This window comes from Carassius auratus, chromosome 16, assembly GCF_003368295.1.
Source record: "Carassius auratus strain Wakin chromosome 16, ASM336829v1, whole genome shotgun sequence".
Lineage (NCBI taxonomy): Eukaryota > Metazoa > Chordata > Actinopteri > Cypriniformes > Cyprinidae > Carassius > Carassius auratus.
The window spans coordinates 12510157-12613519 of NC_039258.1; the positions used below are offsets into that span (position 1 = coordinate 12510157).

The 103363-nt window shown below is 36.6% G+C and overlaps 2 protein-coding genes across 6 annotated transcripts; one reads left to right on the forward strand and one right to left on the reverse strand.

The window, feature by feature from the left end:
• Window positions 1-426: 426 nt before the first annotated feature.
• On the reverse strand, window positions 427-2887 carry LOC113116173 (C-C chemokine receptor type 2-like). Its single transcript, XM_026284134.1, has 2 exons — window positions 2836-2887; window positions 427-2029 (listed from the first exon to the last, which is right to left on the reverse strand). Exons 1-2 carry the CDS (start codon window positions 2858-2860, stop codon window positions 972-974), a joined length of 1083 nt encoding a protein of 360 aa, XP_026139919.1. The 5' UTR covers window positions 2861-2887; the 3' UTR covers window positions 427-971.
• Window positions 2888-3709: 822 nt separating this feature from the next.
• cobl (cordon-bleu WH2 repeat protein) lies at window positions 3710-102937 on the forward strand. Of its 5 annotated transcripts, XM_026284135.1 has the most exons (16): window positions 3711-4126; window positions 4472-4608; window positions 44330-44524; window positions 50901-51111; window positions 54278-54506; window positions 54943-54987; window positions 55886-55971; window positions 56267-56344; window positions 60613-60780; window positions 78953-79523; window positions 93355-93628; window positions 98216-98334; window positions 99262-101006; window positions 101103-101222; window positions 101875-102141; window positions 102414-102937. In XM_026284135.1, the coding sequence occupies exons 2-16, from the start codon at window positions 4571-4573 to the stop codon at window positions 102495-102497; spliced, it is 4230 nt and encodes a 1409-aa protein (XP_026139920.1). In that variant the 5' UTR covers window positions 3711-4126; window positions 4472-4570; the 3' UTR covers window positions 102498-102937. The 5 variants fall into 5 exon arrangements, with proteins under 5 accessions (XP_026139922.1, XP_026139920.1, XP_026139924.1 ...); XM_026284137.1 differs by lacking the exon at window positions 54943-54987 and having other exon boundaries at window positions 3710-4126; XM_026284138.1 differs by lacking the exon at window positions 56267-56344 and having other exon boundaries at window positions 3712-4126.
• Window positions 102938-103363: the final 426 nt, after the last annotated feature.

Consider the following 103363-nt stretch of genomic DNA (forward strand, 5'->3'; position numbering starts at 1 on the left):
GAAAAAGAATGACTGTGCAACTCAATTTCCATTGTCTAAAATGAGTAATTAACATCAAAAACTTTCTTTTGATGAAACATATTAAAATGGAAGTTTTGTTGAGGAAAAAAACAACACAAAAAGTAACTTTATAAAGCAAAGTCTCTCAAAATAGTATTATTAAAGAAATGGCCATTAATTTAACATGCTTGAGACATTGGCTTATCACAGATAGATAAGTACTTACGCAGATGTGGTTTACGGCTATGCGTCAGACTTCTTCCTCTTTGTGACAGCCTACCAGTTAGGCAGCTACCTCCCTCCCATCACCGCTTGGCATAAACCCACTTGCTATAACACCTCAGAGTAGAGGTCATGTAAGATTAAATGTGTTTCCTGTATATAAGTTTAAAATGCATACCACCAGGACAATTAATTTTAATCCATCAAATATTTTATTAAAAATCTTAAAAGCAACATTCAAAATATAGGCTATATGCATTTATTTAAGAAAGATGTCAAAAAGTCACAGCTGAAAACATTTTTAACCCAAATGCAAAAACTTATTATTGACTAACAGTGATGCAAAACTAAAAGTGAGTTTATTTAAAATTCCTGATGAAATCATTCATTTCTAAATGATCTGTATCATTCTAATATATATAATATATATGAGCAATATACATGCACAAAGAGGAGCACATTTGAAACAGCTTAAACTTCTGCATTCTCCTACTTAACATATATCATTGTTAACAAAATTGTAAAAAAAAGAAAAGAAAAAAGAAACAGAACAAAGACAACTTTTAAGAACGCAATATACATTCATTAAAAAGGGCGAACTTAGGGATAGTAAAAAAATAATAAAAAAATATATCTACATATCTATATCTATCTATCTATCTATCTATCTATCTATCTATCTATCTATATATATATATATATATAAGTAAGCTACTCAGAATGAAAAGAACTGAGGGAATATGTTCTCTCTATGCAATCTGCGTGGAGGAATATTCAGTAGATTTGCTGAAGACTGAACTTCTGCGTTCAGATAACTGTCGAGACAAAGTGGTGCACTGGCTGAAGCACAATGGAAACTGATCTTTTAGGACTTTAAGAACTGCTCTCCTGAACTTCTGTCCAGCAAAGGCATAGATGATAGGGTTAAGGCAACAGTGGCTTAAGGCGATTGTTTCCACCCACTGCATGGCAAGGCTTAAACTAGTATGCATCTCACAAGTAAGCATGAAACCTTGCTTCTGCAGGAACGTAAGAAACATGACAATGTTGTATGGAGTCCAGAAGAGGAAATAAACTGCCACCACAGCCAGGATGAGTCTAATGACTTTGTGCCTTTTTTGTGATTTGATGCTGATTAGAATAGGGATGATCCGGGAATAGCAAAAGCCCATAATAATCAGAGGGAAAATCAAGCTCAGAAAGTTCATATTAAGATAAGTAAATGACATCCAGGCTGTCCCATTAGGAAAATGAGTTCCGCATGACATTTTGTTGCCTTCCGTATCCTCTTTAGCAAAAATAATATTAGGGAGGGATGCAAACAGACTGAGAATCCATACAAATGAGGCCAGAACCACACCCATTTTTACAGTCCGATTTCTGGAAAAGATACTATGGGCATGGACGATGACAACATAGCGATCCAGTGTCATAAGGACCATGAAGAAGATGCCTCCGTACAGACCCAACATGAAGAGACCTGTTATGGTATGACACATGAATTTGCCAAAAATCCACTCGTTCATGGTACTGTGAGCCCAAAAAGGGAGTGACACAAGAAAGAGTAGGTCAGATAGGGCTAGGTTGAAGAGGCACACATCTGTCATGTTGGATTTTTGACGGTATCTGATCAGGACCCACACTACCAGACCATTTCCGATGAAACCGAGAATGAAAACGATGCTATACAGGGTGGGAAGGAAAACCTCGCTGAAGGCCTTTGTGTTGCCATTGTTGCATGGTAAGGCAGTATCTTGGGAATTGAAGTTGTAGTAATCACCGTAGTCTGTTGTTGTAGTTTGGAGGGCTGAAAAATAACACAATGTTAGGTTATATAATATATAATAGGTCTATTTATAATATATATAATATATGATTTATAATATGTTTGTAGTGTATTATGAAATTGTAAAAACGTTGGTTTCTTTAGGTTTGAAAGTAGACAAAATAAGACCCCAAGTAGGAACTTGAATTTAAGTTTGTGCTCTCCTGACATCTACTGGTAAGACTAGGCATGGTCTGTAAACTGACGACTTCTAGATGGTAAAATGCTCACCAATATGACTTTCATGTTTAAAAAGATAGTACACACACACACACACACACACACACACACACACACACACACACACACACACACACACACACACAACACATAAATAAAGAATTTTTTTTATAATTTACTCACCATCAAAATGTTCCTAACCTGTCTGAGCTTTATTATTATTAAATTATTAAAACAAAATAAGATATTCTGAAGAATGTTGGAAACCAAAGAGTAGATGGTTGTAATTCTTCAGAATATCTTCTTTTGAGCAGAACAGAAGAAAGAAACTAAATCAGGTTTGGAACAATTTGAGGGTAAGTAAATGACAGAATTGACATTTCACTTTTGGGTAAACTTTCATAATAAAATAAAATTGTAATAATGCAATTTTTCGATTTATTTATTTAAAAAAATTTTTTTGAATCAAATTATTATTTAAAATGTTAATAATTGTTGTGACAAAAAATAAATAAAACAAATTCTAATGTCATATAAGTATATTATTAAGTAGGAACGACTTTTTAAATGTAGCATAATTACATTGAATAGGCTGTTTAGTGACCTACCAGTCTCAGTATTTCCCTCTGTCATCTCTCTTGGTTATGACTGCTGAATCTGTGAATTTTTTTGATCCTGTCAGTTAAAAAGCTTTACAAACACAGGAGGTGCTATTTCCTGAACCTCCCAGAGGCGGGGCCTAAACTCACTCTAATGCCATTAAAATGGTTCAAACTTATGTCTGTATCATTAAATCAGTTCATTTGGAATTCACATTAGCCTTTTTAAACTGAGAAATTAGATAAAGGGGCATAGGCCTATACTGTAATTACAAAGCATGCATATGCATACACACATACAGATTTACACATTTTAATACAATTAAACAAATAATCAATAATCAAATAAATATTACCAGGGAACAATTTGTAAATGTAAATTTCATCTTAAATAAGCTTTTATGTAGCTTATTTTCTATGTTAAAATACACATTTCTAGCACTTCAGATGTCATTTAACTTTTACAAATGTTTACGGCCCTCTTAGGGTTATACAGTGCAGCAGAATTTACCCAGCTGTCATTCTGGGATGACAGTTTTTTTTTTTTTTTTTTTTTTTTTACAGTGGTTGGGTATATGATTGTTCACATTGTTCAGTAGTTTTTGTTCCAACAGACAAGCAAGGTCCACTTGTTAAATTTGTTATATAATATTTGTCAAAGTTCTTTATGAGTAATTAATTAGAAAACTGTAATGAATTAGAAAATCATATAGATTGACACTTCTGTCGTGCAACAGTAGGCTATTTTATTCATGCGCTGACAAAGACTCTTTGACCAACGGATCCGAGGATCCTGCTTAAATGGACAGGGGCGGGGCATATTAACGGTAGGCTAGCCAATCATGCAGACCGCAAAAGAATAATACACGCTAGAGACGCTGGGAGTCTATTTGAATGTTAAGGGACGTACTTTTTGTTGCAGTCTCACGGTTTCCATGGTAAAAGCTTGTGTTATCATAGCTGTTTCATATTGATAATATGACAATTATCTTGATAATAACGTAAAAATTGCGACTTGACGGTTACGCTAATGTTAACTGATCCTTTAGATAAATGCCTTTAGGTGGTGAGAGTCATTTATTGACAGTCTCGCTTTATCAGTGCTGTTTACTGTAAAGCTCACGCACTTCCAGCGGCTCGTTCTCTCATGCGCGTTCTCGCGAACAGAATTCCTGGCTCAGGTTGCCGTTGAGCGCGCGCTCGAGAAGCCGCGGGAACGGCGCTGCCTGCTGGAAGGATTAGAATAGAGTTGTGAACTCTTGTGCCGCTGCTGTTGTCTGTCTTGTGAAGCCGAATCCACGTAAGTATTTAATTGCCTTATATTTTGGTGCTATTTCCTTGACGATATTAGTTTTACCTTGACTCTGAACCTTTTTAATGGTAATAGTTGCGTTGAATATACTGCATATGTTCGTAGTCTCTTATGTGACAAGTGAAACGTTTGAATGCTTTTATTTGTTTACCCATATATAAGAACCGAACTGCGTACATCAAACACTTGTCAACATCTAGATGCGCGGTAAATGGTGAAGTCGTTCTGAATACTTGACCATGACACCTTGGTGCTGGTCAACTGAGTTTTGTATAGGGAAGTTCTTCTTTACCTTGTTCTGCTGAAGTATATTTTCATGATCCTTCTTTAAAGGTGACACTTGTATGAATAAGTGTGAATCCAATTTCCAATGTCCCCTCCTGGAAGTACGAGTTAACTGCGTTGATACAAAGCGGATTTAGTTTATGACAGATGAATTTGGGAGACGCTACGATCAGACCTCCTGTAGGGTGAGTGTAACTTGTTACAGAGCACTTACTAAATGTTCATGTTTTATGGATTTGTGTGTTATAACTGCTACTAATCTATCTATCTACCCTGACAGCAAGCAGTTTCGGTCCAGATTCGCCCACATCTGGCCCGCATGCAGATGTGGGCCGGATCTGGGCCGACAATATGTTGCTGTCTATCTATCTATCTATCTATCTATCTATCTATCTATCTATCTATCTATCTATCTATCTATCTATCTATCTATCTATCTATCTATCTATCTATCTATCTATCGAGAGATTATGGTGCTTTCTAGTGTTCTATCTATCTATCAAGAGATTATGGTGCTTTCTAGTGTGCATATTTCATAAAATTATAACAATGTATTTTTTCAAGGTATCTTGATCACCATGTGTAATTAAGACACACACCAATCACTTGTTGAACTTAAGTTAGTGGAGGTAACTGGAACTTCAGGATATTCTGTAGTGGAATGAGAAAATCTGAATAATACACAATTAAATGACTTGCATAGATTAACATACCAAATTCTGTAATTTGGTTTTATTTGCAATAACAGATCTAATAGTCTGTAACAAAAGAAGCTGACATGACATGTGACTTGTTTGGATAAAAGCTCTGTTCTAGCAGCTACATGAGAGAAGAGTAACTAGGAAATGCAAACAAATAACTGTCTGTATTCCACCTCTCACATCTTTTGTCACCTAGGCTCTTGACTCAATGGCTCATTATTCCATTTTATTGAATGACATTTTTGCTGAGCTTTTCTACCTCTAAGTTAAGTACCTTAAATCGACTTTGTGTATTTGGTTTTCAATTCTGTCCTCATGAGAAGTAAACACAGGTGCAACAAATTCCTCTCCACTGGAATTGCATTCTCACAGAAACAGAAACTTCTGACAATGGTAATACTGTGTATCTCAGCAATCCATTTAAATGTTAGCCAGTGTCCCCTCTATGACAACACAACAGTCTGCTTTGTGGATCTTACCCATAGCCCCCCTTTCCTTTTATGTAATCAGACCCCATTACATAGCTAAAGCAGTGGATGATTGTAGTTATTTAAAGCTTGAACAGTTGTTGAGCATTCCCATCGCTATCTTCTCAAAATGTTTATGAGTATCCAATGAGATTCTTGGTCTCAGTTTTGATATTATGCAATGAATTTGAACAAAAAAAGCAGACCGACTGAATGAAAACACAGACCAATTATACATAATCATATTAAGCAGAAATATGATGTTTATCATTTTATAAGACTTGTTGTGTTTGTCAAAAGTTGTTATATTTGAACTGTAAAGCTGTTAAAATCATAGTTTATATGGTCATTTTAGAGTTTAGGTATTACCATAGATATTTTGCTACGTAGACAACATGTAGTTCTATTCTAATATCAGAATTTTGTCTACAAAAAGGGATAGGAGTCCTGATCTGTTTATGAAGTGAGTTTAAGTTTTAGCTCACACACACAAGATCCTTGTATTGGAACACTTTGTTAATAGATGAAAAATTAAAATCAAAGTTTTTTGGCTTTTCGTGTGAATATAACCTTAAAGGATTAGTTCACAATGAAAATTCCCTCATAATTTCATGTCGAAAAGAAATAAGGTTTTTAAGGAAAACATTCCAGGGTTTTTCTCTATTTAGTGGACTCCAGTGGGGTTCACTGGGTGGAAGGTCCAAATTGGAGCTTCAAAGCATTCTACACGATCCCAGCTGAGGAAGAAGGGTCTTATCTGGTGAAACAATCATTTCCTAAAAAAAGAATGAAAGTCTTTTTTTTATCTGATCTCAAACGTTCGTCTTGTATAGCTCTGCAATGTGCATGCGTACTCTGTGCAGTTGTGTTAGAAACCGTTAGGGCAGGTCGAATAACTCCCATCTCATTTTCTCCTCCAACTTCAAAATCGTATTACATTGCTGCAAAAGTACAGACCCAGTGTTTACAAAGTCAACATGCAAAAGTGTCCTTTACAAAAAATGTTAAAACAGCAATGTAGAACGATTTTGAATGATTTTGAAGTTGGAGGAGAAAATGAGATTAGAGTTTTTTTACATACCCTAACTGTCATGAACCGGAATACACAGCTAGACAAGAAAAGCGTTTGAGGTTAAAAAGTACATAATTAAAAAAATTTTTTTTTTTTTAAATGACAGATCGTTTGCTAATAAAGACCTTTCTTCCTCCTCTGGGATTGTGTAGAGCCCTGTGAAGCTGCAGTTTGGACCTTCCACCCAGTGAATCACACTGAAGTCCACTATATGGAGAAAAACCCTGGATTGTTTTTCTCAAAAACCTTAATTTCTTTTCGACTGAAGAAAGAAAGACATGAACATCTTGGATGACATGGGTGTGAGAAAACTATGAGGAAAATCTAATTCAGAAGTTAACTAATCCTTTAAGGCTATCTATAAACTAGTGTGCTCCAAAACAATAACAAAATTCACATTCATAAGATATTCGGGCTGTCACTTTTGTGAAAAAGTCTTTTTCGATTTTTAAGACATAAGTGTTCATTGAATCGATTGTAAAATCAATTTTCCATTTCAATTTTCCTTTTTCAACGTCAAATAACAGACGGACGTAAAGAGAGCGCTGGAAACACACAAGTCAGCAATATTTCTTATTTATTGGCATGAAGTTTCGTGCAGAATAACAAACACCATCAGGAGTGCTACATTCTCATAAAAATTAGGGGACGGCTGCCATAACAAAATAAAAACATCACTGCAGGCTTCAACCTGGCTGCATTTATGATTTAGGAAATTCAAAAATCTCCAAGATTATTTTACATAATGATTCAATCCATTTCAAATAACTGTTAAAAAAATGAAAACTTTAAATGGACTTGAGAACATGCCATGTGTGTTTTTTATTGAACGTAACCGACACTTAGTCTAGGCGGCACTAGGAAGGCATAAGGAAATGCGCAAAAAAGCTAGGGCCATTACAAATTTATTGAACAGGAAAACAAGTCGATCAACATTTTCGGGGTCCAGAACAGAGCGTTTTTTTATTCACTATATGTTCAGCTGTTGAAAAGACGCGCTCCGACCGCACTGATGTCCCAGGGACACTCAGGTACAGCTGCGCAAGGTTGGGGTATTACTGCCAATTTTCCAGCACAAAAGCCGATCGCTGTCAGCTTGCAATGGTCCTTTTCATAACTCAGAATCTCCTGTAACTAGATGCGCGAATGAGGCGAATTCGCATCTACCGCGCCGCAAGACCTCCAGACGTGCGTAAACACGTCTTTACATAGAAATCATTTGCACCAGATGCTCTATTCACATTTGGTGTGAACACAGCATAAGAAGTCACTTTATGTCCAATCAAATGGTCTCTTGAATCTGAAGCACTTTGCCCCTACATTATATGTAAATAAATGCTGAAGCTGCTGCTGTAATCGGTCCAATGTTCACAGAGTTAGTATTTTCTGTATGGTGATGAATGACACCTTGTGCACTATATAGGGGATAGGGAGTGTTTCAGTTTAAATTTGATTATTTATGCAGTTTTAATCTAAAGCACAGTAGCATCCATCTGTGAAGGACATGGGCTGTTGAACATACACAAGTGTTAACCAATCATTGCAGTGGGTGTTTACTTCGGAGTCTACAATCTGCCACACCTATTCAAACAGAGCGTTAAGATGAGCATGTTCAAAAACAGGACAGAAAATATTACTTCTAAATTAGTTTTTTGATGTTGAAATCTTGATAACATTATAAGTGGACCTCAGAGAACAGTCAAAAAAAAAAAAAAGAGGCAGTTCATAACCCTTTTAATTTTATGGAGCTACGAGAATACTTTTTTGGTGCAAAGATGGGCGTGTGGTGGGCGTTCTGGCGCAATATGGCTGCCGTCGCATCATCCAGGTGGATGCTGCACACTGGTGGTGGATGAGGAGATACCCCCTGACAATGTAAAGCGCCTTGAGTGTCTAGAAAAGCGCTATATAAATGTAACAAATTATTATTAATTATAATTATAAAGAAAAAATAATTCACAATTTATGATATTCTGGATGAAACCGGGAGGCTTGTGACTGTCCCATAGACTGGAGTATCCTTTTTAAGTTGAACCACTGATTTCGCACAGACTATTTTTTCTTTTAAGATTAGTTTTTGCCTTTATTTAGATAGGAGAGTTTATTTGACGGACAATAAAGTGGGAGTGAGAGAGAGGGGTGGGATTGGGAAAGGTTCATGAGCCGGGATTCAAACTCAGGACTGCCAAATTGCAATGACATTATGTTGCCGTGCTGTCCACAAGACTATTGGTGCCAACACCCATGGCTATTTAAACAGTGTCGTTACTACCTTTCTGGGAACGTGGTAGTTGTGTGTTGTTGTCAATGGGTCAGAATAGAAAGTTCATCAAAAAATCTTAAATTTGTTTTCCAAAGATGAACAAAGGTCTTAAGGGTTTGGAATGACATGAGGGTGAGTAATTAACGACATAATTAAAATTTTGGGGTCAACTAACCCTTTAAATTTCCTTTATAGTCATAGGTGAAGCTCTGAACATGTCTCAGTATTTTCCCCCATGCATACATTTTCCTTTTGCATGTGGGTGACTCGTAATTAGCCACTAATTGTTTTCTTGCTCTATTAGGAATTCTTACTCCTGCTGGATCTCACACCACAATTAATTGTTTTCCACGAATATACACAATGCATCAGAATACAATGTGCACACAGTACAACAAAACACACAATTTGAAGCCTAGGCACATTTAGTTAGGGACTTCTAAATTCCATTCAGGCAGTCCTTGCACTTATCTCTGTTTGGAGTTTCGTATATTCAGCCATGAAAGTCAAACAGTATTGAAACAATAAATCGAAGGACAAAAACTTGTTTCTAAATCTGATGGAGTCTTAAAATGTTGAAATGGAAGTCATTAGTAGAATTTACCAATGATGGTTCTGTGTTAATAGTTATGTGTACTGCAATCTAGTGGGAGGCATACATTATATTGTTGTTTCTTTGCTGCAGAATTTATACAATGGTTCAATAAAGAAGAAGTTGTTTATATTAGGTGGCTTACATTTTAGACACAATATTGTCAGTTTTTGTTCTATTTCAGAAACAAAAATAGTTACCTTTACAAAGCCAAAGCAGAACTGTTGTGCCTCACAGAGCAGAACACAGCAGATTTCCTGAATGAATTAACTATTTTGAATGAATGCCTGAATGAATCGCTGTGCCACCCCTGCAGTGCAATAATGACTTTTGTTGATACTAATTTAATTTGATTGGTAACAAGCCAATTATTAAATCCGTTGTAAAGAGTGATCTTTTTAAGCCCACTGAAATGCTCGAGTGCAGACGTTGCAGACACATCAATTTTAGGTAAAAAAAACAACAACAAAAAACCCCCATAAAATAACACAGATTAAATACAATAACTCATGCACGTTCAAATTCACCGCTGCCGTAATGTTAATAGTTTTATTAAAATGTCCTGTTACGTCTGTTTTTATATTGTTTATCGACAGTAACGTTATACATATGTATATTGTTTGGATTAACTAGACGAGTAGACAGACATGAATGTTCATCGCACTGAAAATAAGTAAATATTGTTAGCTGATGCTAACTGTCTAGCTAACAAGCTTGTTAGTGCTAAGTTGATGTAATTTTTATAATGTCCAAATATTTTTATTCAGCCACACACACACACATATACAGTATATATATATTAGTGCTGTCAATCGATTAAAAAAAAATAACTAATTAATCACACAATTTTTTTAAATTAATCGCGATTAATCGCGATTAATCGCAATTAAAAGACTGAAACTTTTTGGATATGTAAATGTAAAATGTAAATAATTAATGTAAACTCAAGACAAAGAAACTATTTAAATTCAAAATATGATTGTTAATTGGAATTTTTGTTTAACTTGTAACACAGATTTTCTCATGTAAACAACATACCTGTAATAAACCATAAATATCCTCCAAATTAACTGTTGGCTTGAAAGCCATATTTATTACAGAAATAAAAACACAGGCATGTAAGTACCATTTGAACAATCAATGCCAATAAAAAACAAAAATGATTTCCATGTTGAATTCTAAGTGGACTGCAAAAAAATTCCAAAGTATAGTCATTGCCAGTGCTTTAAGTGAGCCGGTACGCTCATTTGGACATCTGTTTTAATAGAGGTTTTAATCTTTTACCTGCACTGCCGATTTTCAGAGCGCCCTTCACAATGCAAGCTTCCTAATTCATCCCACCCAGAGCAGAAACTACATTACCCATTCACCCTTAAGTTATACAAGTGAATAGCGCATTTGTCGCTTTTCCCACTGTTAAGTGTCAACAACTCAACGTGGCCGGAGAAGGTGTGTGAAACTCGTTGTGAGTTATACTAAAGCAAAATCTTGAGTATTTATTGTCTGATAAACATTAAAAACTGTCTGCGGAGGTTGAGTCGTCCTTCAGCCCCCGCTTGCTACTCATTGGCTGCAGCATCTATTTTCTAAGTTCTAAAAAAATACCGTAGACGGCAAGGCACAAATTTAGATATTCATTTATCTAATTAATCTATAGCCTATGCACAAAGACAATATGATCTTTTCGTCCCCTTTTTGTTTTAAAGCTTGATGAAGAGAGAGAGCGCAAGTTGCTGCAGCTGAGGAGGACAGTGATGCACGCGTACAGGAGTGATTGACAGTTCGCGGCACTGTGTACAAAAAATACTCCGCTACACAATTATTTCGTTATTTTCATTTAAGCTTATTAACGTTAGCGTTACAGAAAGGTCTGATTTACGCACTGTTACAGTCATTGTTTTTTTTTTTTTTTTTTTTAAATGACATTTGAGTTCATGATTTTAATGTTGCTGTTTCTTGTGGCAGACTAAATGAAGAGTAATGTTTCTTGTGGCAGACTGAAGAGTAATCCGGCAGAGTTTTATACTTTTATACAAACTTTCCGTCTAAAAGTCCTTCCTTGGTCTTATCCATATTTCTTTGCACGTTGAACACACATAGGCCACAACTGGAAATAAAAAAAAACTGCAACCGCGTTAATTGCGTTATTTTTTTTTAACGCGTTAAATATTTCAAATTAATCGAATGCGTTAACGCGCTAATTTTGACAGCACTAATATATATATAAATATATATATATATATATATATATATATATATATATATATATATATATATATAGAGAGAGAGAGAGAGAGAGAGAGAGAGAGAGAGAGAGAGAGATTACATCTGGTTAGAAAAGTAAGGATGTGATGTTCAGAACATGGTAACTACAGTAATTATCAGTGGGAAGAGATGCACCCCGTTTGGCTAGGGGTGTTTTTAAACCACAGACAAGATTTGAGAAGGAAAAAATCATTATGAAATTAGTTTTATTATTTTTTTCCTTAAAATGTTCTTCCTAACTTCAGGCCTTATTATCATGTCATATATACAGTACAGACCAAAAGTTTGGACACACCTTCTCATTCAAAGAGTTTTCTTTATTTTCACGACTATTTTCATCAAAACTATGAATTAACACATGTGGAATTATATATGGAATTATATACATAACAAAAAAGTGTGAAGCTGAAAATATGTCATATTGCAGGTTCTTCAAAGTAGCCACCTTTTGCGTTGATTACTGCTTTGCACACTCTTGGCATTCTCTTGATGAGCTTCAAGAGGTAGTCACCTGAAATGGTCTTCCAACAGTCTTGAAGGAGTTCCCTGAAAGATGCTTAGCACTTGTTGGCCCTTTTGCCTTCTGTCTGCGGTCCAGCTCACCCCTAAACCATCTCGATTGGGTTCAGGTCTGGTGACTGTGGATGCCATGTCATCTGGCGCAGCACCCCATCACTCTCCTTCTTGCTCAAATAGCCCTTGATGCCTTCAGTGTGACCCTACAATTATCATAGTCATGAAAATAAAGAAAACTCTTTGAATGAGAAGGTGTGTCCAAACCTTTTGTCTGTACTGTAACTTTGATGTTCTGTAAAACAACTAACTTTAAAATACTTTTTTCTTACTGGTGAAAATCAGATGGTCATCTCTGTTTTCTCTCAGGTACATCACAGTGTAAGCTTCACAGTGAACATTACTCTAATCAGCGTAGTCCATATCAACAACAAAAATATCTTGACTCCATATAGTGGTTATTTTGGAAAAAATCCAAGGTATTTTGAGCAGTAGGATTATAAAAAAAAATGTGCTAATATAAAATTAAATTAAGTAGCCTATATAAAATTGCAAACATCTATCATGCAGTACTTTTTTACTTAAGTACATAAAAAATTGAGTACTTTTGTACTTTCACTTGAGTAAAATTGAAATAGGAGTACTTTTACTTTTACTGGAGTAATATTTTACCATATGTATCTGTACTTTTACTCAAGTACTTGATTTGTGTACTTCGTCCACCACTGAATTTTTGTCATCAATGTCAGATTAGCTCCACACTAAATGATGTAAAAATAAAATGAATTGTGGTTGGTCGCTTTGCATGTTGGTAAGTCTCTTTCTTGGCCAGAATAATATGCTTCGTTCCAACAACCTTATGCCAGTACTGAAAAGTCTGGCTATACAAGATTAAATTCCATGAGCTCTGAACTTGTGGTCGACTGATATGTGTTTTTTGACAGCCGATACCGATATCTTGGAAAGCAGGGGGGCCAATAACCGATATAAAGCAGATATATTTTTTTTTTTATTATTAACCGTATTTAAGAAATTTGAAATTCAAAAAAGGGCCGCGCTGTTTGGTTTACAGCAGAAACCAAGGAAAGGCTTTAAGCGCCACCTGCTGGCAGAAAGTGAATCTGCGTCTCATTCAGCTCGTCTGCCGTTTCATGCAGATATTTTTATGTATAGTTTCACAAAACTCAAGTCAAACCATTCTATTTTTGCTTCAGAATTTCGAAATTATTCAATCTAATTTAGATTAAAAACTGCTCATGTTACATGTATGCAGCATTTTTGTTTGGGTCATGATTGAAATGCAGTGGATGCCTCTAATTTTAAATGAAAAGAACACAGACAAAGCCTTATTTTGTTTATGTGAAGTTCTATATCAGTATATTATTATAGTTATATTTCAATTTCACAAAGAAATGTGCAGCATTTTGTCAAAGCAATAATAAAAGGACACATTTAATTTATAATTTATCTTAAATCGCATTTTGTTTTAATATCGAATCGAATTGTGAAATCAAAATCATGACTTCAATCGAATGGTGAGTTGAGTGAATCTTTACATCACCAGTAACCCTCATTTTACAAACCAGCATACAGTGAAAATTACACGAATATGACAGTGACAGTAAAAATGAGTTTAAAGTTTAAGTTTAAAGCATTCAGTTCACATGGACTGACCATCCCACATGATCATGCTGGATAAAAATGCACACTTCACAAGATCTCACAGCTGAATTTGACTAAGTTCGCAAGGTTTGTGAAATTAAATGTTCATTAGTCATTCAAAGATTTGTTTAAATTATATAAATGCGTTTTTGCTTAATGCTGATGGCAAACGAGAAAGTATTATTATTTTTACCTTTCTATTACTAATAGGCATAATATAAAATTATTTATTTATCAATTCCTTTGTTTAACCATTCTATCTGATTATTAGACAGACTTCTATCCATCTTAGACAGAACTGTTAATGACGATGACGAACGAGAGAGAGAGAGTGGTTGCACTGTGCGCGCTCAGGTGTTGCCGCTCTCAGCGCCATCAAAATCAAAGCCAAACAGAAAATCGGCCGATGCTGATATTTATGCTGATATTTATAAATAATTTATCAACCTTGGTGATATATCGTTCGACCACTAATCTGAACGCTCATTGTTGAACCATAGTCCAGAGTACTTCCATTGACTCCACGGGCATGAACCCCATTTGTTTGCTTCAGTTCACTGCAGCTCATATTTCTGATTTCGAATGTCAACCTCCCTGTACACGGTGCTTAAAATAGAGACTACAACAGTAAATTCTGTCCATCAGCTGGACTAACCACTGCATTTCTACACCCTTCTCCCTGTTCATACCCACCACAATCCTCACTGGAGCCCGCAGACACACCCTGCACATAAACCAAAACTCCAGTGTCTAATTTTTGGAAAAAGTAATGTGTCAGTTTTTGTTTAGAATTATATTGCCTTAAACACTCTTTTCATGTATTCTTATACGTATTCTTTTGAATATACTAGGTAAAAATGCTTCACAAAGCTCACAAATTATCATGTCTCATATGTTGAAAGATGAGAGACAAGCTTTGCATATCTGGTACCAGCACATGGTCTCCCTCTTAATATCAGCTCAACAAATATAACAACGTTCTTGGCACAAGCATGTCTATGTGGTCCGTAAGTGTATTTCCAAATGTGAAGAGTATGACCAACTTCATATTTGTTCATGTGAACTAATCCTTCACTGAGGCTAAATCCTTCGCTTTTACAGTAGATCGAAGACCGTCAAGTCACACTGGAAGATCAGTGTATTTTTAAAATGGGATGTTGCAAGGGAAAACTCACTGAAGAGTTTAACCCTGATGAGAATGGGATATAGGAGTGTCTGTCTTCTTCGGACTGCATTGTTCTTATGTAATAGTTTGCAATCCCACAGCTATTTTTGGAGTCTGCTGTCAGGAGGTGTTTTAAGAGATTTATTCAACATACAATTCAACAGCCTTTATAGTGGAAACTACACGTCAACCAGAGAGTTTGTCTCAGAGTTATCTTATTGCCCAAAAAAGCTGATTCAAAACACTGTATCAGGGCTCCAGACCAATTGGCTACTATAAGAAAAAGACGTACTGTAGGCGGCAAATTATTATTTTTAGGTGCCACAGAATAAACGTGTTTTATTTTATTATTATTATTATTATAAAAATATATATTTTTTTTAATTTTAACATTTCAAAATCAACTTTTTTACTTTGTAGCACTGCCTTCTGAAGTTTAATCCAGGCATATATGGTATTATCACGATATTGAAATTTAGGTTTAAAAAAGCCATAATACAGTATAACAGGTTTAATAACATTTTTATTATAACACAAATAAATGAATATTTAAATACAATAAAGCAATACAGAAAAAAATATAAAAAGTTACATGTTTTACACAGATTAAAGTGCAAAAGAACTATAAAGACCAATAGGAATCGCTTTACAATAAGACCTCATTAGTTAACCTTAGTTAATGCATTATTATTCACAATGAGCAATAGCTAAATTTGTTACAGAAGTTATTAATCTTTGTTAAAAAATACCAGTCTTAGTTTATGTTAGCTCATTAAATAAGTTACAATTTGTACATGTTATTAAATTTTGGAATGCCTTAGATTTATGAATGTTCAGAAGAATGTTTCATTAGTAGTTTATGTTAACTAATGAATTAACTAATGTTAACTAATGAAGCCCTAATGTAAAGTGTGAATGGACAATAAATCAAAACACTTTCAAACAATATCTAGGACATGTTGTAGTACAAATTAAAATGACAAAAAAGTTTTAAAATAAATAGCCTATTAAGTCTAAATATTTAAGTATTTGGCACCGTGATGAACACCATGGCAAATCCACAAACCTGAATGGCTATTTAAATTTATTTAAATAAATTTTAGAAAGTAGTGCAGCTGCTTTGTTTATGGGGTTTAAAGGGTAACGGCTGTATTTTCTGCAGTTAAGCGCCATCTGCTGTCACCCATCCTCTAATCCCATTGGAGCTATTTCTCTCCCAGACTCAGCAAAAATGCAGTTTTTCTGCAGTTTTCACAGACACCTGCTTTCCCTAATACTTGCAGCTCTCTTCTGCTTCAGATGTAGGAGTACTCCTGTTTTTGTTGGGCAGGATGAGTAATATCAGCTGAGAGTGTGATGAGGCTTGAAGACTGCTGTTTAAAAGAATTACATTAAAAAAAATCTATTTTCAAAGCTGCCTCTGGATAATATATATTCATACATACAAGTTGTTTGAACTGAAATGTGTGTTAGCAGTGTGTGTACACAACCACCGTATAATGATAAAATCTCATTAAATGATTTCCCCTTTCTATAAATCAAGCTGCTCTCAGATGCTTGTCTTTGTGACATCACAAAGACAGGCCCCTCCCATGATAGTTTGATTGACAGTGGCGTTTCAGCACAGACTGGATTAGAGTCTTACCTTAGACCCTCACTGAGTGAGCTGTCATCAGTCCACTATTATTTAACCACCAGAGCAGATGTAGACAAGAATGTCTTCTAAGCGATTGAGGTGATCTGTTGTTGGATGTAATAATGAACATAGCAGTCATCATTTACTCCTGACTAGTGTCGTCACGGTACCAAAATTATTGTTTCGATACCGATACCTAGTCAAGAATTGAATATCATTATTTTAAAACCGGGACAACATTCTAATCATATAACACACTAATAAATGAACATACAGCAGATATATTAAAAATTTGAACAAAATTTGAAATAATCAAAATATAAAAAATTTATTAGAGCAATGACATTCAAGGTAAAGGAAGAATAAATTTAGAAGCATTATCTCAGTTATCATAAGAAACAAAAGAGTAATACATTTATCTTGATTCTGAACTTTGAATAAAAATATGGACAGCGATTATATTAAACAATGTTCCTGTTGCGCATCGGGGCCATCATGGAAGGTACATTGCTACTTAGACCTTCGTATTGTAACCTTATAAAAAACCTAATAAAATAAGAAAATATATATTCCAAATATTTATATAGGCTATATGAAATTGCACTAGTGATGGTTTGTCCGTGAATAAATCTTTTAGGTGAACGAATCGTTCTCGTTCATGTAATCCACTGACTCATATTTCTAGTTCACTGAAGTTCCTCCCTCCACAGCAGTGCGCGAACACGGCGCTATTAGCAGCAGCACATGCACAGCTCGTGAACAGCTCTGTGAAGTGTTTCATCCTGTCAAAGAGTTACTCAAGATGTGATGGAGCATGTGATTTGTTGAATGTAGTGAACCCATACGCCCTTCACTGAACGAGATCGAGAGATCTTCTCATTCATGAATGAGTTGAATGAGCTGATACAGTACATCTCGTTTATGAACTAAATGATTAGTATACAGGGTCAGTGAGCCAAGCATGTAAATCTCGATCAGCAATCAGCAGATACAAAGCACAGTTATAGGTGCTGTTCAGATATGCTCGTTTTCATATTTAGCATACTGAACATAACTCCACGTTTAGTCCCCGAATAATGTGAATATTATATATGAACTGTCTGACCAAAAAATTAAAATGTTAATTATGCAAGAAAACCTCATGGTTTGTTCATCTGAACAACTTATTTAAACTATTTAATGCAATTATGCACACATTTTAGCAAGGCCAAATCAGTTTAGTAAAGCCACTAATGCAGCCATGCCGTTGTAGTGCTTTTTTGCTGCTTGCGTGAGGAGAAAAAACACAGACGTCCATATAGGGAGGCACTGGAAGCGTGCGTTGCACACACCAACATGAAATACGTCTCTTACAAATCTGGAACGCAATCATTCTTTGAAGTATCGATACTAATAAATTTACAAATCGTGACGTTTTTAATTTCCAAGAATCGCGATACTTTTGAAGTAACTGTGCACCGTGCAAAACCACTCCTGACATCTGAGCTGTTGAAGTTAATGCAAATGTAAAGCGGAATGCAATAAAACAGCATGCTGTAGACAGAGCTGTTTTTTAACAGGGTAAAGAAATTTGAGAAATTTAGAGATTTTAACCAAACTATGTAAAAGACTTTTCTTTAAGACCCAAAATAATTATATCAACTTGTGGAAAATGGGCATCCAATAACCCCTTTAAGTATTTAGTCTAGTTTGATTCATTTCAGCTAATAATAATAAAAAAATAAAAAAAATAAATAAATAAAGCTCTTCTTAACACATTTTACTATATTTACATGCATTCCATTCATTTGCACAAAAAAACAAAAACATGATCAGACCACATTTTGGTGGCCACAAATTTCTGAATTTCTCACTTCTTGTTTTGTATGTTTGTTAATTAAATTTGAATCTTAATACCATACACTTACATCGTTGTGGCCTAGTGGTTAAAGAGTATGACTCCTAACCCTAAGGTTGTGGGTTTGAGTCTTGGGCCGGCAATACCGCAATTTAGGTGCCCTTGAGCAAGGCACTGAACCCCGAGCTGCTCCCTGGGCGCCACAGCATAAATGGCTGCCCACTGCTGGATGGGTTAAATTCAGAGTATGAATTCTGAGTATGGGTCACAATACTTGATTGTATGTCATATCACTTACATGAGATTAAAAAAAAATTGATATATAAAACTAGATATTTATTTATGTGCTTTACCAGCAGAGACAAGAGGAGAATCATTACCTGTGTGACAGACGAAACAGAAGACAAAAATTTTAATTAACATGTGCATAATTTGCATTTTTTTGGACAGGAAAGGGAAGTAATTATTGTGTAGCCCACTCCTTAAAACTCACCAATATTAGTGGAAATTATATTAAACTCCGAGACTTGAACAGGATGCCAAGCAGCATGTAAAGGGACCCCATATAGTTGACAGAGTGAAATATTTATTTTCTGATGTTATGTTTTCCGGCATTTCCCACATGGAAAGGACCTATATGTGGATATATGGGCATATATGAAACTTATATGCAGTGTATATGCACATATATGCTGCATATATGCACATATATGATAATATATATGCTGCATATTTGGTATCACATGTAATTGGCATGTTATGGAATTTAACTATGGCAATATATTAACATGATATACAGAGCCGGACAGTAACGGAGTACATTTACTTGAGTACAGTACTTAAGTACAATTTTGAGGGATCTGTACTTTACTCGACTTTACTCAACTACATTTGAGAGGCAAATATTGTACTCTTTACTCCGCTGCATTTCTATCCATAACTGTAAGTACCCGTTACTTCTTCGGCCCCGTCCACACAGGAGACAGAACCCCGATCTTTTTTTCCCTTGTCTCAAGAAATATCCGCTTGCACACGAAACCGATGTAGTATACATGCCAGACCAGCATGTGGTGCTGTAATTCTGCCACAGAGATACGCTTAAAACGGAGAAGAAGACATGGATTTGCTGCGCGTGGTACACAAGCGAACATGGAACAATACATTTATTAATCCGTGGTAAAGAGGGGGTGAAATGCTCGTTTTCACTCAATATCCTGTTAATTTTGAGTACCTATAGAGTAGTATTGCATCCTTCATAACTCCAAAAAGTCTTTAGATTTATTATATTCATAAGAGAAAGACAGTCTGTACCAATTTTTCCCGGAAAAACACGAGTGGCTGGAGGCGTGACATGTGGGCGGAGCTAAAGAATCACGAGCGCGAGTACGCTTTTGCGTTGAGAGCGTTTGGAAGCTGTGACATTACCGTGAGGAAAAAAACATCATCCAAAACAAACCATGGCTAACATTCAGATTCAGCGTATGTTTAGTTTGCCTTTATTTGACAGCATAAGGAGATAAAGGACCAAGAAGCATCTTAAGTCAGAAGCTAAAACTCAGCTTCTCTGAGGTGCAATTACGAGCTACTCACACTATGCCTTTGATAGACAGAGTACATTATTCTTAGTGATGCTGAAGACATTGTGAGCCAACTACATACTCCTCTAATTCTAATTAGAGCATAGGTGGACGGATCATCCTGTGACGCATAGCAGACAAGTGAGAGAGTGAATAAAGCTCTGGCTAAATCCATGCAGGCATTGGATTAGAAGATGGTTTAAGACAAAGAAAGAAAAGACAGCTCGGGAACTGACCCATTCATTTGGAACAAGACCATCTGCTTACAAGACCCTACTCTAATCAGTTTCTTTTTTTCTCACATAATTTTGTGAGATTATGTGGCGTGGATCTTGGTCCCTTTTAGGGGGTCTGGTGGCATGCCCCCTGAAATAAACTTTAGTACATTTTAAAGTTAAATGCATTAATGTTGTGTTTTTTTGAGAGTTTAAAGTTAAGTGTTCCAACCCATTTTTTGACCAAACAGAGTAAAATGTCTTGCACACGCGCCCTCAGATCAGTTGGACGTGGTTGTGTACAAGAGGTAAAAACTATATAAATACTGTTCGTTTTCTTACACAAACCGCTCGTTTCGTGTCTTAGGCCATCAATGTGTACTTACGATGGGTAATTGTTTAATTTGGAAGCCTCTGTGCATGCTCTTTGAGGTGGTGACCATAGACCTCCATTATATGAGTCACAGACAAGAACGGTTTGACCTAAAAATATCAAAATGGAAACTACTGAGGAAACAAAGACACCTACATCTTGGATGTCCTTGAGGTAAGCTAAAACATCAAAATTTAATTTGAAAGTGAACTATCCCTTTAAATGTTCCCGTGTCCAGAAAAGTAGCAAGGACATCCATAAAATAGTCCATGTGACATCAGGGGTTCAACCAAAGAAAACAAAATTAACTTTTTTTAAACATTTCTTCTCCTCCTCCTGGGGACGCCTCCATTGTGGAGAATATCACGATTCATGTGCTTGCTTCTTGTAAATGACACATGCGTGTGCTGATGCATTTGTGTGTTAACCCTCTCAAGGCAGGCTTTGCTGCTTTGCAACAGTTAAAATCAATATTGGTGACAAAATATTGCATTACTTTTTTTGTCACATTACAGGGTAGCATTTCAGTCCCACAAGCAAACTGCCATGTGCTTTTTTATGGTACACTCAACAAGCACTATCTTCAAAAGTATCCTTGTACTTAAGTATTTTTATATATTTTTCTCCATACTGCTGTTTAGCAGTATGTACTTGATTGTTATATAAATAGGGTGATTTAGTTTTATTATGTTTTAGCAAATTGTATACATTATTCTGTAAATAGATATTCTAGTTGATTGTGTTTGTGCCAGATAAATAAGTACTAATTTGTATTGTCAGTGTGCTGTAAATAAGTGCCATAGAAAAAAAAAAAGTTTGTATCTGGGTTTCTTCAGTGTAGTGTACTATTAGTTTGTAAACTATAATATAGTTTATTACTGAATCAAAGTAGTATAATTGTTGCACAAATACTTTAAAGTATGAATTACCTTGGCTAGATGCAGTTTCAAGTAGCTTCCTTAAATCTGGTGTATACAGATGGAATTGACTTTGAGTCATCACATGCTAGAAGATGTGACTTCTTCCATTATATTTAAACTTCACTATTAACTGTTTAACAGAGTCAGGTGAAATGCTATCTAATCATGTTATAGAAATGTTAAATGCAAATGCTTGTTCTTATTTTTGCCATTTTGGAGACAGATTAGCACCATATTCTCTCTCACTCTCTTTATTTCCATCAACGTTTTCTTCTCTCTGGAGAAAGTGAGTAATTGGTCCCAGAATCCCAGTGTGTGTTTGTACCAGAGGACCAGGGATTTCTGTCTCCCTGGAGAACAGACTGTGTTTGTTTCAGCAGCCATGGAACTTAAAGACTGCCTGCTCTCTCTTTCCGTCTGTGGGTGTTTGGAGCGAGAAAGAATTGCATTGTGGAGTAGACTGAGGGAGTGAAGAGTTTTTTGTTATGTTGTGAAATACCCTGTTACCTCAGCATTTTTTTTTATGTATGTATTTTTTCCCAGTGAAATAGCCTGATATTTTCAAGAAATACATTTTTAAATGCTACTGTTATTTCAGAGATTGTGAGAGATATGGCAAGAAGAAAAGGGAGGAACAAACTCATGTTGCCTGAATAAGCATTAAGCAGTGTGGCTGTGCTAAATTGGCTAGGTTAAAGGGGCAGTGAACTCAAAAATGTAAATTGTTGGTTTTCATTTCCCAAAAGCATTGTTTGCCATCTATGGTGCAAGTTCTGTCACAGTTCAGTGTTTCTCATACCACATTCAATTGAACATTCGCAAATACACGTTTTTTTTTAAGGTAAGTGGTTGCAATCAATTTATTTTAGCTAATTTTAAATAAACAAATTTATTTTAATAACTTTCAACATGTGATGTGGACTTAAATAGATCATACGTAGATATACGTAAATGCTTAAGGTTACTCCAGAGTATGAAACAAGAGGGAATCCGCTTTGAAACAAACATCAAACAAAGCAAAATTAAAATGGCCAAATACTATTTTATTATAGGGGCAAAAAATAGTGTAAACTATACAAGGAACCCTATCATTTCTATATTAAATGTTAAAATTAGCAACATAGTCCAAATCCAGTGTTTTTTATGCATTTTGTTTAGTTTTTTATTATTATTTTTATTTACTTGCATTTGTTGTTGAAATTTAAAATATAGATGGATCTATTCAAAAATACAATAAATAAGACAAGGGCTGTAGCTATCAAATATTTTAGTAATCAAGTATTCTACCAACAATTCCATCGATTAATCGGATAAAATTTGTTTTTGCTTAATTAAAGTGCAATATTAATTATACAAGAGAAAATAAGACTCTTAACATGAACAACTAAGTTTCCTTTTTTAGAATTTTTTAATTTTTATTTTTTAAATGCATAGAATTCAATGCATACATCAAAAATAAACATTTAATTATTACCCATTGTTTCTCTGTCTGTACTTGTACTGTGAACAATGACAATAAAGTTGACAGATGAATTAAGTGCATTTAAGTGCCATTCAGTTGGGGTTTTAAATAAAGCATTTTCTGAGATGCACATTAAACATTAAACACATAAAACATTAATGTATTTTATCTTTTAATTATTGAAAATTAATCAAACTTAACTTTTTGGTAAACAAAGGTGATTTACTATTAGAAATAAAACATGGACAAATGTTGTGTGATTAAACCATAAAAAGTATTTTTAGTACTAGGCTATGTAAATTCTACTGAACAATAGTAATACTTCTCTGGCAAATACAGGACTTTTATTTTGACGGGTTGACGTACCTTTACAGTTCTGTGTATGTGATATGACGCTAGCTTTACTCAAATCAAACGGTCAAATACTCATGAAGTGACCGTCAGAGCAGTTCTGGAGATGTTGTTCATGTGTTCACGTCCTTATTTAGTGAGACCGCAGACGCTGAAATCACTGCGAGCGTCACGCGCGCTTCAGTGTGTGTGATAAAGGAAGACGCGCTTCTGCTCCATTCATTAACAGAGACACGCAGAAGATGCAGGATTCATGTTTAAATAGACTGTTCATGCTTAATTTTTACAGATATTAGTCCATATCATGATTTGATGTAAGTGCAATGACCTTTTTTTGATTAATTCATAAAAAATTTGGCAAATCCCGTGCCATTCTGCAAACTGTAAATTCCGTTTTTATGACTGGATTCCGCGTTTTCTGCATCATGGAAATCATAGGGTCCTAGTTGTGGTATGCCAGCTCTATCTTGCAATGGACACACGCCACGACGTTCTCTTTGCAGTTGCTCGTGTCCTCAAAACACTGCTGACTCCTTGCAGTATGAGATTTTGGACGCAGCGCTTGTGTCTCCTTCTGCTTTGTGGGAGACGTAAACGCGTTGTGTCACATTAAAAAAATCATTGCGAAAGAACCTAACGTGAGATTTAAAATAATATAAAAGAGGCTTCGAGGCAGAGGAATTTGCCTCAATCTTTTTTTGTAATCAAGTTACTCGAGTTACTCGAGGACTCGTTTCAGCCCTAAATAAGACATCACATGTAATATTACATGTATTTAGCAAAACATTCCTTTCTAGAGTTATTGCTTTGAATTAACTGAAATGAATGGCTTTTTTTTTTTTTTTTGGTTGATTACATGAGTCATGACACATTTTAGTAAGTTGTATTGTTTCTTTAACATACCTTCTTATATTCATTCATGTTTATTTTGTACTACAACTAGTAGAAAAGAGGAAGAGATGATTCACCCACAATCTGCATAACTGCTTTAACTGAGGCGTCTGTAAAAATAAATTTATATATCATCTCAGTGATTAAACTCATGGGTTTCAGATGGCGATCTATTCACAGAGGAGAAGTGTGTTCTGTGATCTTACGAACCTGGGAACGTGCTGCTCACATGACCAGTCACATAATTGTCTGCTGGAAATATTAATTTTATTTACAAAATTCTTTCTTATTATTCTATTCTTATTATTGTGTAAAATGCATTAAAAATACTTATTATTATATAAAATGTATTCTTATTATTCCAAGCATATTTTATCATATATAATCCTATTTATTACTTGATTATTTAAATCTCCTGTTTAAAAAGACACGTCATAATTGTATGTAAGTATACGTGATATAGTTATGTAAAACTGTATATCACAAAACTGCATTGCTTACCTGCTGCTGCCATAATAAAGACCCATTTTGAATGTTTTCTGTGCTTTTCTTCTCTTTATGCTCCCAGTTGCTATGAGCAGTTATGAAGTATTGTTCTTTTAAATACTTTCCAGTATATGTATGCAAATTACAGTTAATGTACCTTACAGTGTTCAGGAGTTTTCAAAAAGGTTTCAAGGGTTTCAAAAAGGTTAAGCACTGAATTTTGAATCGATTTCTTCTTGTGAACTCATACATGTGGTTTCGAATAGCAATTAAATTACCACATGACCTTGGTGTTTGTCAAAAAACAGTAGGTATTATAGCAGGGGATTTTTAAGGGGGTGTTGAGAGAAAAACATTCTGTTAAATTAACATGGCAATTAAATCACCGACTACCCCCTATAAATGGTGAAAATCACTTACATCCCCCTGAGAAACTATTACCATCCTATTTATTTATTTTTTCTTGCCAGTCTTTGCCTGAGTTTGTAGTTTTTGTTGCCATAGTTTCTTATTAGTTTCATACTTCCCTTGTTCTGTTGATTACCATCATTGTGTATTTAATGTTTAATGTACTTAATGTATATAATCCATGTTTTAATAGCAAACGATGTGCAAATCCAGCGTCGACTTGGAGCTTGTTTCTAAAATATTCATCACTCAAATGACCAGAACACACAAACGCACTTGCTACACTCCATCGCTGCCCTGAAAAACAAACTGCATCCACTTTTCATGTAACGCTGAAAACGGTAAACTTTCCCTCACATCCAAAAAAACACACTTATTTGGAGGCATTGTTGAACAAATCCTATGCAGTGCTGCCGATGATTTTGAAGTGCATTGATGTGTGCGGTCTCACTCTTCTTTGGTCAACGTGTGCGCAGGCACGCTTTTCTGAGAGAAATGCTCATATAAGGAGTTCCACTCTTGTCTGCGTCATTAGATCCACAATCGTTATTCTCAGTTATTCTTCTAAATTATTAATTATATAAACTTTGGCCATGTTTAGCATGAGAATCCATCTCTTTAAGACTGTGAACAACTCTGAACCGCCCCTTTAACCTAATACGGCATTTCAGATAGTATGGATTATAATAATTATAATACAATACAATATTATATAATATTACAGTGTATAATATTATACTTTACATTATTATATATAATATTTACTTTATATACAGTAGAGAGAGAGAGAGAAAGATTATTTTTGGGTACAATACATAACTGGTTTTCAGCAAGTCGTTGACAGATTTATTTATTTTTCTGGACATTTTGATTAAAAAAAAAAGTGAAAAGTTTTGTGATGTTGATATGTTGAAAAGTTTAGTAATTTATTTTTTTTTTACAAATTTGAATGAACACGAATTCAGAAAATAGAGTAAATTTTCATTCCATGTCAACTTAAATGTCTATGTGGTAGCACCTACTATCTCAACAGGACAGATTTTGCAAGTGTTAGTGTCGTCAGAATGGTAGCATTTCTGTGAGCTGTTTTTAGCTCCTCAAAAGACAGGGAAGCTTCACCCTCAGCAGTAAAAGGGTGGGGCTTTCTGCCAGTTTAATGGCCCTGTAACCAGAGATCAAGGGCAGATGCAGTGCCAGCAGACTTCATGCTTAGCAACGGCAAACAAATGCTGGTAAGGAGTTGAATGTCCCTCTAGATTCACCAATCGTCTTGGTCATACACTCTTTGCGTGAAGCTTCAATCATACATTTGCAGCTGCTTGGCTATGGGCTCTTTGCTCTCTCTTCTAGGGTATAAAAATAGGTTGCTATGTGAACACCATGACTCCCCAGAGGCATGTGCCTGTTGTTACGCCCTGCTGATCTACTGAGGGTGAGGGAACTCGTTTCCTCAATGGAGCAATGCACAACAAAACTCCAGGGGCAGGTGGTGAGATAAAGTATAAATATATGGGCCATGACTGACAGATTTAAATCTAACATAACTTTCAATCATTTGTAAAGCTGTCATACTGACAGATAATGAATTGAAATGTATTTCAAGCAAACTGAAACTTAACTCATAAGCAACCATTTGTGTTAAGTATGAAGCCTCACGCTATACGAATGCCATTGCTTTTGCTTTCCATTCCTTTTGAAAGCTAATAGTCACCTCTTTAGTCACAGATCATCTCCGGAAATAATGACTGAAATAGATCTACACTCAAAGGCCTGTTGTAAAAGAGAACAGCAAACACTCTGGATCCTTCAGGTTGAATCCCACTGTTTGCTTTGGGCTAAAACAGAATAGCCCAAACAACAGAAGGATTAATTTGGACTAATAAAGGTGCTATTGTTTGCTGTACTGTTCAGTTCACTAGAGCATGAGCTCAGGTCAGATCTCATGTCCCACTTACACATACATCCACTTATTTAACACTCATTCATCCATCGAATATTTGTCAGATAATTTTTACTAAATCACTAATCTAATTCTTTAATATAATCTTATCGAACTTTCTTGTACTTTTTATTTTGTATTTATTTATTTTCTGATTATTTATTTATTTTAAAATCCAGAATAATACTGCTTTGTGGTGTATTTGTTTAGTGTTCAATGTAAAGATTAACACACAGGGAACTCTCATTTGAGGCAGAACGGCAGTTTTGTTTGCGTAAATGTTTAATTACATTTTCTAACAATTAAGCTTTTTTTTCCCCCCAGGAACATGGTTTTCATAGTTCACTCATTTTAAAGTTTTAGTGTGGTCTTGTTTAGGATATTGTTGTTATGACAATTCCGAAAAAAAAGCTGATGTTGAAAAATCTCATGCTCATTTAGAAAAACATCTTGTTTACCTATGTAACAGAGACGTTACGTCGGTGACTGACGAATTGGGATCTCGCTAAAGAACAAGCCAATGAATGTTGGCGTGCGAGATCTGCATCGCGCACTCATGTATGTAGTATCTTTTTTGGATAGTAATTCAAATGGTTTTCTCTGATTTAAAATAGAGCACAGACAGAGCTTTTTGTTAAAAGAGATTTCTTTTAGTTGTATAAGTTTTTATTTGATTAATCAATAATAAAAATGACATTTAATTAAGAAATAGTAAAAGGACACACATTTACTTACAATTTGTCTTCAATCTTATTTTGTAAAAAAAAATATATATATAAATAAATTGTAATGGTGTAATCTGTATTGTTAATTTTATTGCAACATAAGTTTATTGAATCGTTATGTTAAATAAACATATGCTACTAGTTTTTGCTGCTCATGCTGATTTGTCCACAGTAAAGTTCAACTGATGTCTTTTTTTTCTGGCTAATTAAATTCATTTCGGGCTTCCCAAACCTGAAGAATGCCTGCCCGAAAGGCTACCAGGGATTTTGAAATTTTGCGAGCCCTGTGTGTTTCCCAAAAGCATCCTTCTTAACGACATTGCTTGTAACCGTGGGAAATGAGCACTGTCAATTTTGACTCCATGATTATTTTGTGCCGATCGCTTCTCCATAAAGATGAGTATCATCACTTAAAGTTTGGTCCATTTATTAAATAAACAAATCTGCAGCAACTGCGTGATGCTATCATGTGGATCAACATTAAGGAATGTTTCCAACACCTTGTTGAATCTATGACATGAAGAATTAAGGCAGTTCTGAATGCAAAAGGGGGTCCAACCTGGTACTAGCAAGGTGTGTGTGTGTGTGTGTGTATATAAGTGTTGTCAAAAGACCCGGTACTTCGGTACCAAGTCGGTACAAAAAAAATCGAATATCCGGTCAACCCGGTTCTACAGTGGTATGATTTCCGTGAAGCTGAAAATGCGGACGGAATCAAAAAATTCATTCATGAAAACGAAACTTACATTTTAATATGGACAGTCAAGGAATTTGTCAAAGTTAGCATAAATTAATCAAATCAAATATCTGTATGGACCAGTATCTTAGAATGTATGTGATACTGCTACTACTGTTTAAAACATTTATACAACTTTATTTTTTTTAAAGAAATGAATCACACAATATTTCTTCCATCTTTACATTTTAATAGCAAATCCCATTTATTTATAAAAAAAAAGAAAAGAAAAAAGTTTAAGCTCTTAGCCAGCACCCCGATGCCCTCGTCCTGAAAGCCACTCAACTTGCACGTGTCAGTGTTTATGAATAGATTAAATGAAACGGGACAAATTCAATCTTGACAAACTATGTATCATTATAAAGATCTAAGCCTCAAGCATTGACAACAGATCGCTGTTTTTCAATGGAAAGCGTATAAAGACTGTATTTGCTACATTTGTGTAAGCAGTACACATAAAAACATGAACATTAGAAACGCTGTACATACCAGATCTGTCATAATAACGAGCTATAAACACATCCACAGCTGTAAATCCCGGTTTAGTTAGAAAGGTAAGGGTCCACTGAACGACATCTCATGAAGCACGTTTAGTCCAACGAAGCAATAACGTTGTAAAATGGATCATAATTCCTTTGTTTATGTTTCAGTTCTTCAGCGACAGGACTGTTTGCGTCCGTTATGGAATAACTCACGCTCAGAAACTGCATCTTGGTAGTAAAAAAACTGCATGGTTTTGCTGCGTACAGTGTCAAAAACAGAATGAGACGATCCACCGGAAAAAAATAATGAATGAAAGATTGGAAAAATATAGTATATTTGAATTTTGGCACTCCCTCGTGATGCGCTCTGACGCACATGTCAGCTGATGGAGGCGGAACTTATAGCGATCGCCTTTGTCTTTGTTTGTTTTATTTTATAGAATGTGTCTGCATGATTACTATCTGTTTGAGTGCAAATCAGCCCAAATCAGCTCGCTATTACTGTATGATCACAGCTATCAAAGTGAACGAGTCTATATGAATAGAGAGAGTGTATTATTTATTTTGTGTTATTGCCATCTGTATAGGTGGCCATCAGCACATCAGCACTTATTTGCATCGTAATTCATTGTAAATGCTGCATTTCTAGCAATCTCAGGATTTTCTGTAATTGGCAAAGTTAAATCTTTTTTCATTTTTCTTATTATTCTTATTTTTCTTATTTTTATAGTGCTCAAATAAATCATTTATATGATGTCTAAGTTTCTGTCTAGTCATTTATAATTGAAAAAAAAAAAATATGCAGTGGTATGTTTACTGACTAAATAGTTTGTAGAAGCCTTCAATACTATTGGGAAATATATTTTCTTATATTTGGGGGGTGGGGGGTCTAGACATAGTCTCAGAAAAATATGTGCAGGAGTCTCATTTTTAATGATATCTTATTCAGATTTAAAATAGAAACTCATGAGACATGTGGCTTTCAACCCTTTACTTTTCTAGATTGCTCCAGGACTCATTTCATGTATTTTTATATCAAATAAAAAAATATTTAAGTGTGGTAAAAAAAAAAAAAATCAAGGCACTTCAGTGTCTATAACTTTTTAATATTTTTGTGACTACTACTACAGAACTAACAATGTTTCCACTTTCTTGTCCACTGCTCGTTGAATTTACACACAATCACAGTAACAAAATGGTGTTGTTAACGCACTCTGAGCACCAGCGTGGGGAGTGGTCAGGACATAAACTTAATAATATGGGTTAATCTAACCTTGTTATTTTACATTAATCAAAACAAATGTCTAGCTCTTAATTAAAAAAATATTTATATTTATCAATATTTTGAGCAAAAAAATAAATAAAAAATAAATAAAAATAATGGTAAATTGAATTTAATTGAAAGACAAGTTTTTAATTGAATGACGTGAAAACCTCTCTCGTTTATCTGTCTTGTCACATTAATAAGTGCCATTCAACTTCCATTCTAAGCTGCAAGAGTGGAAATAAAGGCACATTGTTTTTTTGTACTGCCAAGTAATGAAAAAAGCAAGCTAATGTAAGCTAGAAAGCCAAAGAAATCTTAAGTGTCAGAAAGGATGTTAATGTCTTTTTGCGAAATACATGGCAATAAGCTTTTTTAGTCTACTGCACGTATAATGTAATAAAAAATGCCCCTTGACTGTCCACAAATGAACGTAAAAGACATTTAAAAAAACTTCTAAATAGCAAATACAAACATTTTAACACATTTAACACAAAATTACACCCTTCTTAAAATTGTCATAACAAAAAATCTGTTAAAAATGAACCCATCCTGTTCACACTAAACATTTCTGTGGGCAGTAATTACAACAATAACATGGTACTGTATTTTATCATTTGATGAGTGTTTCCTTTCTGGATTGGATCCATATGCAACGACCTGTGCTGAAACTCATTTAACCTTCAGCAGACTACAGTCTACTCAACATAATGCCCCCTACTATAGACAAAAACAGCCTTTGTTTTACCCATTTCACTTTTAGAGCTTCTAGAGATACTTAGGAAACCCAACAATATTATTTATACACTTCTGTTTTCATAAAATGTCAGCTCTGAGTGGACAGAAACAGCATCAGAACACTTCCTTCTTTCTTGTGTAACATTTGTTCCCTTTCAGTAGGTCACTCTTGACGTCAAGTCGGTGATGACTGACGAAGTGGGATCTCACCAGAGAGACCAATCCACTTCAAGTGTGAACTAAATGAGCCAGTGCACCTTAGCAAGTGAATATAGCATCCTATTATATACTATTGGGAGTATAAGAGGCAGCAGGTGCACCGCATTCATTCATCATTTTGTTGAGGAGTCGAAACAGTAGTGCATCACTACTGCTCTCTACTGCAGTGTTGCAAAGCAAAGAGCCAGCGAGTGCAGGTGTTACGGCATGGCAAGAACACAATCATCTTCGTGCAGACAGCCACACCAGGAGTGTGTGGTGGCCAGCTCACCTGCATGCTTCAGCACAAAAAAGCATTTCTCTAAAAGAGCAACAAGGGGGATCTTTTTAAAGATGTCTTATCACCTGTGTGTTTCTGGGTGCAGTCATTACCTGATGCCTCAGGATGGGCACAATCACTGTCTCACATTTCTAGGCCTTAAGCACACTAAGGAACTTTTTGTGGATGGTCCATGTTCTTCTTGTGGAGACATGACCATCTTGTAGTTGCATAAAAGACTCCGCTATGTCAAACTTGGCAGAGTCCCTCGGCCTGTGTCGCGTTCCACTGGGGCTGCACTGCATCCGGTGCTGGGTGCTTTTAGTATCATGATGAGGGCTTCCCCAAAGGGAGTTCACCACCCCTCAAGCACTCCACAGCCATGCTGGCCCCTCTACAATGTGGAGGGAGCTGGCCTTTTCCATCAGTTTGCCCCCTCGAGAACAGATGTCAATCGCTGCATAAGAGTGTGAGTTCACTCTCTCCGGGGATGACGACCCAGCTGCATTGTTCCAGCCAGACCCAGAGATGATGGCTATGCTTTCTTGGGCTGTCAAGAATGTCAGGTTCGTATGGAATCTTCCTCTGCCTCCATTCCACTGCAGCACTGAGCCCCCGGTCCTGCTACCTGCCCAAGATTCCTAGAACTCCCTTCAGGGACCAGGCGGTGAACCTGGAAGCACTGCCACTGGAGGAGGCAGACCCAGCCCTTGTTTTGCTCAGTGCTGTATGCACACAGAGACAGTGTGTGACTAGAACTCAGAGCTTTAGGAACTCAAAACAGCTCTTTGCCTGTTACGGTGGACAGCAGAAGGGGAAAGTTGTCTCCAAGCAGAGGGTGGCCCACTTGATAGTTGATGCCATCACCTTAGCCTACAAAGCACAAGGTGTGCCCTGCCTGCTCAGACTGCATGCTCACTGTTGCATCATCCTGAGCATTGGCTTGTGTTACCTCGCTAGCAGAAATTTGTAGGGTTGTGGGTTGCGAGCTGATTTCACGTGTTTTTATATTAAATAAATATGGTACAATTTTGTTTTCAATGCAATTCAGTCTCTATAACTTTTTATCATTTTGAGCATTATCAACTCTGGATGATGGACAGTAAAGCCCAAAAGGTCTTCTTTTCAAAGACACCGAAATTGTGTGTGTAGCACACTGAAGTCAGGAACTGTTGCAATTTTAAGTTAGGTAGGTCATTTTCAGCTGTGAGTCCCAAAATGGGGTTAACAGGTTAAAGGATTTGAATATTAGTCATGAATTCGTGTTTTATGTGTAAGCCAGGTTAAAGAGATGGGTCTTTATTCTAGATTTAAACTGACAGAGTGTGTCTGCCTCCTGAACAATGTTAAGTAGGTTATTCCAGAGTTTGGGAACTAAATAGGAAAGGGATCTGTTGCCCACAGTTGATTTTGTTATTCTAGGTATTATCAAATTATGGACTAGTGCTGATATAAGTAACTCGGTTGGGTTACTTATATTGGTTGTCCCACGTCCTGTCACCACAGTTGCTGTACCACCACTGAGCTGCCGGGTCACTGACTCGGCTCCTCAGGGAAAGCTTGAATGAATGCTGTGCACCTGCTCCCTTTTACACTCACACTGTGATTAGCGGCAGGTGGATCCAATAATGGCATGCCAATATGCATGGGCTCATTTAGTTTACACTCAAAGTAGATTGGTATGTCTGGCGATATCCCAATTCGTCGGCCATCAACAACATGACTTCTCTGTTCCCTCCTTCAAGAAACAAGGGTTACATATGCCACGTTTCCACCGAAATTACCCGGAACATTTGTACCAGAAACTTTTTTTCCCAGGAACCTTTTTCCCCCCAGACCTGTTGCTTTCTGTGTTTCCACCGCAGTCTAAAGTACCAGGAAGATTAGGCAAATAGACTGGTGACGTAAGTCTACGTGCGTTTCTCAACAAAAAAAAGTATGCTGATTTTGGACTTGCATCTCGGGAGTTCGGACTTTGCGCATTCGACTCGTGAGTGTGATGTCTGCGACGACGCAAACCCCCAGACCGGTAAATCTGTAAACAGCAGCGTACTTGATAACATCAGTCAGCTTGTCTTGGCTACTGCAATTTTCCTCACTGTATATTTGCAATGAACCGAAATAGGATATCAGATACCACTGTCTCCTTTCCTTTTCATTTGAACATAAATAACAGCTGCAGAAATGTACTTAGTTCAGTGAAATGCGTATATATACAGCCATTACAATGAAACAAGATATTATATCAATTGCCTTTTTTATTTTCATTTTAACATATAGATAAATTGAATACAGACCAAAGATTACCTGTTAGATTTACCCAAAATGAATGACATTTTATGTTTAACCACTAAAGAGACATCAGAACCAGCGGCACACATCAGAAGGTCTAGCGGGGTGAGGCTGCTCTTGGTGGATACATGAGCTCTGAGCTCCAGCTGATCGCGTGGAGCTCACGTCTCCGAAATCGGCGAAACACATTTTTAATTAGGCACGCACTGTCTTTATAAATAAACCACAGATTTGAGTTTTAATCAACTACTTTCTCGCCTGAAATACTTGTAAAATTGCATTTCATGACACAATAACAGTAATATTTTGAAAATGATCCGACTAAATGGTGGCTGAAATCACAATGCTGTGTGAACTCAACCAATCAGCATGTTTAGCGCTCAAGTCCCGCCCCCGAAAGTTCTTGAACTTTGAAAAAGTACTACTTTAGCAGCAAGAACTTTCTGAGGGACATTTCTTTACCCAGAACTTTATTTAGTTCCTGGTTTTGCGGTGGAAACACACTGAGTACCAGCCCAAAGTCCCTAGTTCCTGGGTAAAGTTCCTGCGATGGAAACGCGGCTATACTGAGACGATATGTTGAATTATTTATTTAGCCAACCATATTGTTTGAGACCCCTGAAAGCACTATTATGTTTTAGTTAAGACTGCATTGACTGAACAATGAAATCTTTGGGGAAGAAAAAAAAAAACAGATTTGGAAAAAAGGGATGTTACAGAATGAACCACAGTGAAAAAAAAAATGCACAAAGCAAGTTGTGCAATACATTGGTGTAGAAATTAAATACATATAATTCTTTACATTTGTTTATAATTTAACATATTGGAATTTTATATATATATATATATATATATATATATATATATATATATATATATATATATATATATATATATATATATAGATAGATAGATAAATAATAAAAAAAGAATCCAAGTTTAATCGATAAACAAGAGAATTAGTTGCAACCTTATTCATTCATTTATTCATTCATTTACTTTTTTTTTTATTTTTTTTATTTTTTTTTTGCAAAGTTTCATTAGATTAAATTGCTAGTGAAAGCTGTATGTTGTTTTTCCTGCAGATGAGTATGTTACCTGGAGCAGAGAGTGAAGTGTACAGGGAGGGCGGTGAGGTGGGACTCATGTAGACGCTCACTATAACTATTCTGGTAATCAGGCTGGTGCTCCAATATTGTGTTGAAAAAGGATAAGTAAAGACAAAGAAACATGCCCGCAAAACTAATTAAGCATGATCTTAACTGCAGCAATTTGTCTGTAATTTCTAAATGTGTTATAAACTTCATTGTGTAATCTCAGTATATAACTAAAGTTAATTTTAGTCTGTGCTCTCTGACTATTGTTTGCATTCTGCTGCAAGTGGAAAGTGTAAAGTTCTTTAATTTAAAGTTGGTTTATAAACAGGGTTGCCGCGGGTCATTCAAAAGTTTAAATAAAGTTTTACTATATTGAAAAAAATAAATAAATCATTCATCCAATTAAAAATAAATACAAATAAAATAGGGTCATGATTTACATCTATATTTTTTTTTAATTTGAGCCAATGAAAAATAAAAAACTTGCCCTAGCTCAAGCTGTAGATGTGAATCATTACTCTATTTTTTTTTTCAATTGGATGAATTAAACCATTTTAAACTTTTTTTCAGTGTAATAAAATCCCCTTTTAAAGTCTTAAAATGTCTTAAATTCAGACTTGATGGGTCTTAAATATTTTCGGTCCCATTACTGCAAAAGATTTCTCATGTCTGACAGACCCAGTGACTGTTTACAATAGGGCTGATACGATTCTGCAAATAATTTGAGTAACTCGGTTAAATTTATTTAAGCCTCTTTTAATTTATTTTAAATCTCACGCCAGGTTCTTTCGTAATGAAAGTTGACACGTTTGCGTCACCCACAAAGCGGAAGGAGACACAAGCGCCGAGTCTGAAATCGCATTATGCAAGGAGTCAGCAGTGTTTTGATTTGAGAGCGCGGGCAAAAGTAAAGAGAACGTCGTGGCGTTTGTCCATAGAGCACCACAGTCCCGCCCACATCCGGTGCCTGAAGTAAAAATTCAATACAATTTCTGCATTGACAGTTGGGGTATAAGCCATAAATACTTAACCATACATGGTAGACTTAAAACCAGCGACGGCTGTACTAAACGATAGTATATGCTCATTTAAACGCCAAAGGTTCAAGGGGCACTAACCTTGTTTTGAGATAAATGCCTTTTATTCGCGATGTCTTGGCTAAGTACTTCATTACCCTCAATCCTGAACAATCCCACAATCCCACAGTGATGCATCTGATTGGTGGAGCTCGTGTAACCATCTGGTTAAACCCCACGAAGGTCCGTGAAGACTGAAGATCATTAATAAAAAAATAAATTAAAAAAAACCTGTGTTGCGTTGCGTTCATGACATGCTTATGAGTTCAGCTGTAGCTGGTTATCCTCACACATGCTCTAAAACTCTTTAGATACGGATTTTTCCGAAAGTTAATGGGAGAAATAAATGGGAAATTTACTTCCGGCACCAAAGCTCTCTCGGCTGTGGGCGGGACTGTGATGCTCTATTGCAAGATAGAGCTGCCATACCACAACTAGGGCCCTATGATTTCCGCGATGCAGAAAACGTGGAGGGAATCGCAGAATCCAGTCATAAAAACGGGATTTACAGTTTAACGCGGAATGGCATGGAATTTGCCAATTTTTGAATGAATTTATCCAAAATAGGTCATTGCACTTACATCAAATCGCGATATGGACTAATATCTGTAAATATTAAGCCGGAACAGTCTATTTAAATATGAATCCTGCATGTTCTGTGTGTCTGTGTTAATGAATGGGGCAGAAGCACGTCTTCCTTTACTACAGACACTGAAGCACGCGTGATGCTCCCGGTGATTTCAGCATATGTCGTCTCTCTAAATAAGACGTTAACACATGAACAACATCTCCAGAGCTGCTCTGACAATCACTTCATGAGCATTTGACCGTTTGATTTGAGTAAAACTAGCGTCATATCACATACACAGACCTGTAAAGGTACGTCAACTCATCAAAATAAAAGTCCGGTTAAAGACTATTGTATCAGTGTTTTGTTGGTATGATTATTATTTGAGAAATACTTACGATTTTACGATTATGAAGATTATTATGCTTTTATTAATTTCACAAAATTATTAATTTATAAAGTCACATGGAAACTCTTTAGATATTAACGTATTATTTATTGCTGCCTTTTGAAGCAGAAATAGCACAGTAACCAATAATACAGCACAAAATAATTATAATAAAGTCAAACAAAAACATCCATGTCAGTATTTCCCTTTTGGAAATAACTAATGAAAAGAGATTACAAAAATATTTAGTGTTTTCAGTTTGTACATTCTTAACAATTCTTTTGGACCTGAGGCGGAGAACTGGAAACATGGTGAAAAAAAAAAATACAAATCTTGTTGATTTTTGACTAATGAATAATACTGTAAAAGGGATAATTAATGACAATGTTAATTAAGTATTTCTTAATATAAGACTATTACCTTTATTTATACCACAGGTGAAGCTATTAATAATGAGGGGAATAAGCTGAACTGTTTGTTATTGTAATCAACTATCAACCATTCATATTAATTTTAATAATTGTAATAATAATTAATATTATTTTACATGTGGCCTGAGAAAATAATGTCTATTATTTTGGTTTGTGACATCAGAGATCGCACTGTTCACACATATAAACGTTCAGGAGGACATAAACTGGTCATGAACCCTGCTCCATGACTTTTATTAATAAAATTAAATTTGACCGTAGTGTGTGTAGCAGCCTCCTGTGTCTCTGATAAGCACAGGATTTTAAGTTTTGCATTTTTGTTTTGTGCAAGTTGCAACTTTTTCGTTCCATGCAACTAAGGATATGCTGGTATCCAATTTTCATGTTGCGTTAATTGCTGATGCTTTTATCATGCTATATGGTATTATCACTGTATTTACATTTACTTTCAAAACATTGGTCATAAAACAATATAACAGGTTTAACAACCTTAATAACAAAAATAACTAAACATTTAAATACAATAAAGCAATACAGAAAAATACATAAAAAAACGTTTTACACAGATTAAAGTGCAAAAGAACTATAAAGACCAATAGGTATAACTTTACAATAAGACCTCATTATTTAACCTTAATTAATGCATTAACATTCACAATAGCTACATTTGCTACAGAAGTTATTAATCTTTGTTAAAAAATACAACTGAAACAAGTATTTTCACAAGGTTCATCTCTGAGGTGTACTGTGATTGGCCAGCTATCCAGCGTGTTGTGATTGGCCGAATGCCTCAAGCTTGGAATGGAAATGTTACACCTCTTAACATATTGTGAAGCCTTGTCCGGCCCGAACGACGAGACAAAAACATCAAACCCCTTATATAAACGTGTTTTCTAAGTAGTTTGCTTTCTCAGCTAAACAGCGTCACACACTGTGACCTTGAGTGAGCAGATGCCGGAGGCCTAGAGTGAGCCGCGGCCGGCTTGAGTGAGCAGAGCCCAGAGGCCTAGAGTGAACCACAGCAAGCTTGAGTGAGCAGAGGCAGGAGGCTTGAGAACAGTTGGGTAGGCAGATTCTACGAAGGAGCATATCCTTGGTCTTGCAGCAACAACATGTGATGACCCTGGGCTGGACGCTGCTTTTGTCCTTGGTGAAAGCTGATCTGGTGATCCACAGTGCAAAGCTGATATATTTCCTCAGTGACCAGCACAGATCAGCTCCAGGAATGACGAAGCGGATATCATATCAAGGCCAAACAAAGTAGTTACGCTATCACAGTGTAACATACAGCATCTATACAACAATACTACATATTAGAGCAAATTCAGAATAATACATCTACAGCAGCAACAAGTTTGTGTTGGCTGAATACGGGTGTAATCAAAAGTTTACATATACCTTGCAGAATATCTTATTTAGGTCAGTGCTAAAAATAAACAATAACATGCAGTTTATATGGTCCCTTTTATTTTGGTAAAATAATTAAAACATTTGCAGATTCTGCAAGGTGTATGTAAACTTTTGCCTTCAGCTATATATTTAGCTGCTTCTAGAGTTAACAATAAAACTTAAAGCACTATTTATGACATGTCCTTTTCAAGGAAATGTTTAAAAAAAATAGATTTTAAATTAAATCTAAAAATATGTTGACACCTTATTCACCTATGATGTGTTTGATTCCTGTTCTTTTCACACACACACAAAAAAAAAAAATTAGACATAGAATGCTATCTTATTTTATAAATTTCTTATTTCTGAGCATATTTGGTTTATTGTGTTCACTGTTTGTGGCAAATGTCATCTGAATACCCCATATATACAGAATATTTGCATACTGTGCACACATGAATATACTGTAAAAATAGTTGGAGGAGCAAATTACAGAGTGAAAACCTATCAATGCAGTGAAAGCTAAGTCATCTCAAAAGGAGGACAAAGTCGATCCATTAGTAACCCAGTCGCAATGAAGGCTGTGTTTGGAGCTGCCAGCTGAGAAGCTGAGAGTTTCCTGCTCTCCCAGGGAAGCTGGCTCATGCCTAAAGGGCTCTTTGTTGGACAAGGTGTGCGATCTGAGCAGCCACTGAGCTCGGTACAAAACCACACTTTCAAAATGTCCTGTTCCTGTCAGCACCGGAGGTGTGTTCTTCCACACTTAGTACAACACATAAGAGCACTATCACAGCAGGTGCCAGAGTTTTCCTACAAACATGCCTTTCTTGGGCATAACTACTAAAAATGACTTATATTTCGATGAACTGTTGGTAAATCTTGATAAATCTTTAACCTGAATATTACATTTTCATAAATAATCAAGTATTTGTAAATGTTATTAATTCATATTATGAATTAATTCATCTTATGGTGTATCATAGATATTTAATAAATCATGGAATATATTTAAAAGAATAGGCGTGTTTCATGGTACAGTATAAAACATTATCAATGTATTATAATGCCTTAAAGGTACAGTTCACCCAAATATTAAAATTTTATAATCATTTACTCTCCCTCATGTTGTTAAAACAATGTTGTTGTAACAAATGACAAACATTCTCTCATAATTCTTGTCCATACATTGAATGTTGACTCAACCCAAAATTTCAAGTGGCAATAAATTCATAGACATTATAAAAATAATCCAATGGTTTTGTCCAACTGTAAAGAGACATGAATGTTGTATGTAATGAACAGATTTATTTTGGACTTATATTCAACTGTGCATGGTTGACACACAAGAACAAACCTGATTGGTTCTTGTGAGTGAAGATAGCATATATTAATAATACTGTTACTCATTTTGATATTTGATGTGAGTGGAATGACTTGGATTGGCATAAGGGTGGGCAAAAGATGATGATTTATTTACTTGTTAAAGAAAACTTTTTTAATTTGCTTTTTTAACCTTGAAGCAAAGACATCCAATCTTTTGCCATTTCAGCCACTTCATTTTATTCTGTCTCATTGAAATCATTGTGTTTTAAAATTAATTAATTCTGTTTTGGAGTAGCTGGTCATTCCATTGACAGTCCCGGGGCAGAGGGCAGTCTTGGTTGCATAATCAGTAGAATGACACAACACTGTGTTGATAAAAGGCATTTTGGCACAAGTCTTTATTAATCATTAACTGGGTATGCTCGAGGTCCAAGCATTTTGGCATTCTCACAGGCTCTACACCTCTCAGTGTCTTCGAGGATCATAGTCGCTCCATGTTCCAGTAGTTCGTCTTCTGCGTGGTTCCTGGACATTGATTACAGACAGACTCTCACGGCTGCTTTGACAGTAGTAGGATGGTTTTATCTACTGCTAATATTTGCACTGCTGAAGGAGAATTTGCTTAACTGGTCTTTTGAAATGAAAAGAGCGCTTATCAGTTCTCATTATATATGGTTTTTGGTGTGGCATTGAAAGTAAAAGAGGCTTTGTGTGGTATGATGTTTGGGGCCTAGTTTATGAAATACGGTTGAAATATGAAATGTTTTAACTTTAAAGGAGGTAAATGGTTTACCAGTCTCCCCCTTCAATGTCATGACAGAGATTGTTGTAAAACAAGATATATAGTTATATGTTACTGTCTGTGCTTACATTATGGTTCATAACAACTTGGAGAAAACAACTTAGTTGCTTAGCAATGTCATAGCACAAATAATTGTTGGTTAGTTTGCTTCAATACATTACATTTCTCATATTTCAACAAGTTTATACAGTACGGAGAATGCTGTTGACCTGTTTATACAGGAAGTAAAAATAAAAATGCTTCACTTCACCCACCACCCAAAAAGTCTTGAAAGCTTTTAGTTAGTCAAAACAGAGTTACCTACACAGCTTGGAAAAGTATGGAATTTGATTGAAATAATTTCCAGGTGTGGACAAGTATGGAAAAAAGATAACAGAGTATAGAAAAATATTAGAATTTGCCCCATTTAGTTTCTTGATAATAGAAAATCTACTAAGAGATTAGAAAATTTTAGTCTGGAAAAAGTATAGAATTTTGAAATAGAAAATGTGTAGGAACCCTGTCTAAAAGTGTGATAATTTGAATAAAAACTTGCAAGATTTCTTTATAGAGTAGTATTTTTAAGGTTTATGATTTGAAAGATTTTCTGTTCAGTTTACACTTTTTTTTTCTCTCCAAATGTATTGATTAATGAATTAATATCGGTTATTTTTTGACTGGCTATGGAATGTAATTTGGAAATGTGGACATGCAGACATTGCTAGATTTCTGTGTACGTGGTTGTTGATTATCTGAAGGTATTCTAGTATTGTTTTTTAGATTGCTTGTCCCCTCTTCTACTTTATTATGTAATGTCAGCTGATAGAGTTATGTTGTGTTTTTATGGTCCGAAAGGAGGAGTTCAGTCTAATCTACCAGTGCTATCTTGACTCAGGCTTGAAAAAGATATGCCTTTGTTTTATTACTGCAGTGTGACATAACATATTATCAGATTGACCATTGCAGCTTTAATGAAAACACTGATTATAGTTCCTTAAATGTACATTTGCTTGTTTATGACATCATGATGAGCTTAGAGTAGATTGTCATCTTAAAGGTTCTGTAGTCTTGTTTTTATGGCCCAACCATTTGAAACATTGAACAAGTGCAATATAGTTATGCTACTGTAGTTGTCAACCATTTATATGGTTATATTAAGTCAACAATGCAAACTCAGTTTCTGAGATAATATGGTTTCTTAGCTTTTTCAATACATTCTGCACCATTTTTACAGTTTATTTACTACTTGTCCTGTCTGCCATAGGATTGTTTTGGCTATTGATTGATTCTTTTATGTTTTGGTAATTGATATGCTGCTTAACCAAAAATGCAGTCATATTAATGCCAGAACTAGTATTGTGATACAACACATTCTCACTTCTAAGGCGTCAAATATTGCGGCTATGGAGGAGTCCTGCACACCACCCTGTTGATGCCAAAGCAACCCACTAGTGTTGTTGTACTGACACACAGCAGGGCTTATTCCATCACTATACCAATTGCTCATATTGACTATTATATAATTACATTGGAAAACATTCTCCTGCTTATATGTTTTTATATGTATTTTTCATAAAACCGCATACAGTTTCCATTGACATTATTTTCTTTTAGGTGGGGTTAATTTGTTAAGTTGCAGCCAAGGTTTTCAAAATACAATACACAATACTCAAATTTGTTCTAAGTCTGATTGAATAATATAAACAACTGTTTTGTGATGGTTTCATCTCTTTTCAGTTCAATTTGGCATTAGCTTGAGGCAAAGGAATAACATCATCACATTCTCTCAGTGGGTTTTAGATTAGACAACATACAGTAATGGCTCCTTTGTGTGACATGCACCAGCACTTGACGCTTTAAGAATGAGAAAATGCTCTTTGATAAGCATAAATTTGTTTATGGTCAGTAAACAATAGAGTATTATATCATTGGAAGAATTTCAGGGCATCACATTATTCTGTTCATCAGGTACTATTGCTGTGTTTGTTTTGCTACGATTATTATTAATCCAGGAATCATGATTTTTTAATAGCATTATTACCAAATGTTAAAATTAGACACTTTGATAATATGCCAGTGATAATAGTAAGGAGAAATGAATGATCTAACACATGTTGGCGCACGTGATTAACCGCTCGTGTGTGACACTATGTGAAAGATCATATAGTGCTAAGCGCCAGTCACACAGAATTCAGACAGTTGGTTTCAAATTTTCATGTTGCGATTAATTGCACATGCTTTTATCATGGTATTATCCCTATATTGATACTCATAATACAGGTTTAATAACTTTTTTCTTAAAACAAAAATAACTATGCTATAAAGCAATATAGAAAAATATATAAATTGAAAAGTCTTACACAAATTAAAGTGCAAAACAACTATAAAGACCAATAAGTATCTCTTTACAATAAGATCTCCTTAGTTAACCTTAGTTAATGTATTAAAATTCACAATGAGATATAGTTACATTTGCCTACAGAAAAAAAAATACTCTTGGTTCATGTTAACTCATTAAATGACACAGTTACAACTTTCAATTTTAACGTATTATATATTGAACGAATAGTTACTCGCAATGTAGAGGGTTGCTAATGTGCAATACAGAAATATCTGCTAAGTGTTACTTATCTTTGTCAACCTGGCAACCATGTGCACATGCTGTCTCTACATTGTGGATAAACAAGCTTGCTTTCTGAAAACACCATCTAGCTTGCAGTTTAGCGATCTCCACTTCAATATTCTATTCTCAGAAAGGTGTATTTCATCAAGTGTTCATTTATGAGAGATACAGTGAAGACAGCACATAAGTTTCGAACTCTATATAATATAAAACCTGGTGGGGAGTGTAAGAATGATGTAAACATGCAACATATGCATATCTATGTTGTACTAACTGTGGTACAGTTATAGAGCAGTCAATTGCCTGCTCTGCCAATAGTTCGAAATGGAACTATAGTATTCAGTGTTTCATAAAAAGCTGTTTTACTAAATACTTCTGAGGTGAAATTCAGTGCAGTCCTGTGTCGTAATACTTATCTTGACTTTGCTGGTGATACGCAGCCCTATCAGGTACTATAACAATGTATGATAGTGCCTGAAGGGTGACCATGAATTTATAAGCAATCGGTCTTTCAGTTATGATATTAGGTTTGTTCTAGTATCAGCATGAAACAGCATGCCCACAGGCCAAGTATGGACTTTCTCATACATACATACTGTGTAATCATTGGCACAGATTGTCTGACAACCCTTTTATGTATAACTTCATTGCCATATTTTATACACCACATAAACATTGAACCTAATCCTTCCTTATTGCTCGTCTGATTTTATTCGACAGGAGGAGAATGAAGGCCAAGGCCCCCCCTCCACCTCAACCCCCTCAGCCTGCCCCCCGCAGGATCTTCCGTAATGCTGTTCCTGATGGTGGAGGATCTTCAGGGGGAGACAGCAAGGAAAACATGCTTCGACCCTCTGTGGATCTCCATATCAGTCTGCCTTCAGGGTACCAGACCACCATCAATGTGGATGGCAGGTGAACATGCTCATTGCACTGACATTAACTTAAAGCTACAGTCTGTAATTATTATTTTCTTTTGTAAAAAAATACATGAAATCAATATTTGAGCAAGTACATAATCAGCCGGTGTTCATAAACATCTCCTTACATTTGGCTGATTCACAACGGTTAGCTTATAATAATGTTTTCTAATTTGAGTGGTATGGGTTTTCACTGGAAATTTGAGCATGACGCCTCATCATTACATCATGTCTGTAAACATAAGCAAGTTTTTCCTGCTTATAGGCGATTGCCTGTGAGTATCCTGCAGGTGGCAGATCGTTTATAGCCTTCTATGTTTAAGATTCTGTCTATTGTTTTATAATTTAAAAACTATGAATTGGTATATTTAATGACTAAAATAGTTTATAGAACCCTTCAATACAGTTGGTAAATTATTTGGGTGGGTGGGGACTAGACATAGTATCAGAAAAAGTTGCAGGAAGCTCATTTGTTATGGTATCGTCTTCAGATTTGAAATAGAAACTCATGAGACATGACTTTCAACCCATTACTTTTCTAGATTGCTCAAGTACTGATTTAATGTATTTTTATATCAAATAAAAAAAAAAAACAGTGTGGTATATTTCTTTCAAGGCACTTCAGTGTCTATAACTTTTAATCTTTTTGAGCATTATCAACTCTGGAGTTAAGCCCAAAGGGTCTTCTTTCCAAAGACACCAAAATTATGTTTGTAACACATTGAAGTAAGGAACTGTTACAATTTTAAGTTAGGTAGGGCACTTTCAGCTGTGATTCCCATAATGGGGGGTGTTGGCTAATAGGTTAAAGACAACCAGTTCAAAGGGAACATAATTTTCTTTTTGAGTTTAAAGAATTTCTTAATATGAAATTCGATTGGTATTACAATTATAGATTAGACTGTACAGAAATTGAAATCTTCTCGCTTATACACACTATATTTGCCTAGTCATGTAATGCTGACATTGTTAACATTAACAATTTGATTATAAAGTATAACAATAATAATAATTTAGTTTTTTGGTTTGATTGGATATGAGCTTATTTAGATTAAATCACCATTGGTATCACAAATTTATTGTATATAATAATTATAACTGCTTTTTTCCTCAGTTACAAGTTACTTCCTTGTTCAGATGACAATATACGGTGCAAATTCTTATTTTGGTCATATATTCCAAGATGTAATCTAGAATCTGTGATTCTGAAGTACAGTGAATGTCCATACTGGTGTGGTGACTGACTGACACTCATTCTCCTCAAAGCTAGGGATGAGTATCATTTGATCATTTTATCGATGCTATACTGCACTCTCAAGTTGTTTTAAACCTGAATGAGTTTCTTCTTCTGTTGAACATCTGTTGAAAGTCCCTACTATCAAAGTCATTGGGGACCAGCATCTGTTAGCTTACCCACATTCTTCAAAATATATTATTTTGTGTTCAGCACAAGAATAAATACAAATAGATACATGTTTGGTACAACATTACTGAATAGATAATGACAGAATTAAAATTTTTGGGTGAACTATCCCTTTAATGTCAAGCTGCAGTATGTTTAGTATTGTCCCTTTAAGAGATGCACGGACCCATTTCTCACTTTGTGCATAATTAACTGTGTTTATATGTAAACATTGTGTTTTTGACAGTTTTAGCATAATCAGATGATAACTAATATAACTAACCAATCAGGTGATGTCTGACCAGCATTTAAGTGTTTGGACACTTCAGTTGGACGTGCTCTGAATAAGCACATTTTAGAATAGCACGAGTAAAACGTTTCACTGGCAAGGCATTAAAGCACACGCAAATAATGTACTTTCGTACATTACATGAAACAAATACGTTCAGTGTCTTGGAAGTGTAGTTCTACCACTGAACTGACATTTGATGTGAATATGTCTCACGAGTTGCAGTTGGACTAAATAGATAGCTTAACTTTGACTAAATAGATCTGGGACAGGAAATGGTCACAGAAATTGTACACAGTGACCTTCAAAAATATCCAAACAGAGGGTCTATCTAAATGGTACAGGTCAACACTGAAAACGATGGTCGATTAAGCAACAGAAAAAATATAATTATCACTTAAATTACCATAATTTTATTTTACCATTAAATTAACATAATTACGTGTAAAACTATTTAAATAAGTTAAAATAAAATATGTGAAAAAAAAACATTATTTTTAAAAGTGTATCAGGGCATAAGCTAAATTTTAACCTCAGACCTTGCATGAGTTTTCTTCATGTCAGTTGTGGTGAGCTGAGTGAAATGTGACCACGCGAAAGATGAGCAAGTGTGGGATTATTTTAACCCTCTGAGGTCTAAGGGTATTTTTGGGCCCTGGAGAAGTTTTGTCATGCCCTAACATTCGTGCTTTTTTCAGTTGCTTATAAACATCTAAATGGCTAAAGTGTAATATCACTGTAATCAGCACAAACTGGGCTATAATATTATATGAGCAACATGTATGTACATGATTGTGTTTTTGAGAAAACAGTATTCATGCGTAGTAGTGAAAAACTAAAAATAGTAAATCACTTGAGTAAACAAGATGATTTTCATAATTCAGAAAGAAACATACTCACTCACAGAAAACAATATATTGATTTAAATTTTCTAAAACAATTTTTGTTTGTAAAAGTCATATGCGAACAGACATAAACTGTCATGAATATCATAGTGATTTACACCTGAGAAGACAAAGGCCCGCATAATGAGCCTTTCAGTCAGCTGTGTGACTGAGAGGGAAGAGTTACAAGAAAGTATGTGAGGACAAAATAAATGTATATATTTTTATGTTTGTAGTTCATTTAGAATATATTTAACTATCCCACAAAATAATGTAATATTTACCTTTGAGTGCAGTTAAACAGTTTATTAGGAACAATCAAAGCTGACTTTCAAAGCTGAATTTTTACAAAGTCCTTTTAGGCAAGTCGTGCCACTCGGCCACCATCTTGGCAACGCCTCCGGGCAGCATTTGAGACTAACAAGACCAGGCTCCTATCTAAATGAATGGGCACAGAGTCAGAACTGCACTTTCACTGGTCACCGGGCCATAAAAACTGCATGGAAAGTAACAGCAGTAAAAAAAATGTTAAAAATCGCGGAAAAATTTTGATGACTTTGCACCAAAATAAGGTTTAAAATGCCTTTTTTCCCAAAGGTTATACTTTTACTACGCATGCGCAAGGGTTCCTCAACTGTGGGCATATGTCAGTGGAACCAGATGATAGGCTTAAATGTTTCCCGGCTTGACTGTTAAAAGCAGATGATTGGCTTTCCAACGGGAGGGGCGGGACATGTGCATACAACCGCCACCTTTGCCATTACGGGTTTTCCTTATATAGTTGTATTGAGGATTGAGGAAGTGTCATGTCTCTTATAAATAGTCTCTGATATTTTGCATCATTGCTCCAGTCACAGTGTTTTTATACAAATATATATATATATATATATATATATATATATATATATATATATATATATATTATTATTATTATTATTATTAATGTGGAAAATATATATATATATTTTTATTTTATAAATTGAAACAGCAGATAACAGCTTTGTTTGTTACATTTGTTACATTTATATTATTTGCATCAAGGTTTTGAATTGTATAGTATATGTTGTTATTGAAACTTCATAATGTTTAACTTGATTATACATTTAGTCAGGAATTATAGTTTGGAAAAAATCTAACTACTTAAATGTTTACACATTATGTGAAACCGAATACAAGTATATAAATAAATAAAAAGATACTTACTCATGTTTTTGATCTCTGTTGGCTTAAGGTCTTCATTCTTTTTTTTTGAGGAAATCCAAGTCAAATCCTGATCTTCTTGGGGTGTATTATGTCTCATTCCTCTCGAAGCAAACAGTAAAATAAAAAATAAAACTTGAACAGTCTCTCTGCTTTGTTTTCTGTTTGGGCGTATTCAAGCCGTGCGCTTCAGTGAAACAATATAATCTCAATAGGGCGTTCAGCATGAGGTCATGTTCGCATTAGAGATAATGAAGAGAGACGTGAAAGACTGGACATGGATTTGTTTTCATATGGATTACTTTATCACAGAATATTTGTTTTCAGTAGCTTGTTTAGTTTAAAAGTAGGTTTTAAGGCGTCGGGCGAACACCAGGCAGATGTCTACTGTAGGGCCCAATGATTTCCGCGATGCAGAAAAAGCGGACAGAATCGCGGAATCCAGACATAAAAATGGAATTTACAGTTTTAATGCGGAATGTCACAGGATTTGTCAAATTTTGAATGAATTAATCAAAAGTAGGTCATTGCACTCACATCAAATCGTGATATGGACTAATATCTGTAAATATTAATCCGGAAAAGTCTATTTAAATATGAATCCTGCATGTTCTGTGTGTCTGTGTTAATGAATGGCGCAAAGCGCGGCTTCATTCATTAAACACACAGAAGCACATGTGACGCTGATTTCAGCGTCTTTCCTCTCACTAAATAAAGACGTGAACACTTGAGGAACATTTCCAGAACTGCACTTAGAGTCACTTCATGAGCATCTGACTGTTTTATTTGATTAAAACTAGCGACATATATCACATCATAGACTGTAGTATTGAATAATCTATTACTATTGTTCAGCAGAATGTACATAGCCTACTGCTACTATTAAAATGAAACGAACATAATTTTTTAAGGAATAATCACACAACATTTCTTCCATGTTTTATTTTTAATAGTAAATCCCCTTTGTTTACCAAAAAATAAAGTTAGCTTAATTTTCAATTATTAAAAGATAAATTAAATGAATGTTTTATGCTTTAATTTAATACCCCCAAAAATTTAAATACACAGAATTTCAGAGGGGGGAAAATTGTTTCATAGTTCACAAGTTTCTACATGTACCAAACTAGGACACAGGTTCTCAAGCCCTGGGACAAAACGGGATGCTTTAAGGAAAATGTATAGCCTATATAAGTAATATTCCTAACATAAAAATAACAATTTGTTTTCATATTTTTTAAATATGCTAAATATATCTGACTTAATTGGGTTAATGGATTTAAAACAGAAGTGTGGCAGCTCTCCACAATTTCAAAGAAAGAAAAGGATGACAATGCACATTATGTTTGTTTGCTTTATTTTACAAGAGCACAAATCTTCTGTTTTTATTGTGTGTGAATAAATGAAAGTAAACACTTTTCCAGAAAAGGTTTTAATTTTTTTTTGTTTCGATCATGCCGGCGTGCCTGTATTCCAGTAATTCAAACTTACATTGCACTCTGTTCATTATCAAAATAAAATAGTCTACTAAACATTTAAAAGGTTATACTAGTCAGTTTAAATTTGCCATAGTATACCGGTTCACTCTGCTGTTATGCCAAGGATGTTTTTGCTCATATGAAGAGCATAATTTTTTCCGTCTATGTGCAAATGTGTTTAAAGTACAAGCCTAGTTTACATTATAAATAATAGTTTAAGATTGAAATACATTGCGAATATGGAAATATAAATGTTATTTTATATGAAAGTACAATTTTAGTTATTACTTGTTTAGCTGCTACTGAATTTTGATCAACATTTAAAAGGAAAGTATTGACATTTATAGGCATTTGTATGAGTTCAGGACACCATAAGCCTTTTATATGAAACTATAAGACTAAAGAAAATAATGCTTGGAGAATGGATGATTCAGTGTTTACCACGTGATAAAACATTTCCATGGTAATGAGGAAGTGTCAGAAGAATAGATATTTATATTCAGAAAAATTGTTCTGCACGTTAGCGACATAATGAATATATTCAAACACATTGGACTTTGTATTTAAATGGACTGCGCAAATTTGGACATTCACATGCATAAAAGCGGTTTACTGACGTAAAGTCAGTCGATTCAACAGTTTTTTAGCCATGCAGGTACAGCTTGAATCGAGAAGGACTGAAATAACATTGATTTCTTCAATGAATGACATTTGACCTGAAAATTAAGTATCAAATTTAACTCTTGATTTATTTATTATTTTCTGAGACTAGATAGTACTCATGACGTGGAATTTAAACAAACAGTTTTATACAAATATCTATCAGCAGTGTTTGAAAACGCTGTAGTGTCTACAAATCAATTTTTGGTAGATGCAGGTTGAATTACTGACCATCGGTCAATGAAGCTAAACATTTAGGATCAGCATTCATGTAGCAATTTGCTGCTTTACGTAACACCTGTAATTTAAACCGACTCTCTCTCTCTCTCTCTCTCTCTCTCTCTCTCTATCTCTCTATCGCTCTGTCACAGTCCTGTCTGCATCACATGATGTAATTACAAGTCTAAACCATCAAGTAACTCTATCTTTCTCTGTCCTTATGTCTCCTCTTGTCTCTTCAGAAAAGCTCTGATGGATTTGTTGGTGGATCTCTGCAGTCAGTATCATCTGAATCCAGCATATCATACTCTGGAGCTGTTGTCACCTGATGCTCAGCCCGTCATCTTTAAGCCAAATGCCCTGCTGGGTGCCCTGGACGTCTCCTGTGCCCTGATCAAAGAACGAGTGCTGGAGGACAAGGTGATCCGGAAACCTCCACCCAAAGTGCCAGAGGTCAGTTTCCGAAACACAGTGTTATGAAAGTTTTTGACCTAGTGCCTCTTTGTGGTATCTTTAAATTCTGGGCAGGCTACACTGCTATTGGCAAGACTTCGCTAATGTATACCAACATTGTATTGTAAATCATTTGCTTTGCTAACATCACACTACAGTCTACTTCTTGTTTAACTGCGTCAGTCATATTATATGAAAAATCTTCATTGCAGTTAAGACCCCAAGTGCTAGACAGGAGGGACCTACAGTAGTGACACATGATGTATTTAATCTAAATCAGTTTTAAACTTTAATAATTAATGTGTAATCACTGCATTATGCATGCATTTTTATTACCTCCTTTTAAATGGGCAAGTACTTTATATATTTGTACTTTTAAAAAAAATCATTCTGTTAGTGCAGTGGTTCCCAAAGTAGGGGTCGCGACCCCACGGTGGGTCGCGGGACCCCGGCGCAGGGGTCGCGAGATGATTTCGATATAGGCTTTATATATTTTTGTTTCGATTAATTTAACTCTTTCGCATCGCACGTACGATCACACCGGTGTGATCAGTCTAGACTAGTCCCTGGAGTGTAACTGTTACGACCACACCGGTCAGTGCATGACGTGAAATTCAAATGTGCTCTCGCGAGTTGGCTGGCGCTGAGCCAGAGACAAGTGCGCTCAGAGCTGTCATCACAACTTTTCAGTGTTTTCAACCACATAATGTTTATTTTAGGTTTCAGACATATAAGTACTAGAAAAAACAATACATTTAGAGTTTGTAAAATACACACTGATGTCAAAGGAAGAGGCAATAATAATCTTTTTCATTATAATTAGACACATTTTATTCATATCAGATACACATTGTGTAAGTAACTTTAAAGTTTACTCCATTATTCTCCCAGTTCACCAGCCACTTACTTTTATGTATTTCGGGAGAAGTGGATGAATTCACGTGTTGTAAATCCAACAGATCTGATTCTCTGAACTGCGTCTGCGGCACAAACTAAGATGGCGGCGCCCATCGCGCATACAGCTCACGGGGCAGCAGCGCATTTATCATGGGGTCGCGGGCTAAAAAGTTTGGGAACCCCTGTGTTAGTGAACTGATAACAAGCTGAAAATTATTAAAAATAGGTGAAAATGTAAATGATGTCCATGCTATTTATAAGCTACTCATATTCACGTATTGTTTGTGTTTTTAAAATAGCTTTTGTACAAAAGTTAATATTGATCTTACTGTTGTGTAATAATGTTCTTAAATGATGACATCTTGTTCATCAGGAGGGTCGAATGATCATAAAAAGGGTTCGAGCAAAGGTACAGTGAGTCTTTCATGGGCTCTGCTCTGAGTGTGTGCTCTCTCTTTCTCGAGTATCCTTTTCTCCTCCCCCTCATGTGTGAATATTTGATGAGAGTCTTACCTTTAGTTACCATGCATTATTTCTTTCTCAGCCTGGCTGGCTGGCCCCTCTCTTGCTCCTCCCCCACATGTCTGACCTCTGGGCAGAGTTAGAGGCTCTCACCCCTGACACTGGGCAGTTGAAAGCACACAGGACATAAGTATAGATACATAAAGAAAAACAGTTTCTTGTCAATGTTTGTGAGGATATTAGACATAGACCACATTTGAGCTCAGAAATGTTTGACTATTCCTTTTCAATTAGTACATTTTTTAAAGTTTCTTCTGAGTGTGCAGTGTCTTTAGTTTCATATCCATATAAGTCTGAGAAAGTGTGAGAGTGGAGTAACAGTTTTTCTTCAAGTGGGATTACATTTGAACTAAAATGTGGAACAAAGCTGAAGAAGTGCTGAAGAAGTGAAGAAATGACCTCGGATTCTGCTACAACAACAGTAAAATCTGTCACACTGTCGCAGTTGAAAGCACAGTAAATGAGTATAGATATATAAAGAAATGGAGTAACATAATTTCTTGTCAATGTTTGTGAGGATATTAGACAGACCACATGTGAGCTCAGAAATGTTTGACTAGAGTAGAGATCAGGATCAGGATGGTCAACCCTTTGGTTAGCTGACAAAGTGAGCAGGCTGTTAGAACTGTTATACTTGCTCAGCATGCTTATCCTCTTTCTGAGAACTTTAATCTCTATATTCATATATCCAATAATGATAAAACCTGCAATACCTGTTTAATCTGCCTTTCCTCCTACTAAACTGATACGAAGATAGTATTTAATTTCGATTAGCACTTTTTTTTTTCTTTTTCAGTTTCTTCTGAGTGTGCAGTGTCTGTAGTTTCATATCCATATAAGTATGAGAATGTGTGACAGTAGAGTAACAGTTTTTCTTCAAGTTGGATTACACTTGAACTAAAATGTGGAACAAAGCTGAAGAAGTGTTGTGTACAATTTTGTGACGCCTCAGTTTTTTCTCGTGTGTTTTTGTTTGTCTCTGCATAGTAATATACAGGAAATGTCTACTTTGACAGTAGGTTATTTGCTATTATGTAGCTAGTATGACATTTAGCTGCCTAAGTAAAGATTTTTTTTGAATGTTTCATAAGCAATATTAGTATTTGCATATGAGTAACTGCATTTGGTAATGTGATTTATTGGTGTTCAATGGAAACTTACAGTAATTTCTGTTCTAGAGAAGCTTTTCTCTAAGCAGTGTGTTGTGGTTGGTGTGATACTTCCTTTACAAGACACTGCAAACATGCATATAAAGTCAAACATTGCCCACTTCTCATATGAAACTTTAGAGATCGGGGTTGCATCTTATCTTATCTTGATCATGCAGATGATAATGGCCACAAAGTATAGAGTTTGCTGTACTGCTGTCATATACAGGAAGAGATCATTTGAATGTTAGGTACAATCCGGTCGGTTTACTCTTGATTTTATTATTTTCTCCATTAAAAAAAATCCAGATTAAATACAGCTGTTGTGAACATCACTGCCCCCTGGGCTTTTTTTTTTTTTTTAAGAATCAGTTTCTATTTCCTTTAAAAAAATAGAGATACATAACAATTTAGTTTAAATACTAAAGGAAGTTGACACCATAAAGCTAAAGTTGTATTTAACTCCTTTAATATTCATTTCAAAGCAAGCCTTTATCTTATTGTTCTTTTTATAATATAATCTCTTAAAAATGATGTTTCACCAAAATGAAAGTTGTAAAGTTGTAAACACATCTGTTTCTCTTTCTTTCCTCTCACAGAAAACGGTACGTTTGGTGGTGAACTATCACCGCAGTCAGAAGGCCGTTGTTCGAGTAAATCCATCAGTCCCACTGCATACCCTGGTGCCTGTGATCTGTCAGAAGTGCGAGTTTGACCCGGCTCATGTCTTGCTGTTCAAAGACAATATCAGCCACCAACAGCTGGACTTGGATAAGTGCCTGAGCGAGCTGGGTATCAGGGAACTCTATGTCCTGGATCAAACACTAGGTATGGGATAAAAAGTCAGGGTAGTTGTGGAAACTGTGATACCGTTGTTCCTGCCCCAATAATCTTTGATGCATAGAAAGTTCAAAATACGGAGAGATTTGTCATAATAAACACTTTTGGTGGCGTGCTGTGAAGCAATTATATGTCAAGTGGAAACCTTTGATGTAAAGACCAGCTAAAAAAAACACAGGTTTAGATTAAGTTTGATTTTAGAGATTTCATTGGCAGGTCCAGTACTTCCTGTTCAGACACACTCTTAGATTTATCCATTTATAGTATCTTTGTTTAGCTAGTGCTATTATTACGTAACATACTCAAACACAGCATGCACTAAGCCTGTGACATTTCACTGTCCTTCACTGTCTAGCCAAATGTGATAAGATTTCTTTTCACTTTTATTTGCCTTCAAATTTTACACTGGTTTGATTGTTTCCAGTTCTCCAGCCTAAAATGGCTTCAACACCTGCCCTGAACTACTCAGGTACTGATGCCATGTGCATGACTTTGGCTGAATAGTTTTTACAGTATGTATAGGCTTTACAGTATGTGTAGTTAAACTGTCTTGAATGTGCTGAGAGTCTGCTTCCTGTCATAGTATATGCTGGAGCTTTTTTGAATTGAGATGGCCTGGTCAATAGAAATTAAACAAGATGTGCAGTGCCTATATTTATGTATTCATCTTTCATGCTTATTGTTACTGTGATGCTTTCATTCTCAATACATGTCTTCAGAGAAACCTGTCACTCTTCTTGGTGATTATTCAGGTTTTGTAGTGGCTTTAGTGTTTTTCATCTCATTTTGTTGACTTAGAGCGCCATCTATTGCCAGAATCTTGTATTGCTTGTTGTGCATTGTGTGCTATTTATTTTTTGGCTTATACTTACATTCAAAAATATGATGTTTGTAACTTTTTTTTATGTTAAACTGTCTTATGCTTAACAAAGCCACATTTATCAATCAAAATAACAGTAAAACAACATTGATGTGAAATATTATTACAATTAAAAAATATATATATTTGAATGTAGCCTAATTTATTTGAGCTTTTTTATATGTTTTGTTGAACATGATACTTTTTTCAAGGTTTTTTGATTAATAGATAATCAAAACATAGACATTTTTATGTAAAAACATTTTTTGAGACCAAGCCTATGTCCTAAACTCACAAAAAAACTTTGACACTACTGGTTTGCTGGCATGCAAGCTTTATTCTGCATATGCTAATCTTATATCATCTATAATACATTGTTCTCATTGGATGAGATGACCTCAAAATGAATCACTTCAACTAAAGTGACATTGCTTGACTCAATTCTGCATTATAATAGTTGCTCCTCCGTGTTTGTGTAAGATGCTGAACGAATGTGTTTCTCTTACAGCTGAATCTCTTCACTCCAACAGTCTGAGTGGATCAGAGAAAAAAGGTCTGCTGGGTTTCCTCAAGTTTAATCGCAGGAAATCAAAGGTAGAACACAGCCTCACGTGTGCATGATTGGACACACAAAAGCGTTCATTCGTATTTTTGTCTGTTTAAACCTTTATAGTGCTGAATGTTAGAATGCTGCATGTCCAAAAATATATAGACATAGAGCAATAAACACTAGAAAACATGGATATGCTGGGGGAAACTAATGCACATTGCAAAATAACGTAATGAAAAAAAAATGTTGTTGATATTTTAGTGTTTGAACCCCACATTGCATGGTTTTCATTGATGTTATGAGTCTGCCTGCCATGCTAGTGTTACATTCCCATTTCAGACTGAAGATCAGTCCTCTGAGGACATGGAGAGTCTTGATGATGATAGTGTTGTTGACAATGCAGACACTAACATTAATGTAAGTACTAACCCATGTAACTACTAATACACTTGCATCTTTCCATCTGTCACAGTTTTCAGTCTTTAACACAATCATACTGCCTGCAAGTTGATTCTTCTACTTTTTGTACTTTTCACAAAATCTGTAACAAATAGTTCCATACTCTTTTGTGATTCATTGTTATTTATTGTGTCAATGAGCAAACTCTTCTTTTAATTATATCAAAAAAGAAAACTGGTACTTCTGAACCAGAACTCAATTATAAAAAAAAAAAAAAAAACTATAAATAATCTAGTATGTTTAACGTTTAATAGAATAATACATTTAAATAATAATAATAATAAAAAAGGTCCTTCTTTAAAGAATATAATGTTTTTTTTTGTGTGTGTTTTTAATGTTTGTATAAAACTAAACTACTTAAAACTACCAATGAAAGTTTTACAAAAACTCCATACTCCATTGAATGTATTTTTTTCCGGGTTTCACCTCTAGGTGTCAGTAATTACTTGGGCAAAAAATGGTCCTCAAGAGTGCTCGAACATGTTTTACACAGAGCTGTGTAGTAATATGTGACACATGCCATATTAAATTTAGCTTACTTCATGGTACAAACTTGGCTCCATTATATGGTTAAAAAGCTGCATTCACACACACTTGATCCTTCAGATATCTTTATTTCAATACCCATGTTGCTATGTCCATTTTCCTCTTTTCAAAGCTCACACTGTTCTTGAAGACAGATGTGCTGTACAACTTGGTTGTCCATAATTTATTATGGATGTTATTTTATGTAATTTATCTACCTGTCTCTGATCGGCCTAACAAACAGCCTTTTTATGAAGGGCTCTGTTCAGGGCCCTGCTCTACGTGGTCCCTGCCTGTAAATATACAAGTTCAGGTACACGCTGTTTACAATATCATCACAAACCGAGCCAAGAGCTGTTTTCAACATGTCTCAGTAACTGATTTCCAATTATGTAACCTGCTAATAGCCATTCCCACTTTGAACATTCCGTTCTAAGGGCAAAGAGGGGTGAGAGAAAAAGGTTGAACTCTAGCAGCAAGGTTGTCTAATGAAAGCGATCACAGCAGTGGCTATGATAGGAGAGCTGTGATTATTTTGTCTTAGTTCTCTTCCAGGTGTCAGTGTGTTTGTTTTGTATAGGTGTGCGTGTGCGTGTCTCTAAGTTTTTTATGTCTGGTTTGGATCATATGTCTGTTCGTTACTCTGCTTTCTTCTCAAGTCAAGCTGCAAGACTGCATACTTTCTCTCTCTCTCGTTCCAACCGACAGCTGAGCTCTCACTCAAACACTCTTGCAAGGTTCTGGAAGATCCGGTGTCGTTCCTGTCAGTGTTTGACAGATCTCTCTGCTGTCTCTTAAAGGAATATCCTCTCTGTCCTTTCCACACCTCTGTGTGTTATGTAAATGCATATCCCTACTTCTCAGCTTTTGTTTGTAAACTGAAGTGTGTAATTTGTGTGACATTAGTGGCCACAAATTTAAATTGCAAATATAATTTTAGTTTTCCAACAAATTTCTCAGACATTTTTACCATCCCTTTCTGTCTAAAACTGTTTGACTAAACGGGTAGTCAAACCTAAATTTCTTGCCAAACAAACATAATAATAATAATAATAATAATAATAATAATAATAATAATAATCCATTGTATTAACCTCTGTTAGGAGTAGATAAATACTTGTAGCTGTCTCTGCCACGGTTGCCCGAAATTCAGAATTTAAAGTCATAATGAAACCGAAGTAGCAACAGATTGTTTGTTCTGTATTGTGCAGTAATATTGTGATTAGTGTAATGGATTATTGAAGAAAAAAAAACACATGGGACAGGGACATGGTTGCATCCATCGATTGATGATTCGATTTTGAAATGTTGCCGTTGAGTTCACAAATACTGTAGATGCAGATTAATGCAAACTTGCATAATTGGAAAAGTGTGGCATACATCACTAAAGAGAAGTATATTATTTCACCAGAAAAGACTTTCGGATTAAAAATTATGGGGAAAAATTTATTCCTTGGCTCAAGATGAATTTCCATTTTGAATTTCTCAAAAACCTACTTTTTCAAACTCCTCCCAGGCCGTTGTTCTGATTTACACAAACCAGATCATCTTCAGACCATTCCGACAAAAGGTTATGGAATTGAAGTTGATTAGTCAAACCGTTCTTGAATAACTTGTAAACAAATTTAACATAGAGAATGCAAAAATAGATGTAAGGCTATATCTCAGCAATGGTTTACCATATTGAGACCAAACTTGGTGTTTGTTATGATGACCATGACCTGAGGCCAATTTTGCCATAGTCAGCCAAATTGCAAATTTCTTATTGCTTTTAATTGCTGCTTGCAGCTATATTTAATTTTGAATTAATTTCCTGATGACCTCAAATGATCACACATATTTCTCTAAATATCAGACATTTTTAATTCTGTTGTCTGCAATGTTTTCAGATGTTTTTAAAAAAATCAAACAACAAAAATAATGATATCAAAATTTGATAACGGAGCTACAGAAAAAAAAGTATAATGGTAAAATGGGCAATCTGAAAATATCATAGTACATCAAAACACATGTTTGCAACAGGATTATGACTTTCTTTGAAATTCAATTCATTATGTTATACTTCAAATTACAGTTCTGCATTCTGTTACCTCAATTCAATTCATCTGGAAATTAAATTGATTCTGAGTTCAGCAAGTCAAGTGACCTTTCTTTATATAGCACTTTCTGCTATGCAGATTTTGTCAAAGCACCTTTACAATATTAAACAGCAAAATAGTGTAAATAGTATCTAGTGATGTCATCTTCCAGCTCAATTCAGTTCAAATAGTATCTGTGTAATTAAGTTAACAGTGTTGCTGGTGATTACGCAAACAGCTTTTGTCCCGCTATGTAATGAAGTAGGAGAATGTATTTCAATTTCTAACAAAATTACACTTTTAATGTCAGGTGTATATACGTATTTGCTTCCAGAAATTAATCATTGGTGTAAGAATAATTTTTGTAGACAAATTAATAAAGTATTAACACCTCTTAATTTTTGTTCTAATATCTCTATTCTTTATTTTTAAATACTCACTTCTGCTTCTCAGTATTTGCTAAAAGTCTAACTACACATTGTGCTATCTTTTGAATAATTTCTTTAAGACATCCTTAAGCTCATAGATTTACATAGCAGGAGAATCAGAAGATATCAGATGAAAAATTGTTGTGGTTTAGTATTTGTCTTAAGTCACTCCTTGTTAACTGTCTGCTCAGGGCAGATGTTTTATGGAGTGTTAACGTGGGGTCAAGGCTGGGGTAAAGCCCTCAGAATCAGCCACTCTCCAGGAGCAGGTCATGACATTTCCAGCCCAAATGTTATTGATTTCCTGTCCTCTGTTATACCTGCTGCCCTTTAAATGGCATTGAACTAAAAATCACTTTCTGCCTTACCTTCTTCCCCTAAGAAGCTGTATTCAGAATCTACAGTACTATAGTACTACTTTTTACACTTAGGGTTACTGTTATACACAAATACAGGATTTGTAAGTATGCTATCAAGGCAAGTCTTATACTGCTTTAACAATACAGATAGTGTCAAATCATTTTACAGTGTTTAATAGGAAAATAGTATGTCAATTGGGGATGTTTCACCAGATAATTATTTCATAACTGTGCATTGCAGGGCTGCGGGACACAGGACAGTCTATTCATTGCTAGAAATTGTGAATTCATTCCCTACGATTTATTAATTTGTGGCAATTCTTCATGTTTCATTAATGTTGTTCCTTAAATAACCCACGATTTAACTGAATAATAAATTGAAAAAATTATTAATTCATGAAAAAATGGGATGCTTTAAAGAATAAATGAAAAATTTTATATATAGTTATTTTGCATTACGAAGTGAATGGAGAATAGCAAATACTGAGAATAGTAAAGGGTGTCATTTCCTGAGAAAGGCTAATAAACATTTTATTCTTTTGAATTTAAAATTAATAGCTTTAATTCTGTTATGTTATATTCTGTTCTATTTCATTCTATTTAACAGTCTGAAAATGAAAGTGTATACAACAATATTTAATTTTTTTGTACAATTCAAAATTCACATTCTATATTTGAAAACCTTGACAATTGCACTGAGCTGTGCCATACATATTGTTGTTTGCACTTCTGGTTAATAAATGTGCATTTAAACACACTCATTCACATATGCCTTTTGAGCTTGTCCTTAAATTTGTATCTGTATATCTACTAAAGTGTCTCTCTTTTTTGCTCAGGGTATGTCTGTGGCAAGCGGTCCATGTGTGGAAACCCGTCCTAGCACTCTGGGACAGTCTCAGTCTGTGATGAACATCTCCAAGATGTCCCCAAAAGTGGAATTAAAGAAACGCAGAGCTCCAGCACCGCCAACAGCTCCCACACAGACTTTACCACTGACATCACAGGTATGAGCACACACACACACACACACAAACACACACATACCATTATGATCATTGGCTAATACTCACACACAATTTCATTGGAATAACTAATTTTAAGCCACTGATTGCATCTACATTCTGACCTTTAGTTATGAAGTACAAGTAAGCAAAACATTCAAATTTGTATAAATAAGTAGTTTTAGAGTGTAGGGAGACCAACTATGTAGAAGAACTCACTTCACATTCACTAAAACTGTAATGTGTAGGAATGTGAGAATTTTTTTTTCATATGTGTAAGAATATCAATGGGATGTTGTAATGTTTTTAAAACATTTTTATACCTTACTATATGTACCTTTATACCTTACATACTTTCTATATGTGACCATGGACCACAAAACCAGTCATAAAGGTCAAGTTTTTGAAATTGAGATTTATTTATCAACTGAAAGCTGAATAAATAAGCTTTCCATCAACATATGGTTTGTTAGAATAGGACAATATTTGAACAAGTACATCTATTTGAAAATCTGGAATCTGAGGGTACAAAAAAAATAAATAAAAAAATTGAGTTTTTAAAGTTGTCCAAATTAAAGTTGTACAAATTACTAAGTTTATACAGGTGTTAGTATATTTATTTCACTAATTCCATTCAAAAAGTTAAACTTGTATGTTACATTTATTCATATATTTCAAATGTTTATTTCTTTTAATTTTGATGATTATAACTGACAACTAAGGAAAGTCCCAAATTCAGTATCTCAGAAAATGTGAATATTGTGAAAAGATTCAATATTTAAGACACCTGGTGCCACACTCTTATCAGCTAATTAACTGAAAACACCTGGAAAGGCCTTTAAATGGTCTCTCAGTCTAGTTATGTAGGCTACACAATCATGAGGAAGACTGCTGACTTAACAGTTGTCCAAAAGATGACTATTGACACCTTAAACAAGGAGGGCAAGGCACAAAAGGTCATTGCAAAAGAGGCTGGTTGTTCAGAGAGCTCTGTGTCCAGGCACATTAATAGAGAGGCAAAGGGAAGGAAAATATGTGGTAGAAAAAAGTGTACAAGCAATAGGGATAACCGCACCCTGTAGAGGACTGTGAAACAAACCCTATTAAAAATGTGGGGGAGATTCACAAAGAGTGGACTGCAGCTGGAGTCAGTGCTTCAAGAACTACTACGGACAGATGTATGCAAGACAGGGGATTCAGCTGTCGCAATCCTTGTGTCAAGCAGAGATGTACTAGAGACCCATACTTGAGTAAAAGTACAAGTGCTCTATCAAAAAAGTGACTTGAGTAGAAGTTGAAGTGCTCTTTAAGCACCACACTTAAGTAGAAGTATTAAAGTATTCAACATTTTTTGTACTTAAGTATTGCAAGTAGTCTATTTTAAAATTTACTACTCAAGTACTGAAAGTAAAAGTAGAAGTATTGTGTTATGTAGCTATTAAAGAAAGTAGTCAAAAGTTTGAACATAATGTTTTTACTATTTCAAATGATTAACCTAAAGGACAATTACAATTCCTTTGACTGTAACAAAAAACGGTTACTAGGGTTAGTTAGCCCAATTTGCAAAATTATGTCATTAATAAGTTACCCTCATGTTGTTTCAAACCTGTGAGACATCAGAGGGTCATTTCGAATTTTTTGAAGCATCGAAAATACATTTTGGTCCAAAAATAGCAAAAACTACCACTTTATTCAGCATGGTCTTCTCTTCCCTGGCTGTTGTAAGACCGTTAAAAACAAAGCAGTTTGTGATATCCGGTTCGCGAACGAATGTAACCGGATCTTTTTGAACCAGTTCACCAAATCGAACTGAATAGTTTTAAACGGTTCGCGTCTCCAATATGCATTAATCTACAGATGAATTAAGCTGTTAACTTGTTTAATGTGTCTGACACTCCCTCTGAGTTAAAACAAACCAATGTCCCGGAGTAATTCATTGACTCAAACAGTACACTGACTGAACTGCTGTGAAGGGAGAACTGAAGATGAACTCCGAGCCGAGCCAGATAATGACTCGTTCACGAGTCAAGAACCGTTTCTGTCAGACGCGTCCGATTCGTGAACCGAGGAGCTGATGATGCTGCGCATGTGTGATTTAGCGTGAAGCAAACCGATACACAGAGCGTCTGAACCGAACTGATTCTTTTGGTGATTGATTCTGAACTGATTCTGTGTTAATGTTATGAGTCCAGGTGTAGTCAACGCCAATGACGCCATTGCGTCGAGCGCAAAAGAATCTGTGAACTGTTTTCTTCAACTGGTTTATTGAATCGAACTGTCAGAAAGAACTAACGTTACTGGTCATCCGAGAACCGATGCAACCGGTTCTTGACTCGTGAACGAGTCATTATCTGTCTCGGCTCGGTGTTCATTTCTCTCTTCACAGCAGTTCAGCCAGCATGCGCAGTCTTCTTAATCGCTTGATTCGCTCAATGATGTGCCAGCTTCATCAAACCTGCCATCTACAGTTCTGGCAGTGGTTTGTAATGGAATGATTTGTAACATTGTAACGAGTAACGATGCAGCACATAAAAAAAAATATCGGAGTAAAAGTATTAAACTCAGCGAAAATATGTACTGAAGTAAAAGTGGAAGTAGGAGAAAAAAAATAATACTCTAGTAAAGTACAGATACCGCCTTTTAGTACTTAAGTACAGTAGTGAAGTAGTTCTACTTCGTTACTATACATCTCTGGTGTCAAGCCACTCTTGAACAACAGACAGCGTCAGAAGCGTCTCGCATGGGATAAGACAAAAAGCACTGGACTGTTGCTGAGTTATGTTTTCTGATGAAAGTAAATTTTATATTTCCTTTGGAAATCAGGGTCCTAGAGTCTGGAGGAAAAGAGGAGTGGCACACAATCCACGTTGCTTGAGGTCCAGTGTAAAGTTTCCACAGTCAGTGATGGTTTGGGGTGCCATGTCATCTGCTGGTGTTGGTCCACTGTGTTTTCTGAGGTCCAAGGTCAACACAGCCGTATATACGTGTTAGAGCACTTCATGCTTCCTGCTGCTGACCAACTTTATAGAGATGCAGATTTCATTTTCCAACAGGACTTGGCACCTGCACACAATGCCTAAGCTACGAGTACCTGGTTTAAGGACCATGCTATCCCTGTTCTTAATTGGCCAGCAAACTCGCCTGACCTCAGCCCCATAGAAAATCTATGGGGTATTGTGAAGAGGAAGATGCGATATGCCAGACCCAAGAATGCATAAGAGTTGAAGGCCAATATCAGAGCAACCTGGGCTCTCATAACACCAGAGCAGTGCCACAGACTGATCGACTCTATGCCACACCGCATTGCTGCAGTAATTCAGTTAAACTAACAACCAAGTTTTGAGTGCTGTAGATGCTCATACTTTTCAGTTGGCCAAGATTTTCTAAAAATCCTTTCTTTGTATTGGTCTTAAATAATAATCTTCTGAGATACTGAATTTGGGATTTTCTTTAGTTGTCAGTTATAATCATCAAAATTAAAAGAAATAAACATTTGAAATATATTACTCGGTGTGCAATGAATGAATATAATATGCAAGTTTCACTTTTTGAATGGAATTTGTGAAATAAATCTACTTTTTGATGATATTCAAATTATATAACCAGCACCTGTATGTGTGTGTATATATATATATATATATATATATATATATATATATATATATATATATATATATATATATATATATATATATATATATATAAATATATACATTTACAGTACAAAATTTACAAAATATCTTCATGGAACATGATCTTTACATACAATGTATTTTTGGCTATTGCAAGTATTAGAGCTGTAATCGGGCCTTAAAAGTTAGGCCCGACAGGACCCGAGCCCGACAGGTTTCGGCCCGAGCTCGACAAGTACATTTTGATTGACAGCTTTTTTAAAGCCCGAACCCGTTTACAGCCCGACATTATTCAAATGTGCGCACGCACACAGCTCTTTTGCCTTTTGCCAACAATGAGCAATTTATTCATGTTTTAACATAATTTACTCATAACTTACGTAGACTAGACCACTTGGAAGTTGGAATAAAGAAATAAAATAGGTCCTGTGTCACATCGTAACATCTCAGCATTCTAGACATAGGCTCATTTAACCTATAAGTAGACCAACGCACCAATAAAAACGAGTCATTTAACAAAAAATTAAATTAAGATACATTTTTAATTAAGATGGGTATTTGGCAATAACGAAATTAAGATAAAGGCTCCGCCGGATTTGCTTTATTTAATAAAAGAATAATGCCAACATTAGCGTAAATACTCTGTCAACATTATGCATTTAAGACTCAATGAATATTTAGTTATCATTCGAAAAACCTTTACTCACAGAGATTAGGCTAGGTCTACATGTTTTTGTGGAGGAAAATGATTGAATCCACTGTAGCTGTCTTCAGCGCGCTCCTGCACTCACTGATGGTGCGTCATTATTCACTTATTATTCTCATTATAAGCATGGTCAAAACTTTTCCACACCTCAGACTTTGCTTTAGTTGCTGGTGCAACCAAAACGTAATCACCACAGGCAAGCCTCCGTTAATCCTGCTCAGCATTCATTTTCGCATCCCTCTCGCGCTAATCGAAACATCACATGACCGCTCGTTTACCTCGCAAACTGGAGCGCAAGCCCGAGCCCGGCCCGAGCCCGCGTAAGATGATAGAAATTAAGCCCGAACCCGACCGAACCCGTCGGGTTCGGGCAAAGATCTTCAGCTCTAGCAAGTATACCTGTGCTACTCAAGACTATTTTTTATTTATTTTTTTTGGTCGAGGGTCACATGTGCATGCAAAGCCGCTTTGCAACCATGCAGAATTGTGAAAAGCACTATTTGAAGTAATGTTAAATAATTGTACTGCATCATGGATTTTTTTTATAATTATTTTAACTCAAAACACTTATTTTTATCTTGTAGCAATATACAAACTTCACAATCATAGGGAAGAAGGAGGCGTGAACCGGCGAACATTTAAATGAAACTTTAATAACAAAATAAACACAAAACAGCGCGACGGCCCCTCGCGGACGACTGTCATGCACAAACCAAAACCAAACACAAAATAAAGTCCAGGCCTGGTCCTCTCTCGTCCTTTACTGTTGTCGCTTCTCTTTTGTATCCTGCTCTGAGGGATGCGAGACCGGCGAGTGAAGCAGGTGTCACTCATTTCCCAATCACTCCACCGGCCTCGCTCCGTTCCCACGGCTCTCGGCCCCGCCCCACTCATGACATATCTATTCTATTTTTATACTCAACAAGTAGAACTCAAATAGAGTGTATTGTATTGTATATTTAATCATAACAGGTCAACAGAGGATTCAACCAAAATAAATTACCGACGTATTACTTCATTACTTCATAACAGAATTACTTCATAATTTTTAACAAATATTTATTTATTTATTTATTTTGCAAATTCGCCATTGTCACAATTGTGCTGTAGGCAAAAGTTGTGTTTGGATATATATATATATGGTCAGCAACAACACTCTGAAAGTGAAAGTATGGTGACCCATACTCAGAATTTGTGCTCTGCATTTAACCCATCTAAAGTGCACACACACAGAGCAGTGAACACACACACACACACACACTGTGAGCACACACACCCGGAGCAGTGGGCAGATATTTCTGCTGCGGCACCCGGGGAGCAGTTGGGGGTTCGATGCCTTGCTAAAGGGCACCTAAGTCGTGGTATTGAAGGTGGAGAGAGAACTGTACATGCACTCCCCCCACCCACAATTCCTGCCGGCCCGGGACTCGAACTCACAACCTTTCGATTGGGAGTCCGACTCTCTAACCATTAGGCCACAACTTCCCTTCTCTAAGAGGCCCAATGTGTCCCATGAAAATATCTCCCACACCATTGCACCACCAACAGCCTTCATGTTCTTTACACCATATTCTGACCCTACCACCTGAATATGAGCAGATTTTAATCTAAATTAGATTGTTTTATTTCTAATTTATTTAGCAAAAACAGAATGGATTGACTTCAGTTTTGTGAAACTATACATAAAAAATAGCTGCATGAAACAACAGATGAGATGCAGATTCACTCGGTTGCGCTTAAAACGTTTCCTTGGTTTCTGCTGTAAACAGAGCAGCGCTGCACTTATGAACTTAAATATGCATTATACAGAGGCAAAATGAAAATAAAATTCCATCTAAACTTTTCTAAATACCATCTAAACTCCTACCCCTAGTTGAATCAGGTTTTGTATTTTGTTTTTTTACATTTCAAGCTATTTGAATCATCACATATTTGAATAGATTTTCAACCGGCTCGCAGTTAATCATTACATCCAATAAACACAAAAAAATATACAAATTATAAATGTATATTAAAGATGATGGCAATCACTGATCACTGATACCTTCTGACTATTTGCATAACCTTTGGCCTCTTTTGCAAAGACTATTGTATGTAACTGTTACACAATGGAAAAACTAGAAAGGCCACAAAGTGGTTTCTTTCTCCCACACCCCTCCTCCTTCCCAAACCGATCTGACTCCATGCCCCAGTAATGTTGAGTGACATGCTGGTCTCTTAGATGTGTTTTCTGGGCTTTTCTCAGAGGTGGCTGGATTTATGACTGATTAGGCAACACTGTGAAGTTCTAAATGTGACCTGGAAGGGGACGATAAAAATAAAACGGTCACAACAAAGAAGAGTGGTACTGATGCAAGACCACACTGTTTACTGCACAACACTTTTGCTCCATGTTCTTAAGGAGGGAGACATTGTGTTTTGTGTAAATTACGTCCTTTGCCGAAGCAAATCTCTTTATGGATGTTTGCTTAGGTTTATTTTGAGAATTGAGTGCGTGTTTAATGAAAGAATACTTCTCTTCTTGTCCTTTCTTATTTGTATTACAAAAATAATTACAATGTTTTTAAAATTAAAATGTAAGTATTGTAAAAAATAATATGAACACCTTGATTAATTAAAATTCTGACAAATAGTTAGCTTAATATCCAGAGTATTTCATGGCTCAAAATGAGGTGGAGGTGTTTTGATCATGTGCACACATGTACTTGAACTGGGCTTTCAGCTGGCTGAAGAAAGCAATTTTTACAAGCAATGTGTTTTAGGTGTTGTAATAATTAGATGATTGTAACTTTTGTAGTGTAATTGAACAAACATAAGGTTGTTAAACATTGCTTTAAAGTCATTGTTTTCATTTACTCTGTTCAGAAGCAGAGAAAGAACATTTCAGCCTCTATTCAATTTATAAAATCTATTCATCCACTGCTTATAGTCCAGTGCCTCCTAGTTCACGTTGTTCTGATAACAATATACATTCATCCACTTATTAGAATCTAGAGTCTTTCTAGAAAAATATTTTTACTTAAGATGTACATGACAAAATGCATTATGAATTACAATCAAAGCAAGGTAACATGCATTAAGCTATAACCGATCCTTTGCAAAGAGCCTCCTGCAACTCTCACGCAACAAATCATGTTCTCACGCAGTGAAAAATACACTGTTGAGCAAAGAGAAAGCTGACAATTGTTTTGTGGCTCTTTAATATGTTGTGACAGATCGCCTAGTTTCAAGTGGCACATAAACCGATAATTTCTTCTGCTTTAGTAGTTATAGCATAAAACAATCAGAATCAGAAGAGCTTTATTACCAAGTATGATAACACACACAAGGGATTTGACTTGATGACAGGAGCTTCCAGTGTAGAAGAAAGTACAAAATATTGCAGACATACATAGGATTAACAAAGTAGGGATGTAATAGAACACTGATATAAAAAAGGAATAAAAAATTAAATAACGTACTATATATGCAGAAATAGAAGTATAGGGGAAAAAAAGAGATAATTGTTTACATAAATGTACAGATATGTTATTAGTGCACAGATATGTGTTTTGTTGTTTTTTTACTAATTGTGCAGTTTAATATAAATATGTCAGACAACTATGTTAGCTGTGATTGATGTTGTAAGATTAATTGTTCAGGTTGAATAGGGGTGTTTTGGTCGGCAGTGCTCTGTAGCACTGACCCGAAGGCAATAGGTGGAAGAGATATTGGGCTGGTTGTGAGGGGTCCAAGGCATTTTTTTTAGCCCTTTTCCTCACTCTGGAGTTAAAAAGATCTTGGAGGCTGGGAAGAGGGGCACCAGTGATCATTTCAGCAGTCCTGACTGTCTGTAGTTGTCTCTTGATGTTTGATTTGGTAGCTGAACCAAATCAGAAAGTTATGGATGAAAACAGGACTCAATGATGGCAGAATAGAACTGTTTCAGCAGCTCCTGTGGCAAGTTGAATTTCCTCATCTGGTGAAGGAAGTTCAACCTCTGCTGGGCCTTTTTTGTAATGGAGTCGAGGTGAGTGTCCCACTTCAGGTCCTGAGGGATGGTGGTGCCCAGGAACCTGAATGACTCCACTGCAGTCACAGTGCTGATCATGATGGTGAGTTGGGGGAATGCAGGGGGTTTCTGCTGAAGTCCACTATCATCTACACAGTTTTGAGCGTGTTGAGCTCCAGGTTGCTAAGACTGCACCAGACAGCCAGCTGCTTAACCTCCTGTCTGTAAGCAGACTCGTCTCCATCCTTAATGAGGCCGGTGACTGTAGTGTCGTCTGTGTTGAACTTCAGGAGCTGGACAGGGGTCCTTTGAGAGAAGAGCAGTAGGGAGAGAACACATGCCTGGGGGTGCTAGTGCTGATGGTGATAGTCCTGGATGTGAGTTTGCCCAGCCTCACTAGCTGCTACCTGTCTGTCAGGAAACTGGTGATCCATTGACAGATGGAAGTGGGCACAGAGAGCTGTGTGAGTTTGTCAGAGAGAAGGTCAGGCATGATGGTATTAAATCAATCAATCAATCAATCACCTTTACTGTAGGTCGGTATAAGAGCAGTGATCGGAGAGCCCCAAAGCTGCCCGTTAGACAGAGTGATATGTATCTTTTATTGCTGTGTAACAGTGATCAAATATATTACTGTCTCTGGTGGGACACATAATGTGCTGCTTGTATTTTGGCAGTTCCCGGGAGACATTGTATTTGTTCAAATCTCCAAGAATGATTAAAAAGGAGTCTGGGTACCTTTGCTCCATTTCTGTCGCATCGCGGCGTTCACGCACGTGTCCAGAGGCACGTTCACATTCACGAGATTGAAAGAGGAAAACTCCTGCGGCGAGTAGAAAGGTTTACAGTTTATGATGAGTGCCTCTAAGTTAAGACAGCATACCCTTTTCAGTGTTGTTACATCTGAACACCAACTTTCGTTGATGTAGAAACCAATCCACCACCTCTTGTTTTCAGGAGTAATTACTGCTGAAAATTTAGATTCGCAATAACAAACAATATTACTACTTTACTGTGAATTCCATCAAATAAATGCAGCAAGAGATTTCTTTTAAATATAATAAAGATCTCACTGACCCTAGTTGTATCTGAATGGTTGTATACATAACACATGGTAACACAGAGGCTTTAAACTGTCCAATTAAACAACAACTCTTCTCTGTGTAACCTTAACTTAGCAAGCTAACAGGTTAGCCTGCTATCTTACTAATGGCGTTTTTCCACTACACAGTACCATCTCGCCTCAACTCGACTCGCCTTTGTTTGGTTTTCCACTGTGTATATAAGTTGTTCCAGGTACTTTTTTTCATACCACGTCCGGCGAGGTTCTGAGTGAACTGAGGCGGTACTAAAATGTGACGTGAAAACACGACAGACTGCTGATTGGTCACATAGACAGTAAAAGAAATGGACACAGCTACCCCATTGGATTCAAAGGAGAAAAATGAAGTCAATTAGAAGCATGTACTTCCTGGGGGTCGAGCGTACTGCACAGACTCAAACTGAGCTTGATGACGTAAAGGTCATGTAAGCAACCTGTCTGACAATTGTAAGTCTTCTAATCGCTGTACCGAGAGAAATCTGAATCACCCACCGAATCTTGCAGAAAAAACGAGCGTGAACAGGAGCAAATTTTGGTAAGTATTCTGATTAATTATCTCCCTTGACTTTATGCCTTCACATCCCCCGATTGCCTCAAAAACAGTAAAAGATTGCCTGCAAGCTTCTCCTCCTGTCCATACGGTCATTTCTCTACTGTGCGACAGAGAGTCGAAGGTTATGACTCAATCGTTAGCCTATTTTTACAAAAACTGCTTCTAAGGGACCATAACGTAAGATACAAGGTAATGGAGCCTTTTATACATTTTTGTGTTTCTTTAGAAATAATTACTGTATTTTTCGGACTATAAGTCGCACCTGAGTATAAGTCGCATCAGTCCAAAAATACGCCATGATGAGGAAAAAAACATAAATAAGTCGCACTGGACTATAAGTCGCATTTATTTAGAACCAAAAACCAAGAGAAAACATTACCATCTCGCGGCTGTAGACGGTAATGTTTTCTCTTGATTCATGTCTCTTAGTTCATTTCTCTTGGTTCATGTCAAATTAATTTTTAAAAATAAGTCGCACCTGACTATAAGTCGCAGGACCAGCCAAACTATGACAAAAAGTGCGACTTATAGTCCGGAAAATATGTTAATGAACAAATAAAAAAAATTCCCTTATTAAATAAACCTTAAATAATTGTTATCAGATCTTATATCTTAAGAGCGTGATCATTCACTTTCTGATTGGATATTGTTGCTTTCCACGTGATCATCTACAGAGCGTGCGTGCGTTTGTCCTCTGTGTTCGCCCCACACATCAGGATTTCTGATCGTAAATATTAAATGTGAGATTCTGCTCGTACACGTGAACACATCTTGTGATAAAGGACATTGTGGTGTGATAACAGTATGATGTATTCCTTTGAACCTTACTCTATATTCATGATGTTGCTCAATGCAGTGTGTTATGCTTGATCATCTAAATATCTGTTGAATATTTATGATTCATGATAAGGGCGGCTCCGACATTCTTCCTATTGGGTTCGGAAACTATTAACACACCTCACACCAAAGGAAAATCTGATAACTGATAAGATAATCTGTAGAACCATCAAGATAATTGGGACATAGCTAGGATTGTTGGAATGGGGGAAATCTGCCCAAAATCAACCCTATTATCTTTCGGTGTGTACCCAGCATTAGGAAAATAAACAATTCAGTTTCTCAAAAAAAAAATGGAATATTAGAAAATCTCCAAAGCATGTTTAATTATGCACTCAATACTTAGTTGGGGCTCCTTTTGCATGAATTACTGCATCAATGCTGTGTGGCATGGAGGTAATCAGCCTGTGGCACTGCTGAGGCGTTATTGAAGCCCAGGTTGCTTTGATAGAAGCCTTCAGTTCTTCTGTATTGTTTGTCAGATGCTATTTATCTTCCTCTTCACAAGAAGGGTGTTGATTATTGTCTTTTGGATAACTGTCAGTCAGTAGTCTTTCCCATAATTGTGTTTGCATGTTCTAAACTAGCCTAAGAGGTACCCAATATTTATACTTAAAATGAATAAAACTAATCAAGCTCAAAATGGAATATTCAAATTTTTTGAGATACTGAATTTGTAATTTTCTAAGCTGTAAGTCGTAACCATCAAAAAAAAAAAGAAAAAAAACTATTAAAATATTTCAGTTTGTGTACAATGAATCTAGAATATAAGAATTTTATTATTATTATTATTATTATTAAGGGGGGACAAAGTTCAAAAAATTAAGTTGTACGTTTGAAGGAGTATTTTTGTTCCCAAAATACTCCTTCTGGTTTGTCACAAGTTTCGGAAAGTTTTTTTTTTGAGTATGGCTCTGTGTGACGTTAGATAGAACGGAATTTCCTTATATGGGTCCTAAGGGCACTTCTGCCGGAAGAGCGCGCGCTCCCGTACAGCGAGGCTGAGCACAGAAATTTCACTGATCAAGACAACCCTGCACAGATTACCAAAAAAAAAAAAAAAAAACAGAATTAAGGGACCAGTGGATGGAGTTTATTTTTACAGACCATCAACAGAGTTTTGCAAGTGTTTTTGTTTGTTCCCTGCATTTCTTAAGGATGATGCAATCCCAACGAAAAAGGGTCACGATTGTGTGTTGGAACCGCAGGCGGTGAGTAAAACTGCTTAAAATATCTCTGCCTCCTTGTTAGTGAGTCCCCTCCCATGCTGGAGACCCGGGTTCGAGCCCCGCTCGGAGCGAGTCGTTGCTGCTGCTGCTCTCGTTCAGTTTCAGCCTCAGGATCTGATTCTGGATCATAAATAAACGGCTGAATCTGACTGTAAGCCACGGTTTGTTTTGGATGATGGTTTTTCCCTCACGGTAATGTCACAGCTTCCTCAACGCAAAAGCCTACTGGCACTCGTGATTCTTTAGCTCCACCCACACGTCACGCCTCCAGCCGGTCGTGTTTTTCCGGGAAAAATCGGTACAGACTATCTTTCTCTTATGAATATAATAAAACTAAAGACTTTTTGGAGTTATGAAGGATGCAGTACTACTCTATAGGTACTCAAGATTAACAGGATATTGAGTGAAAACTAGCATTTCACCCCCCCTTTAAATTACAAAAAAATAAAGATTTTTTCCATGATATCCATACGTTTTGAGATGCACCTGTAGATTGATCTGGTTCAAGCTGTTTAAGCTGGTCCTTAGCTGGTCATGAGTTGGCTTAGGATGGTCAAGTGCTGGTCATGTGCTGGCCCTAAGCTGGTCCTGAGTAGGAGCTAGTTGCTTAGGACCAGGATAAGACCAGTACATGACCAGCTAAGGACCAGCTTAAACTCACAACCAACTTAGCTCAAACCAACAGCCTTTCTTCAAAACATACTTAGGGACCCCCTGCTCTGCAAGCTTTGTTTGTCTTCCTTATCTGGCACACATGGTCAACCAGCAACCAGCATATCTTCTCCATGTTCTCAAATGACCCAAAATGAAAGAGAAACCGCCTCAGACGATTCAGTGAGTGCATGGAATAAACAAATCTTTCAAAGTGATTTGAGAAGCAATTCAGACCGTTTTCCAGATTTGTTTGTTCAAGTTGACTCAGAAGAGGGATTAATTTGCAAATGGGGCATCATTCATGCCCCAAATAAAAGAGACTGCGTGCTTGGAATAAACTATGTGTGTCTTAACATGTATAGCATACAAATAAAAAAAAAAAAAAAGTAACAAGTGGAACGCCGCCCACTGTGGCGAAGTAAAGGTACTTTTTTTTCCCTAACAGTGTACTCAGGTTAAATTAAAAGTAGCCATCTTTAAATCTACTCCTAAAAGTAACATTTTTCAAAATATATACTCAAGTAAATGTAACGGAGTAAATGTACTCTGTTACTACCCACCTCAGCCTACATTCCATTATGACACATGTCGAAGCCTCTTTTTTTCCTGAGCGTGTGATTGCATGTGCATATGTACATTACAACGACCTGGAGCACATTGTATTTTCTGCTCTGAGCACTATGTAGGGGAAAGTTGAAGCAGCACTCAGTGTTAGGGAGGGAGCAGAAAGATGAATGACCAGCCTGCCTGCTGTGAAACTTAACCCAGCAACCCAGTGTGAGTGTGGCTAGACCCTTGCCTTCATAGTCTGTAATTATTAAGCACTCCTTCTGTCCCTTCTCTCCTCTCCTCTACATTAAAACTTTAACATGCCAGAGGAGTGAAATCATACATTTTGCTGCCCCATTGTGGATTAAAGGTCAAAGTTTAAGGGTGTGGTACACACACAGATTAAGAGCCCCTTTTAAGTGTAGATTAAATATATTTAAAGACTTCAAGGAAGAAAATAAATCACATAATGACTTTGAACTTTAACCCAGTCAAAGTAAATTGTCATGTAATGGGGCGCAATGCACTCATGGCACTATAAAAGGAGGCTCCATGAATCTTGTTCATACATCATGCAACATACAGGACCAAGCCAAGAAAAATTGTGTACCTTTTATAAACATTTTATGAGGTAGTATAAATCGAAGGAAACAGTGCACATAAACGTTTCTGGTTATATAGGTAACCTTGTTCCCAGAGAGGGGAACAGACAGAATGGTACATTGTTGAAGACACTTTTTGAAATGCCTTGAGCATGACAGAATCTGGAGCATGTTTAGAACTAGTACAATCTTGATTGGTGTTGCATAGTGACCTAACATGTGATGGCATACATGGGAGCTACGAAGGTAAGCCACGCTTACTAGTGCCTTTTCTGGTGTGATGCTTGTCCAGGCACACCTCAGGACGAAAGGGCCAGGTTTTAAAACCAGAAAAAAAATGTGTGTGGGGTGCAAGTGGGACTGCAACATTGCAAACTTCCTGAAGGAAGACTCCAGATCGTTTGCCTCAAGACAAATAACTGATAGATAATAGCTGGTCCATCTTCCTCCATTGAGAATCTTTGTACATAGGCCTCTAGGTCACATTAAATGTGTCCTCTCATATTCAGCAGATACTTGTGGTGGAGGATGGAAGGCCTGCTAAACCGTAGGCTGTAGACCAGCAGCCCCATGAGACCTGGATAGGCAAGTGCCTCTAAAACACTGCTGATTGATGTTTTGCCTCCTGAAAACTCTCCACAACCAATCTAATAGTATCACCAAAGAGGCCAGAGGGTAACAGTGGTGCATCAGGGAGGAAAGCTTTATCCTTCTCCTTGACACTCCTTGAGTGTCTCTTCAACTCACAGCATCATCATTGGGAGGAAAAAGGCAGGCCCCAACCTAGAGGTCGACCGATATATCGGTCGGCTGATATATCAGGCCGATATTTGTCATATTTTAATATATCGGCATCGGCCGATATCCTTCTTTAGTAGCACTGATTTAAAGTCAGGCATATCAGCGGGCAGCCCCATGTTATTGCATCCACTTATTATTAGTGTGACATTTTAGCATGCAAATGAAGGGGAAAACTTAAATATAGCAGCCCTAAAAATCGGTAGCACATATCGGCTGACCCTGACCTATAAACTTCGGCATCGGCTATAGAAAAACCCATATCGGTCGATCTCTACCCCAACCTATAGGCCATGGAAGCACTCCTCTGGTTTACTCTTTGTTTTCACTTCCTGCTTTTGAGAAGGTTTTGCAGTGTACAGTGTCACAAACAGAATGAGACAATCAACTGTAAAAAAGAATGAATGAAAGATAGACGAAAGATAGTATATTTGAATTCTGGCGCTCTCTTGTGAAGACACGCGGTGCACTCTGACGCACCTGTCAGCTGATGGAGGCGGAACTTATAGCGATCGCCTTTTTCTTTTTTCTTTTTCAACAGTTTTTATTTATGTGAGAGTGTATTTTATGTTGAATGTGAATGCATCTGCATGATTACCATCTGTTTGAGTGCAAATCAGCCCAAATCAGCTCGCTATTACTGCATGATCACGGCTATCAAAGTGAACGTGTCTATATGAATAGAGAGAGTGGATTATTTATTTTATAGCGCATTTGTGTTATTACCATCTGTATAAGTGGCCATCAGCACATCAGCACTTATTTGTATCGTAAATTCATTGTAAATGCTGCATTTCTAGCAATCTCAGGATTTTCTGTAATATGCAAAGTTATTTTTTTTTTTTACTTTTTGTTTTATTGTATTTTTCTAGTGCTCAAATAAATCACTTATATGATGTCTAAGTTTCTGTCCAGTGTTTTATAAAAAAAAAAAAAAACGATGCAGTGTTACGTTTACTGAATAAATAGTTTGTAGAAGCCTTCAATACAGTTGGTAAATATTTTATTTAATATTAAAAATATTTACATTTTATTTGGGGGGTGGGGGGTGTAGACATAGTCTCCTAAAAATATTTGCAGGAGTCTCATTTTTCATGATATCTTATTCAGATTTGAAATAGAAACTCATGAGACGTGACTTTCAACCCATTACTTTTCTAGATTGCTCCAGGACTGATTTCATGTATTTTTATATCAAATAAAAAATATTTAAGTGTGGTAAAAAAAAAAAAAAAAAATCAAGGCACTTCAGTGTCTATAACTTTTAATATTTCTGAGCATTATCAAATCTGGTTGCCCAAAGGGTCTTCTTTCCAAAGACACCAAAATGATGTGTGTAACACACTGAAGTAGGAAACATACAATTATTAGTTAGGTAGAGCACTTTTAGCTGCGAGTCCCATAATGGGGGGTCTTTGATCTGTACTGTTTTGTCTTTGAAACGTACATAGTTAATTGGTTTATTACATTAGTTTGTCCCCTCTGGCATATTTCTGAATTTCACAGAAATTTGATAACATCTGTGTGCTGCAGGGCTGTGATTCACCCTTCATGATACAAATTTACAGTAAATCGGCCCTTGTGCTGTTGTCACACTGGGGTGTTATCATTGTTCAACTTTTATTCTACTATATGTAGTTCTCTGATCTAATATTGCATCCAAAGGAATTTTACAGAATTGCATAATATTGCTTGTTAATGGAAGTGGATAGTAGTGCTTGTTCATGGAAGCATCGCTGTTGCTATTGTCCATACTTATGGTTTTAGATTTTGTTAAGAAGCAGTGTGTTAATACTTTTCTCATTTACACCTTATACCTAATTGGAAATAGTTGTGACGAAAATGGAGATATGTTTTAAAGTGCTCTCTTTGGGGAGGTACCAATTTCCAAGTATAATCCACTAAAATAATTCAATAATGTATTGGCCCCGAAAACTTTTGAACAGCGATGTATAATCCATTCCCAGACCACCAAAAAATGTATTTTCAGTGATCTGATCGCAGTGTGTCCTGGTGTGTGTTTACACATGGCTTGTAATATGGCCAAGTGTCTTTTGCTTATATTAAGAACATGTTAGTGCCAGGTTTGAACATTTACACATAGGGCCAGATTTACTAAACAGGCCTAATAAAGTGCATGAGCGAAATTCCAAAACAGCACCGATGTGCATGGATATTTCTACGGGTGAGTTAGTGACAACATACAAATTAAAGAACACAGACACAGTATCTCATTTCCATAATGACCAAGGTAATATAGCAAAGTGCAGCACAAATTAGTGTAAGGATATTTTCAGATTTGGATAATGTACCATACACTCTCTGTTCTATGTGTTGCCCCCACCTAGCAACAGCAGTTGACCTATGGGTAAGCTCTCCTCGATGCAGATGAGCCAATGGCAGTCGAGTATCAGTTGCCCTGGAGGTGGAACTCAGACACCTTTAGGTTTCAGCGCCATAGAGAAAAGCTGGGCGGTCTGAAGATCGCATTGGTTTAATGGCTTTTCCATTCTTTTATTTAACTTCCTTAATCCAACAAAAACAGAACAAAATGTCCATAAGCATTTAACCCCATTCACAATGAAGAAGAAAACATTCATTTTCTGGTTGTCATACTCTCATTAAGTTACAGTTTTCATCAGCTCAAGCAAAACGGTAATGTCATCATGAGCTTCAGCAAAGTATCTCTGGTTAAAACTAACTAACGTTAGCATTAAAGAATCCATGCTAATGTACAAATCTAAATAGGAAACTATTCACACGTCATGTATCGTGCATTGGAAATCAAAAAGACATAAGCGAAGGTATATATGAGAGTGCCTCTCCTTATTAATCTGGTTAAATGTAAATTTATCTAATCTTACTATGAAGTATATGAATGATGTTGATCTGGGATGTTGTCATTGCGATCACGACAACCGTAACAAAATTCTGCTGTTTGCATTGTGATATGTATTTTTACATATTTAATATCTTTTAAATATCCCTCCATTAAATATTTAAGTCCCACTTTAAGGTCCATCTGTGTCCTGAATTTATCAGAAACACCTCAGAAGGTTTTCACTGACAGCTATCATTGTAAGTTTGTTTGTCTGAGTGAGCAATAGTAATTAAAGGGGGCCGAAACTTTAAGATTGATCAATTACAACCATTTCAAGTGCAAAACATGCTTTTTTTGGGGCCTTAAATATTTTGCATCTGAAAGAGAAAATCCTAAAAAATGCATATTCAATACGATCTGGCGCAAAAATAAATCTGTCAATGCCTTTTCAGTGATAATTCCTCACAGTGTGTCCTTAGTAATTCCTGACAGTAAATTTTTTAACACCGAAAGAGGGTTTGTGCTGGTGCAACTTGTTCGTAAATTTGGCCCAATTTACTCAAATAAGCAATGCTCTTGCAATCATACACATCCCAATAATCACATACCAGTAAAAAAACACTGCATAGAAACACCCCTGAATCACCTAGAAAATCCTAAATGTTCAAACATTTAAATTTGTCCTCTGTCTTCCTCTATAGATAAGCCTCAGCTCTCCATCCTCGCACAACCATCTTAAGAAGCGGAAGGCTCCAGCACCTCCACCAACACCGTTGCCTGAACCAGTTATTTCCACTCCTGTGCCTACTGCATCTGTGCGGGCCACATGTGTCCCGGTGCCAGTTGAAAGGACCCTGCTGCCAGCTCCCAGAGCCTCAACTCCAGCCGATGATTCTGATTTGAGCCATAGTATTGAGGATTCAGAGCCGGCCAGGTCCATCTGTAGTAGCTCCAGCAGTGATGTAGCTGCGGGATCAAGCAGCAGTAGTCTAGCTGAAGAATCTGTAACACATCAGGTTCATGTGATAGCTGCATACACCACATATACACCAGAACCTGAAACAGTTCCTGAACCTAAGCCTGGACCTGAACCTGAACCTCAACTTAAACCTGAACCTAAACCTGAAGACAAGGAAGAAGCAGCTCCTCAGACTCCAAAAGAACCTCCTCAAGAACCAGGTCCAAGTTCAGAGGATCAAATGGAAGAAGACCCAGGGCTAGAGATGGAGCTAAAAATGGAAGAGATGGAAAATAACCGTAATAGTGGAATAGGTAATGTAACCATATCTTTTTGAAGCGAAATACATTAAATAATGATAAAAACAATTTCATAAAATGCAGCACAGTAAACATAAAATAGCCACAGTATTAGCCATAATTTCAACATTGTTACAGCTATTTATATTGGCAAATCTGCTGTGCTGTGCTGGTATTCTGGCAATTTGACAGTGAGTTCCTGTTCAAAACATGACCTGTATAGGAAAAATAATGTCAAATTGGAGCCAGAAGCTGTATGTCTAAAAGCTGAGTTTTACATCAACCCACCATTTCTTTCCCTCACTCTACCTCACTAAATCAGTTTAATATTGAATCTGGAGTCAGAGAGGGCAGACAACAGGTAAACAAGACCAGTATATCAGGTTTTCATTTTCAGTTCCAAGCCAACTGTATAACGCATCACTGATTTCTAAAAGCATAAAATACCACCCCTCGGCTAAAGTGTTCTTGGTAATATACAGTGAGCAGTTTCCTGTCTACAAATAAAGTGCAAAGTATACTTTGTTTTTTGTGTGTGCTATACATTTTGGCATCAGCATACTGCGCATATACTGTATGTGGCAGCCCAAATTTTTCTAACCTTGTGTACTCAGCACACTCAGGTCACACGTGTGCATTCATATCAAGTCATTCATATCAAGTCACCTTATTTTTTATAGCAGATAATACAATGATTTTATAGTGCTTTATAGATATTAGGCTTGTTTCCATTACCCTTCAAATTGTACAAACTGAAATTGCTAATTGAAAAGATGCTTAATGGAAACATGTTGTAACGATAAAAATCTCCATATTCATCGGGAAGAAGGAGGCGGGAACCGGCGCACAATCAAAAATCACTTTAATATTCAAAAATAAACAAAACAGCGCGAAAAGGAGATGGAAGGAGGAGCAACAGGGACGAGAGAGGGGAGAGAGGGAAAAAAAAAAAAAAAAACATTCTGGTTCCCAGACGCACTGCTGCTCGGCCCTCCACCAGCTGGGTGATCTCCTCCGCGGTGCCTGGCGGTGGCACTGGACGGCCCCCGGCGGACGGCACGACACTCCTCCGCCGCCCGGTGGATGGCGACGGCTCCTCCGGTTTTGGGCAGCCGGCAGGAGTCCCCCGTTTCCTGCCCCCCCGGATTCCTTCGCGGAGGCAGCAGGCTCCGGCCCCCTGGCGAACGGCGCCGACTCCTCCGCTTCCTCACGGACGGCAGCCGACCCTCCATATCGTGGGCGGCCGGCAGCGAGCTCGCCCGTCCCCGGCAACTCGCTCCAGCCCACCGCCTCGAGCGTCCATGGTGGCACATACCTCGCCAGCTCGAGGGCACCGCGGATTCACCACAGCGGCGAGGGATCTTCAGCAGCGCGTCCCTCCTTCTCCCGGGCTTCGGCACCACTGTAACGATAAAAATCTCCATATTCATCGGGAAGAAGGAGGCGGGAACCGGCACACAATCAAAAATCACTTTAATATTCAAAAATAAACAAAACAGCGCGTTTTGTTTATAAAAAGCCAAATAAAAGCCAAAACATAAAATAATGTCCCAGGCCTGGTCCTCTCTCGTCCTTCACTATAGTCGCTCCAGTTTTATATCCTTCCATCTCCTACGTGGGACTCGATACTGGCAGTGGGGCGCAGGTGTAGCTCATCTCCAATCACTACACCTGGCCTCACTCCTCGTTCCCACGCCTCTCGGCCCCGCCCCACTCGCCACACGTGTCAATATTTTTTTTTTAAATAACAATAATTGTATATATATATTAGTATTAGTATTAGTAAATATACCCACATATCACAAAAATGTTTTTACACCCACATGAGGTGGTTTTTCAGGCGATGCGGAAATCGGAATATCTAAAGTGGCTCTCTGTGCTGCTTCTATAAAGATACAAGCACACGCCTCCTTTGAATAAATATAGCCAAAATCCATTGCCATGACTTATCGAGAGAGGCAAAAGGTTACGTTTTAGTCACATCACAATAGTCAATGGAAACGCTGTCATTTCACAATACTTTTTTATCAACATTATAAAATATTGCTTAAGTTTTGCTCAAATCTCCAATGGAAACACATCTATTTGTTTAAAGCAGCGTCACATTATTATATATAAAGGTTGTTGTTGTTTTTTCACTAATAAGGTGTTCCACAAGTTGGCAAGACTGGCTCAAGCTGTTGTGACGCTTGGACACTCTTCAAAACTTTCTCTTCTCTCTTAATCTGCCTCCACATCCTCCTCCATCAACTCTTACAGCTGATGACTTTGCAGTTTTCTTCACAAATAAGACAAGAACCATCAGTGACCAATTCTCCACACTGCAGACTGAGGATAACTTCACTGCACACTCTCTCTCCTCCTTCTCTCCACTCTCATAGATGGACGTTTCCAAACTTATCCTGTCCAATCATCCTACTACTTGTCCACTTGATCCGATCCCCACACACCTTCTTCAAGCGATCTCTTCTTCAGTCATACCTTCACTTATACTCACATTATGAACTCCTCTCTTCACTCCGGAACATTTCCCTCAGCAATTGACTCGGGTTGGCCCACTGCTTAAGGCACCATCTCTAAATCCAGTGCTTCTAGAAAACTACAGACCGGTATACCTTCTTCCATTCATTGCAAAGACACTTGAGTGAGCTGTGTTCAATCAGCTCTCTATGTTCCTTGTACAGAACACCCTCCTGGACAGCAACCAATCTGGCTTCAAAATTCAACTGAGACTGCCCTGCTCTAGGTTACTGAAGCCCTGAGACTAGCAAGAGCAGCTTAAAAATCCTCAGTTCTCATCTTACTGGACCTGTCTGCTGCTTTTGACACCGTTAATCACCAGATTCTCCTGTCCACCCTCAGAAAGATGGGCATCTCTGGAACCGCATTCCTATGGTTTAAGTCCTACCTCTCTGACAGATCCTTCAGCGTGTCTTGCTGCTGGGGTTCCTCAATGCTCAGTACTTGGACCACTTCTCTTCTCCATCTACATGATGTCATTAGGATCTGTCATTCAGAAGCATGGCTTTTCTTATCACTGCTACACTGATAACACCCAACTCTACTTCTCATTCCAACGAGATGACCCGACAGTAGCTGCTCGCATTTCAGCCTGTCTGAGTGACATTTCTAGCTGGATGAATGACCATCACCTTCAGCTCAACTTTACTAAGACAGAACTCCTGGTGGTTTCAGCTAATCCATCGTTTCATCACAACTTCTCTATACAGCTGGGTTCATCAACCATAACTCCTTCCAGGACAGCCAGAAACCTAGGAGTTGTGATGGATCATCAGTTAAGCTTCACAGACCATATTTCTACAACGACCTGGTCCTGAAGATTTGCCTTATACAACATTTAGAAGATTAGACCCTTCCTGTCAGAGCAAGCCATCCAACTTCTTGTCCAAGCTCTTGTTCTCTCTAGACTGGACTATTGTAATGCTCTCCTGGCGGGCATTCCTGCATGTACTATCAGGCCTCTGCAAATGATCCAGAATCTAGCAGCGAGGGTCGTCTTCAATGAGCCAAAAAAAGCTCACGTTACTCCTCTCCTCATCAGGTTACACTGGCTACCAGTAGCCGCTCGCATCGAATTCAAGTTACTGATGCTTGCCTACAAGACGACCACTGGCACTGGCAACTCATTAGTTCAATCTTATGTGCCCTGCAGATGTTTGCGCTCTGCAAGTGAATGTAGGATTTTATAAGAGGCAGGCCTTTATTTCTAATTCCGTCTGTTTGATAAGTAATTTTTTAAATAACCTGTTTGAAATTAAAAGCGATAGCATTCCAGTGGATAGAGATCATAAAATTAGCACAAAATCAGTTTAGAATCAAACCCTGGCTATGCGTTCTGTACTAGACTACCTGAGACTTGTCATGGCACTTGTATACTGTTGTTGTTCTCTTGTTTATCTGATTGCTTCTATTGTTCTAATTTGTAAGTCGCTTTGGATAGAAGCGTCTGCTAAATGATTAAATGTAAATGTAAATATCTCTTTGGATTTGAGACTTTAGTCTTTGCAGCTTTACAGACCTTCTTCTGCACCAAAAGATTGTAATACTCCAAAGAGAAAGGGAAAGGTTAAATCCCATCACATAACCCCATTAACATTAAATAACTGTGCTTTTGGAAAAAAGATTGATCGCATACTTTGAATTGATAAAATCTACAAAATTTTTGTGTAAAAGCTAAAAGGAGAATAGAGAGGGTGTGAGACACCATTTATTGATCCCTCTGTGTTCACGGTCTCCTCGGAAGCCAGTTATGGAAATAAGATTTATCTGCACCTGTGAAAGAGACCTGGTGATGAGAAAGCTAGTATAAATATAGAACTGTTATAAGTGCAGAAGATGATAGAGGTAAAACTCTGTGATGGATCTACATCTAATACATACGGTTAGCTGAGGTCTCAGCTTTTCATAGTCCTTGGTTATCTTGTTGCATGTTTCACTGCTCATACTTTACCCATGGTTAGTAATAAAACTTGGCTGGTCAGGTTTCCTTATTTGTAATTTATTTATACAATCATAATTTGCATATTCATGAGGTCAATAACATAGATTGGACACTGTTAGCTGATGAACCGACATTAGTGAGGTTGATATATCACTTACTGAACTCTAAAAACACTGCACATGTATTACTTAAATAACATTGTTGTTTTAAGTAGTATTTATTTCCCAAACACTACTCAGTGTGTTTACATGTATTTTGAATATTAAATTTTAATTTTTGAATAAATAAATAAAATTAATTTAATTTAACAAAAATTTAGTCTGACCGAAATCATATCAGTCAATTTTAGTCATATCAGAGTGTTTTGGTGCAGTTTTGGCCTATCTTAGGTATTCTCTTTTATACAGCACTTCAGTCTTCAGAAGAGCGACAGATTTGTATTTGGATGAAAATCATGGCTTTGATAGGGCTATTTTAGTACATTGACCTTTATGCTCTTCAGTCCCTCGTGTGATAATTGATTCTTTTGTTTGGGATTATAGTCCTTGTTTGGGATCATAGTCATTCTTCTATTTAACAACACGTCCTCTCGTTGATGATGAAAGCAAGCTACAATATAAAGCAGTCACTGCCATACTTTACTGTTTGCTGTGTGGTCAGTGATCAGCTATATGTCCTCCTCTTCCTGTTTGCACATAGACTATTGCTCATTTACCATTATGCAACACAGGAGCTCAATGCTTAAGGAAACAGCATGTTTTAGTTTTTATTTTTCTTAGTAATATTTAAGGGAATTACAGGTTTGATTCTGCATAGTTTTCTGAGGAACTGCAAGAAATGTTGTTTGAATATTGTAAAAGCAGTAGTGGAAAGAGGTCCTGGTTTAATGTCTTTGTTTCCAGCCCAAAACTAACCCACAGTTTGTTTATTCATTGAAGTGTTTGGTAATTAGCCCAGTATTATAATTAGGTGGGTTAGTCAGGCGGGTGCAAAAACATTCAAACAGTTTTTCCTTGACTGGAGCTGAATGTTCTTGGACTAAAAAATTATTAGAAACAGACAAGCAACATCTAACAGAATATGAATGTGCAACTTCTAAAGAGCCACATATATAAAGATCCTTTCCTGTGACCAATCGTACTCATTGTATTATTAACATACACAGGTGTTAACCATCACTTGCTAGAAAAACCAAGAGGAAGACCATTTTTTGAGATGTCCCAGGTGTCCTCCATCTCTTTCCCTTCTATTAAGGAGGACTCTCAAGATGCCTTATACAACTGCATACAGACCACCCCTCAGTGTAGGTCTCATAATTTCAACGTTAACTTCAAATATCTCCAAATAATCCCTGCCCCTTTATATGTGGTATTACATATTGAAGGGGTAGTTCTCCCCAAAATGAAAATTATCTCATTTATTAATAATTCACCCTTGTGTCGTTCCAAATGCGCAAGACCCTTGTTCATCTTCAGAACACAAATTAAGATAACTGATGAATTCCGGGAGCTCTCTGACCCTCCCATAGACAGCAAGGATCCTTACACGATCAAGGCTCAGAAATGTAGCAAGGACATTGTTAAAATAATCCATGTGACATCAGTGGTTCAACCGTAATTTTATAAAGCTACGTGAATACTTTTAGTGCATGAAGAAAACAAAATTGATTCAACAATTGGTGTTATTTGGAATATCGAAGCGCTCTCAGAATTCATAAAAAATATCTTAATTAGTTTTTTAAAGATGATTGAAGGTCTTACAGGTTTGAAATGACACAAGGGTGAGTAATTAATGACAGAATTTTAATTTTGGGGTGAACTATCCCTTTAAGTTCTTTTCCTCCAGATCTGCTACCTGAATTTAGTCCCATGCTTTTTTTCCTTTAAGCTTGGTTCCTCCTTTTCAATTTTTAAGCTTCTCAGTGTATGTTTATGGTTAAAGATATCCCTGTCCTCAGAAGTTCTCAATTATGCAAAGTCTGATCTGTGACTCATTTCCCACAAGTTCATGGTTCAAACTGTCCTCGCTATGACAAAAGACTCATTCCATATAATTTCCCATTTCCTCTGCCTCTCTTTGATTTGAGACTGATGTGATGGCAAAACACTTCATCCAGCTTGTGTTGTAAGAAGTCGTAGTAAAAAGGTTGGATTCTGTTTAGATACAAATTAGTCATCCACTGGATAGGTTTGCCATGTTTTTACAAATATTTGTCGTAATTAAATCATTTGGTATGCTTTTCTGCTGAGTTCTACTGACACACTTGTGGCTATCTATCTATCTATCTATCTATCTATCTATCTATCTATCTATCTATCTATCGATCTATCTGTTGATCTATCTATCTTTCTCTCACTCTCTCTCTCTCTCTCTCTCTCTCTCTGTCTGTGGCTTTCTGTCTAGCATTTATTATATCCCTTTTGACAAAACTGGCAAATCTGACATGTGGCTATACCATAGCATGTAATAAAAAATCATATTAGGCCTACATATTATTGTGTAGCCATTTGCTTTGTATTTTAAATAATATGCTTAGCATATCATATAGTGTAAACATGAAATACAATGCATTAACACATTCTAGAAATGTTTTAATATAAAATAGTGCTGATATTCTCCTGAATTTAATGGAAAAAATTGTGTGGCAGCTCATGTAAATTTGTTTTTTGTATTCAATGTTGACTAAAACCTGTTGTGTATGTGTAGCATTCCTTTAGCCAAGAACACACTCCAGCTAAAAAAAATTGTCATTTCTACGGGATCCCATTTAGACAGGTCATTTTCAGGAGTGACAACCAAATTCATATGAAATCTGCATTATGTGCACAGACTTGATCTGGACTACTGGCTTATAGTTAATATCAGTGATATCTCTGCTCTTTTGTAAAAAAAAAAAAAAGTACTTGATAGCAAAATGAAAAGAGTAATATACTTTAAAAGAAGTGCAAAATCTGTATAATGTTTTTAGAGACTTTACTGCATGTTATTTGTAATTAAATTAAATTAAATTGTAATATAGTTTACATTTGCATTAAATACAGTTAGCTGAACATTAGAGTGCTTTTTGTCCCACTTGAGTAGGTTTTAAGTACATCTTTATATGTAATTCATAATTACTTCTATTGTTTTTGAAATATGGCCAGATGTATATTGCTAAATATACCATATATCAAGCATATATCGTACTAAGACACATCCATTTCTATACGTTTTCTATTGAAATTTGTATGAATTGTGTTGAAAAGTTGTAATTTAGTCAATTTAATGTATTAAATACATTACTTTTCAATCTAATACTGAATTAACACACTAGTTAAAATTTAATCAAGTACTTTGCATGTGCTTTAGTATGTTAGAACACAACACAAGATTATAAAACATCGGTTAAACGTACATTAAAGTAAAACTTGTAATTGGCATTATAACAAAGCACACTTTTTAAAGTGCTGGGTCTGTTGCCGTGGTTTAGTAGTAATAGTCAGACAATAATTTCTCACTAAATAAATTCATGTTGGCATCCATGTTTCTGTTTTATAGCAAGTTCAAAATGATGTGGTTAGGTTACTACTTTTCCAGTCATTGCCATTTTTGGAGTAACTCAGAATGATAATTTAGCTGATTCACTCCTACAAATAAATGTGGTTGTCACTCCTAAACCATATTTATCCAGGGTGTGATTTGCTTGGGGGGTGGGGGGGATTTCCCCCTTTCTGGTCAATGTATCTCTGCCTCTACTTAATTATTTTTATCCCCCCCTCAAAGTGATCAGTGCTACTACACTAGTGGCGAGACAGATCACAAAACTTATCACAGATCCGTGGTTTGATTAAAGTCAATTTTATTTTAAAATGCGCTACTTGGCTGCCTCTGGATATAGCTGCGGTGCAGCCTCTCTGTATTCACCACTCTGCAGACTTGCTCAATGTCTGATTGGTTACACCTCACGAGTAATAGCCTATCAACACTTACGAGACGGATGAAGCTGGTCCACTGGGCAGTGGAGTTGCCAACTTGGTGACTTTGTCGCTAGATTTAATGACTTTTTTCTTCTGCTGTGTTCAGTTAGCACAGAGATGGGCAGCACTTTGAGTAAAAAAAAAAAAAAAAGATATTATTACAAGCAAGTATAGCCAACATCAGTCACAGCACAACCACTGACTTGATCGTATGTTTATTTGAATTCATTAGACAATGTCGTGAATAGGATTTTAGTGCAGATTAATGTTTGAGAGCTGGTTATGTAGTCTTAATGGACCGCGTTTCAGTCATTATAATATTCATTCCATTGTCTGACAACAGAAACATTAAAATATAATAATAAAAACAGTTTTATTGAGAATTTGGCTGAATTAAAATGCAGTATGTGAGCATAGGGAGGCAATACAATACAACGTACTTACGTCATAAATATGCTAATTAGCGCATCATCTAGCGACATTTAGCGACTTTTCAGGTGGGGTTTAGCTACTTTCCACTGAAAGAAGTTGGCAACACTGCAGTGGAGCTTTGTGTCGAAACCATGGTCGAAACAAAGGAAGGCAGCATATTCAGCATATTACTGAAGCGGGAATAAACATCACAATCTGATTATCTGTTTCTATGATGACAAGCAGAGTTAGTGCCCCAGTCACACCACTGAGAATGGCTGAAGTTACACATACGGTGTTTCACTCAATTGAGGCTAAAGCAAAGGTTTTTTGATTACTCACTCACTCTTGAGCGTCTGCGGCGACTGTACTAATCTATGAGTGTAAGGTTTTTTTTTTTTTTTGTATATGTGTTTATATATGGAAGTGGATTGTGCACACATTTGAGGTTTGACAATTATCATTTTATAAAAGTAATACACCTCCCATGGCTAAATGTTACACTGGTTTTAAAACAATTACACACTAAATATTGCATCATAATCAAGCAATATTTGCTTTTCCCTCTCTCTTTTTCCTCTGCAGTCTATTGCTGTGCACCTGTCTCCCTGCGCTCTGGACGCCGGTGAAATGATGTCCATCCTTTCTCCACCTTTTCCTCCTTTTATTCACCTTCCTCTTCCTCTGATGGGTTTCTATTCACTTGCTTCTGTCTTCCACACTGTTCTCATTGCTTCCCCTATTCTTAGTTTCCTAAAGCTTGAAGCAAGTAATTTCTATGTAAATATACACCATATTCTATTGCATTTGATTAGCTTGAGAAGTCAGATGAAGGAACGGAATCGTACAGCATGGTCAGAGTTACGTAGGCATCAGTCCTGGGGCGCTGCTCTTTATTTACATTTGTTTAACTGATGTTCAGAAATGGTTTGAGGGATATTAAGCATGTGATGTACTGTTCACAAGTCAATGACAGTTTCCAAACCTCATGCTCACAGGTTTTGTTTTAGGCTGTTGCATGCTGGTTTCTCCAGAAGATAAAAGTATGTGCTGTTTTGTTTAAGACATTACATATATCACCATGTTGATAATTGCATTCATAGGTAGGAAAATCACAGATTTATGAAGGGAAACAAGAACACAATCAAGAAAGAATGTCTTTGTTTACACTCAGCTTTTAATTTGCATGAATGGAGTGCTAAATGATGTTTTAATTAATGTTTTTTTTTTTTTTTTTGGAGAGCAAGCTATAACTTTGTTATTTGATTGTGTGCATTTAAAGATTGTTTTTAAGGGTCTGTGTGACTTATTAAATGATTTTGATTTTGATTTTGACTGTATACTTACAGTAGAGGTTGTTATCCCATTTCAGTAAGGATTATTTAGGAGGTATTTAGCATTACATGCTATGCATCATTTGTGAAAATTAATAGGGAGCTGCCTTAACAATAAGTGAAGTAATTTCATATACAGGAAAAAAAAACTATGTATATATATATATATATATATATATATATATATATATATATATATATATATATATATATATATATCCAGGGAGTATGATAAATGACATACTGGTTGATGAAATTGCACTCTTTTTGTACTATGCAAAAGTCTTATGCCACTAGTACTTTCAACAACAACAACAAAAAATTGTTTTAAGTCAGTTATTTCTATGTTTTGCTGTAGTGTCAGAAGGAAATATCAGTTTACATATCCAAACATTATTTCTGCCATTAAATTTAATAATCCAGTGAGATTTTTGTTTGCACAAGGAGTTTGACGGCAACCAGTGCTCCACACAGAGATCTGATCTGATCATCATCCAATCTGTCTGGAAGAAAATGAAGAAACAGAACAAACTGAGACAGTGTCTCAATCCAGAAAAACTGTGGCAATGTCTCCAAAACGCTTCAAGAAACACGCTACCGCACAAGCTACAATACTGTGCAAAATTTTAGGCACTTGTGTAAAAATGCTGTAAAGTGAGGATGCCGTCAAAAATAATGCCATAAATAGATTTTATTAATTAACTTCTATTACCTTAACTAAATTAAATCAACATTTGGTGTGACCACACTATGTTTAAAAAAGCTTTTGGTAGCTTTGCAGGTAGGTTTCTTGAAGTTCCGTGCTCAAACAATACATGCGTACCGTGCCCGAGCGTAACTGACCCGCACTCTTCCCCACCTCTTCCAACCGAGCCAGGGACAGCTAAATGAACCGTGGCATGGAGCGATCACACTAGTCAAACGAACCAGGCTTTGGGGGGTCAGACGCGCTCAGGCATGGTTAAGATTGTCTAGTGTGATACAACCATATTCCGCACACATGAGTCTCTGCTCGCCCGATCCTGCACTCCCCCATCAAGTGCTGTCACGCACTGAACTTTGCTGCATTGCGTCCCGTGATGGTGCAGGTCTTTACTCGGAAGGTGCCTGTTATACTGTTGTGATCGAGGTTCTGGACTCTGAGCACAACTGTTTTTTCGATGACAAATTATAAAATATTTTCTATAAAAACGTTAATGCCCTGGCAGTGGTAAATAGCTTTGGTTTTATATTTAGTTTGATTAAATTAATGTTAAAAGTTGAGAATTAAAATAAATATTTTAACTTTTACTATGTAAAAAGAATACTGCTGTAATAAGGCACCTTATTTGTTTAACGTTTTTGCAAACCAAATGTTGTTACACTGTTGTTCATTTAGCAGTACTTTTTAAATGAAAAAAGTGCACAATACAATACTTTTGAATTCAATATTTAATTTTGTGCATAACAATATATAGAATATAATCCCTTGGCTCCAAAATTAATATTCTTCAACCAAGTTGGTTCATTGGAATCATATGTATTAATGAATCACTGCTTATTGGCCAATCAAAAAAAGTTGAACTCAATGCTCAATCTGAATATTTTATATTATTTTTTTTTATATATATTTTTTTATTTTTTTTTTATTTATTTTTTACAGTGTGGACAGTGCCAGTCCACACTGCTTGACATTACATAACTACAGTTTATAATAAGCCACTACTTGCCACTATGTGCTATTAATTTCTTAGGAATTTTTAATAAAGTGCTACTTATGGCTCCTTTTGCAAGAATTAATCCAATGACAGATTGTGCTGGAAATAGACCAAAGATTGAGTTCAGAGGAACACTACTATTGTGAAATGATTTGTCACCTGGGAAGATCTACTTGTGAGGTTTGCCACAAAGTAAGGTGGTTTATTTCCTTTTGCATGTTGGTCTGTTGATGAGGTCTTTGCATGGGTGTGTATGTAATCAAGATGTCAACATTATCAGAATAAGTTGTGTGGCTCTGATTTCAGGAACATGTCTAATTTTTAGATGTGACACTGTTTACTCATGACCCAAATGCCATGTGCCAATAATCGATAGTAAGTGTGTGCATGCATGCACATAAACTCTCTCTGTGGTTGTAGCTGGCATATGCATGAGCTCTGCTGGGAAAGGGTTGGGAAACAGCTTGTGAGTCACAATGAATCCAGGAACAGGCCTCTCGTCAACTTAACTACCAAACCTGAACACACACATTCACTGACAACACACCCAGAGTTCATCCCGAGTTTCCTCAAGTAAATCAAGTAAATCTTCATCGCTTCTGTCTGATTTGAATAACCTGAAAAAGCAAGTTGCATTTATTGTAATAGCAGATGATTATGTGAGAGATGTTAGGGTTAAGAGAATGAGTGAGAAAGTCATGATGGAATACCAGAAAAAGAGAGCAGTTTGAAGAATAGGCACAAGCAGTTTCACAAGAAAAAAAGTGAGATATGTTTGGCTTTAATTCATGACCTTAATTCCATATGATGTTATTACTCATTTTTTTAAATACAAAAAAAAAAAAAAATACAGATCAGATTTGTTAAGGCCTAAAAAGAACAGATCGTTTTTGGCTTTGTGTTTGTCTTAAAAAAAAAAAAAAATTGGTGCTTAGTGATTCTAAACCATTTCCCCCTAGATTGTAGGGCCTTTCACACCACATTAGTTCCAGAACTAAATTTACAGTCCTTAAGTACTAGTACGATTTTGCGTGAAATAATTATCAGTACCATTTAAAGGGTTGGATTCACACCGACCTTGTGTACTGTGGTGCGAAAATGCCGAAAAGTGGGTATTTCCACAATTAGTTCTGGTACTATGAAAAGGTTCCTGCGGTGCTAAAGGCCCTTTGAGATCTTTCAAGGACTTTTTTTTTTTTATTCTCCCTGGGCTCTTAAGTGAGGTTTTTAAGAGTTATTTGCAATCATTTCTTAAAACCATAGCATACTGTGCAACATCAGCTGTGTTTTTTCTTAGGCTATAGGAAACAAATTGTTGCCATTACTTGGGTCCCAATTGTCCCATTGAAAGCTTGTAGGAGCATTTAATTGGCTGAGTTTGCCTTGTAACGAGAAATCTTTCACAATCCTTAAAATCTATTTCTGGGGTCCATAACCATAGGTTTTTTTTCTTTCTTTCTTTCTTTCTTTCTTTCTTTCTTTCTTTCTTTCTTTCTTTCTTTCTTTCTTTCTTTTCTTTTCTTTTTATAAGTAACAAATCAAATGGTGGACTGGAGCATGATTGCAGTCATTTTGATAATCAATAGTGATAGATTATTCTAATCTATTGTGTGTGTCTGCAGATTTGGCATCTTTTTCCTTTTATCCTTTTCTTCCCACATGCTTGCTTTAACAGTGTGCATACAGGCACATATTGCACTAATTCTGTTATGTTGGTTCTGGTGAATTGATGAAGCATGTTATGTAATTGACCCAATCTAAAATGCTGACCCATTATTGAGGGTTATTAAAATCTGGCTATGGATGGCCACTGCCCTGCAGAGTTTAACTCAAACCATGATCAAACTCACTAGCCTTTAAATTTCTAGTATCTCTGAATTGATTAGCTTGCTTAATTCTGCAGGGAAAAGCCCCTCAAGTACTATATTTTTTATTTAATATGCATTTTATGGCATTAATAACATTGACATTTATCCTTATTTTCAGCCTGGCTGCATTCAGCACATGATTCTGTGTCAGAGAAGATGGCAGAACAGGAAGTTGAAACAGCATCTGTCGCCAGCAATGAGAGTTTTGCAGACCAGGGCTACGCAGCATCAGAGGGCATGGCTGAGGAGTCCGTCCCAGTCTCTCCCTCCAAAAAGATGCAATCTGTGTCACCCATGTCTTTAAACAGTAGCTCAGCTCTGCCTGGTAACCAGTCCAAAGACTCATCCAGTGACAGTGATGAGGGTTGTGCAACCTGGGGCTCCAGACAAAGGTATGCAAATGTACACATGTTTACTCTAACTATAAAGCACCACAACAAACAAAAGTCTCTGGATAGGCCTGGTCCCACTAACATGAAAGTTCAACACAAACATTTGGTCTGATTTTGAATTTTCACTCATTAGATTGCACTTTGGCCACTTTAGTATACCAAGTATACCACAAATTTGTGTATCTGATCTCCCTCTGTCAGGGTGCGCTGAAACACTTGATGACCCCACCCACAGGTGGTAGAGTCCATATGGCAGCGGTCATGAAATGAAGAATGAGGAGGCATTGGATGTGAATTTACTTGCCTCTGAGAAGTAAGCCAACTGTCCCTTATGGCTCCATTGGAGCTGGACACCATGGTACAGACATGGCAGAGGCTCAATCTGTATGTCTTTATTCAGATAGCTAAGCTCCCGAGAATCCTAGCGAGGATTTGCCAAGACTGAGCCTACCTATTATTAGTGGCTCCATTCTAGCCAGCCTGAGTCTGTTTCTCAGATCTAGTGACTCTCCTGGACAGCACTTTTTGGGAGATTGTGGTCCAGAGAGACTTTTCAGTCACAAGTGCTGGGGTCAATCTGGAAGCCTGCCAGAGATCTGGAAGCATCAAGTCTGGTCCCTGAGGAGAACCAGCTTATAGATTCCAGTCCCTCAACTGAGGTTGTTGAGATAGTTCTGAGTTTCAGAACTCCGTCCCCAAGGAAAATTTATGCGCTAAAATGGAAGATCTTCGTGTCATGGTGTGAACAGTACAGTACATTACTGTTCCTCCAGGAGTCTCTATCAGCAGGGTTATCCATGCTATATTCAAAGTACATGTGGCTGCTATTTCTGCTAACCACTAATCTATTGACAGAGATGCTCTGGGTATTTACAACTTGGAAGATGCCAAACGGCTGAGGGCTATCTTACACCTATTCATGGTGTGAACAGTACAGTACAGTTCCTCTAAGGGTCCATCCCAGCAGGGTTATCACATATTTCTGCTAACCATGTACCTATTGATGGAGCTTCTGTAGGGAGGCACTCCTTCCAAGGTGCCAAATGGCTGAGGGCTAACTTCTTAAGACCTTTCTGTGGTCCTGGAAGGTTTATCAGGCTTCACCAGGTTTATCTCCACTTGAGCCATTAGAGTCAGCAGAAGTTACTGGCTATTGAAGTAGCCCTTTTAATAGCCTTGAATTATCTTAAAGGAAAACGCCACCGTTTTTCCATATTCCACTATGTTCTTCCCTCAACTTAGACGAGTTGATGCGTACCTCTCCCGCCTCAGTGCATGCACTCAATCGCTGTAGCGCATGCCGCCACTATGCTAGCATTTAGCTTTGCACCATTAATTCCTTAGGATCCAAACAGGAATTAATTTAGAAGCTACCAAACACTTCGATGTTTTCCCTATTTAAAGACGGTTACATAAGTAGTTACACAAGTAAGTATGGTGACAAAATAAACAGTGGCAATTTCCTAAGCGGATAGAAATGATAATTATAACTACTCCTGAAAACTCCCTGTCCCCCTATCCCTCTTATTTTCATCAATACAACCAACGTGAGGAGTTTTCAGGATTGATGATATTACTGTGCCGAGGTCGAAGTGCTGTGAAGTGCTCTTCCACCATACATTATAGTATATTATCAATTTTTATCAGCTTAGAAAATCGCCACCATGGCGTTCCCTGTTTGGATCCTAAGAAATGAATGGTGCTAAGCTAAACACTAGCACAGTGGTGCTGTGCTCTACAGCGATTAAGTGCATGCACTGAGACGGGAGAGGTATGTATCAACTCATCTAAGTTGAGGGAAGAACCTAGTGCAGTCTGGAAAAACAGTGGTATTTTCCTTTAAAACAGTAGGAGATCTGCAGACGCTGTCAGAAGCCTTCTCTTGTGTAGACTTTGCTCCTGTAAGGGACAAACTTATTTTGCACACCAGACTGAACCACATTGCTTGGGTATCTTTAGAGACAAACCAGCTGCTCATCCTGCAGTCATTCTTCCTTTCGCCTCATGAATCTCCAGAGCAAGAAATGCTCCACATTTTATGCCCAGTCCCTGCCCTTTATGATCTTTATGTCCACTACTGAACTAGATGTTACTATAACATCAATGTCATGACAAAGCATTGAACTCAGTTAGAAAGAAAATATGCAACATGGCCTCTCCTAAGTTGTTGCATGTTCACAGGGGGAGGGTTTATGTAAATTTTAGGTTTTTTTAAGTCACAAAATTGTTTGTGAAAATGTTACTATTTCAGATATTTAACATTTAAACAACATCAGTTGTTTAATATTTACTACATTAAGTAATTACTACTCTGATCTACCCCACATTGTTTGAACTCAGTAAGATCAATATGTTTATTAGACTTTTATTAGTCCACTGGACATGAATCAAAAACACTTCCAGGCAGAGTGGAGACAGAGCTGAGGATTAATATCTCTCATTCTCTCCGTTTACCAGCATCAATTCATTCCCACAGTTCAGCCAGTGTCACATTCATCCATTTCCAGCCAGGGCCAGGGCTGACTGAGGAGTCTGGCTTTTTAAAACTTTACTTTATGGGGCTGAAAGTGCTGACTGCTATCCAGATGTATGTGTGCCAAATCTCCGGCAAAGCCTAAAGCCTAACCTCCAGCTCCTCACTCTGGCTCTGTCTCCACTACAGGAATCTATACTGTCTTTTCATGCTTTTCCCTTTTTCGAGGAAGGGCAATTCGTTTTTTTCACTTTTAAAAGCATCCTTTTCCAAAGTTTTTAAAATATAAATTTTTAAAGCTTGTGTTCTCATAACATCAACCAATCATTTTGTAGTGCCTGGTGCATGTATTTAAAGTATTGAATTAATGGGAGGGTTTTTGCCTTATGCAAAGAGCGTTCAGAGGGCCAGTCCAGAAAAAAAAAGTAAAATTTCCAGCATTTGAATTTCCAGCGTCTACACGAAAACCTGTCAATCAAGTGACAGGGGTGGGGCCAATTTATTGGACATGTTTGGATTGGGAAGTGACGTTACTCACAGTCAACGGTAATAAATAATTATTAATTAATTAGTGTGGATTTTTGTCACCTAAATACTTAATAACCAATAAGGTTAAGGATGTGTCTTACAAATTACTATATTTTCTATCCTGTGAAGCTTTACTTAAAAAAGATGTTTCCTGATATTGACATTTTATGTTCTTTTTGTGGTGCTGAACACGAATCCATTTCTCATCTCTTCTGGGAATGCACATATACAAGTCTGTTCTTGTAGAATTTTTGTATCTTTGATCATACTAAAATGTACCATGTTTTTACTATGGTAAATAGTTAATGATAGTGTTTATAATTAAACCACAGTAGCCACAAATTTACAGTTGTCTGAGATGTTATAAAATGTTATTTAACATCATGAACCATAAAATGTAGTCAGTGTTCTGCTATGGTTTAATTCTTAATAGGTAAACACAGATCAAAAATTAACACCATCACATTTCCTTGATTCAGCAACTGCACGATGTGAAGCCAAGAGTCCTGTCTTGAATCTAGAAATCTGTTGATTTGATTCTGTGTAGTTCGGTGGTTTGTGACTGACGTCTCGCAGCGCACCGTCTTTTAGCGCGTGTTCGAAACCTGCACCAACACAGAAGTACTTCATTTAAATTTTTTTCTTTATCCTACTTCTACTTCAGCCGCAAAATGCAAACACGCCCAATAAAATGGCCCCACCCCTGTGACTTGGTAGACAGGTTTCCATGTAGACGTTGGAAATTCAAATGCAAAAGGAATTGTGATTCCATTTGAGTTTTGGCAGTTTACATGCACAGTGCAGAGAGAGTGAAAAGGCAAATGTGGTAATTAATGGTAATGACAGGCTCATAGCTTGTAAGATATGCAAACGGACTTTTGCATTTACATTTTAAATTTGGCAGACATTAATGCGTGATTTGCATTTGAAGTGAAGTGAAGTGAAGTGACATTCAGCCAAGTATGGTGACCCATACTCAGAATTTGTGCTCTGCATTTAACCCATCCGAAATGCACACACACAGAGCAGTGAACACACACACACACACTGTGAGCACACACCCGGAGCAGTGGGCAGCCATTTATGCTGCGGCGGCCGGGGAGCAGTTGGGGGTTCGATGCCTTTCTCAAGGGCACCTAAGTCGTGGTATTGAAGGTGGAGAGAGAGCTGTTCATGCACTCCCCCCACCCACAATTCCGTCCGGCCCGAGACTAGAACTCACAACCCTTCAATTGGGAGTCCAACCCTCTAACCATTAGGCCACGACTTGCAATTCCTTTTGAATAATGTCCAGAATATCATTCCATAGTAATATCATGCAAACAAAAAATTTGTATTTGTTATTTTTCTCAATTTGATATTTGACCCTGACTTTCATCTTGAATGTGAGACTGTATTTCTACATTGATGGCACCGAAAATTATAGTATAATAATTAGACAACAATACTATTTATGGTATTCTTATGTTGTAGTTTTACTGTGAGAATATTGATATACTAGGGACAGCTTTACTAAAGTTGGTCACTTTCTTTTACTTGCTTGTTACAAATACACAACCAACTATGATGATTTATTGATTTCTCAGTAGCGGAAATATTCAGCGAGGACATCAGTCAATCAAGAGACAAAATGGATATGAAGAAGATCCAGAGATTGCTGCTCAGATTCAGCTTACCCTAGCTGATCTAGATGCAAATCTGGCAGGTAAATTACTCTTAGATTAAGTTATTGATGAAGTTTAAACTAAGTTCACTTAGCTATGCTTTCTCATGAATACTTTAAATGGTCATTATAACTTTAGTTCTCTGGACAGTTAAAGTTTTTTTTAGTAAAGTGGTAAAGGTAAACTGTAGAGTGGAGATAGACAAGTGGAGACTGACAAAACAATAGCATCTTCTGATTTGGACCATTCTATTTCACTCTCATTGAGTAAAAAGCATCGAAGGTTCCCATAAATGTATGTTATAATTCAGCAATACATGCAAGAAAATTATTATTATTTTTATTTGTATTTTTTTTAATGGATTTGTTAGCTCATTGTACATTACGCATAGACACGCCCTGTGATGTATAAGTCACGTGTCCTGTTATTTATATAACCAGTTTGATAGGTTTGATCAAGTCTAAAGACCAGTTACACTTACAGTATGGATGAATTACTTTTGTGTCAGACTGCATGTGAAAGAGAGTTTATGAATGCAGAGACTTACAAATCAAAAACAAACTCTTTCGATCCATAACACATCTCTCAATTACTGTGATTTTACAATTTAAAGTGTCCGTTGTAGGAAATCAACATGTGCTGTAGTGAATAATTATTACACAGATGAGGTGTAAGATAACATCACATCCTGTGAACATTTCAAATGAACAGGTGCTAACATTGTGTTATATTATCAAAACATAACTGTTCTAATTAATTTTTGTGTTTCATGACCCTTTAAAAATCTTCTACCAGTTATTCAACTTTTGTAAAATTAAATAAACATGTTTCCTGGCAACTTAAGTATCATACCATGAACAACTTTTGAAGCCCTCTGACTAATTTACTCCATAATTGTGTTTTTTCTTTCTTTCTTTCTTTCTTTCTTTCTTTCTTTCTTTCTTTCTTTCTTTATTTCTGCATATTAGAAATTAATCACTCAGAAGTAACAACTGTGTTTGTGGATGATGAAATACCTGTGTCCATTGTTGACATGGACATTCCAGTGACAACGATTGATGAAGTTCTTGATGATGACCGGTGCTGCTCGAGTGAATGCAATGCAGCAATGTTACACAGCTCTCAAGACATCACCAGCAAGTTGTGTGCACCAAGTGAAGCTATCGAAAACAAAAACAATAATGACTGCGGGACAGAGCAGAAACAGTCTGTCCCCGAAAGAAGTCCACCTCCAGACATAAAGAACCAGTCACAAGAGACTACACTCACAGTTATTGAGAAAACCATGAAGCCATCTCCAACCAATGAGAAGCCATCACAAGATACTAAGCTTGTGGAACAGAAGCGAGACACTATGGAACAGAAAGCTGTCTTTAACGCTGAGACTAAGAGTAAAGCTGTAACTGAAGAATTAAAGAGTCAGAAAGACAAAGTATCACAGAAGTCCCAAAATGTTGTGCGTCCTGCTGTTCAAAGCATTCAAAAGCTTCCTGACGAGAGGCTGGCTACAGCACCTATGGTTCGGAGGTTAAGTACAGACACTGCTTATGAGGAAAGGACACCTATTACCAGAGTCCCAACAACTCAGGGTAAGATCACCCAGAGTTCCTTCTCTCGCTTTGGAATGAAAACCTTCACTGTCATCCCTCCCAAACCAACTGTGTCTCAGACCAAGCCTACAGGTTCTCTAGTCATAGGTGCCATTAAGATAGATGAACAGGGGAACATGGTTACTCAGAAACAAATTTCCACTGGCCCAAAGAAAAATGGCAATCCCACTGTTGAAGGTAGTACAGAAACATCCCCTCTGGACAAAGCCAAAGCATTCTGGAGCACTGCAGAGAAGCAAGACCAATCAACTACAATCAACCAGGCACCCATATCAAACAATAGAGATACTGATGTGTTCAAACCCTTGATTGTGTCTGAAGTCTCTAAACTTTCAGTGGAAACACCTCCTGAAGAAACACACAAAGAGGTAATTATATTGGAAAGGAAGCCCATATCTGTAGTGGCAAGTAGGCCTTCAAACCCAGAGCCTGCGGAAAATCCTTCTATATCAGCTGAAAGGCGAGATTTCTCTTTTCTTATACCCTCCAGAAGAACCTCCAGCCAATACGTAGCTTCTGCCATTGCTAAAAACAATAGCATTATCAACACTAAAGCAGATGTCAAGCAGGCGCCATCGGAGTCGATTGTTGGTGTTCAAAAACCTGCTACTGCTTTCAAACCCCTCGAAAATTCAGTTCCTTCTTTTGGACACCCTAAACACCTGCATAGTTACCTCAGTCATGTTGCAGAAAAGCCACCAAGTTCTGAGAGTATAAGCAGTGTTGAAAAAGGCACTCTGCGTGGGGAAGACAGAACCAAAGCTCTGGACTCACATCCCCTAAATATCAAAATCCAGCCGTCTACACATATGTCTGCTCACATTAAACCCATGGAATCTTTCTCTGAAGAAGCCACATCAGTCAGTAAACTCCCAGACACCTCTGCCAGACAGACGCCAACAGACACCACACATCCAGCACTTACAAAGATGCCAGAGTTACACAAATCTGAGATTCCATCTGAACCAAACCAGGGTAAATTTTTTGGACCAGTTAAGAAGTTCAAGCCTGTTATTTTTAAGCCTGTACAGAAGGAAACTTCTATCCATGGCTCGCTAATGGAGGCCATACAGTCTGGAGAGGGCATTGAACGGCTCAGAAAGGTAAACTGTGACTCAGCATGAAAATAAATGCATCAGCTTTTTGGAACATCTTAATGTATTAAGTCTGTCTAATACCTTGATTTCCACATTGTTCAGGTGCCTGACTTGTCTACGAAGAACACAGTTAGAAAGCTGTCTAAAAATGATGCAGACAATGAGCATTCAGCGCTTCTTTCTGCATTAAGAGCTCCAAGCAACTCTGCGAGATTAAAGAAGGTAAGCTAAATATTATGACACACAAAGGTGTGGTAGGGTTTAAAAGGGGAGGAAATTTCCGGAAGCTTTCCAGAAGTTTCAGAAGACTGCTGAACATTTTTTTTAAATCCTGGAAAGTTTTCTAAAATTCTGCAAAGTTTACAAAAATGTATCTGATATTTTCTGCCCCTTTTGCAACCCTAAGGTGTGGTCACATTAGTGAAATTTTGTGGGCAAAAAAGGTCCATTGTCAGTAGTGAACCTGATTCTTATTGAAATAATTGCGTTTTCAGTTTCACTAACTATGTGACACTCGCTTTTACACTAAGAGTTACAATTACCTTTGTACTGTGAGATTCTGCAGGCAAAAAAAAAAAAAAAGGATAGGCTGGATGTTATGTGCAAGCAGGTCTTTTTTATGTAGCACTCTATATTCTTGAACAGTGCCATTATAAAGACGTGGTTGAGTAGTACTAGTCACTGCTTGAATGCCCCATTCATGTCAAGTAAATGGTCACACAAATGTCACTGGCTTCTATTTCTTCTATTGGTCAGTGTTGCAAATTCACATCATAGTGCATCAAACTTTAAAAATACAAATAAAAAACCATTCACATGCAGCCTGGTTGTGATTAAGTTAACTATGAATGCCACATCATTGTTGTGTTTCTAGACCAAATCAGGAGCAGCTAAGGAGTTGGAGCAGCTCAGAAAGCTTGAGGAAGAAAGAAATGTCCAGAGAGATGATATCTCACCTCATTCCACTTCTTCTCCTGCTTTTGTGCCACCCCCACCTCCAGCCTTTGGTCCTCCCCCACCTCCACCTCCAGCTCCAGTCAAGCCCCCTCTAGTGCTGCCTGCTGGAAGAAACCCTGAGGTGGCCCGAGAGGCTCTTCTGGAGGCCATCCGCTCAGGATCTGGGGCTCAACGACTGAGGAAGGTAAGAGGCTCATAAAAGCTGTAACTTGTGTCAAAGAATCCTTATGGGGGAAAAATTTATTTTAGATAAATTTAATACTACTACTACTACAAAAAAACAAAAACAAATGCAGCTTATTTTTATTTATATTTTTTGTACTGTTTTCTGTCACAGTTGGTCATTCCAAAGACAGTAATGCCAAATACCATCATACAGATTAAATTGCATTTTAAATATTTATTTCTTGAATAAAAAAAGAAATAAAAAAAACATTACAACTTTTAATTACACAGGTCCCTGTCACACAGACAAGACGGCAAGTGAATGGAAGACTTGGAACCATCCAGGCAACATCACCGCTTTCTTATGGACACTAGAACCCTTCACTGGATCACCGTTTGGGTTTACCCATCGCCAAATCTGGTGTTTAAGCATTTGTGCTAATGCTGTTGCAGATAATGCTAACACAATATTCACATCCTTCTTCATAGTTATATGCTGCTTCACATCAGTGCCAATACTAATTTGCCTAGATTCAGGCAGTTTGTGTCCTACTGACTGACATTCTAATGATGAGATTGAAGTTTTTTTTGTAAATGCTGCTTTGAGGTGTTTTTTTTTTTTTTTTTTTTCATATGGCTGCCTGACTTCTATATCTCTATCAGTATTATACCTGAATATATTATGCAGGTATTTGCTGTTGCATCACAGTATAGGTGGTGGGATGCAATTAAATCCACCTGCCAATCACAGCAGTCTGTCCTTTTTTTTTTTTTTTTTTTTTTCTGTTTTTAAAGGAACACTAAGTGGTGGAAAACACAGAGATTTTTATTTAATTGTTATTATAAAGGTGTTTCTCTTAATGTTTTGTTATTTTCCAAATATATACTTATTGATAATTAGATCAGAAACCATTTTCATTAGAAAAGTGGACTAGAAAATTATTTATCGACAATGAATCCTTCTTGACACTCTTTGAAGCATTGTGCAGAAGATACAGATGCTGTATATTTGACCAACACTAATGCACTTTCTCAAAGACTTAATTATTTTGAAAGCCTTATAGATACTGTATGATTGGACATAATGTAATCAATTCCTTTTTATCAGTCTGCTGAACTGTGATCTAGAGCTTTCATGGTAATTCAGCTTTAATTTATTTAATTGGGAAAATCACACACTACTATAATTAGAATAATTTGATTTATATATTTACACGAGTTGAAAATGTATTTATGTCGTA

Bases quoted from the DNA above. Each gene is read 5' to 3' on its own strand.
- LOC113116173 (XM_026284134.1), bottom strand. From the start codon at position 2,860: ATGACAGAGGGAAATACTGAGACTG. The intron at 2,030-2,835 runs GTAGGTCACTAA...GTTATTTTTCAG, and splicing joins AGAGGGAAATACTGAGACTG to CCCTCCAAACTACAACAACA.
- cobl (XM_026284135.1), top strand. From the start codon at position 4,571: ATGAATTTGGGAGACGCTACGATCAGACCTCCTGTAGG. The intron at 79,524-93,354 runs GTAATGTAACCA...CCTTATTTTCAG, and splicing joins TAACCGTAATAGTGGAATAG to CCTGGCTGCATTCAGCACAT. The intron at 93,629-98,215 runs GTATGCAAATGT...TTGATTTCTCAG, and splicing joins ACCTGGGGCTCCAGACAAAG to TAGCGGAAATATTCAGCGAG.